The 144,179-nt window shown below is 42.8% G+C and overlaps 1 protein-coding gene across 1 annotated transcript; it reads left to right on the top strand.

Moving 5' to 3' along the window:
• Positions 1-47,771: 47,771 nt before the first annotated feature.
• LOC145803512 (uncharacterized) lies at positions 47,772-115,918 on the top strand. The gene is made up of 7 exons (XM_082896797.1): positions 47,772-48,178; positions 48,259-48,357; positions 48,566-48,946; positions 111,056-111,270; positions 111,475-111,709; positions 112,037-112,201; positions 115,646-115,918. The coding sequence occupies exons 1-7, from the start codon at positions 47,774-47,776 to the stop codon at positions 115,916-115,918; spliced, it is 1,773 nt and encodes a 590-aa protein (XP_082752923.1). The 5' UTR covers positions 47,772-47,773.
• Positions 115,919-144,179: the final 28,261 nt, after the last annotated feature.

Below are 144,179 nucleotides of genomic sequence, written 5' to 3'. Positions count from 1 at the left end.
ATTTTATACACTCCTAATTTATGATAACTCTCATTCTCTATTTTTCTCTTACACCCTATTCCTTACTTTTCTGTCATCATACACCTCTATATTCTTTAATCTCTCTTATTTTTCATCCCTCACCAGGTATGGCTTATGGATAAACTGCAAGTAACTGCTCCTTGTCCCGAGTATTCAGCCCAAGCTTACTTCTTTCATCAACGGCTAGTGGATTTCTCCTCAGAAGGTTTATGGTGTAATCAGATGTCTAGCTGGTCCACAGCCGACATAACTTGGCATTGCCCTTGGCTTAATTTGGCTGGAATGAGATACGATATGTCCCGACAGTCGAGTGTAAAGTTGATTGGCCTCACACATTGCGTATTCTATTTTCCTCTCTGGCTCCGACGTCATTTGGGGCATGACTAGATACGACCAAACGAGGGGGTAGAATACACTGTTTCATTTCCAGTTCATGCCTCGCACCTGCCTCGGTATCTCGCGGCCTGAAGGACAAGAGAGATTTTGGCCCCTGCCATTAGTTTCAGTTACACCCTGTTTGAGGAATGTTTAGCTTGGCTTAAAGAAGAGGCAGAGGTTGGACCATTTTTGGCATAGAGCCACCTTACTCAACTGTGTCCCTAGTTTTACTGCTTTGACCTTTTCTTTTCAAGTCTAATGATGTAAAAGCAACTTTGATTTGAATCAAAGAGTTTGGAGAATGTACTTGTGTCAAAATCAATAAAATTAAAGTTACGAGCATTGAAAATTTTCCTTTCGGTCCCAAAAATGGTCCAAGTTGTAAAAGGGTAAAATTTTGAACAAAATCAACTTTTATTAAAACTTTCCAAAATAATTTCCAGAAACAATCACCACCTGACACGCATAGAGTCGATCCTCGAGATGTACAATCCCGAGTCAAAAGAAATCATAACTGCCCTTGGCTGCATACCATTACTACTGTTCTATACTCAGCTTTTCTGCCCAAAATACGGAGCACAATTGAACTAATAAATGATGAACAAGGATGACCTGATCAAGAAAACGGATAGGACAGTTGAACTGGAGATAGTTACGGCCGAACTTCAGGATGAAGTTGCCTACGTATCCCAAAAATGAGAATCAGGCCTTACATAGTTCGGTTCAAGTTCACTCGAGTATTAACTCTCTCCTTTTACGCTGTAACTTTTGCCAAAATCACCCTTTAGGGTTTTCAACCTTGCGAGCTTAGTTTTTCTTTATTTCTAATTTTTCATGCTCTAATTTTTGCCTAGGTCGCCCTTTCGAGTTTTTGGCCTAGCGAGCCTCTCAGGGGTAATATTTCTTCAACTTGTCCATGTTGATTGATTGTAAGAACTCCAAGCCATCCAAGTCCATAAGAATAACGGCCCCTCCTGACCAGATTGACTTGATGATGTAAGGACCAGTTCAATTAGGTTTGAACTTGCCCCTAGGGTCATGAATGGGAGCTCGGTTGTCTTTCAATACCATGTCCCCTTCTTGAAGATTTTTGAATTTCACTTTCTTGTTAAAAGCCTTAGCAATTCGGCGTTAGTAGCCCTGGACATGATACAATGCTCTTAGTCTTCTTTCATCAAACAACATAAACTTTTCAAACCTACTTTGCTGCCAATCTGCCTCTGCTATCTGACACTCAGCCACAATTCGTAGCGAGAGCACTTCAATTTCGATCGGCAAAACAGCCTTCATCCCATAGACAAGAGAATTAGGGGTTGCCCCTATAAATGTTTGGATTGAGGTTCTATAGCCCCAGAGCGCAAATGGCAATTTATCTAGCCGGTCTCTATAGGTTTCCACCATCTTCTGCAGAATTCTCTTGATATTTTTATTCGCAGCTTCGACAGCCCCATTAGTCTGCAGCCTATAGGTTGATGACTTATTGAAAGCCACATTATATTTTTCGAGCAAATCTATCACCTCTTTCTTGAAGTGCGTCCCATTATCAGAGATAATCTCATTGGGCACCCCATACCAACATATAATGTTGTTTTTGCTGAACTTAGCCACATACGATGCTTTCAACATGGAGTAGGATTGGGCCTCCATCTATTTCGTGAAATAGTCGATTGCTGCCAGAATGAACTCATGCCTATTTGACCCTTTTGGCGTAACTACGCCGATAACATCTATCCCCCAAACAGAGAATGGCCATGGTGAAGTCATGTTGTAGAGTTTTGACGACAGAATGTTCATGCAGTTGGCGTAAATCTGGCACTTGTGGCATCACCGAACAAAACCAATACAATGTTCTTCCATGGTTGACTAGTAGTAGCCTTGTCTAAGGATTTTTCAGGCAAGCATAACATCGTTCATGTGGGCACCACACTCTCCTCCGTGGATGGCCTCCATAAGGCACTTTGATTCCTCTTCTTCAACACATAACTTGTGCATTCTCAAATGGCCTCTTTAGTATAGTTTGCCTCTACAGATGATAAATTGAACAGCCAGACACCATATTCCCTTTTTGTCTTTGGCATTCGCTTCCGGTAGATACGCCTCCATTTCTAAGAAATTTCAGATATCATAATACCAGGGTTTCTTGTCTGGAGCCTCATCTATTGCAGCAATGGTTTTGTAGGCCGGCGTGTACTTTTTTTCAATAATGATCGGGCACATCCTGACTTCCAATGGAATGTCTACCATAGAAAATAGAGTTGCTAGTGCATTAGTGAATCGGTTGTTCTCTCTTAGCAAATAGGTAAACGTTAACTTCTCAAACCTCGAAATCAGCATATCCAAGACCTGATGATAAACCTTCATTTTCTCTTCTTTAACCCGCCAATCTTCGTTGGCTTGAGACACAACCAAGTTCGAATCCCCAATGGCGTCCAACCTTTTTGCCCCTAGTTCCAGGGCAGCTTCTAAACTAGCGATACACGCCTCATATTCTGCTTCGTTGTTGGATACTTTGAACCAGAGCTTAAAGGGTAAGGGTATATGAGAGTCATTAGGTGCTATCAGCAATACACCGATCCCATAACCGTACTGATTGGCTGCTCCATCAAAGTACATTGTCCAATTTTTCTCCTTTATTCGCAGAATATTTTCATCTGGGAAAAGGTGCTCCGCCGTTTCATCCCCCTCTACTGGGTGATTTACAAGGAATTCCACTACAGCTCTTCCTTTAACATTCTTACGTATAACATATATAAGATCAAATTCGGAGAGAAGAAGCAACCAACAGGCTAGCCTAGCTATAAGCGTTGGTTTCTCAAAGAGATATTTGACGAGATCTAATCTTGAAACCAGGATTAGAGAGTGAGCTAACAGGTTGTGTCTCAACTTTCGGGTACCCCATACCAAGGCTAGACAAGATTTCTCGAGGGGAGTGCAATGGGTCTCGTAATCTAGCATTTTCTTGCTCAAATAGTAAACGGCTTTCTCCACTTTGGCCTCCGACTCTTGAGCTAACATACACCCCGTAGTTGAGTTTCTCATTGGCCCCGTTTGGTGTAGCTGTTAAAACAGCTTATAGATTATAGCTTAACAGATTATAGATTATGACTTTAATCAGAAGTTGTTAATCTGTTTGGTGTAGCTGTTAGATTATAGATTTAAGTTGCTGAGTAGTGTTTGTTAAATAAGCTGTGAAATAGCTTTTTCAATTAATTTTTATTTTTTGTTTGTCTACATTTCTCATAAAAAATAATAATAATAATCTATAGTCCATTTGAGTCTTTTTCTATTTTTAAAAAAATAAAAAATAAAAAATAAAAAAATTTAAGAGTATAACCATAAATTAACATGTCCACAGCAGAAAGCTGATAATCAGAAGCAAGGGGTGAGCAGCTTCTCAGAATCAGCTTTTTTGAGTTAAAATAAGCTGTTAGAATCAGAAGCTGTTTGAAATAAGTTTAACCAAACAGTCCAAAATAACTTTTTCAAAGCTAAAAGCCATAAGTTGGCTCTGAAAAGCTGAAACAAACACCCCCATTGACAGGTATAAGATCAATAATTTTCCCAGTTCTGGCAGTGATAACATAGGCGGATTCTACGAGTACTGCTTGACCTGTTCAAAAACTAACTGAAAGTGATCGTCCCACTGGAACTTCTTTCCTTTCTTCAGAAGACCAAATAGTGGTTCACAATTCAAGGTTAATTTTGAAATAAACCGTCTTATGAATTGCACTTTACCTAGAAAGCCGCGCACCTTCTTTTCAGTCCTTGGTGGTGGCATTTCTAAGATGGCCTTGATTTTGGAAGGATCTACCTCAATTCCTTTCTGTCTGATTAAGAATCCCAACAGTTTTCCTATTGTTAAACCGAAAGTGCATTTTTACGGATTCAACCTCAATCTATACTCTTTGATTCGCTGAAAAAATTTCTCCAAGGCGGTGTAGTGGCCCTCTAGATCTTTAGGCTTGATAATCATATCGTCCACGTATACCTCAACCTCTTTGTGGATCATGTCTTGCAGAATGGTGGTTGCAGCCCTCTGATAAGTGGCCCTAGCATTCTTCAGCCCAAACGGCATGACTAAATAACAATAGGTCCCCCACGGAGTAGTGAAAGCGGGTCTTCTCCCTATCCTCGAGTGCCATCAAAATCTGGTTATACCTTGAAAACCTATCTAGAAATAAGAGCAATGCATAGCCCGCGGTGAAGTCTACCAATTAATCAATATGCGGTAACAGAAAATTATCCTTTGGACTAGCCTTATTCAAATCCCTGAAGTTGACACAGACTCTGATTCTGCCTTCTTTGGGACTAGAACAATATTGGCCAACCACGTTGGATACTTAGACACAAGCAAGAACCCTGCCTCAATTTGTTTGGTAACTTTGTCCTTGATCTTCAAAGCCCAATATAGGCGAACTCTACGCAACTTTTGCTTAACTGGTCGGGCCTTAGGGTCAAGAGAGATCCGGTGCTGTGCAATCTCAGGGTCAATTCTAGGCATGTCTTCGTAGCACTACGTGAAAACATCTTTGAAATTTTTTAATAAAGCAATTAAACGCTCGCGTTCCTCCGAAGACAAGGTGGACCCAATCTGGACCAAGCCAGGATTTTCCTCAGTACCCACAATTAATTGATACGATTTCATCTGTACAGGGCTTAACACGCCTCTCCTCCTCATGATCAACCAAATTTTTCAAAAGTCGAGGAATTTCTTCCTCTTCGTTTATGTCAAAATTTTGAAAATAAAGATTAGTACAACAAACCAAATGGCACAGAGAAGTAGGCAATATTCACAGCATTCCTATTCAAAAAGTTTGGATCATCGATTACAGTGGACTCAAAAGAAAAGTTAAAAGATGACCTGGATAGGACTTTGGTATCCTGGTTACCACTCCAGAAGTACTAGACTCAGAAAAACTTGAATCTGATTTCGACTCCACAGACTCAATGGAATCAGATCCGGACTCACTATCCGATTCAGAACTGTTGATGATGCCTTGCTCGAACTTCTAGACCAAGCGTGGAGCCTCAGACGCATCCGCGATAACATTAGAGAAATTCACTGCTGGGTTATCCTCGATCATTGAGATGATAAAAGTATCCCCCAAGTTGGTGGTCTCGGCTCCAGTGGTGGAACTCATCAGTAAGTTAGCCAGTGCTTTTCCCAATAGCTCCTCCTCTTCAATGTGCAGGTTTGCAGTCCTTCCTTGATCCGTATCAATGCTTTGGTTTGCCTGCTCATCCTCATCTTCTGGTAACTAGTGCCCAAAAAAGATCTCGAACCTTGGATACCTAGTCTTTGTTTCCCAGTCATACTAGGGCTGTAGAAATCCACATAATGGGAAATCTTTCCCTTGGCAGACAAAGCGTCCATTCAGGGTTCCTCGTATGGGTTTGTGGACTAACTCGTACTGCCTCCCAGTCCTCTTTGCCTTCAGATTTTCTCTAAACTCTTGTCCTTTCTTTTGCCAATCTACAGCAGTAGAGTTGTATCCCAGCCCGAAGACATGGGAGTTTTGACTTAGCTTCTTAGCAACAGTACCTCCTTGTCTGCCACTTCGACCTAGTCCTAACCCGGGCATATGCCCCTATTTGTTCATCATGTAATAAGATTGCGCACACACATAATCTCCATCTCCTTCTGCCATGATGGTTTGGACCAACCAGGCTTCTTCCAAAGAGAAGCCGAAACGAAACACGTCCACTTCTCCATGTATGATTTTCAATAATGGTGCAGTGGTTCCTTGAGGAGGATGGATTGTAGAGTTATCGTACACAGTGGTGATCCCGCCTTTGAAGGGGTACTTTATTAACTGATGTACCGTTGATGATACCGCCTTCATCTAATGTAGCCAGGGCCTTCCCAGTAGTAGGTTGAATGTGGCCGAAACATCCATGACATGGAATTCCACCTCATGTTCGGACAGGCCAATTAGGATATTGCTCTTGAACGTTCCCATAACGTCCCAGTAGTAGGTTGAATGTGGCCGAAACATCCATGACATGGAATTCCACCTCATGTTCGGACAGGCCAATTAGGATATTGCTCTTGAACGTTCCCATAACGTCCCGGCTTGTATTGTTATAAGCCCGGATAGCTTGGGTTGTAGGTATAAAGTTAATCAGCCTTAAACCAATGACATAGGCAGTTCTCATTGGACACACATTGATTGTCGATCCGGTATCTATTAACACCACCGAAATCCACTTTTTTCGACTTTCTATGGTTACATACAAAGGCCTATTGTGGTTGGCACCCTTGGGAGGCAATTCTTTATCCGTAAAGGATATTACTGGCATAATGTCCCCAGAGGTGACTAACGACACCAATTGATCAGTGGTGGTGTCAATGGGCATTTTGGTTCAATTCATTGCTTCGAGTAGGTCTTGTCTATGCTCCCGAGATGCCATTATCAGTCCCAGATGGATATGTCGGCTTGAATCTTCTTGAGCTGTTTTAAGACCATGTTTTCCACAACATCATTCTCTTTTGCTCTTTTAGCCTCATTTCCAAAGGTCTCTGGTTGGTCTACTACTGTGGGTTTGAAGTACCGACCGCTCCAGGTCATGTGATTGATCTCATCAGTATACCAGGTGTCATCCGGGGTATCAGCTTTCCAACCTTCGTCATTGTATGCATGACTTAGGTCGTTGTCTTCCCACCACTCTCCCGAAGTCTTGACCAAACTGGCATCGGGTTCCATCCAGAGCATATTAACATTATGTGCCTCATCATCATACCATTCTTCTTCTGCTACAGCTCGGGTTTCAATATCCCGGTGCTTTCTGAGTTTCCTCAACATCTTCTTTCGGTCACTGGGACCCCATTTGACTTTCCTAGTTATCTAGGCATCACCCACCGCTGTTTCAGTTTCTTCTTTCCCTTTTCCTCTGCCTTGTTCCAGAGCTATCTTCATTTGGATCTCCTCTATCCTTTCCTTTTGAAACTATTCCAGCGCTTGTTCATTTTCAGTAAGAGGTGCAGCCTCAGCCTTACCCTTAACAGCGACTTCCTCTTCTCCTCCAGTCTCTCCTGTCTATTCCTCCACATCGGACCCTTCCTCACTCAACCACCCATTGCTAGTTTCTGCCTGGCTCGAGTCCTACCATCCCATCTGTACATAGCTTGTATCTTCTCCCTCGAAGAAGTAAAGATCCTCCAGATCCTCTTCTAATTTTACTAGATTCTCCGTTAGGTTTGCTAAGTCATTCAGGCCTTGCTCGGGCCACTCATTTTGATTCTACGCCGTATGGTCTTGCCTTATAGCATTGATGCTAAGAAAGTCTGGTAGTATGACCACTAACTTTGGCTGATCGATGGCCACAATGTATAAGCTGGGATCGTAATCCTCTACGAGTGAGACCCCCTTCTCTATGACACGGGTATCAGATGACACTACCTTTAGTGCATTCTTCTCTTCCTCCATTTCTACTGCTATGGGCCTAGGTTGGGTTTGTGGTATCAGATCCATCATGCACATATTTGTGCCTTCCGGAATGTCCACCTCAAGTTTTGGTAGGTGGGATAAGGTAGTGTATATGCTAGGATTGAAGGTGGGCGGTAATGTATGGATGTGGTTAATATTTTTGGGCGGGGGGGACTTACTTATGTACAGAAAGTGGGTTGGTTGTTACGTTGGGTTTGGAAGGTGGGGCGATGACTTTGTTATTAATGAGATCCTGAATCTCATGATGTAGACGGTAGCACATGTCTGTGGAATGGCCATGTTGTTGGTGGAAGATAAAATACCGGGTAGGGTCGTGTTTGGGTGGCAATGGGTCTGGAAGGGAAAAAGAATCAAAGGGCTTAAGATGCTCCTTTTTTATTAACAGCTTAAGGGCATAGATTGGGCTCATATGGAGGGGGTAAAGACTCTACAATTTCGGGGTGGACCGGTATTTTGTGAAGGTTGTGAGGTTGTGGCAGTAGCAAAAGAATCAGCCATCTTGGCCATTGTGACGACATTGCTGACATCTGTAGGCCGTGGAATAGTGCTACTGCTAGCATTGGTATTCCGAGAGAACAGCCTTCTTGCGGGTTCACTTGTTCTATGGATGATATCCTTTTTTAATGCACTCTCGATCTGGAGCCCCAGCTCATATAAGAAGCAAACATGGACAACGATGCCACTATCATTCCCTGCAGCATGTTTGGCTCTAGGTTCTAGACCACTAGTCGGACTTGTTATCTCGGTAGGCCTATTTGTCATTCAGGTTGCCTTGGCTCTCCACTAGGCGACAAAATCGATGAATGATTCTTTGGGTTCTGGGTAGTAGCCTCCAACTCACTAATGGCTACTTCTATCTAGGTGTTATATGAGTATTGGTTGACAAATGCCTTAGATAGCTCCTCCCAATTCCACTTTGTAGAGTCCTCCAACTTAGCATACCAGATGGCCGCCACATCAGACAGGGTTCTCCCAAACAACGAAAGCTTTTGCGCCTGAGACAAACCCATGGGCCTTAATATGTTCAAAAAAAATCAGACATGTATGATCGGATCCCTACTCTTGTCGAATCTGTTGATGTGGGGCATCTTAAATTTCTCTAGTAATCTGACCGGAGCCTCAGTGTACCCATCTTTGATATCTGGAATAGAGTTGAAGCCCTGGGATTTCTTCAACACTTTCTCCAATCTAGCAATCTTGACCAAGGCTGGATCAATTTCATTTATATCGAAAGGAAAAATCCCTGGAGGAGGTTGAACCGAAGGACCATAAGTTGGAGCAGGGGGAAACACGTCTTGAGGATCTGGGACTGGTAGATTTTCTGCTGGTGGCGGTAGATTCAGGTTTGGCTAAGCAGTAGGGACCGGATGCACGGTTGATGCTGATGTCCCAGATGTACGCCGTAGATCGGCAATGACTTCATCTTGTGCAGCCATCCTCTGGTTTATAGTATCCATAGCCCTTTAGATAATAATCATCATGGCAGCGAATTCCTTTGCGTTTGGTGGTGTTCTATGCCATGGGTAATCTGTGTGAACTAGATACTAGTAAATTGATTGATTGAGAACGGGTAGGTGTTTGTGGGGTGCTTTGTATTGATGTTACTAACTTTCTGTTTCTTCTTCGTCGAGTGACTGGAGGAAACGAGACTAGCACGGGCTGACCACCAACAAGGTCTCGAGCTTTGCACAGCCTGCCGAAACGAGTCCACACAACTTGGGGAATATCGGATTTTTTTGAAGCTATGATGATAAACTACCTAGCAAAAAAGAAAGAAAGAAAAACAAAATAAAAAATCGAACAACACTTCGGCCCCAATTCACAACAGTCAAAACACATAGCTGAATTGTAATCTCCACTGAACTCTTTTCTCAAACTCATGCTGATATGAACCATCATGTACAACTTTACTGTAAAAACGTATATCAAGTAAAGAACCAAAACACCCTTATGAGGGGGTAGGGTTACTCTGCCCTAGATTTTTGGCATGATCTAGGCTGCAATATTTCAAACAATGAGTTTCACGACATCCTACAAATGGGTGGCATCCTATCCTAATTTGGAATAATTACTATAGCTTCATTATATGTAACTAGGTCGAATGGTCAAAAGGGTACCTCAACAAAAAAACCTAATATACCTCTCACACCTAACACCGAAAAGTGAAAGGTGGATCAAGCGGGACAGTGGTAATCCAGGTCCAAGGGTTGTGTTCCCAACATGGCAGAGCCCATGACCAGTCAGCCTTTTGCTAAGCTTTTCCGGCAAGCCTCCGCAAACTGTCCAGGAATAACAGTCGGCAAACACAATGACTTAAGCGCACCGATGCAAATGCAATGCAAAGAACATATAAGTGTAAATAAAAATTCACATCATGAGTTTCAAATCAAGTTCTCTAAGTCCGCAGCAGAGTCGCTAGAAACTGTAGCCCGACTTTTCGCACTCCTTTCGTAAGGTGAATAGTCCTACAGTTCGAACTCCACTTGTGGTTCTGAATCTGATTTCACAAGTGCAATGTAAAATAATGAAAACACAAAAAGAGTCCAAATCCGACAATTCTTTTTAGAAAATCAATGTTTGAATTAAGTGCAGGAAAATATGGAATGCTTTGCCAGATTACAGAGTCGCCACCTAAATATTTTTGGAAAACTTAGGAAACCCAAGACTCATGCCAGAGGCCATTAGTTTGTCATCACCAAAGTGTCAGCTCGGGAACTTAGGTAAGAGATGGGAAGGCTATGAATTGAGCACCCCACTCCCCCAATCAAAGATCGGTCTCTACTAATCATGATGTGTTTCTTATTTACATTATATGCTCTTGTTCCGATTATTAGCTATTTTTTACTATGTGGCGCACACACAAATATAGACTAATTTGCAAGAATTGGAACATTTGATTTCATGTTTTATTTGAAACTGTTTTGTGACTTTACCACTTGAAAAAGTGGGCTTAAAATAGACATTAATCAAACTATCCCAATTCAAGCAACTAGCCTTCATTCACAAACATTCAAACAATTATTTCATTTAAGCAATTAGCCTCATGGTATTTATGCTTTGGATATGGTAACACAAACATTCAATGTAAGATGCTAATACATAAAAACTCACCTAGTACTCCGAGCCAAAATAGGGGTAAGAGTTAGAAAAAATAAGCATGTTCCAAACTTACGCAACATGACTAATATGACGCACGCATTATGTATTTTTATAGGCTCGGCTATGAGCATGGCATATGATTTCATTCAAGACAAGCATGACAGCACGTATTCAAGTAAATGATTTTGAACATTTAATATTGGGTTAGCATGATGAGCCGAACCTTGGATGCGTGCTAGACAAATGGATGCAAAGCATAAGAATGCTAATGAAATGTGATAATCTATACTAACCATCGTAAGCAAGTAAAAGGGAGAAAGGCGCGGGATTGGAAGACATACACATTATTACAACATTGCCCTCGTGCAAGAGGGTGCGAATCAAAGTCTGAAAAGTCTGAATTAAACTAATTATTACAAAATCAAATGAATAAATAAGCAAGGCTAATTAACTAGCTAACTATGTTATTATAACAAGGATGACCAAGATAAATAAACTAGCTCTCCAAGATAAGTGACTACAACAATTACAAATAAACAATAATAATTATTACAACACCTAATAATTATCGAGACTAATTACAACAATCAATAGTAAATTAAATTAATTACAACGATCACAATGTAAGCGAGGTTGTGCAAGAATTGCATGCATGCACATGCGCAATGTTCAAGAATAGCTTTATCTACCCCAAGCTTGCTCCGTTTCATCTCAGCCACTGCTCTTTGTTTTCTGCAAAAATACACTGCTGGGCCAGAATTGCAACAATCAATATTATAACACCTAATAATTATTACAACACCTAATAATTATCGAGACTAATTACAACAATCAATATTAAATTAAATTAATTACAACGATCACAATGTAAGCGAGGATGTGCAAGAATTGCATGCATGCACATGCACAATGTTCAAGAATAGCTTTATCTACCCCAAGCTTGCTCCGTCTCACCTCAGCCACTGCCCTTTGTTTTCTGCAAAAATACACTGCTGGGCCAGCCAGCCCTCAATGACGCTCGGTCGGGCCTAGAGAAGGCCAATCGTGCCTCAATTTTGTGCAAAACTCTGTCTTGTGTTCTGAAGTGAAAACAGTGCAGATAGAGTTGTCCAAGCCTTGTTTGTCCCTTTCTTCCTTCTCTGTCATGGAAAAGCCTCGAGAGAAGGTTAAAATTGTCTTCAAAACCATCAATGAGCAAATTGATTGCTTGATGATTTTGGATACAATTTTGGACAAAAATCAATGAAATGCAATGAATATGACCAATCCTCCCTCTTTATCATGGAATGAACTCAAAGAGGGTGGTAAAGATGCTTCAAGAATCATCAAAACGCCATGAATTAGCGCATGATCACTCTTGACTCAACGAACTTGGCATAACGTCCCGCCAAGTCTAAGCAAGATGACTAATTTTCTTTATGTATGTTGGTTGCTTTTAAACCAATTCTTTTAGTCATTTCCATTCTTTAGTCCATTTGTCCGAAATGCTGTTTAAGTCCTCTAAAGCAAGAGACGCATCAAATGGGAAGTGATTCTCAACATGAAACGGAGAATGCGCCATTGACAATGAATCTCCGTAGAAATTAAGCCATTAAGCGTGAATCTCTAGTTCATGTGTTGAATAACCATCAACCAATTGAAACAACTCTTGAATGAAAGAAATGAGTGGCAAGTTAATTCTTAAAATGAGGTTATTACCATGGAAATTAAATAAAGAAAGGCTAAGAACAACATGATACAAGCTATGTATGAAGACAAATGCTACAATAAATGAACTAATCAAAGCTTGAGCTAATTAAATAGAGTAGGACAGCCCTAAAACAGTCTATAATAAGCCCAAACCAGTTGCTAAAAATGTAAAAAAAGAGCTCAAAGGCTAAACAAAAGGTAAAGGAAATGAAGCTATGTAAGCAAGAACAAGGAGGGATGACCAACCCCTCCAATTTCAAGACTTCAAATCATGTTTTTGGCCTTAGTTCAACTCTGAAAATTAGTTCAAAATTCAAAGAAAAATAGTGTAAAGGAACCAAGGTTGAGCTATAGAAAATACGTGCAAGTAAGGGTGTCAACCTTACCACCTTTCGTAGCTTGTCCAAACCCAAGTTGCAACACTTAAAATAGGTGTAAAACAGCCCAAGAATAGAAGAAATAGATAGAAATGAAGTAAGCAAAAGCAAGAACAAAAGTTACAAGCTTATACCTCTCAAAATGCAGTAAGCTTTGGTTGAAAATCAAACTCACTCTTGACACACTCTGAAGCTTGAATTATGCTTCTCAAGGGTCAACCAAGGCTCTAAGATGATGAGTCAAGGTTGTTTATGGTGTATATAGATGATACAAGGATGGTAGGTTAATTCAAAGGTAGCTTGTAATGGAAAAAAGAGGAAGGAGAAGCTCTCTCTATGTGTATAGGCTTTCTTTCAATTGTTCAACCCCCAAAACAGTGGTATATGGTCGTATTTATAGAATTTGAGCACAAAAGATGATAAATATCTTCAAAAATAGACAGCTGGTGGCCTCCCACCCAGAACAGTATTTCTCACTACTGAAGTCCGGCCGGCCCTCAATGAGGCACGACAGTGCCTCAATGAATTCCCCTATTTTTCTATTTCAACTTTAACATAGGGTATTACAGGGTGTACAAAGGGATTTCTTGGGTATGATCAATAGGAATATGGAAGGTTTTAGGTTGTTTCGAAGTTTGAACAAGACTCCTTCGTTGAGACCTCGAACCACGCATAATACCACTTTCATCATCGAGTGTTCCGAGTAGAACGCTCGAGCCTTGCTGCCTGTCAAAAATGGGTGTCCACAAGGCCTTAATAGGTAGACTTAATACCCAATGGGTCATGTTATAATTAACGACAGTTTTATAAAAAAGCGTCGCTAATGGTTAGTTTTTAGCAGCAGATAACGTCATTAAGTGTCAATTTTTTAGCGACATATTTAAAAAATCATAACAAGAAACATCATTAATTGTAAATTTTTAGCAATAGATACAATAAAATAGTCACAATTTTTTTTTTTTAGCGACGATTCTCATAAAACCAACTTTCAGCAACGAATTGATTGAACTTAAAGAGAATTAAATCCAACTATTAAGATCTGTTGGAAATTTACCAAAAAGGGAAAAATGATTGAAAAGTCCTATTAGTAAGATGGGCGCATCAATAAGTCCTCTTCACTTTTTGGTGCATTAAAAAGTCTTGTTCACTTTTAATTGTTATCACAAAATCCTTTTTTCTTTTATTTTTATTTTTAGCGGCGTTTTCATAAAAAGTGTCATTATTAGAGCATTTTCAGTGGCTAGCTATTGGAGCTGCCATTGCTAATATTTGGGAAGAATCTCCAAAAACCTTACTCTAGTGGGTTACTATGACTCCTGCCAAATTTGGCAACAAGTTTGACAATTGCCAAACTTGGCACATCATTCAAATAAACAAACACGGTGGGAAAATCTAAGAACATATTACGAACAACACAATAATCAACCAAAATGGCCATAAAATAGGCAAATTATCATAAAATTAACAAACAAATATGCAGATATTCAAAAATAAAAATAAAAATAAAAATTGTCAACCGGATGAAGATAAGAACCTATCATTGGTTGTGAGAGTGGATTGCCATATATAGAACTCATCATCTGATCGCCATACGTAGAACTCAATGAGGGTTTGAATTGGGGTTTCGATTTGTGAGGGTTTTAATTAGGGTATGAGAGGGTTTCAGAGGGTGGGTCGAGATGGAGAGAGATGGTAAGGTAGAGATTGAGAGCAAGGGTGAGGCCGAGATGGAGATGGAGATGGAGATGGAGATGGAGATGGGGTAAGATAGAGATGGAGAACTCCAACTGTGACTGATCTTCACTGGATGTCGGAGGTGAAGGGTTGGCTAGAAAGATGGTCGGGTTAGAGAAGCTGGCGGCGAAGAATCTAGGGTTTGTGGTTGTAGTGATGGTGGTTATAGAGAATAGACAAAGAAAAAATGAGAGAGAGAGAGAGAGAGAGAGATGAAAAATTGAAGGAGAGGTAACAAATAAGAGACTGAGGGCTTCAATTGATGAGATAGAGAGAGAGAGAGAGAGGGGGCTTTAATATGAGTTGTTTGATGAGATGATCCAAAGGTTAGAAAATTAGGAGGAAGGTTCTAGTGGGTGAATTAAAAAAGAGGGCTTCTTTCAATTTTTAATGGAGGTAATGTATATATATTCTCAATTTTGTAATGCTATGTGAATGGTGGGAGAATTAGAATTTTTTTTTTCAAATTTTTTAATTTGTTTATCTAGTTGTGTAGAATGTAAATACATAATTTTCTTTTTTTTTAAAAAAAAAAAAGTCTTAAAAAGATCATAAAAGACACAAAAATAAAAAAACAAAAAACTATAATTTGGTGGGGATTGTAAAATGCCAATGCACCGTTGTGGTACCATTGCTATAATTTGGCACTTGACTACTGTAGTATACTAAATTATAACTTTGGCAATGCTGTTTGGCCATGCATCATTAGAGATGCTCTTAGTTTTTAGCAACAGTTTGAAAAATTCGTCACAGAAAAATGTCAATAATTATTATTTTTTTGTAACAAATTTAAAAAATTGTCACAGAAAAACAGTACTAATTGTTTTAGCGATAGATTTAGAAAAACATCACTAATTCTTAATTTTTAGCGAGATATTGATAAAATCATCACAAAAAGTCTTTAAGTCCAACTTTTAAGATTTTTTTATCTATACATGCACTTGTGAGAATTAATGATACATAGGTCCTTATAATATGACCTATGAGTAATTAACCCTTATTTTATTAATCATCATAATAATTTTCATACATATTTATTTTAGGAAAAATCTATGGAATTTAAATTACTTGAAATTAAAGTATGTGAAGTAGATTTAAATTTTCTATGATATAACTACATTCCAAAATCAATTTGATTAACATCTTTTTGTTTTTGTTTGTTTTTTTTTTATTTATAATTTTTAATTAATCCTTTCAAACTTTATACCGTTATTGTTTTTTGAGAGGCAGTGATTCAAACAGCTATATGCAGGGGTATGGTGGTTCAGCCCAATCTTGGGTGAATTATATTTTGTGATTTATTAAACATATAAATTAATTTCTCATTTTTGAAAAATTATATTTCATTTCTTAAAGTTTTCAATCACGCAACAAATCGTCTCATTCGTTAATCAACCGTTAAGTCAAAGTTTATGATAGAAACAACAAATTTTCTTCAAAAATACGTACATTAACTTTTATGAAATTAAACATTTTTCAAGTGACTCACATTTCTTATTCTTCATTTTCTTTCAACTATTAACATTATGTTACCTAGGGGTGTAAACCTAGCTCGTACAGCCTTAGGCTCCCGCCAATTTTCTGGACGAGCTGGACTGGCTTATTCGCGAGACATCGTGCCTAGGCCCAAGCCCATTGAAAATCGGGCCTAGAACAAGCTTAGGCTGAGGCCAAACGTGGCCTAATTTTTTTTCCCATCGAATCAAGCATACATATCGGAAAAAAAAATAGAATTTGAATAATAACTTTTATAACTTTTATTTGAAAATGAAATGAAATATTACAAATTTATATCATCAAATAGATTATTGATAGTAGAGAAATTGTATCATTGTAAGTCAAGTATATCCTAGCTTGGTTGACACTTATTAATCTACCAATCATTTGCATCATACTCCACCTCAATAATCTAATAAAAAATTACAAAACTACATACTTAAGAAAATTATTGATCAATCATCGGAGGAGTTGGACTCAACCAAGTTGCTCGTTGTTATTGTATCCAAATTGGCTTGAATCCTTGAGTTTTCATCAATATCTTGTCTTCTTCCGATTGCATACAAATGATCTCTTGTTATTATAAGTGTCTCAACCATTTTGGGTGCAAATCTGCAACGATAATCGCTCTACACTCATCCACCTACACTAAAAAAGTTGTTTCAAAAGATACTATAGAAATAAGAACGGTTAATATATCACGGGTCATATGTGCAAACACATGCCATACTCTTCATGTTGTTTTCACCAATCGAAAATATTAAAATTTTCCTCAAAATATCATAATTGTGACACCAACTCTAGGTTTCACTAAATCATACAAATGGCCATCAAACAATCTAAATTTGGCGAGCATCTTCTCCTGATTTGGAAGGTTTTATTGCATACTTTATGCAAAAAGGTAGTTTTAGTCGAAGTGTACTTCAGTTATGGCCATCTATATACCTCTTGTGACCACCTTGGATGTGCAAGGCGACGATTAAACAGTACGTGATGACCAAAATCCGATGCTTGCTTGTTGACATCAACATAGCCCGCGGGTGGCAAGCCATCTAGGATATTGAGCAACGAAGCGGGTTTAAATTGAACCCACAATGATGCAATGCAATGAAGTAATTAATCATATTTATCTCATAAAATAAAAGTTTTCAAGTCAAGTTCTCTTAATCCCCAGCAGAGTTACTAGCTGTGGACATCGTGCCTTTTTGGGTATTAGGCTCATTTCCATACATTGTAGCTACTCTAAATTTCACATTGAATATGAATCATGCAATTCATAGTAGAGAGTCATCACTTAATTTTTATGAAAAACTAAGAAACCTTTTGACTCTGAAATAGCATTATACCACTTGCATTATTGAAATAACAATGACTATGAATCACATGCAATGAAATATGAAAAACGACAAATATGCTATGAAATAAGAGGAAATTACCCGGATTCCACCGCGAGATGACAAATATGCAAAATATGTATTAAACAAAGTACATATGATCCTAAACATCCAATTAAACACACACAACGCAAACCTAAGCCCGGTTTAATGGCTACTAACATGATTTAATGCAAATAAGCAGCTAACACAAAACAAATCTAAACATGCAGGATATTATGTGATGATTAAACTGGACTATATGCATGATTATATCAAGGATATGATGATTAAACCGGACTATATCAAGGTTAAACTAAACTAAACATGTTCACATACATCTACCTAGAACATGCAAAATAAAGCCAAAAACATACAAAATAACTAACCTATATGATCATACATGCTAGCTAACACCATAACTATTATCAAACAATGAAACATAATCAAATCATACTTAAAGTAAATAAAATCAGAGGACTTATCCGCTAGTCTGAAATAAACTGAAGAACACGAGAAAAAGATTATCAAACGAACTTGGTTGCTTCCTTCAAGCTTTGGCTTTGCTTTTGATCTACTTTCTTCAAAGCCCAGTCTACTTTAGGTTCTAGAATTGATATATTAGGGTAGGAATTTTGGATTTGAGGCTAGGGTTGCCAGGCTCACACTTATAACTCAACTAAAACATTTGAAAATTCCTCAAAACCCGATCCTCTTTGAAGGAAGAGGTTGGGGGTCTTACTTATAGGTAAGGAGAAACTTCGGTTCCCCCATCGCTTTCTCCTTGTGTATCTTGCCCAACACTCAACAATAGTCCAAAGTAAAATAGAATTTTGCGCTGTTAACAGCACGTGCCTATTTTGGGGACACGTGCAAATGCTTGCAGAGGTGCTAATTTTCATGCAAACACATGGGATTTCCATGTAGATGTGAGGATTTTACATGCAGCATGTCGATTTTTCATGCAATGTGCAAATTGACTCTCCTGGTCTACCATGTGTTTGGTCAACCCACAGGTTCACGAGGTTCCAAGTCAACTTTTCAACTTTTGGGCCTACTTGTTGCATAAGTAAGCTCGATTCACTCTCAATCGATATTTTTAAACCGAAACTTTCTCCCTCCTTCTCTTCTAAGTGGAACCAAAGAGTTTGGTTTTGGCCAAAAGCGGGTTTAGGGGCATAATGGTTATTTTCGCAAAAAGAAGGTTTTGGCTTAAAATGGGCAGATACGGCAGCTCATAATAACTTCAAATATCTATAGGGATGAAGTTTCTATAATTTCATCATCAAAAAGCTTTCAAGTTCCTAAATCTTAAGATTAGTCAAAATGGAGTGTCCATAACATGAACATAAAAGTTAGGCGCAATCTACACCGGTGCAGCAGTCATAGTACATGCAATAATCTTTTTTTTTTTTTTTTTTTGATCGGCAAAGAAAAATTTCATTAACAGCATGAAATTAAAGGTACAGGAAGATGACATGCATCGAGAGAGATTCGGAGAGTACAAGAAACCCCTACTACTGCTACTCGCATCCATACAACCAACCCCTTGGCCTCACGATTTTTTTTAAATAAAAAAGTTAAGAAGAGCTTAACTAAAAAAAAAAAAAATACATTAAACCCCACCAAAATAATCCACAAAACCAAAAGTCAAAACCAAAACCCAACGCCCACCTGCTAATTTTAAAACCAAACTTTTCACCTATGCTGTTCCAACTTCCAACGCCCAGCAGCTACACTCCTACGCCTGACCCACGCCTACTGCACACCTGCTACATGCCAAGACCCACGCCTACTCCTGCCAAGGCCCACGCCTGCTCCTGCCGAGGATGTTCTCTGGCCGGAAAACTCCATAGCCTATGGCCGGGAAAACTCCATAGCCTGCTGCACAACACTTGCCCGACAACTCCAAAAATCTCCCTTGACCGAGAACTATGGCTGGAACACACCATTGGCCCTACACCTCCAACCATTGGATTTCCAAACCCACTTCTGCCACTTTATCTGCAAGCTCACCCATGCCACTTTAACTGCAAGCTCCCTTGTGCCGCCCCCTCCCTTCAAACACTCGTACTATTATAGTCAAACACACCCGCTACAAAAACTCAGCAGATGATGATCCGAATACAGATCAACCGCTGAGACACCTCCATAATCGGGACGAGGTTCACCCGTCAAACTCCCACTCGAAGAGGAGCGCTCGAATAGAAACCAGACAGATCTGGAACGACTTTGACACTCATATTTCCCCCCAAACAAAGCATCAATACTACTCCATAAATCTGAACCATAGTTCTTCCCTCAAGCTCCTACTCGTGAAAGAGCGCACGAATGAAGATCCTCACCAAATTTGGACGTTCTCCAGCCGATCCAACACCAACCTCGTCCTCTATAAGGACCCATGTTCCAGGCAATCCCTGAAGAAATACAAATACAACAGCGAAACATCTATGGCGGGCACCGAAACACCAAAAAAAATGGGAAAACAGCAGCCCACAAAGCAAACCAAGGTGGGAAAAAAATGGGGGAATCAAGTTTATTAATGGAAAACTAACAAACAAACACAAGAAGGACTGGGCCAGCCAACCGCCATAGCCGAAGGCGGCGGCCGGCCGGCCCAAAATGAGGCCCGGGGAGGAGGTTTTCAGAGAGAGAAAGAGAGGTTTTCAAAGAGTTTCAGAGAGAGAGTTTTCAAAGAGGTTTTCAAAGAGGTTTTTAATGTGACACCAATAATCTTTTTAGTATTGAAAGTAATACTGGTTTTCATTTCTATTAAGTAAAAGGTCAATACAGAAATGTGTATTTAAACCAATATGTAAATTAATCTAAGATGCAAAATACAATAAGAAAATCTTTGTCTTAAGATTGTTAACAAAATACTGGATTGAAATGAATTTGTACATTAACTTCAAAATTTCTTGAAAACAGATTTTTAATCTAAAAGTTCTTTGAAAAGAAAATGATATAAACAAGAACTGATTTTTTGTTCAGAAAGAAAAAAGAGATTTGTGAAAGTTAGCTTCAATAAAGGATCCTAATTTTCCTAAGATACAGGAAAGTACTGACCGAACACAACAACGACACTGACACCGACATACGAACACAAGCGAACAAGCATACATGCATACCCATACACACACATAGGTGCCATAGTTTCAGCATTACGGCTACCCCGTGTCAAATATATAGTGGATTTGGGCACTCTAGCCAAAACGATCCTATAAGAAAATTTAAATGAAACAGTTTGAATGTAAACTGGCAAACAAAATTACAAACAGAATGTTGAGTTATGGAAATTTACGAAGAATAGATAAGTCTTATGCTTGTCACAATGTCCTTAAGACGGAGATTTGCCCCTCCTATTGTGCTTTGGGTAATGGGCATCTGCCTTCCAAGATGAAACAATCTACTGAGTAATGTAACAACATGGCAAACAACTATGCCTATGTGAACACAAATGTGTTGAACTCTATCTTACTTTCAGATGCAAGAAATGAATACAAAAAATTTAGTGAAGAATGAATGCAAATTCAGACTGTATTTATAAACATTTTGAAGTCTGTTTTCTAGATAGATTTTTTTGGTGCCGAATAGGTACCTTTTAAAGGCTAAACAGAGTTTGCATATGTTCTGAAAAAGTTTGATTAAAATACAAAACGGTTCGATTTTAACGGTTAACAAACAAATTAGTGAAGGAAAAATTTTAATTTAAATAAAATTTCTCCAAAAACAATAGGATCTTATTGCCTTAACTTGCGCCCAGGGCAAAGGCAGCGCACGTGTATTAATTTTTGGGTCTAACCCACTTTACCTCATAACTCCTTTCACAACACTGGATTGGCCCTTAGGACCCAAGCTTTGATGCACAGGTAGAGTATATAAGCCATAGTTTAGAAACAAAATATTCCAATGTGGTTAAGAGGTTTTTATCATTGTTGTTGCCATTCTTCAACCAAGTCTCAATGGATGACTTTGAGAGTCAATTTCTCATTCATCTTTGATGTTTTGAATATATTATGAATATTTGGGAAATTGCTATTTTAGTAGACTATTTTAGTTTTTTTTTTTTTTTTTTTTTTAACTCAAGGTGTCCGGGCCAGCTTGCACGCACCTCGACTAATCCTTAGAGTTTTTGACTATTTTAGTAGACTAAAATTTTTGTATTTGGGATGATAGTGAAATTTTTTTGTAGTTGAATGTGATGTTTGTGAGAAAAAAAGTAAAATGATTATGGATTTGATATGACATTTTGGCCTTGTTTGGCAAAGGCTATTTTTTGATTTTTTAAGCTAAAATTCACAAAAAGACAAATAGGTTAAAATAGCCAATAAGACAAAATATCATATCAAATCCATAATCATTTCACTTTTTCTCTCAAAATATCACATCAAACTACAAAAAAATCAACTATCTTTTCAAATACAAAAATTTTAGCATATTAAAATAGTCAAAAACTAAAATAGCATACTAAAATAATTAACTTCCCAAATAAGGCATTTGTCTTATTAGCTATTATAGCATATTTTATCATTTTTGTGAATTTTAGCCCAAAAAACCAAAAAAAAAAAAAACATTTGCCAAACACCCCCATTAATACATGAGATTATTTTACACTTGAAGGTGAACATATTAACACCCACACTCACCTTAACCAGTGAACATAGTTAACTTGTTGTTTTGGGGAATGCCTGAATGCAATCAAATAGAACTCATCCTAAAATAATAATTGTGTCACAAAAAAGACTAAAAACCGTCCTCAAAATAACTCATTCTAGATTGTTCAATCCACAAACTAAACATGGCCCAAAAGTTTGCTAAAGAATAATGATCATGTCAATGTGGAGTGATGTAGAACAAGTAGTTAAGGAATTTTTAGAACAACTGGACCGCCAAAAGGTAAGGAAGAAGTCAAATAGAGGATAATAGCGCTACTTTTGTGCCGAGCCTGGAATTATCTCAAATTTATTAGTCTAGTCGAAAACATGTTAAATCAAAATATGGCAATGATTTATGGTGAATTTTAGCCAAATTTTTTCATTTAGGCCCCCAAATTAGTGAATTTGCTATTTTAAAGAAAGTTTCGTTTCAACATTAATTTTATTTTGAGAAGTTCATTTTTAGCGTCATATATTTTGGTGCGTTTTTAATATTTCCTAATATTCAGATTTTGGCTTAACTCAAATATTCTATTTTTGATAATTTTCTATTTATTTTCGTGCCCAACAAGGAGTTAGCCTACTTCCTTGTTTGCTTGTCTAATTAGGGTTTCTTTTTGAAGGGGTAATCAAGTACAAGAAAGAGAATGTTAGAGAGAGAGAGAGAGAGAGGGGAACCCCAAGGTTCTATAGAGAGAATATCTCTACTCATTCAATTTCATATATCAAAGTTAGTTTACAAAATGGTCACTACTTCTCCAGATATGAGCTGTCAATTAACCACGCACTAACTAGTCACAAGCTAAGCACATGATGTCCAACATCACGTTCATTATAAATAAATAATGTATGCCTTAGTGCAAATCAATTTTTATTTAATATAATTCCGTTTATCTTTGAAAATTCTTTATTTCTTGTGAATGAAAGGTGTATTTCATTTGTTAGCACGATATCTACCCTTATGTGATATATTTCTCTGCGTCTTGGTGGAAGAGATTTTAATTCTAGTACTAATTTGTAAATCAAATGAAACTTGATTGATATAGAATTGTTATTAGCACCTATCTAATTTCTTTGGACCCTCTAATTCCTACTTTTTTTTTTATTATAATTATATTCTGAAAAAAAATTACATTAAAGGACAATCTTTAATGGAACACTCGCCTACCCAATAAAGACAACTCTACAATATTGTACACCCACCTCCCCTAGCTAAACGTATTCCTCACTTACCTAAACCCAACGTATTCCTCTACATCAACGTTCCTCTTCATTACCATCCTTAAACCCAACATATTCCTCTTCATCACCATCCTAAACCCTAAACGTATTCTTTTTCATCACAATCCTTAATCCTGAACTAGAAATCAGTGGTTGAATTGGCATAGATGTTTGTTATTTTATTTGTTATATTGAATTGGAATGGAAAAGAGTGAATCGAGCTTGAAGTTATATAGTGTTGAACAAACGTTGTTCAGCAACACAGTGCTAAAACAATTACTTATCTTTGGCAACACAATGTTGAACAAATTGACAACATAGTGCGGAAGAAATTGTTTTTGTTCAATAATACAGTACTAAAAAAATAATTTATGTTTGGCAATACAGTGCTGACAAACTTGTTTATGTTCGGCAACACAGTACTGAAGCAATCCTTGGGCAATCAATCAGTCGGATGACTGAATGGTCGACTGGTGGTGTGATTTTAACTCAGTTTTATAGCAATGATGCAATGATGTAATGGTTTTGATAAAACGGACACAGTCATTCACTGATTTTGAATAAATAAAAGTGATGGACCGTCGTCATCGTTGTTCTTCAACAAAAGAGGGATCGTCGTCGTTATTCTTCAATAGGACAGGGAATGAGAAGGATTGTCTTCAACCATGATGGAAATGGTGTGCAAAATTAGATTGGTGTGCACTTGAGTGTGACGATATTATGAATAGAGAAAAATTTGGTATTAGGTGAGGTGTTAAAAGAAATTTTATTGAAATTTTATTGAAATTTAGAGTTTAGGGTGGGGGTTCAAAGAAATAGGGGGTCTAAAGATGGTAATAGCAGCTAGGGATATAAGAAAAATCGATAAGCCGACCAATCGAAACTGATCGAAATTTTAATTTTCGGTCAATTTTTCATAACATGCGGTCAATTTTACATAACATACAGTCTATTTTAATTTCGAAACTTTTTTATACCAATGCAAACCGAATCAACCGAATATTATTTTTAAATATGTTTATATTATAATTTCTTAAACATTACATGATAAGTAACAAATATAATACACTTTTGTGATAAAAATTAGGGAGAAAAACATTTATAGAGCAATTTTCATATATTTTCTTTATTTATTTTCAATGTATAATTCTATAATCTACTATAAAAGCTTTTAAAATTTCATGTAAATTTCTCTTCTACATCAAATCTACAAAATCGATAAAACTGAACTGTAGCATATGGTTTGTATTGATTTCTCAACCATAAAAACCTAAAGGATCAGTTTGGGTAATGCTTTTATAAGACATTAGACGGGTAATGCTTTGAAATTGCTGAGGTTTTCAAGGCCATAGGTTTTTGCTTTTTAAAAGTTTCAAACGATAATATTATAAGACATTATTATCCAACTATATTAAGAATTTCTTTAAGCAAATTAGACGGGTAATGCTTTGAAATTGCTGAGTTTCACCAAACCCAAGCTTAAACGAGCAATTAATCAATTCAACTTACTTTTTTTTATTCGAAAAAATTCTAGATATATTGATGAAAGTGGCAATACAATATTAATAAAAGTTTATATATTTTTTGTTTTAATTTTTTGTTCTTTTATGTTACTTTGGAAGATTAATTAGCATATATGCTTCTTTTATCAGCCCTGAAATAAATTATTTCTCTTGTTGCCTGGTTGTAGCGAGGCCCGATTTTGGGGCAACCCCACAAAGCAGTCCCTTTGGGCTCCAAAAAATGGCTGAAAATATGGCCTTGAAAATATTTATCGTTTTATAGTAGTACATTAAAAAAAGTCTCAATTCAATATTTCAAGTTTAGAGAACTAAATGAATAAAAGGCCGAATCTAAACTAAATGAAAAAAAATGCCCAATCTAAAATATAAATTCATAAACAAAAAAAAAAAAAAAAAAAAAGAGCTTACTTGAATTTTAAAGGTTCAATATTATGTTTAATGCAAAGCCCAAATTGAATTAAAAAGGCCCCAAAACTTAAGGTCCCAATATATATTCTAAAAACTTTTAAAAATTAAGTGTAAATAATTTGAGGCCCCAATCATGATTCCTAGAAAGTATATTTTAAGAGATACTTTGTTCACTTTTTTGTTATTGTAAACTTTGTTATATATTTAAGTAAAATTTAATAGACTTTTTGTGAGTATTAATTTTTTTTTTTTTTTTTTAAATATGTACAAAAGGCCTCATATTTATTTGAAAAGCTCAGAACTGGCACTGTTGTAGCAAAGTCCAATCACCCGTCCCACAATGTCCTAAACTTTCTCTCAATCCAAACACAAAGATCCACTGTGGTAAATCATTCTCCTAAAATTGTTTGCTTCTGCGTTTATAAGGGGACCACACATGAGCAGTGCTGGTTATCATTGTCCAGGAAAGTGGAGCATATGAGAATTGTGTGTTATACAAAAAGTGTCCCATGTGACATATATTCTATGTCGAAAAACGATTATTCACTAAAATCTAATCATCACAAAAAGGATCATGAACCCCACATATACTAAATTCTTTATTAAATAGGTAAATTATACCATTACTCTTTGTAATTTAGATGAAGTGTTACTTTATTTTTCATAGTTTTAATTTAAACAATTTGAACCTTATATTTTTAATTTTGTTGCTATGTGACACTTCTGTCATGTGTCGTTAACATTTTGAACTAAAACAAGCCTATTTAAATTTTATTTTGATCTATCTAGTTTTGCAAATGGTATTTTTCGTTGAAAATATTAACAATACATGATGGAGGGGTCATATTGCAACACAATTGAAAATGTAGAGTTTAAATTATTCAAATTAACACTATGAGTACCAAAGTTAAATTTTACTCAAATTAAAGGAACCAATGGTATAATTTACCTTTCAAGAATTTTTTTTTTTAAAGAGTAAATTACACCTTTAGTCCCTATAATTTAAACAAAATGTCACTTTAGTCCTCGTAAGTTAATTTGAATAATTTGAATCCTACGGTTTTAATTTTGTTACAATGTAATTCTCTCATCACTTACCGTTAATACTTTGAACGAATAAGGACTACATGCAAAACTAAAAAGACCAAAGTTGAATTCAAAACAAACTATAGTGACCACCAGTATAATAAATAAATAACACCAGCAGTCCCTATAGTTTTTTATAATTTTATTTTGGTCCCTCTAGTTTTGTGTCTAATTTTTTCTATTTAAAATATTAATGCTCCATGATAAATGAATCACATTGCAATCAAATTGAAAGTATATAATTGTTTAAATTAAAATTACAAGAATCAAAGTAAAATTTTAGAGACTAGTGGCGTAATTTATGCCCCCCCCACACACACACACAAAAACGTGTAAGAAAAGTTAAGATTTTTTGTGACGGAGGTTGCAATTTTTGTAGTAAAAATTATCAATGGTAAAATTATGGTGCATAGTCTTAAAATTATGTATAACAAAAATTATATTTTTTGTCATTAATTTTTTTGTAAAGAGAAAAAATTATGATGAGAAAATTATACTTTTTATTATAAAAATTGGACTTGGGTTCTTTCCAATTGGGTTTTCCAATTATATTGTGTTGTTTGGCCTCCGTAGGCCCACTGCGGAGACCGCATTAACGATCTGAATTATTTAATATGTAGAACTCGTTGAGTATTTTCTCTTTGCAAAGTGTCATGTTGATCAGATATCGATAACAATTTGATCAGATTACATTTGTGTCAAATTTTTTTTTTTTAAAATTATTTACACAAATATGATCTGATCAAGTAGTTATTGATATTTGATTAAAATAATTTTTTACAGTAATGAAATACTCGACGAACTCTACATATTGAAAAGTCCGAATCATTAATGTGGGCTCCATAGTGAGCCCATAAAAGCCCAATAACTCTCTATAATCCGATATGAATAGGAAGGAACCTCTCCCATAAAAAGTATACTTTTTGTTCAAGGTTTCATTTCCAATCACTAAGTGAAGGGGGCGGGGCCTCCCTGGTGTGAGACACATTCACTTTATTACATTGAATCAACAAGGGAGAATCATGGTATGAAGTCATTTCACACAGACCTTACCTGTACCATGAATCAAATCAATGCTTTGAAGATATAGTAGACATTTTCTAGTTTTTCTAAAGGGTCATGGACTGTCTATAAAAGGGAAAGAATAAAGATTGGCGGATCTAATTTAGGAGTTCGAAAGAAATCCTTAATTATACACTCCATCTTCTCATCCTTCTCATTTTTTAACTAACTAAACAATTTTATTCATCTTCTCACCAACTTCAAGTTTTTTAAATTACAACGTGACCCTAAAACATTAATATAATTTTATAGTTAGACTTTTAAATTTAGTATAATTTTCAAATAATTTAATTTTTACTTATAAGAAATTATGAGACCCTCAATGTTGGTATCAAAGCCTAGAAATCGAATATAGAAATAATTTTAAACATGAAAAATCATTGTTTAATGCAGGATATAATAGATGTAATTTTTTTTATAAATCTTGACTATAGAAATTGTAAAACTGAAACCACAAGATTATTAAATAGTCTAATGGATATAAGTAAAAAAATAAATAAATAAATATTTGGAGAAATCAAATATCATGATCACTAAATATTTAACGAGGTAAGAGAAATAAAAGAAATTTCTCTTAAAAATAAAAAAATAAAAATTTTTATTAAAAGATTTGGAACTTTTTTTATGGTTATTGAACAAACTGCAAAAAATGAAAAAGATCAAGATGGCAGTAGTACATCTGCACCAAAAAAATCCTATAGAAGGAATGTCCCCAGAAGATCTTAAAAAATATTTAAATCTATATATAGATAACTATGAAAAAGAAAAAGCGCTTAAAAAACTAATAAGCGATTCTATTGATCTCGCAGAGTTAAAAGAACAGTACTATCAATCAAAAAGAAAAGTTGAAATATTCAAAATAAACAAAGCATTTGAAAATTTTAGTTTTTGAAGAAATCCTAATTTTATGAATATCTTTGGTGATAATGAAGAAAAATCTTTTAAGAAGGAAATAAAGTTAAGAAAAAGATGACCATTAATGACTCGGGATAAGCTCCCCTCCATACGTATCCATACTTTTCTTATGGGTCTCAATTCAGACTTAGTTTGATGATCCAAACCGTCTACTTCATAGGTATACAAAAATTATATTAATCAAATAACTATAAACACAAAAACAAATCATGTTTTATTTTACAAAATGGATGATTTAAATTTACAACCCTATTTCACTACAAGAAAAAGCACCTTTGGCGACTAAACTTTTAGTCGCCAAAAGTTCGTTTTTAGTCACCAAAAGTCGACTTTTTACTTTCCTCGACTAATTTTTTTAGTCACTGGTTTTGTCGCGTATAGATGGTCGGCAGAGGTATTGGCGACTAAAACTTTTTTAGTCGCCAAAAAGTAGCTCTTTCGCGGCCAACATTTTAGTCGCCAATAGTGATTTACACTTTTCAAAATCATACATTTAGCGACTAATCCTTTAGTCGCCAATACTCACTGAATCGCCGACTAATCCATTTAGTCGCCAAAATAAAGACTTTTGGCGACTAATAATTTTAGTCGCCAAAGGTGCTTCCGTGGAAAAAAAATTACCAACTTTTTTAGAGATTTGAACCACGGACCTTCTACTTTGTACACCTTTACCAACACACTCCCTCCACTATACCACCACAAGATCACATGAATATATATGCAATATATATTATTCATATAGTATATTGACCCGTATTAATTTAAAACTATATACATAAATATAATTATTTTTATTCAATATTAATTTATGTAAAAAATAAATTAATTATTAAAAAAAAGGGAGCCACTTTTGGCGGCTAAAGTTTTTTTTGGTCGCCAAAAACCTTAGTTTTGGCTACTACCAATAATTTAGTCACTAAAAAAATTAATTTCCGTCTAAAATAACCACTTTCGGCGACTAAACTGATTTTTAGTCACCAAAACTGCCACTTTTTCCGACTAAACTCAATTTTAGTCGCCAATTGTCCACTTTTAGCTACTAAAAATTGTTTAGTAGCCAAAAACCTTTACATTTGGCTACAACATTTTTTTTTTGTCGATAAAACACCTACAATCGGCGACCAAACCATTTTAGAGTCGCCAAAGCCTATACTTTTGGCTACTAATCTTTTTTAGTCGCCAAAAACCTTCACCTTTGGCTACTAAAATTGTTTTAGTCACTAAAACCCATGTAATCAGCGACTAATTTGATTTTTAGTCGCCAATAAGTACGCATTTGGCTACTAAACTGTTTTAGTCGCCAAAAGTCTTCACTTTTGGCTACTAATTCAATTTTAGTCGCCAATTGTCCTACTTTCAGCGACGAAATTTACATTTTTGGTCGCCAAAACTGCTTTTTGTTGTAGTCTTTGCTATTCAATTTATAAAACAAAATGTGATTTGTTCTCGTATAAATGTTCCATGATAGATGGCCTTTATTACGGAATCTACAAAGTAGATGGTTCAAATCATCAATGCGAGTCCAAATTTGGGCCCACAAGAGAAGTATGGTTGAGTCTGGAGAGAAGTAAATATGAAGGGGAGCTTCTCCCTAAAGACTCATAAAATATGACTTTATTCCTAAAGTTACAAAAAAAAGAGCTGTTACTAAATATATCTTGATCTCAACTGCGTAACTAACATAGAAAAGGTTATAGATAATTGAGCTCAAATAGTAAGAATTGTAGTAACGGGACAAGCTATAGACGCTAGAGGTTTAAATGTTTTTTTTGTAAAACATTTACTGTAAGAGGTCAAGTTGCAAAATTTTGGAATAGTCTATCAGATAATGATAATATAAGAGCTCAATGGTTAGCATTAACTACTCCCTATGTTTATGGTAGATAACCTTAAACGAGAATTTTGTGAAACAACCCTTAGCCGATTGGGAATTCAGGAAAAAATAACATTTACAAATCTAATTAAGATATGAACACGTGATATGTGCTATGTAACGCCCTCAAAATAATACATAAAAACCCAACATTTTTGACATGCATAGACATAAGAAGAAGACAATATATATTTCATACATCAGAGTATTTAATACAAAAGTGTTACATGTTGACAATAAAAGTAAATGTCATGTGGGCTTACAACTTTCCAAGTCAACACTTGGATTCAACAAAAGAAGAGTTCTAACTCTTTATACAAGTAAGCCCTAGGCTTGAATTTACATGTAACACAAAAGATAACATCAAAAATATCTTCCAGCCTCTAAGCCTCTCAAGCTACGTCCTTGGAGGTAGCATGTCTCCTGAACCTGAAAATGATGTCCCATATAGGGTGAGCCAAAACCCAGTAGAGATATACTAAACCAAGTATGAACAACGACTAATATAATAGCATTTGATAGATGGTTAACACTTATAAACCAATTTATATCACAATACAGTTCCATGACAATCATGTCCATGTTTCATTTCACTTTCCTTTACTTATCAAATTTTCAATTTATAAACATGGCTCAGAACCTGCCCAGACAATTTCCATGAGACCACAACTCATATTAAAACACTTCCACTATCAACAATTTAAATGAGATAACAACTCATATTAAACACTTCCATACTTCAATTAATACACATATTTGCTGTATTAACACTTCAATTTGATACACATATTTGCTGTATTAATACTTCAATTTGATATACACATTTGCTGTATCAATGGAGTCTATCCCCTATCTCCTCCCAAACAGGTTTGAGAGTCCATCCCCTATCTCCCCTCAAACCATGGAGTACATCCCCTATCTCCTTCCAAACAATATGCATGTACAATGTAATAAAACACTTGTCATATGCAATAATCAATCAATACACATATTTGACGTATTATTCCAACCGTTATATTCACTGACATAACACGTTTGATTAGTTTCAGTTTTCCCTAATCAACATACAGTGTCTACAACAATCAAGACTATCCTCCACTGATAGCCCAAAGCAGTTATTTCTAAACAGATAATAAATGCATCAAACAGATAGGATCTCGACATTTTCATAGGTGAGTGATAAATTAATCCAACTACACCATTTCATCCCATAATTCCTCAATTTCATGGATTTCAACTCAATTTCATATTTCCACGTTTTTCCCAAATTAATTATACAAATTAATTTATTACAACATAATTAGGGCATATTCTCTTTTTCTCAAATAATGATCCTAAGACCAAATTCCACCAATTTAACTCTCAAGCCCACATTCCCAAGGCTTTAAACACATATGGAGCTTTAAAACACAAAACCCCTCTTTTATAAATCACAAACCAAACCCTAGATTTTCCCAAAATTACCAAACTACACCAACTAATCAAAATGCATAAAACTTATGTCAAAACTCATAAGATGGAGTAGGTTATCCCTACCTCGAAATTAGAAGTCCAAAGGAGTAGATGAAGAAAACCCGAAGTGCTCCAAATCCACTATTTTTCAAATTAAAGTGAAGCCCTCGCAAAGCTCTACCTTTCATCCAAAGGGACTAGGGTAGAAGACCACTAGAAGTAGATGAAACCCTAGAGAGAAGGTATATAGAGAGAGAAAGAGCAGTTGGTCTAGGGTTTGAATGAAAGAAGATGATGAAAAAGTGAAGTGTAACCCGTAGCTGCCAATTGATATATTCGAGGTTCGCTCAAGCGAAGGATTGGTCGCTCGAGCGACCAAACACAAAGATACCTCGCTTGAGTGTAGAAAGCCTCGCTTGAGCCAACAATTCGAAGCTTCAGGTTTGCAACCCAGAAGCACGCTCGAGCGAAGAAACCAAAAAACATAGTCCTCGCTCGCTCAAGCGAAGGAAAGCTCGCTCGAGCAAAGAAATGCAACTCTCAGGTCGACGCAAGCTCGAGCGCAAGACTTCTCGCTCGAGCCACTAGACACAACACTCAACACTCGCTCGAGCAAAGGAACCCTGGCTCGAGCAAAGGAACTAAAACGAATAACTCGCTCGAGTGACAAAAGTCTCGCTCGAGCGAAGACACCAAAATCTGGGCAGCAACCATTTGTTCCCAACCACAACCAACCTGTTACAAACCTGCCCAACACATCCTAAAACTCAAATACATGGAATTGAAGGATGGAAACAAGGTACAACAACAACCAACACCATGGAACCTATGTCCGGAATACTATAATCAATGGAGGGAAAATCGGGATCGCTATAACCTCCCCCCTTAAAGAATTTCGTCCTTGAAATTAGATACAAGTTTTCAAAAATAGGATTTCTCAATTTTCAACAATGTCACAATCCAACATTCCACAACCTGATCCATTACCGGTCATCCCATTTCTATTCAAGAGGTATCTTACAATATGATTCAATATGTGTAGACACCCCATTTTAGACCGACCTTAAGACTCAGACATCACCGATTGAGCGCTCGGTGACTCTGCATATCGTGCTCGTTCAAAAGTCTCAGAGTCGCGGCCGTGAGCCCTGCCTCCGGACTTCCGAACCTTCTTTTGTGCCTTGCCTCGGTTTGCGAACCAGACTCGATTTTCTCTGTTTCTTTTCCTGAGGGGAGGGAGAGGTCCCGTAGACCATCTCTCAGTGGCCGTGGGCTACATTTTGTGGCTATAGGCCATTTTGCCCATTTCGGAGCCTGGTTTCCGATTTTTCGGAACCGTTGGCCGTGTGCCTCGGTTCGAGACCGCCTAACCATCTCCGTTTGCTCTGATTTTTGGCATACTTCTTATTTGCTCCCTTTTGAGGGACACTGAGGTCTGAGAGACCCACTTCGTGGTCGAATGCCACTTTCGGTGCTTAACAGCCCATTTTCGGGACCCCGAACTGTGCGTTTTGGCCCCCGAGCATTCGTTTTGCATTGGTTTTCGTTCATTTTTGGCAGGTACCTCTGGTTCATCACCAGGAAGGCTGTAGAAGGGTGGGAGGCCAGCAATTATTTCAGCAACCAGTTATTTTCCTCCCGCGCCCTCCGACACCCATTTTTTCTCACTTCCGAGCCAATGTTGAACAACCTTGAGCCATTTTCTTGAACTTTTAACCACATATTTGTGTTGTACACACATGGGAGGACACTAAAAGTTGATGGCCGGCCAGTAATTCCATCTGACCCTTTTGACCCCCACCCTAAAAATGGCTTGTTGTCCCTCCTGTTTTACAGTTGCCAATTTTGAACCACAGGGTTGTGTTGAGGACACCTGGGAGGACACTTATTTGTGGTGGCCGGCCAGAAAATCTTCTTGACCTTTTTGACCCTTGGCCGGCCGGCCACCTGCAGCTCCAAAAAGTGGCCGGCCATGATCCTTGCAATGTGCACTTTACAGCTGTATAGCTGTTGTCCCCCAAAAATATCTACATCCGGGAGACAGCTATTGGGGGAGAACTTGGTCTTTTCTCCCCACTCTTTCCCTCCCTTTTCTCCCTCTCCTTGGTCCATATAACCAGCGGCCATCATTGGTCTTAGAGGTTAGAAAAAATTGCCTTGGAGCCTTGCATTCATATCTCCCTCTACCTCTCTCTTTCAAGCAAAATTCCTAAGTCCTACACCTCATTTCTTCATCACCACCAAGCACCACCACCACTACTTCATTTCCAGCAGTTTGGGGAGCTTTCCAGCAGCTAAGAGGCACCACTTCTCAAGCCAAGAAGCAACCAAGGACTTGTCTTCAAGGGTGAGTAGTATTTCCCCCTTTTTGAGCTTATTTTGGTATCATTTCTTAGCCATACATGCTTACTATTTTGAGCTCCGACCAAAACTGAAAAGGTCATTTTTTTGAGCTCATTTTCTTATCTCATTCAGGGCTCAACACTGTTTGAGGTCCCCATCTTGCACTTGCTTCAATATCCTCCTTGAATGCCATTTTCTTGCATGATATTTTTGGCCTATATGTGATCTGTTTTGGAGTATGATGTAAACTGTAGATAGGATTATTTTGATCCCCTCTTCAACATTGAAGAAGGGCTCATCACTGTTTAGGACCTCCATGTACCACTTGTCATTATATCCCTCTTTGGTCCCCATTTTTGCATGATTTGTTAGTCTATTGTGATTCTGTTTTTGAGCAATTTTAAGAACTGAAAACAGTCTTATTTTGGCCTTCTCTTCATGTTTCATTAAGGGTATTTCGATTTTTGAGGCATCCTTTATATACTTTGTGTTATCTCTCTCTTTTTGGCCATATTTTGCATGATATTTTTGGCTTGTTTGCATACTGTTTTGGGTCCGGCCATCAACTGTAAAATGCATTATTTTTGGTCCCTCTTCAGTGTTGTAGAGGAGTCTTTTTTTGTTTGGGCTTTGCATCTGCCACTTGCTTCTTTGTCCATCTTTTGGCCCATTTCTTGCATGAGAGTTTAGCCACATCTGTATTTGTTTTTTGGGCTATTTTCAGAACTGTAAAAGATCATGTTTTGGGCCCCTCTTCAACTTTTTTGAAGGGCCCTAATCTATTTGGGGACAGCAGCTGTGAGTTGCTTCTTTATCTCACATTTAGGGCCATTTTTGCATGCTAGTTTTGCCCTATTTGTTTTTGCTGTTTGGCCATGCTTTGAACTGTAAAAGTACTTATTTTGGGGCTGCCTTGCTTCTTTCTTTTCATTCCATGTGCCAATTATGCATGCTTTGTATAGCTGTAAGCCATTTCATGTACCTAGTCTTGCATTTCGGGAGAAATTCCATGCATCGGGTGTCATTTCGCCTTGTTTCGGGGCTGTTTTTCCCCCTCATTTTGCCACTGTTTTTTGCATGTTTGCATATCATATTCCATGTCTTTGCCATGTCTCATTAGAGTGGCATTTCGGTGCCTGAGGGTCGGTTCTCAGTTTGCGTGCATGCGTGCACGCATTTCGAGTTGTCTTGTTTTCATCTGATGGCCTCCTATGTGAGTGCGGCTGAGGCTCTCTCATGTCGGTGTAAGACCATTATTGCATTGCGTATGCCATTTCATCCATAGCATTGTGTATGCTCGGTTGTATATTACCTCGTATAGCGTGTATGCCATTCCATAACATTGTGTATGTTAGGATTGTATCTTAGTCACATTTCATGCATGTCATGCATATTGCATCGTGTTCGGAATAGGAGTTAGCCCGGGCACGGGAAACGAGTCGCATTTCGTACTCCGAGTGACAGAATGTGTCTCAATTCCCCAGTCACCGACACTCCGGATCATCCATGATGGAGTTAGGTTTTAGTTGTGTTTTCATGTGCATTCATCCTATATTGAATTGTGCAATTCGACTCCTCGGCCATCATGCCTCGGTATGCGTGATTGGTGGCACGAGGATCGAGGCATGCATATATTTGTGAAAATACATTGCTATGCCCCTTTCTTGCTCTCTGTTGTAGCAAATTGAAGAATCAGCAACTTTTCGGAGCTTGGCACGCTTTCCAAGAATAACTGCTAAACAGAGGCTAATTGGGGCATCGTCATGGATTTCCGCGCAAAGGCAACCCGGGCATGCATCATTCATCAGAAGCAAGGCAGTCCCTGGCTTGCACGCCAGTTTTATTTATTTTCTTAGTTAATTTGTTAATTAATTAGGAATTTGTACATTATTTGGACTATAATATTTGGACTGTAATATTCTTTTATTCGGGACTGTAATATTCTTTTATTTGGGACTGTATATTTATTCGGACCCTCTGCACGAGGGCAATGTTGTAATAAGTGTGCGTGTTTGTGTTGTATGTCTTCCAACCCCACGTCTTTCTCCCTTTTATTTATCCGCTTATAATGGTTAGATTAGGGCATATTTCAATTAGCATACAATATGATAGCATGTTTGCATCATTCATCTGTTTTGCATGCACCGGGCTCGGCGCATCATACTAACTGCATTGTACTTTTAATTCCAAATTGAATACATGTTAGCTGTAGCATTTCATATGCCATGTTTAGAATAGCCGAGCCTGCTATAGTTTGCATTTTTGCATGTGTTGTATTAGGCATTTCTATATACTTAGGATCATGCATGATTTCTAATGAGGTTTCTGTTTTGGCTTGGAGTACTCGGTAAGTTTTATGCTTTAGCATCCTTGCATGTGTGTGAGTGACTGCCATGAATAGCATGCTTACCATGAGGCTATTTGCTTATGTGATATAACTGCCTGAATGCCTGTGGGTGAAGGTTGGGTTATTTGAATTGGAACAATTCATTAATTGTGAGTTTTAAGCCCACTAGATAGTGGCAAAATCATGTTTTCTAAGCCCACCTGAGGGTGGCAAATCCACATCTTAGCCTACTTGCGAGTAGCACCATCAAACCATTTTTAAACAAACAAACATGAAATGTTTTGTTCCAATTCAGGCGATCCAGTCTATACTTGTATGCTGTGCGCATCACATAGTAACCTAGGCTAATAACCGGAATAAGAACACACAATGTTTTCAAAAATAGATATCATGGTTAGTAGAGGCCGATCTTTGATCGGGCGAGCGGGGGTGCTCACGAAGTGACCTTCCCGAATCGTACCCAAGTTCCCGAGCCGAGGCAACTTTGGTGATGACGGACACGTGGCCTTTGGCATCGAGTCAGGGTTTCCTAAATTTCTCAAAATAAAATATTTAGGTGGCGACTCTGTATCTGGAAAAGCAGTCCATGTTTGGCACTTCTTTCAAAAATCTGTTTTCTCAAAACGATTTGCCGGATTTGGACTCTTTGGTTCAGATTTAGAACCGTGACAAATTTGAGAGTCCTGAGCTGTAGTGACCCCAAAATGAACGGAACAGGAGCTCACCCTCACGGGGGCGTTCGGGGATGTCTACAGTTTCTGGCGACTCTGCTGGGGATTTAGAGAACTTGACTCGAACTCATGATATCTGTTTTTGACTACACTTGTGTGTTTCTTTGCATTGCATTTGCATTGGTGCGCCTAGGACACCGTGTTTGCCATATGCTATTCCTGAACGGTTTGCCGGAGACTTGTCTTGTCAAGGCATGACCATAAGGCTGACCGGTTGTGGGCTCTGCCAGTATGGGAACACAAACCCCGGTTTTACCGGGGCACCCTCTTTGACCATTCGACCTAGTGCCTATTCGGATCCATAGTGACCATCCCAAACTAGGACAGGTTGCTTACCCGTTTTTAGGTTGTTCGAAACCGCTGCGTGTGTAGTGAAACCCTAGCTCCTGACAAAATAGGACAGGGAAACCCTACCCCAACATAGGGGTGTTTTGGCTCTCACTTATCTGTTATGTGCTTTAGAGTGCGTCTCTACAGGAATGCATGTATCAGTGTATGAGTTTGGGCATCAGGCCTGCGGGCGTCAGTTCAGCATTGTGGGTATCAGGCCTGCGGGCGTCAGTTCAGTATTATGGGTATCAGGCCTGCGGGCATCAGTCAGTATTTGGGAATCAGTTATCTGCGGGTGTAGACAAGCCCGCCGGGGGGGGGGGGGGGGCTCGCTATAGCTCGGACTCGACTTTGTCAGTCACGGTTCTAAGTCTGAACCAAAGAGTCCAAATCCGGCAAATCGTTTTGAGAAAACAGATTTTTGAAAGAAGTGCCAAACATGGACTGCTTTGCCAGATACAGAGTCGCCACCTAAATATTTTATTTTGGGAAATTTAGGAAACCCTGACTCGGTGCCAAAAGGCCACGTGTCCGTCATCACCAAAGTTGCCTCGGCTCGGGAACTTGGGTACGATTGGGGAAGGTCACTTCGTGAGCACCCCCGCTCGCCCGGTTATAGACCGACCTCTATTAACCATGATATCTATTTTTGAAAACATTGTATGTTCTTAAACTGGTTTATTAGCCTAGGTTATTATATGATACGCACAGCATACAAGTATAGACTGGATCGCCTGAATTGGAACAAAAAAACATTTCATGTTCGCTTTTTGAAAATGGTTTGCTACCCGCAGGTAGGCTTGAAACATTTGATGATTTACTCCAATTCAGATAACCCAGCCTCCACCCACAGGCATTCAGGCAGTTATATCACATAAGCACATAGCCTCATGGTAAGCATGCTATTCATGGCAGTCACTCACACGCATGCAAGGATGCTAAAGCATAAAGCTTACCGGGTACTCCAAGCCAAAATAGAAACTTATTAGAAATCATGCATGAAACCTAAGTATACAGAAATGCCTAATGCAACACATGCAAAATACAACTATAGCAGGCTCGGCTATTCTAAGATGGTATATGAAATGCTACAACTAACATGTATTCAATTTAGAATTGAAAATACAATGCAGTTAGTATGATGCGCCGAGCCCGGTGCATGCAATACAGATGAATGATGCAAACATGTTATCATACTGTATGCTAATCGAAATATGCCCTAATCTAACCATCGTAAGCGGATAAATAAAAGGGAGAAAGACGTGGGGTTGGAAGACATACATCACACTCACGCACACTTATTACAGTTATGTCCTCACTCGGAGGGTCCGAATAAATAATACAGTCCCAAATGAAAGAATATTACAGTCCAAATATTACAGTCCGAATAATATACAAATTCCTAATTAATTAATGAATTAACTAAGAAAGCAAGTAAAACTGGCGTGCAAGCCAGGGACTGCCTTGCTTCTGATGGATGATGCATGTCCGGGTTGCCTTGCGCGGAAATCCACCAGAATGCCCCAATTAGCCTCTGTTTACACCTGTTCTTGAAATGCGTGCCAAACCCAAAAAAGTTGTTGATTCTTCGTTTTGCTGCAACAGAGAGCAGGAAAGGGGCATAGCAATGTATTTGCACAGATATATGCATGTCTCGATCCTCGTGCCACCAATCACGCATACCGAGGCATGATGGCCGAGGAGTCGAAATGCACAACTCAATATAGAATGAATGCACATGAAACTACAGCTAAAACCTAACTCCATCATGGATAATTCGGAGTGTCGGTGACTGGGGAATTGAGACACATTCCGTCACTCGGAGTACGAAATGCACCTCGTTTCCCGTGCCCGGGCTAACTCCTATTCCGAACACGATGCAATATGCATGATATGCATGAAATGCGACTAAGATACAATCCTAACATGCACAATGCTATGAAAATGAGATGCCTCGAAATGCGTGCACACGGGCACGCAAACCGAGAAAATGACAGAATGTGATCTAAGATATAACCTAGTATGCACAATGCTGTAAAAAAGGAGATGCCTCGAAATGCGTGCACACGGGCACGCAAACCGAGGCAATGGCATACACAATGCGAATGACATGAAACATGATATGGGCTTATACCAACATGAGTGAGCCTGAGCCACACTCACAAAAATGAAGTGCCTCGAAATGCGTGCACACGGGCACGCAAACCGAGGCATTGGCAGAATGCGATGTAATGACATGAAAATGTGATATGGGCTTATACCAACATGAGTGAGCCTCAGCCACACTCACATAGGATGCCGACGGATAAAAATGAAGTGCCTCGAAATGCGTGCACACGGGCACACAAACCGAGGTAATGGCAGAATGCGATGTAATGACATGAAAACATGATATGGGCTTATACCAACATGAGTGAGCCTCAGCCACACTCACATAGGATGCCGATGGATGAAAAATGAAGTGCCTCGAAATGCGTGCACACGGGCACGCAAACCGAGGCGATGGCAGAATGCGATGAAATGACATGAAAACATGATATGGGCTTATACCAACACGAGTGAGCCTCAGCCACACTCACATAGGACGCCGACGGATGAAAAATGAAGTGCCTCGAAATGCGTGCACACGGGCACGCAAACCGAGGCGATGGCAGAATGCGATGAAATGACATGAAAACATGATATGGGCTTATACCAACACGAGTGAGCCTCAGCCACACTCACATAGGATGCCGATGGATGAAAAATGAAGTGCCTCGAAATGCGTGCACACGGGTACGCAAACCGAGGCGATGGTAGAATGCGATGAAATGACATGAAAACATGATATGGGCTTATACCAACATGAGTGAGCCTCAGCCACACTCACATAGGATGCCGATGGATGAAAAATGAAGTGCCTCGAAATGCGTGCACACGGGCGCGCAAACCGAGGCGATGGCAGAATGCGATGAAATGACATGAAATGGACAGCAATCATTCTAATGGAATTTCAGCACTAAAATATGGGGGAAAACAGTCCCGAAATGAGGCGAAATGACACGAAATGCATGGAATTGTCCCGAAATGCAAATTTAGGCACCCGAAATGGCCTATAGCTATGCCAAACATGCACAATATGGACATGCAATGCAAAGACAGAAGCTAGAAAGTCCCAAAAAAGGCATTTCCACAGTTATAAACATGGCCAAACAGCAAGCATAAGTAGGGCAAAAATGGCATGCAAGAATAGGGGCCAAGAGAGGGGTAATGAAGCAAGTGGTATAAGAAAAATCCAAACTGAAAAACTTCCTTCTACAACATTGAAGAGGGACCAAAAATATGAATGTTTACAGTATATGGCAAGCCTCGAATCAATATACAAACATGCTAAAAAAAGGCACAAGATTGAGGCTCAAAAGGTACTATAACATGAAGTATACAAAATAATCACCAAACAGAAAAAAAATGTTATTGAAACATGAAGTATAGGCTAAAATAAGACTATTTCCAGAACTGTAAAATGGCCAAAAACAAAAGCATGATAGGCTAACTAAACATGCAAGAATGGGGAATAAAAGAGAGATATAACATGAAGTGGCATATGGAGGTCCCAAACCATGAAAGGACCTAAATAAAACATGAAGAATGGACCAAAATAAGCACTTTTTCAGAACTGTAAAATGGCCAAAAACAAAAGCATGGTAGGCTTCCATTGCATGCAAAAATGGGACCAAAAGGGGAGTATAAAGGTAAGTACAACATGGAAGTCCCAAATGGTGTTGAGCCCTTCTTCAATGTTGAAGAGGGGCTCAAAATAAGCCTAATATCAGTTTATAACATGCTCAAAAACAGATTACTCATGGGCCAAAAATAGCATGCAAGATTATGACATATAAGAGGATCAATGAAGCAAGTGCATCATGGAGGGCTCAAACAGGGTTGAGCCCTTAATGAAAAGTGAAGATGAGCTCAAAAGAGGGCCCCTTTCAGTTAGGGCCGGATCTTGAAACAAAAAGTATATGGGGCTTACAAATGGATCAAGAAAAAGGGTCAAAAGAGGAGAAGTGTTACTCACCCTTGAAGATCAAAGCTTTTGTTGCTTCTTGGATCAATTTGCAGCTCCTTTAGCCTTTGAGAAGCCTTCCTTGTTGCTGGAAATGAAGTGGTGATGGTAGAGCTTGGTGGTGTAGAAGAAATGGTGATTAGGGACTTGGGAATTTTCAAGGAAATGAGAGGTATAGAAAGGGATTTGTGTATGGAAGCTTGAAGAACAATTTTCCTAACCCCTACAAGTGAAGCCACCAGCTTATTATAAGGGCCAAAAAGGGGGTGTAAAGGTGGGGGAAAAGGAGAGCAACTTTCCCCCACAAAATATCCCCCGGATAAAGATATTTTCTGGGGGATAAAGCTCCACAGCTGTAAAGTGCACAGTGCAAGGAACTCGGCCGGCCAGTTACTTTTGCTCCAGGTGGCCGGCCGGCTAGGGGTCAAAAGGGTCAAGCAGATTTAGTGGCCGGCCACCAACTGATGGTGTCCTCCTATCTGTGTACAACACAACCCTGTGGTTAAAAGTCCAAGAAAGTGGGTCCAAGGGGTTCAACATTAGCTCGGAAAGAGGGGTTCAAAAGGGTCAGGTGGAATTACTGGCCGGCCACCAACTTTTAGGGTCCTCTCATGTGTGTACATCACAAATATGTGGTTCAAAGTTCAAGAAAATGGGTCCAAGGTGTTCAACATTAGCCCGGAAGGAGGGGGTCAAAAGGGTCAAGTAACATTAATGGCCGGCCACCATTTTTTAGGGTCCTCCCATGTGTGTACATCACAAATATGTGGTTCAAAGTTCAAGAATGTGGGCCCAAGGTGTTCAACATTAGCCCGGAAGTGTGAAAAACGGGCGCCGGAGGGCGTCGGAGGATGTATAACTGGTTGCTGCAACAATTACTGGCCTCTCCCCCTTCAGTGACCTCCCCGGTGATAAAACAGAGGTACCTGCCAAAAATGAACAAAAACCGTTGCAAAACGAATGCTCGGGGACCAAAACGCGCAGTTCGAGGTCCCGAAAATGGGCTGTCAAGCACCGAAAGTGGCGTTCGGCCACGAAGTGGGTTTCTCAGCCCCCAGTGTCCTTCAAAAGGGAGTACAACGGAAGTATGCCAAAAATCAGAACAAACGGAGATGGTTAGGCGGTCCCGAACCGAGGCACACGGCCTGACGGCTCCGAAAACCGGAAACCGGACTCCGAAATGGGAAAAATGGCCTACGACCACCAAATGTAGCCTATGGACATTGAGAGATGGTCTACGGGACCTCTCCCTTCCCTCAGGAAAAGAAACAGAGAAAATCGAGTCTGGTTCCCAAACCGAGACAAGGCACCGGAGAGGGTTCGGAAGTCCGGAGGCAGGGCTCATGGCCGCGACTCTGAGACTTCTGAACGAGCGCGATATGCAATATCACCAAGCGCTCAACTGGTGACGTTTAAGTCTTAAGGTCGGTCAAAAATGGGGTGTCTACAGTTGCCCCTCTTTGACAGAACTCGGAAGTCATAAAAAATGACGGGAGTGAATGTCAAAGCCCAGAGACGACCCATTTTTGACAAGGCCGAAGACTTAGACAAACGTACAAGACAAACAGAGATGTGCCCGCAGGCATGCCCGCAGGCCAAGGGGGCAAAATGCAAAAGATATGCAAAGAGCCGGAGGTAACCCAATGATCATGCGAATGCAGCAAGCTGTAATGAAGCAAGTATTCGCAAATAGATGCAACAGTTTTAAGCAAGAATGCAAAGCAACAACTACATTTCATGCAGTTAAGAAATGCGGAGGATTATTCAATCCCCGCCACGTCTCACACGGAGAAGATACGATACCTGCGCGATTCGTCTGGTCGCACCAGCCTCAAATGAACCGTACATACAATATCGTGCCTGTAAAAGAGAGAAATTGCAACAAGTACAATATGCTACCAACATATATTTAATGTGATTCCGAAAGTTCGACACACACAGTGCCGGTGAGTGAATGCATCGCAATGCAAGAGTGGAACATGCGTGACAACGCATGCCCAAGTATAGAGGTATGCCAATATCAAGAAATGTGCACGTTAATGCAGGTATGCTCATGAGAATGCAAGTTATGTGCATGATAGTGAAAAATGAGCATGAATCAGGGTGCCCGTTTGTCATGAAGTAACGAGTATGGAAATGCGCGTTTTGGCGAAGGCGACTTGATCACGGCCTCCGATCCGCTTCCCTGAAAGGTTACAACTCATTCAAAAAGGATACACTTTGATTTTGATGAGTGATGATGAGACACATGTCAGATCTTGAAGCCGAAGTTCCGACGGAGCAATTTCGCGACCGGAAGTGTACTTTTCTTGAACTTTTTCAGGTCCCGGGAACTCCAATCTTCCTCAAAATTTTCAGGGAGCTAGGTGGGCATGTGGGGGACATGGCCGGCCGTTTATCTTCCCAAGGGGAGGTGGCCAACCGGTTTTCCATAAAGCAAATAGCTGGCCGGCCAGTTTTCCAAAAAGGAAATGGCTGGCCGGCTAGAAAAGAGGGCCGGCCGGCCATATGCCCAGATCCGGGGGCACTTTGGTCTTTTTACCTCCTTTTCTTTATGCTTCTTCAACCAAGACCTTGAGCCTATATAAGGCAGCCGAGATCCCTTCCTTTCTTGCCTCCTACAACACTTTCTTCTCCAGATCTGAGTTTCATACGCGTTTTCCAATGCCCCGTGCAAATTGTTTTCGCATAAATATTCAGTTTCAAGCACTTTGAAGCGATTAAATTTCGGTTTCGGAGCTTCTTTTCACATTTTCGCCACTTGAGGTAAGTTTGTCTCAACATTTGGAAGATTTTCTCGGGAGTTGACTTTTGTTGACTTTTTATTTCCCGAGAGTTGACTTTTGTTGACTTTTTTCAATTTCGGCTCATTTTCGCTCATTTTTGCTCCCTTTGCAGATCTTCTGAAAATGGCGGGTAATTCTCCCCACGGCGGAGGTTTTCCAGGTGCCGGAGATGATTTCGATCATATGACTCTACCCCCGAGGACCCGACCTTTTATTCCCGGGAGGTACAACCCGCCAGCACATGTCCTTCCGCGTGCCGTCTTCCGTCACTTCACTAGCTTTGACGAGCGAGCACTCGGGGATCTGCTTCTCCGAGAGCCGGAGCATCACCTCTCTCATGAGGCCCAAGAGGTATTTACTTCATTTTCTGTATTTTTCGTACATTTCGCACCTTTGCCATGCTTGAACACGCAGTTTAGCTTATGACATAGTACTTTGCTTGCATCCTGAACATGTAGTTTCAACACTCGAATTTCTGAACACTCGGCTCATTAATTAATTGTGAACGCACAGTACACATTAGTTAAGAGGCGAACACACGGCTCAAACACTGATTTGTCGAACACACAGCCCGAATTCGAAAGTGAACACACAGCCCACACTTTACATTTTCTGAACACACAGCCCAGATTGATAGAAAGTTTGAACACGCAGCCCAAACTTTAAATTTCCTGAACACGCAGCCCAGTTGAATAGTGAACACGCAGCCCACACTGATTGAAAGTTGAACACGCAGCCCAAACTTCAAATTTTCTGAACACGCAGCCCAGATTAATTAGTGAACACGCAGCCCACACTGATAGAAAGTTGAACACGCAGCCCAAACTTCAAATTTTCTGAACACGCAGCCCAGATTAATTAGTGAACACGCAGCCCACACTGATAGAAAGTTGAACACGCAGCCCAAACTTTAAATTTTCTGAACACGCAGCCCAGATTAAATAGTGAACACGCAGCCCACACTGATAGAAAGTTGAACACGCAGCCCAAACTTCAAATTTTTTGAACACGCAGCCCAGATTAATTAGTGAACACGCAGCCCACACTGATAGAAAGTTGAACACGCAGCCCAAACTTTAAATTTTCTGAACACGCAGCCCAGATTAATTAGTGAACACGCAGCCCACACTGATAGAAAGTTGAACACGCAGCCCAAACTTCAAATTTTCTGAACACGCAGCCCAGATTAATTAGTGAACACGCAGCCTACACTGATAGAAAGTTGAACACGCAGCCCAAACTTTAAATTTTCTGAACACGCAGCCCAGATTAATTAGTGAACACGCAGCCCACATTGATAGAAAGTTGAACACGCAGCCCAAACTTTAAATTTTCTGAACACGCAGCCCAGATTAATTAGTGAACACGCAGCCCACACTGATAGAAAGTTGAACACGCAGCCCAAACTTTAAATTTTCTGAACACGCAGCCCAGATTAATTAGTGAACACGCAGCCCACACTGATAGAAAGTTGAACACGCAGCCTAAACTTTAAATTTTCTGAACACGCAGCCCAGATTAATTAGTGAGCACGCAGCCCACACTGATAGAAAGTTGAACACGCAGCCCAAACTTTAAATTTTTTGAACACGCAGCCCAGATTAATTAGTGAACACGCAGCCCACACTGATAGAAAGTTGAACACGCAGCCCAAACTTTAAATTTTCTGAACACGCAGCCCAGATTAATTAGTGAACACGCAGCCCACACTGATAGAAAGTTGAACACGCAGCCCAAACTTTAAATTTTCTGAACACGCAGCCCAGATTAATTAGCATGCAGCTTATTTCACTTCATCGGCATACAGCCCATTTCATTCCATTGGCACGCAGCCCATTTCATCTCATTGGCACACAGCCCAGTTCATTTCATTGGCACACAGCCCATTTCATTTCATTGGCACGCAGCCCATTTCATCTCATTGGCACACAGCCCATTTCATCTCATTGGCACACAGCCCAGTTCATTTCATCGGCACACAGCCCATTTCATCTTATTGGCACACAGCCCATTTCATTTCATCGGCACACAGCCCATTTCATCTCATCGGCACACAGCCCATTTCATCTCATTGGCACACAGCCCATTTCATCTCATTGGCACACAGCCCATTCATTTCATTATTGACACATGTATTCATTCTGAATGCAGGTTGGTTCCCGCAGTGTGCGGGGGTATGGTTCCACCATCGCGCAGGACTGGTACGCTGAGCTCCCGGAGGGCGTCCGAGACTTAGTAGACTTTGCAGGGTTCGGGCCCTTCTGCGTCGGGTTGTCACGTTGTCCTGCCAGGAGGACACTGATGGCAGCCTTGGTAGAGAGATGGTGGGACACCACCAACTCCTTTCATTTCTCTGCCACTGGAGACATGACCATGACGCCCCTAGACTTCGCTGTGTTGACTGGCTTAGACATAGGAGGTTGGCCTATCCCCTATGATGAGGATATGGGCGAGTGGGAGGCCGCTTGGATGTATCTATTGGGGGCTCGCCCGCCTATTGATAGTGTTTCTGGGAGAGTCCGATACACTTGGTTCTCTTCCCACTTCCGGCGGGCGGAGATGGTGCCTGAGACTCCCGAGGAGACAGAGCAGTACGCCCGTGGTTTCCTTATGTTCCTCTTCGGGACTACCCTGTTCGCCGATAGCGGGAACACAGTTGGGTTATATCTGCTGAGCGCTCTGGTCGACCTATCACAGGTCAGTAGATTTGACTGGGGGGGCGCCGGGCTGGCTACCCTTTACTTTTATATGAGCGCGACCTCCCGCGGGCGGGGCGATTTACTTGGTGGCTACTGGAGAGCCTGGGAGGTACTTTTCTGTCCTCTTGATTTACATTTCTGCTCTTCATTACTTGTACATTGCACACACAGCGCACTTTTACAGTCTGTATTTTGCTCTCAGCATTTCGTACTTACATTCTGCACTGCTTTTCTCAGCTATGGGTCTATGTATACTTCCCAGCATTAGCCCCAGAGTTGGAGGTGGCAGGGGTTCCCATGACCCCATACTCACTGGTGTTTGAGGGCCCGCACCGGCCGAGACCTCGAGAGACCCTCCTTTACCTGCGACAGTACTTTGACACTGTGCGACATTCAGAGGTACCTCAGAACTTTCAGTTCCTTTCATTTTCATCTTTGATTTGCTCTGTATATTCTTGATTTCTGATTGGTTTATGCATTTATCATCCGTAGATCACATGGCAGCCCTGGGTGTCCCTGGGTGACGGTCTCCGACTTCAGTATACCAGAGGGTCGGATATCTCCCAGTATAGGGTCCTGCTCGAAGGGCCGGTTGGCAGGGCATGGTTTCTGGGGGAACGCTTTCTGCGTCAGGTATGGGGGTATCTTTCTCAGGATCCTCCCGCAGTGCCCCCAGTCAGCATGCGGACTGCTGACAGGCTCTCTTACTCGGAGGTAGTCGGCGCCATGCTGGGTAGTGATGCTTTACTATATATTGAGGAGGGGGACTACGCCACTTACCGTCACATATACTTGATGCCTCCATTGACGGGAGCTCGTATCCCGATGATGAGGCCTGCCGGTATGTCATCCTCGGGCCAGGCTCGGGCTCGGGCTGCAGACGCCCCTTCTACTAGCAGGGCTGGTACATCTAGAGGTGGGAGTAGACCGGTTCCTCCGACTCCGTCGGCTTATCCTCATCCTGGATGGCCAGATATGCCCACTGAGTTGATGGCGTGGCAGTATGGAGCTATCTCCCCGACTCCGATTCCGCTAGAGCCTCCGATGCCCAGTGATCGATACGCCATTGATCCTGACTCACCGCTGGTATGCTCCGCTGTTTTTCATTCATCATTCAGATGTTTAGACATTTTTGTTCACTGATGATTATGAGCTCATATTTGCAGCCACCACGAGGGTACATGGAGGAGGTGGTTGGACTGGTGGCCACACTCGAGGGCATGGTCCTGCGTAGGGAGGCACAGTTGTCTGTCGCGGGCATTCAGGTACCCTTCAGTTTTCTGGCATTTATCATACTTCTGATGACATGTTGATTTCTACTGCATCGATAGACTACTTGTGTAGAGCACATCTGACACACACCCCACTTGGACATTGCATTTACACGCACCCACTTCACGTAGCCTTTGCTTGTATCTGCATCTGATGTATATATTCGGACTGATGTATTTGAATTGAACTTTTTGTTTTCAGATGCCTTCATGGTCCGGTCAGCCGCAGGCCAGGCCACCCGGGCCTCCTTGGGGAGCTGGGCCGTCTGGGCCTTTTCAGGGAGTTGGGTCACCCGGGCCTTTTCAGGGGGTGGGGCCATCCCGGCCTTCCCGAGGAGCCGGGCCATCTAGGGCTTTTCGGGGAGCTCGAGGAGGGCCTGTCCGCAGACGCAGGGCTCACGTTGTGGAGGTGGAGCCTGATGAGGAGGAGGAGGATGCTGAGGAGGAGGAGGAGGCTACCGACCGTCAGTCAGAGACATCTGCTGAGGAGGGGGGCTCCGGTTTTGGTTCGGGGAACAGAGGTGAGGCTGAGAGGGATCCTGAGGATGACAGCTCCGACCCAGATGATGATGATGGCGCAGAGGTTGTCCCGCAGAAGAGGATGATGAGTGCTTCTCATTCCCGTTCCCGAGGACATTGATGCCACTGTTTCCTGCTTTATTTTTCTTTTTGCTAGTAGTTTGTAGCACTTTGCACATTGTTAGGCAGTTTGTATTTTTTTGTAAAACTTGTACCTTTGTTTGTTGTAAAGCCATGATGGAATGAAATAGCTTTTGAAAAGATGTTTTGTATTTTAAACTTTTAGCATCGTATCGCATCATTTTATTTTGCACAAAAATGAAATTGAATGGGAATGTGCATTGTGTAATCACCAAGTCAGGTAGTGAACCGACACAACAAACTAAGCAACTCAACTTACTAAGATATAACAGAACCTTAGGAAGTTTACAACTCGATAAGCAAAATGCAACAATGTTGACAACGCAAATAAACAAGACTTTAAACGAAGATTGTTTTAGACAGAGAACAATGACTCGAAAACACGAAACACGTCCGCTCGACAAACAACTCGATAAGCAAAACAACAACTCGATAATCAAAACAACAACTCGATAAAAAAATGACAACAGAGTGTACTTCTGACGATCTGGGCATCGGAATGCATCCGAAACGGAGGGAGATGAAGGCCTTTGACTCTCCCGTTGCATGGAAATGCTTGAAACTTCCCCTCGAAGAGTAAAACAGAGCCGAGGAGATACACTGCAGCATTGCCGGCCACCTCTGGGGGCCGGCCGGCCAATTTTGTGGAGAGAGACAGCTGGCCGGCCAGTTTTGCAAAAACTAAATGGCTGGCCAGCCAGAAAAGGTGGCCGGCCGGCCAGCTATTCCTGTAGCCTCCTGGTTTTTGACACGTGTCCCCGTGAATAGTGTTTTTCCCTTTATAAAAGCCTCAACTTCGGGAACATTCATTTCATCTTAGTTTTAGACAAAGATGGAGGCGTTTCTCGCAGAAAATGTCACATCTTGGATCTCTTCTCTAGATGGCTCGGAAAAGCTGAATTTCCGGGGTTTCGGCTTGAATGCACTATTCACGCTGAGCCGTACTTCGCTACACCTCCCTTTTCTCCATGCCGCGGCAAGGTTCTGGAATCCAGTGACACATGTTTTTAGCTTCGGCGGCCAAGAGGTATGTCCTACTTTCGAAGATTTTTAGGTTTTGATGGAGTCTGAATGCTCTGAAGTGATCTTGCCCCAGCTCCGTTTTGGCCACGCTCAGGCTTTAGGGCGGATGTGTGGGCTCACGGCGCATGACGCTCGATCTCTGATCTGTAGTGGGGAACTGGACATCCTCGGCTTGATCCATCGTTTTTCCGACGCCCGTGACCGCATCAACCATTATTGGCAGGGTTTCCGGCAACACGCCCTCTGCTTATGTTTGTTGCCTCACTTTCTGCTTTCCTCGGGCTTTGGCGGGGCTAGCATTCGCCTGATTGAAGTCGCCCAAGGTTTGAGAGAAGGAAAGAGCTGTATTGCCATGACCTTGGCCGAGACACTGATGGGCTTAGATTCTGTCTATCGCCGGGAGGCGACTAGGTTTGCTGGGAGTCCACTGCTGCTGCAGGTAATGTTTCCCACCCAACCTTACATATATATTTGCTCACATCACTCAACCCTCAGGCTCGGTTTTTTTTTTTCTCACAAAACCCTTGTCTTACTTTTTTTCTCATCGTACATCTCTTTGTTCTTTATTCTCTCATTTTCCATCCCTCCCCTAGGTATGGTTAATGGACAAGTTGCAGGTTGTGGACTCTTGCCCGGCCTATTCAGCTCGAGGCTACTTCTTTCGGCAGCGCCTAGTCAATGCTCTTGACGAAAGGTGGTGGTTCGATTGGATGTGCAATTTGTCCGCAGACGGCATTGCTTGGCGTTGCCCTTGGCTCAACCTCCCGGCAATGAGCTATAGTATGTCCCGGCTGATTGGGATCCAATTGATTGGTCTAACCCACTGCGTATTCTATTTTCCGTTCCGGTTCCTGCGTCAGTTTGGTCATGATCAGACTTGCCCACCGGAGGGGATTGAGTACCCAGCCGCTTTCCCGATCCGGGGTGCACACCTTGCCCGATATGCCACAACATGGAGGACTAGAGATCTCCTGGCCCCTGCTTCTACTTTCAGTTGCACTTTGTCCGATGAGTGCTTGGATTGGCTCAATGAGGAGGCACAGGTTGGGCCTAGCTTGGCATCAGATGCTCCGTCCAGCTCTGGGAGGGGACGCAGAGATACTTGATTCAACTATGCCCCAAATTTATTGCTTATTTAGCGTTTTCAAGTTTTCTTTATGAATGTACCAAAAAAAGCAACCTCGATTGTAATGCAAGAGCAGGAGAACTCAATTTTGAAATCAATGAAATTGAAAGTTATGGTACTGAAAATTTTCCGCTTAGGGTCCAAAAATGGTCTTAGTCGTAAAAAGATTGATTTGAACAAAGTCAACTTTTATTAAAACTTTTCAAAACTATTTTCGATGTGGATCAAAATTGGACACGCCGAAAATCTGTCACTGAGATGCACAACCCCAGATCCTTGCAACTGGAAAGTTGCCCCTAGTCTGAAGAACAATGCGGCACTTCATGGCAACGGAAAGTTGCCCCTTGTCTGAGTAACTTTGCACCGTCGCGGCAACGGGAAGTTGCCCTTAGTCTGAACAGCACTGTACCGGAGATCACGATAAATGCTGATGGATAAAGATGACTGAGATGATCAAAATGGACAGAGTTGATCAGGGAAAATTTTATGGCTGAACTTCAAGGTGAAGTTGCCTACGTATCCCAAAGATGGGAATCAAGCCTTACGTAGTTCAGGCCGAGGTTCACTCGAGTATTTTCACTCTCCTTTTGCGCTCTAACTTTTGCCAAGGCCGCCCTTTGCGGGTTTTCAACCTTGCGAGCTCAGTTTTTATATTTTCTAATTTTTTTGTGCTCTGACTTTTGCCTAGGTCGCCCTTTCGGGTTTTCGGCCTGGCGAGCCTCTCAAGGATAGTATTTCTTCAACTTGTCCATATTGATCGGTTGTGAGAACTCCAAGCCATCTAGATCCATCAGAACCACAGCTCCACCTGACCAGATAGCTTTGATGATGTAAGGACCCATCCAATTGGGTTTGAACTTGCCCCTTGGGTCGTGGATGGGAGCTCGGTTGTCTTTGAGCACCAAATCTCCTTCTTTCAGATTCCTGGACTTAACCTTCTTGTTGAAAGCCCGGGCAATTCTGCGTTGATAGCCTTGGATGTGGTACAGTGCTTTCAGTCTTCTTTCATCAAAGAGCATGAGTTCTTCGAATCTGCTTTGCTGCCAATCTGCTTCGGCTATCTGGCATTCAGCCAATACTCGTAACGACGGAACCTCAATCTCAATGGGTAGAACAGCCTCCATTCCATAGACCAATGAATATGGAGTTGCTCCAGTAGAAGTCCTGATTGAAGTCCTGTAGCCCCACAGAGCAAATGGTAGCTTGTCCGGCCAATCCCGATAGGTTTCCACCATCTTCTGTAGTATATGCTTGATATTCTTGTTGGCGGCCTCAACCGCTCCGTTGGTCTGCGGCCGGTATGTGGATGACTTATGGAAAGCCACATTGTATTTCTCCAACAAGTCTATCACTTCTTTCTTGAAGTAGGAACCATTATCTGAAATTATCTCGTTTGGCACCCCCGTAGTGGCAGATGATGTTGTTTCTGATGAACTTCGCGACGTGTGACGCCTTCAACACCACGTATGATTGGGCCTCGACCCACTTTGTGAAATAATCTATCGCTACTAGGATAAACTCATGCCCGTTTGACCCTTTCGGGGTAACAGCTCCGATCACATCAATTCCCCAGACTGAAAAAGGCCATGGTGAAGTCATGTTGTACAGCTTTGACGGCGGGATGTTCATGCGGTTTGCATGAATTTGACACTTGTGGCATCGCCGAACAAAACTAATACAATCCTCCTCCATGGTTGACCAGTAGTAACCCTGTCTGAGGATTTTTCTGGCCAGCATTACTCCATTCATGTGTGCACCGCACTCCCCCCCATGGATGGCTTCCATCAGGCGTTTCGACTCTTCAGCTTCTACACAGAGCTTATGCATTCCCAGATGACTCCTTTTGTACAGCTTTCCCCCGCAGATGATAAACTGAGCAGCCATTCTCCTGACAGCCCTCTTGTCCTTGGCATTTGCCCCCGGTGGATATGTCTCCTTTTCCAAGAAGTTCCAGATGTCGTAATACCAGGGATTGCCGTCTTGAACCTCATCTATGGCGGAAATCGACTCGTATGCTGGCACGAACTTCTGATCAATAATGACTGGACGCATCCGGACTCCGAACGGGATGTCTATCATAGAAGATAGAGTTGCTAATGAATCTGCAAACCTGTTGTTCTCTCTTACGAGGTGGGTGAAATTTAGCTTTTCAAACCGAGGAATTAGCAGATCCAAGGTTTGGTGGTAAATTATCATCCTTTCCTCCTTGACTTTCCAATCTCCTTTTGCTTGAGACACAACAAGGTTTGAGTCCCCAATGACGTCCAATCGTCTTGCCCCTAGTTCTAGGGCTGCTTCCAGGCCAGCAATACATGCCTCATACTCTGCCTCATTGTTCGAGACTTTGAACTGGAGCTTGAATGCTAAAGGGATACGAGAATCGTCAGGCGCTATCAGCAACACCCCTATCCTATACCCATAGTGGTTTGACGCTCCGTCAAAGTACATCGTCCAAGTTTCATCTTCGACATGCAGAATGGCTTCATCTGGGAATAGATACTCAACCGCTTCATCCCCCTCAACCGGGTGGTCGGCAAGGAACTCCGCTACCGCTCTCCCTTTTACTGACTTGCGCGTTACAAACTTCAAATCAAATTCGGAGAGCAACAGCAGCCAACGAGCTAGCTTACCCGTAAGTGCTGGTTTCTCGAAAAGATATTTGATGGGATCTAAACGCGAAACCAACATTACAGAGTGAGCTAACAGGTAGTGCCGCAGCTTCCTGGTTGCCCATACCAAGGCCAAACAAGCCTTCTCCAGCGGTGTATAGCGGGTCTCGTAATCCAGCATCTTTTTGCTCAGATAGTAGATGGCTCTTTCCACTTTGTCTTCTGACTCCTGCGCGAGCATGCAGCCCATGGTAGTCTCAGTTACCGAAAGGTACAATATCAACGGTCTCCCCGGCTCTGGTGGTGACAACACGGGCGGGTTCTGTAGATACTCTTTGATCTGCTCAAAAGCTGCTTGACATCGGCCGTCCCATTGGAATTTCATTCCTTTCTTCAGGAGACCAAAAAGTGGTTCACAAGTCAAGGTTAATTTAGAAATAAACCGTCTTATGAATTGCACTTTACCCAGAAAGCCTCGCACCTCCTTTTCAGTCCTTGGAGGTGGCATTTCTAAGATGGCCTTGATTTTGGAAGGGTCGACCTCGATGCCCCTTTGTGTAATCAGAAACCCTAGCATCTTCCCTGCTGTAACACCAAACGTGCATTTCTGGGGATTCAGTCGCAGCCGAAACTCTTTGATCCTTTGAAAGAATTTTTGTAAGGCGGTGTAGTGGCCCTCTCTTTCTTTGGACTTGACAATCATGTCGTCCACATACACCACGACCTCTTTATGAATCATATCATGTAATATTGTAGTTGCTGCCCGTTGATACGTAGCTCCAGCATTTTTCAACCCGAATGGCATCACTCTATAACAATATGTACCCCACGGGGTAGTGAACGCAGTCTTCTCCCGGTCTTCGGGTGCCATTACTATCTGATTATAGCCTGAGAAACCATCCATAAACGAAAGCAAGGCGTGTCCCGCTATGAAATCCACCAATTCATCAATGTGTGGCAAGGGAAAGTCGTCCTTCGGACTGGCCCTGTTCAAATCTCTGAAGTCTACACAGACCCGAATCCTGCCGTCCTTCTTTGGCACCGGAACAATGTTGGCCAACCAAGTTGGATATTCAGATACCAGCAGGAACCATGCGTCAATTTGCTTGGTGACCTCTTCCTTAATTTTGAGGGCCCAGTCCGGGCGAATCCTTCTGAGTTTCTGTTTGACAGGGCGGGCCTCGGGATCAAGAGGGATCCGTTGCTGTAAAATCTCAGGATCGATTGCAGGCATGTCTTCGTAGGACCACGCGAAAACATCTTTGAAATCTTTTAATAAAGCGACTAAGCGCTCGCGCTCCTCCGAAGACAACGTGGACCCGATCTGGACCAGCCGCGGGTCCTTCTCAGTACCAACATTCACAGTAGTGATTTCATCCATTAAAGGTTTAACAAATCTTTCCTGCTCTTGATCAATTAATCGTTGCAAAACTGGGGGAATTTCTTCCTCGTTGTTTTCATCAAAATTTTGAAAATCCTGATTTAAGCAATAAATCAAAGGCACAGAAAAATACTCGGAAACCACATCCACATCATTCTCATTAAATATTTCCAAGCCGTCAGATTCCTCTGTTACAACAGACTCAAAAGAAAATGAAAATGACGACCTAGACAGGACTGTGGCATCCAGGTTATCACCCCCAGGAATACCGGACTCAGACTCAGTCGAGCTGGAATCTGATTTCGACGCACAAGATTCGGTAGAATCAGATTCCGGCTCACTACCTGACCCGGAGCTACTAGATAAAAAGCCTTCTTCATATTGCCAGATGAGAGAAGGTGCGATAGATGCATCCAAGATCGGCGCTGGAAAGCCCGCAGCTATTTCATCTCCAATCACAGAAACCGAAGAGTTATCCCCCAAGCACTCTTGGCCGATCGGAGGATCTGATAGTAGACTCGCCAGTGCTACCCCCATTTCAAGCTCTGTGCTCTCAGGATCCACTGTTTCACATTGCTCAACCTCAGTTGGTGGGTCTGTCTGCGCTTCGGCAACGTCATCCCCAGATAATTGTATGTCGAAGAACATTTCAAAACCAGGCACGCGCTTCCCCTCCGCGTTTAGCCATGGCTCCGGGAAGCCGCAGAATGGAAAATCTTCCCCCTCCTGGACGAAACGTCCGTTTAGGGTACCCCAGATGGGCCTGTGCATTAACTCAAATGGCTTCCCGGCCTTCTTTGCTCTGGCCCTTCCGGCCATTTCTTTTCCTTTCCTCACCCAATCCTCCTTGGTGGGCAGATAACCCAGTCTAAAGGCGTGAGGGTTGTGTGGCACTTCGGCCAACACTGAGACGCCCTTCCGGCCGCTTCTCCCTAATCCCATCCCAGGGGTATGTTTTAGCTTGTTCATGAGGTAGATAGATTGAGCACTAACGTACATACCCTTATTCACAGCCATGACATTCTGCACCACTTGAGCCTCGGCCAAAGTGAACCCCGATAGAAACACATCCTCCGTGCCGTGCTCGATCTCCAAGACAGGTGTGGACACTTCCGGCGGCGGATGGATTGATGAATTCCCAAAAACTATCGCTACCCCTTTCCCGTGGGGGTACTTTAGCATCTGATGTAGAGTGGACGAGACTGCTTTGACCTGGTGCAACCACGGTCGCCCCAAAAGTAGGTTAAAGGTTGCGGGAACGTCCAAGATATGAAATTCGATGTTGTGTTGTCCTGGACCAACCTTGGTTTGAATCTTAACAGTCCCCATCACTTCTCTGCTGGTATTGTCGTATGCTCTGATCACTTGGGTAGTTGGGACGAAGTCCATGGGTTTCAACCCGATTGCATATGCCGTTCTGGTTGGGCAGACATTAATCGCAGACCCGGTATCAACAAGTACCACCGGTATCCACTTATCTCTACATTCCACAGAAATATAGAGAGGTTTGTTATGACTTGTGCCCTCAGGCGGTAGTTCCTTGTCCGAAAAGGTTAATGCCGGGGAACCTCCTCCAGGAAAAACCAGCCCAACCAGCTGTTCAGGCGTGGTGTCTATGGAGAGTTTGGACTTGTCCATAGCAGATAGGACAGCTTCCCTATGTACTGGTGATGCCATTAGCAGTCCCCAGATGGAGATGTCTGCTTGTATCTTCTTTAACTGTTTCAGCACAGCTTCCTCCTCAATCTGCTTCTCCTTCTGTTTCTCCACTTCTCTATCCTTCCCGGATGCCTCGGGTTGGCCCAGGTGTGGGGGTTTGAAGTACCGCCCACTTCTTGTCATATGGTCAACCTCATCGAGGTACCAAGTGTCATCCGGTTGATTATTCCCCCAGTCTTCATCCTTGTGGGCAAGACATAAGTCATCGTCTTCCCACCACATTCCATCGGCAGCCAACAGACACTTGTCTGGCTCCTGTTTAGTTGCACTTGCAGTACTCTCTGTCCACATGCTCGCAGCATTCTCCATTTTCGTGCACACAGCACTTTCAGTCCCCTCAGGGCCTTTAGCTTTCCTGATTCTCTCGGCTTCCTCAAACTTTTCTCGTTCCAGCTGCATCAGTACAGCTGTTTGTTCAACAATTCCCGTATCCATAATGCCCATGTCTCGAGCGGAATTCTTAGCACCGGCGCTCTCCGGCGATACAACTTGACTTTCGGCCATTCCGGCCACAACTGATACTTCTGCCCCTGCCGGGCTCTGTTCTGGTTGGGCTTCCCCCACTGCATCTGGTTGATCCTCGAGCCATCCAGTGGCCTCCGCTGATCCCTCATAATCATACCAGTTGATTGACGTATCCCCCAGTTCCTGGTCATCGAAAAATTGCAAGTTGGCAAAGTCCTCCTCTACGGCTGTCAGATCATCTGCCCATAGCCCAGATCCATCCCCCCGGATCATGCATAGCTCTCCTGTCTTTGGCAATTCTATACCTAGCCCAATTCGGCTCGTTGATAGGATATACTCTTGGATCATAGGCTCCCCCAGCAAAATTCTGTCCAGTCTCAGATTCAACAATCTCATTCTCTCCCAAAATCTGCCCTGCCCTATCTTCGACGGTCACCACCGTCGGTTCTGGTTGGGTTTTGGAGATGTCCACCATGCACAAGAAGTCAGTGCAGTCGGGGAGGAGCACCTCCGGCTTGGGTAGGTGGGTGGGCGTAATATAGATGCTAGGATCGTAAGATGCGACCCCAGTCTGGATAAAATTGATTCTACGGGGAGGAGGAGCTTGGTTATGTGGTGGGAGAGGGTTGGTTGTGACATTGGGTTTATCAGGAGGCGCGATCACCTGTTTGTCAATAAGATCCTGGATCTCATGACGCAATCTGTAACAACGGTCGGTATCGTGACCGTGTTGTTGGTGATACGCGCAGTACTTTGCTGGGTCATAAGAGGGGGGGAGTGGATTCGGTAATGGCTTTGGCTCCAGGGGTTTTAAATGATTTTTTCTGATCAATATTCCCAGAACTTTGGTCAGGGGCATATATAGTGGGGTAAAGGTTCTTTGGCCTCGCGGTTAGAATCTGTTGGTTTGTGTGTTGCTTCCGGACGCGCCGGAGAAGGGTGTGGCAGCTATGGGCCTTGGAGGGGGAGGGGGAGTGGTGGTGACCATACTAACTTCCGAGGCTCTCGTATTTGCAGTGCCACTCGGGCCCGCATTGTTGTTACGGTTGAAAGTCCTCCTCGGTTGTTCTCTGTCGTGGTCAAACAGACCTTGTTTCATTGCGTCTTCGATTTGCACCCCCATTTCATGTAAATCTGCGAAAGTAGGGAAGGGGACTACAATCATTCTCTGCATCAATTTTGGGTGGAGATTGCGCACAATCATCCGGATTTGATCTTTGTCCGTGGGCCTTAAAGTCATCATTGACGCCTTTGCCCTCCATCGGATCACAAAGTCCGAGAAAGTTTCCTTGGGCTCTTGCCTTGTCGTTTCAAGATCACGGGTTGTGATCTCGATCTGAGTGTTGTATGAATATTGCGTGACAAAGGCCTCAGCCATCTCATCCCAATTCTTCTTCACTTCATCTTGTAACTTTGCGTACCAGTGGGCGGCCACTCCCGACAAGGTTCGGCCGAATAATGAAAGCTTTTGTGGTCGCGTTAGGCCCATTGGCCGCAAGATGTCTGCAAACAGTCGGAGATGGACCATGGGGTCGCCGGTCCCGTCAAAGCGGTCGATTTGTGGCATTTTGAACCTATCGGGGAGTGTTACGGCCTCCTCGGTATATCCGTCTTCGATATCCGGCATAGCCTTGACCCCTTGGGATTTCTTAAAGAGCTTCTCCAGTTTGCTCAATTTCAGAGCTGTATGATCAACCTCGAACTCGAAGGGAGAGTCGGGGCGATTGGGTGCATGGACCTTGGACAGTTGTGGTGGAAGCGGGGGCGGAGCTGGCCCCGTTGGAAGATTCGTGTCCTCTTGTAAATTTTGGACATTCGGCAGGGTATTCTGGGCATTTGGTGGGGCGTTCTGAACAGTAGGTGCCTGCTCAGGTAATGGAGCCCCTGCCGGAGGAGGAATTTGGTGTGAAACAGATGCTGTATTCTGTTGTTGCAGTCTGGTAATCAGCTCAGCTTGCTGGGTCATAATCTCAGATTGTTGCTTGGCGAGTTCATCCCGGCGAACGACATCCTGCTGCATGGCCCGCATGGTTTCCTGCATTTGGCGCATCATCTCCTCAACTCCTGTTGGTGCCGTCATACTGTTTCGATTTGTCTGAACTACTGGCAGATCTGTCTCAATGGGGATCTCAATCCAACTGTACACTGATGGGGGAAACCACTGTTCTGGTGATCTCTGTTCAGATACACTGCGCTTTTTCTGGTTCCTTCTGGTAACATGGGGTAGAGAATGGAACACTGGCTGTCCGTCGATTAGATCCTCAGATCGATGGAGTCGACGACCTCGTGTCCAAAGTGCTTGGGGAATGCCTGCTGGGTTGGAAGCAATTGTGCTAAAACTGACCTAGCAAAAGATAAATAAAGCAAAATGGAATAAATAAACAGATAAACGGACAGCATAACAGCTTACAATAAAATGCATGACACACAGTCGGGCATAACAACACACAGTTGATAAGCTGAAAACACACTGTCCTCAAACACTAATTATTATCCCTGTATCACTATCCCCTAAAACAGGATCTGATATCCGCAGATAGCTGATTCTCAAATACTGGCTGATGCCCGCAGGCCTGATACCCATAATACTGAACTGATGCCCGCAGGCCTGATACTGACAATACTGAACTGAAGCCCGCAGGCTTGATGCCCAAACTCATATACTGATACATGCATTCCTGTAGAGACGCACTCTAAAGCACATAACAGATAAGTGAGAGCCAAAACACCCCTATGTTGGGGTAGGGTTTCCCTGTCCTATCGTGTCAGGAGCTAGGGTTTCACTACGCACAGAGCGGTTTCAAACAACCTATAAACGGGTAAGCAACCTGTCCTAATTTGGAATGGTCACTATGGATCCGAATATGCACTAGGTCGAATGGTCAAAGAGGGTGCCCCGGTAAAACCGGGGTTTGTGTTCCCATACTGGCAGAGCCCACAACCGGTCAGCCTTATGGTCATGCCTTGACAAGACAAGCGTCCGGCAAACCGTTCAGGAATAGAAGATGGCAAACACGGTGTCCTAGGCGCACCAATGCAAATGCAATGCAAAGAATCACACAAGTGTAGTCAAAAACAGATATCATGAGTTCGAGTCAAGTTCTCTAAATCCCCAGCAGAGTCGCCAGAAACTGTAGACAAGCCCGCGGGGGGGGGGGGGGGGGCCTCGCTACAGCTCGGACTCGACTTTGTCAGTCACGGTTCTAAGTCTGAACCAAAGAGTCCAAATCCGGCAAATCGTTTTGAGAAAACAGATTTTTGAAAGAAGTGCCAAACATGGACTGCTTTGCCAGATACAGAGTCGCTACCTAAATATTTTATTTTGGGAAATTTAGGAAACCCTGACGCGGTGCCAAAAGGCCACGTGTCCGTCATCACCAAAGTTGCCTCGGCTCGGGAACTTGGGTACGATTGGGGAAGGTCACTTCGTGAGCACCCCCGCTCGCCCGGTCATAGACCGGCCTCTATTAACCATGATATCTATTTTTGAAAACATTGTATGTTCTTAAACTGGTTTATTAGCCTAGGTTATTATATGATACGCACAGCATACAAGTATAGACTGGATCGCCTGAATTGGAACAAAAAAACATTTCATGTTCGCTTTTTGAAAATGGTTTGCTACCTGCAGGTAGGCTTGAAACATTTGATGATTTACTCCAATTCAGATAACCCAGCCTCCACCCACAGGCATTCAGGCAGTTATATCACATAAGCACATAGCCTCATGGTAAGCATGCTATTCATGGCAGTCACTCACACGCATGCAAGGATGCTAAAGCATAAAGCTTACCGGGTACTCCAAGCCAAAATAGAAACTTATTAGAAATCATGCATGAAACCTAAGTATACAGAAATGCCTAATGCAACACATGCAAAATGCAACTATAGCAGGCTCGGCTATTCTAAGATGGTATATGAAATGCTACAACTAACATGTATTCAATTTAGAATTGAAAATACAATGCAGTTAGTATGATGCGCCGAGCCTGATGCATGCAATACAGATGAATGATGCAAACATGTTATCATACTGTATGCTAATCGAAATATGCCCTAATCTAACCATCGTAAGCGGATAAATAAAAGGGAGAAAGACGTGGGGTTGGAAGACATACATCACACTCACGCACACTTATTACAGTTATGCCCTCACTCGGAGGGTCCGAATAAATAATACAGTCCCAAATGAAAGAATATTACAGTCCAAATATTACAGTCCGAATAATATACAAATTCCTAATTAATTAATGAATTAACTAAGAAAGCAAGTAAAACTGCCGTGCAAGCCAGGGACTGCCTTGCTTCTGATGGATGATGCATGTCCGGGTTGCCTTAAGCGGAAATCTACCGGAATGCCCCAATTAGCCTCTGTTTACACCTGCTCTTGAAATGCGTGCCAAACCCCAAAAAAGTTGCTGATTCTTCGTTTTGCTGTAACAGAGAGCAGGAAAGGGGCATAGCAATGTATTTGCACAGATATATGCATGTCTCGATCCTCGTGCCACCAATCACGCATACCGAGGCATGATGGCCGAGGAGTCGAAATGCACAACTCAATATAGAATGAATGCACATGAAACTACAGCTAAAACCTAACTCCATCATGGATAATCCGGAGTGTCGGTGACTGGGGAATTGAGACACATTCCGTCACTCGGAGTACGAAATGCACCTCGTTTCCCGTGCCCGGGCTAACTCCTATTCCGAACACGATGCAATATGCATGATATGCATGAAATGCGACTAAGATACAATCCTAACATGCACAATGCTATGAAAATGAGATGCCTCGAAATGCGTGCACACGGGCACGCAAACCGAGAAAATGACAGAATGTGATCTAAGATACAACCTAGTATGCACAATGCTATAAAAAAGGAGATGCCTCGAAATGCGTACACACGGGCACGCAAATCGAGGCAATGGCATACACAATGCGAATGACATGAAACATGATATGGGCTTATACCAACATGAGTGAGCCTCAGCCACACTCACATAGGATGTCGACGGATAAAAATGAAGTGCCTCGAAATGCGTGCACACGGGCACGCAAACCGAGGCATTGGCAGAATGCGATGTAATGACATGAAAATGTGATATGGGCTTATACCAACATGAGTGAGCCTCAGCCACACTCACATAGGATGCCGACGGATAAAAATGAAGTGCCTCGAAATGCGTGCACACGGGCACGCAAACCGAGGCAATGGCAGAATGCGATGTAATGACATGAAAACATGATATGGGCTTATACCAACATGAGTGAGCCTCAGCCACACTCACATAGGATGCCGATGGATGAAAAATGAAGTGCCTCGAAATGCGTGCACACGGGCACGCAAACCGAGGCGATGGCAGAATGCGATGAAATGACATGAAAATATGATATGGGCTTATACCAACACGAGTGAGCCTCAGCCACACTCACATAGGATGCCGACGGATGAAAAATGAAGTGCCTCAAAATGCGTGCACACGGGCACGCAAACCGAGGCGATGGCAGAATGCGATGAAAAGACATGAAAACATGATATGGGCTTATACCAACACGAGTGAGCCTCAGCCACACTCACATAGGATGCCGATGGATGAAAAATGAAGTGCCTCGAAATGCGTGCACACGGGCACGCAAACCGAGGCGATGGCAGAATGCGATGAAATGACATGAAAACATGATATGGGCTTATACCAACACGAGTGAGCCTCAGCCACACTCACATAGGATGCCGATGGATGAGAAATGAAGTACCTCGAAATGCGTGCACACGGGCACGCAAACCGAGGCGATGGCAGAATGCGATGAAATGACATGAAATGGATAGCAATCATTCTAATGGAATTTCAGCACTAAAATATGGGAGAAAACAGTCCTGAAATGAGGCGAAATGACACGAAATGCATGGAATTGTCCCGAAATGCAAATTTAGGCACCCGAAATGGCCTATAGCTATGCCAAACATGCACAATATGGACATGCAATGCAAAGACAGAAGCTAGAAAGTCCCAAAAAAGGCATTTTCACAGTTATAAACATGGCCAAATGGCAAGCATAAGTAGGGCAAAAATGGCATGCAAGAATAGGGGCCAAGAGAGGGGTAATGAAGCAAGTGGTATAAGCAAAATCCAAACTGAAAAACTTCCTTCTACAACATTGAAGAGGGACCAAAAATATGAATGTTTACAGTATATGGCAAGCCTCGAATCAATATACAAACATGCTAAAAAAAGGCACAAGATTGAGGCTCAAAAGGTACTATAACATGAAGTATACAAAATAATCACCAAATAGAAAAAAAATGTTAATGAAACATGAAGTATAGGCCAAAATAAGACTATTTCCAGAACTGTAAAATGGCCAAAAACAAAAGCATGATAGGCTAACTAAACGTGCAAGAATGGGGAATAAAAGAGAGATATAACATGAAGTGGCATATGGAGGTCCCAAACCATGAAAGGACCTAAATGAAACATGAAGAATGGACCAAAATAAGCACTTTTTCAGAACTGTAAAATGGCCAAAAACAAAAGCATGGTAGGCTGCCATTGCATGCAAAAATGGGACCAAAAGGGGAGTATAAAGGTAAGTACAACATGGAAGTCCCAAATGGTGTTGAGCCCTTCTTCAATGTTGAAGAGGGGCTCAAAATAAGCCTAATATCAGTTTATAACATGCTCAAAAACAGATTACTCATGGGCCAAAAATAGCATGCAAGATTATGACATATAAGAGGATCAATGAAGCAAGTGCATCATGGAGGGCTCAAACAGGGTTGAGCCCTTAATGAAAAGTGAAGATGAGCTCAAAAGAGGGCCCCTTTAAGTTAGGGCCGGAGCTTGAAACAAAAAGCATATGGGGCTTACAAATGGATCAAGAAAAAGGGTCAAAAGAGGAGAAGTGTTACTCACCCTTGAAGATCAAAGCTTTTGTTGCTTCTTGGATCAATTTGCAGCTCCTTTAGCCTTTGAGAAGCCTTCCTTGTTGCTGGAAATGAAGTGGTGATGGTAGAGCTTGGTGGTGTAGAAGAAATGGTGATTAGGGACTTGGGAATTTTCAAGGAAATGAGAGGTATAGAAAGGGATTTGTGTATGGAAGCTTGAAGAACAATTTTCCTAACCCCTACAAGTGAAGCCACCAGCTGGTTATAAGGGCCAAAAAGGGGGTGTAAAGGTGGGGGAAAAGGAGAGCAACTTTCCCCCACAAAATATCTCCCGGATAAAGATATTTTCTGGGGGATAAAGCTCCACAGCTGTAAAGTGCACAGTGCAAGGAACTCGGCCGGCCAGTTACTTTTGCTCCAGGTGGCCGGCCGGCCACACCCCCTAGCCGTCCGGCTAGGGGTCAAAAGGGTCAAGCAGATTTAGTGGCCGGCCACCAACTGATGGTGTCCTCCTATCTGTGTACAACACAACCCTGTGGTTAAAAGTCCAAGAAAGTGGGTCCAAGGGGTTCAACATTAGCTCGGAAAGAGGGGTTCAAAAGGGTCAGGTGGAATTACTGGCCGGCCACCAACTTTTAGGGTCCTCTCATGTGTGTACATCACAAATATGTGGTTCAAAGTTCAAGAAAATGGGTCCAAGGTGTTCAACATTAGCCCGGAAGGAGGGGGTCAAAAGGGTCAAGTAACATTAATGGCCGGCCACCATTTTTTAGGGTCCTCCCATGTGTGTACATCACAAATATGTGGTTCAAAGTTCAAGAATGTGGGCCCAAGGTGTTCAACATTAGCCCGGAAGTGTGAAAAACGGGCGCCGGAGGGCGTCGGAGGATGTATAACTGGTTGCTGCAACAATTACTGGCCTCTCCCCCTTCAGTGACCTCCTCGGTGATAAAACAGAGGTACCTGCCAAAAATGAACGAAAACCGTTGCAAAACGAATGCTCGGGGACCAAAACGCGCAGTTCGAGGTCCCAAAAATGGGCTGTCAAGCACCGAAAGTGGCGTTCGGCCACGAAGTGGGTTTCTCAGCCCCCAGTGTCCTTCAAAAGGGAGTACAACGGAAGTATGCCAAAAATCAGAACAAACGGAGATGGTTAGGCGGTCCCGAACCGAGGCACACGGCCTGACGGCTCCGAAAACCGGAAACCGGACTCCGAAATGGGAAAAATGGCCTACGACCACCAAATGTAGCCTACGGACATTGAGAGATGGTCTACGGGACCTCTCCCTTCCCTCAGGAAAAGAAACAGAGAAAATTGAGTCTGGTTCGCAAACCGAGACAAGGCACCGGAGAGGGTTCGGAAGTCCGGAGGCAGGGCTCATGGCCGCGACTCTGAGACTTCTGAACGAGCGCGATATGCAATATCACCAAGCGCTCAACTGGTGACGTTTAAGTCTTAAGGTCGGTCAAAAATGGGGTGTCTACAGCGGGTATCAGAGATTCAGTTTTGGGAACAGTGATACAGGGATAATAATCAGTGTTTGAGGACAGTGTGTATTCAGCTTATCGACTGCGTGTTGTTATGCCCGGTTGTGTGTCATGCATTTATTTTAAGCTGTTATGCTGTCCGTTTATCTGTTTATTTATTTCCTTATTGCTTTATTTATCTTTTTGCTAGGGCAGTTTTAGCACAATTGCTTCAAACCCAGCAGATACCCCCTAAGCACTTTGGACACGAGGTCGTCGACTCAATCGATCTGAGGATCTAATTGACGAACAGCCAGTGTTTCATTCCCTACCCCCCGTCGTCAGAAGAAGGCAGACAAAGCGCAGTGTATCTGAACAGAGATCACCAGAACAGTGGTTTCCCCCATCAGTGGACAGCCGGATTGAGATCCCCATTGTTGCTATAGAGGTAGATCTGCCAGTAGTTCAGATAGATCAAAACAGTATGGCGGCACCAACAGGAGTTGAAAAGATGATGCGCCAAATACAAGAAACCATGCTAGCCATGCAGCAGGATGTCATTCGCCGAGATGAGTTTGCCAAGCAACAGGCCGAGATCATGGCCCAACAAGCTGAACTAATTACCAGACTGCAACAGCAGAATGCGGCATCTGCTTCGCATCAAGTTCCTCCCCTGGCAGGACCTCCGTTACCTGAGCAGACACCTACTGTTCAGAACGCTCCACCAAACACTCAGAATACTGTGCCGAATATCCAGAACCTACAAGAGGACACGAACCTCCCAACGGGACCAGCTCCGCCCCCGCTCCCGCCACAACTGTCCAAGACCCACACACCCAATCACCCGGACTCCCCCTTTGAGTTCGAGATTGACCATACAGCTCTGAAATTGAGCAAGCTTGAGAAGCACTTCAAGAAATTGCAAGGGGTGAAAGCTATTTCGGACATCGAGGACGGATATACCAATGTAGCCGTGACATTGCCCGATAGGTTCAAAATGCCACAAATTGACCGCTTTGACGGGTCTGGCGACCCCATGGTCCATCTTCGGCTATTCTCAGACATCCTGCGGCCAATGGGCCTAACTAGACCCCAGAAGCTTTCACTATTTGGCCGGACCCTGTCGGGTGTAGCTGCCATCTGGTATGCAAAATTGGAAGATGATGTCAAACGGAACTGGGATGAAATGGCCGAGGCCTTCGTCGCGCAGTACTCCTATAACACGCAAATCGAGGTCACAACTCATGATCTCGAGACGACAAGGCAGGAGCCCAAGGAAACGTTTTTAGAGTTTGTAACCCGGTGGAGGGCAAAGGCGTCGATGATGACCTTGAGGCCCACCGATAAAGATCAAATCTGGATGATTGTGCGCAATCTCCAACCAAAGCTGATGCAGAGAATGATTGTACTCCCCTTCCCCACTTTCTCAGATTTACACGAGATGGGGGTGCAAATTGAGGATGCCATGAAACAAGGTCTGATCGACCAAGACCGGGAGCAACCCCGGAGAACATTCAACCGAAACAACAACGCGGGCCCGAGTGGCGCTGCGACTGCAAGAGCTTTAGATGTGAGTATGGTCACCACCATTCCCCCTCCCCTTCCAAGGCCCATGGCGGCCACACCCTTCTCCGGCGCGTCCGGAAGCAACACACAAACCACCAGATTCCAACCTCGAGGCCAAAGAACCTTCACACCCTTATACATGCCCCTGTCCAAAGCTCTGGGGGTATTGATCAGGAAAAAGCATTTGAAACCCCCAGAGCCAAAGCCACTACCAAATCCACTCCCTCCCTCTCATGACCCAGCAAAATACTGCGCGTATCATCAACAACATGGTCACGACATCGACCGTTGTTACAGATTGCGTCACGAGATCCAGGATCTTATTGACAAGCAGGTGATCGCGCCTCCCGACAAAGCCAATGTCACGACCAATCCTCTTCCACCACATAACCAAGCCCCCCTCCCAATAGAATCAACTTTATCCAAACTGGGGTCGCATCTTACGATCCTAGTATCTATATCACCCCATCCCACCTACCCAAGCCGGAGGTGTTCCTCCCCGACTGCACTGACTTCTTGTGCATGTTGGACATCTCCATAACCCAACCAGAGCCCGCAGTGGTGACCATCAAAGATGGGGCAGGGCAGACTTCAGGGAAGGATGGGATTGTTGAGACCAAGATTGAACAGAGCTTTACTGGGGGAGCCTACAATCCGAGCGAGTACATCTTACCAACAAGCCAGAATGGGCTGGGTATAGAATTGCCAGAGACAGGGGAGCTATGTGTAATCCAGGGAGATGGGTTCAGGCAAGGGGCAGATGATCTGGCAGCCATAGAGGAGGACTTTGCCAACCTGCAATTTTTAGATGACCAGGAACCGGGGGATACGTCAATCAACTGGTTTGACTATGAAGAATTGGCAGAGGCCACTGGATGGCTCGAGGATCGACCAGATGTAGTGGGGGAACCCCAACCAGAGCAGAGCCCGGCAGGGGCAATAGTAACAGCTGTGGCTGGAAGGGTCGGAAGTCAAGTTATATCGCCGGAGAGCGCCGGTGCTAAGAATTCCGCTCGAGACTTGGGCATTACGGATACGGGAATTGTTGAACAACCAGCTGTACTGACGTAGCTGGAACAAGAAAAGTTTGAGGATGCCGAGAGAATTAGGAAATCTAAGGGCCCTGAGGGGACTGAGAGTGCTGTGTGCACGAAGATAGAGAATGCTGCGAGCATGTGGACGGAGAGCACTGCGAGTGCGAGTGGACCGGAGCCAGACAGGTGTCTGTTGGCTGCCAGCGGAATGTGGTGGGAAGACGACGACTTATGTCTTGCCCACACAGACGAAGACTGGGGAAGTGGCCAACCGGATGACACTTGGTATCTTGATGAAGTGGATCACATGACGAGAAGCGGGCGGTACTTCAAGCCCCCGCACCTAGACCAACCCGAGGCATCCGGGAAAGATAGAGAAGCAAAGAAGCAGAAAGAGAAGCAGATTGAAGAGGAAGTTGTGCTGAGACAGCTAAAGAAGATACAAGCAGACATCTCCATCTGGGGACTGCTTATGGTTTCGCGGGTACACAGACAAGCTGTTTTAACTGCAATGGATAAGTCCAAACTCTCCATCGATACTACACCAGAGCAGTTGGTTGGGCTGGTTTTCCCGGGAGGAGGTTCCCCGGCGTTGACCTTTTCAGACAAGGAACTACCGCCTGAGGGCATAAATCACAACAAACCCCTCTACATTTCCGTGGAATGTAGAGACAAGTGGATACTGGTGGTACTTGTCGATACCGGGTCCGCTATTAATGTCGGCCCAGCCAGAGCAGCATATGCAATCGGGTTGAAACCCGCGGACTTTGTGCCAACTACGCAGGTAATCAGAGCCTACGACAACACTAGCAGGGAAGTGATGGGGACTGTTAAGATCCAGACCCAGGTTGGTCCAGGACAACATAACATTGAATTTCGTGTCTTGGACGTTCTCGCAACCTTTAACCTACTCTTGCGGCGACCGTGGTTGCACCAGGTCAAGGCAGTCTCTTCCACTTTGCATCAGATGCTGAAGTACCCTCGCGGGAAGGGGGTAGCAATTGTTTTTGGGAATTCATCAATCCACCCACCACCGGAAGTGTCCACGCCAGTATTAGAAATCGAGCACGGCACTGAGGATGTGTTCTTATCCGGGTTCACTTTGGCTGAGGCTCGAGTGGTACAGAATATCATGGCTGTGAATGAGGGAATGTACGTCAGTGCTCAATCCGTCTACCTCATGAACAAGCTACAACACATCCCCAGAATGGGATTGGGAAGGAGCGGCCAGAAGGGCGTCTCAGCGTTGGCCGAAGTGCCACACAACCCGCACACCTTTGGACTGGGTTATCTGCCCACCAAAGAGGACTGGGTGAGGAAGGGAAAGGAAATGGTCGGAAGAGCCAGAGCTAAGCAGGCTAGGAAGCCTTTCGAACTGATGCATAGGCCCATCTGGGGTACCCTGAACGGACGCTTCGTCCGGGAGGGGGAAGATTTTCCATTTTGCGGCTTCCCAGAACCATGGCTGAACGCGGAGAGGAAGCGCGTGCCTGGTTTCGAGATTTTCTTCGACTTGCAATTACCCGGGGATGACATTACCGAAGAGCAGACAAACCCATCAGCTGAGGCTGAACAGAGCAAGGCAGTGGATTCTGAGGGCACCGAACTTGAAATGGGGGTAGCGCTGGCAAGTATACTCTCAGATCCTTCGATCGACCAAATGTGCTTGGGGGATAACTCCTCGGTTTCCATGATTGGGGATGAAACGGCTGCAGGCCTTCCAGCGACTATTTTGGATGCATCTATCGCACCCTCTCTTACTTGGCAATACGAAGATGGATTTTTGTCCAGCAGCACCGGGTCAGGTAGTGAACCGGAATCTGATTCCACCGAGTCCTGTGAGTCGGAATCAGGTTCCAGCTCGACTGAGTCTGAGTTTGGTAATCCTGGGGGTGATAACCCGGATACCACAGTTATGTCCAGGTCGTCTTTCTCATTTCATTTGAGTCTAATGTAACCGAGATTTCGGACGATTTGGATGAGCTTAATGAGAATCAAGTGACTGTGATTTCTGAGTACTTCTCTGTGCCCTTAATTTATTGCATGAATTCAGACTTTCAAAATTTTGATAAAAACGACAAGGAGGAAATTCCTTCGGTTTTGCAACGTTTAATTGAGCAGGAGCAGGAGAGGTTTGCCAAACCCTTAACTGATGAAATCATTACTGTGAACATTGGTACTGAGGAGGACCCGCGGCTGGTCCAGATCGGGTCCACGCTGTCTTCGGAGGAACGCGAGCGCTTAGTCGCTTTACTAAAAGATTTCAAAGATGTTTTCGCGTGGTCCTACGAAGACATGCCTGGGATCGATCCTGAGATTGTACAGCACCGGATCCCCCTTGACCCAGAAGCCCGACCTGTCAAGCAAAAACTCAGAAGGATCCGCCCCGACTGGGCTCTCAAGATTAAGGAAGAGGTCACCAAGCAGATCGACGCAGGCTTCCTGCAGGTATCTGAATACTCGACTTGGTTGGCCAACATCGTTCCAGTGCCGAAGAAGGATGGCAGGATCTGAGTATGCGTGGATTTCAGGGATTTGAATAGAGCTAGTCTGAAGGACGACTTTCCCTTACCGCATATTGATGAGTTGGTGGATTTTACGGCAGGGCATGCCTTACTTTCATTCATGGATGGCTTCTCAGGGTATAAGCAGATAGTGATGGCACCAGAAGATAGAGAAAAGACTGCATTCACCACCCCATGGGGGACATACTGCTACAGGGTAATGCCGTTTGGGTTGAAGAACGCCGGAGTTACTTATCAACGGGCCGCGACCACAATATTGCACGACATGATCCACAAAGAGGTTGAGGTGTACGTGGATGACATGATTGTCAAGTCCAAGGAAAGAGAGGGCCACTACACCGCCTTGCAAAAGTTTTTTCAAAGGATCAGAGAATTTCAGTTGCAGCTGAATCCTCAGAAATGTACTTTCGGTGTCACAGCGGGGAAAATGCTGGGGTTTCTGATTACACAGAGAGGCATCGAGGTCGACCCTTCAAAGATTAAGGCCATCTTAGAAATGCCACCACCAAGGACTAAAAAGGAGGTGCGAGGCTTTCTGGGTAAAGTGAAATTCATAAGACGGTTTATCTCAAAATTAACCTTGACTTGTGAACCACTTTTTGGTCTCCTGAAGAAAGGCAAGAAGTTCCAATGGGACGGCCGATGCCAAGCTGCTTTTGAACAAATCAAGGAATACTTGCAGAATCCGCCCGTGTTGTCGCCGCCAGAGCCGGGGAAACCGTTGATATTGTACCTCTCAGTGACTGAGACCACAATGGGTTGCATGCTCGCACAAGAATCAGAAGATAAGGTGGAGAGGGCCATCTACTATCTGAGCAAGAAAATGCTAGATTATGAGACCCGTTACACTCCGCTTGAGAAGGCTTGCTTAGCTTTGGTATGGGCTACCAGGAAGCTGCGGCACTACCTGTTAGCTCACTCCGTAATGTTGGTTTCACGACTGGATCCCATCAAATACCTTTTCGAGAAACCGGCACTTACGGGTAGGCTAGCTCGTTGGCTGCTGTTGCTCTCCGAATTCGATTTGAAATATGTGACGTGCAAGTCAGTCAAAGGGAGAGCAGTGGCAGAGTTCTTGGCCGACCATCCAGTGGAAGGGGGTGAAGCAGTTGAGTACTTATTCCCAGATGAAGCCATTTTGCACATCGACGACGAGTATTGGACGATGTACTTTGACGGAGCGTCAAATCAGTACGGATATGGGATAGGGGTGTTGCTGATAGCACCCGACAATTCCCGTATCCCTCTAGCCTTCAAACTCTGGTTCAAAGTCTCGAATAACGAAGCTGAATATGAGGCATGTATTGTCGGTCTAGAAGTAGCCTTAGAACTAGGGGCAAGACGGTTGGACGTCATCGGGGATTCGAACCTTGTTGTGTCTCAAGCAAACGGAGACTGGAAAGTCAAGGAAGAAAAGATGATGATGTACCACCAGACCTTGGATTTGCTAATCCCTCGGTTTGAAAAACTAAACTTTGCTCATCTTCCAAGAGAGAACAACAGGTTCGCAGATTCTTTGGCAACTCTATCTTCTATGATAGACATCCCGTTTGGAATCCGGATGTGTCCAGTCGTCATTGACCAAAAATTTGCACCGGCCTATGAGTCGATCGCCGCTATAGATGAGGTTCAGGACGAAAACCCCTGGTATTATGACATTTGGAATTTCTTAGAAAAGGAAGTATACCCGCCAGGGGTAAATGCCAAGGATAAAAGGGCAATTAGAAGAATGGCTGTTCAATTCATCATCTGTGGAGGTAAAATGTACAAGAGAGGCCATCTGGGAATGCACAAGCTGTGTGTAGAAGCCGAAGAATCAAAGCGCCTAATGGAGGCCATCCATGGAGGAGAATGCAGTGCACACTTGAACGGGGTAATGCTGGCACGGAAGATCCTCAGACAGGGTTACTATTGGTCCACCATGGAGGAGGATTGTATTAGTTTTGTTCGGCGATGCCACAAGTGTCAGATTCATGCAAACCGCATGAACATCCCGCCGTCGAAGCTGTACAACATGACTTCGCCATGGCCATTTTCAGTTTGGGGAATTGATGTGATCGGGGCTGTCACTCCAAAGGGGTCGAATGGGCATGAGTTCATCCTGGTTGCGATAGATTATTTCACGAAGTGGGTCGAGGCCCAATCATATGCGGTGTTGAAGGCGTCACACATCGCAAAGTTTATCAGAAACAACATCATTTGTCGCTATGGGGTCCCAAACGAGATAATTTCAGATAATGGTTCCCACTTCAAGAAGGAAGTGGTAGACTTGTTGGAGAAATACAACGTGGCTTTCACAAGTCGTCTACATACCGGCCGCAGACCAACGGAGCGGTCGAGGCCGCCAACAAGAATATCAAACGCATACTGCAGAAGATGGTGGAAACCTACCGGGATTGGCCAGATAAGTTGCCATTTGCTCTGTGGGGCTACAGGACTTCAATCAGAACTTCTACCGGGGTGACTCCGTATTCATTGGTTTATGGGATGGAGGCCGTTCTACCTATTGAGATTGAGGTTCCGTCATTACGTGTATTGGCTGAGTGTCAAATAGCCGAAGCAGATTGGCAGCAGAGCAGATTTGAGGAACTCATGCTGTTTGATGAAAGAAGACTGAAAGCACTGTACCATGTTTAAGGCTATCAGTGCAGAATTGCCCGGGCTTTCAACAAGAAAGTTAAGTCCAGGAATCTAAAGGAGGGAGATTTGGTACTCAAGGACAACCGAGCTCCCATCCAGGACCCAAGGGGCAAGTTCAAACCCAATTGGATTGGTCCCTACATCATCAAAGCTATCTGGTCAGGTGGAGCTGTGGTTCTGATGGATCTAGATGGCTTGGAGTTCTCATAACCGATCAATATGGATAAGTTGAAGAAATATTACCCTTGAGAGGCTCGCTAGGCCGAAAACCCGAAAGGGCGACCTAGGCAAAAGTCAGAGCACAAAAAAATTGGAAAATATAAAAACTGAGCTCGCAAGGTTGAAAACCTGCAAAGGGCGGCCTTGGCAAAAGTTAGAGCGTAAAAGGAGAGTGAAAATACCCGAACGAACCTAACCCTGAACTACGTAAGGCTTGATTCCCATCTTCGGGATACGTAGGTAGCTTCACCTTGAAGTTCAGCCATAAACTCTTCCCCGATCAACTTTGTCCATTTTGACCATCTCAGTCATCTTTATCATCAGCATTTATTGCGATCTCCGGTACAGTGCTATTCAGACTAGGGGCAACTTTCCGTTGCCACGACGGTGCAGCGTCATTCAGACTAGGGGCAACTTTCCGTTGCCACGCAGTGCCGCAGTACTCTTCAAACTAGGGGCAACTTTCCAGTTGCAGGGATCTGGGGTTGTGCATCTCAGTGACAGATCTTAGGCGTGTCCGGTTCTGATCCATATCGAAAATAGTTTTGAAAAGTTTTAGTAAAAGTTGATTTTGTTCCAATTAATCTTTTTACAACTTAGACCATTTTTGGACCAAAGCGGAAAATTTTCAGTACCACAACCTTCAATTTCATTGATTTCAAAACAGAGTGCTCCTGCTCTTGCATACAATCAAAGCTGCTTTTTATTACATTCATGAAGAAAACTTGAAAGTACTAATAAAGCAATAAATCTGGGGCATAGTCGAGTCAAGTATCCCTGCGCCCCCTCCCAGAACTGGTCGAAGCCTCTGACGCCAAGCTAGGCCCAACCTGTGCCTCCTCGTTGAGCCAATCTAAGCACTCGTCAGACAAAGTGCAACTGAAAGTAGGGGCAGGGGCCAGGAGCTCTCTAGTCCTCCATGCTGTGGCATATCGCACAAGTTGTGCACCTCGGATCGGGAAAGCAGCCGGGTACTCAATCCCCTCTGGTGGGCAAATCTGATCGTGACCAAACTGGCGCAGGAACCGGAACGAAAAATAGAATACACAGTGGGTGAGACCAACCAACTGGATCCCGATCAGCCGGGACATGCTATAGCTCATCGCCGGGAGGTTGAGCCAGGAACAACGCCAAGCAATGCGATCTGCAGACAGACTGCACATCCAGTCAAACCACCACCTTTCATCAAGGGCATTGACTAGGTGCTGTCGAAAGAAATAGCCTCTAGCTGAATAGGCCGGGCAAGAGTCCACGACTTGTAGTTTGTCCATTAACCATACCTGGGAGGGATGAAAAATGAGAGAATGAAAAATAGAGAGATGTACGATGAGAGAAAAGTAAGACAAGGGTTTTGTGAGAAAAATCGAGCCTGAGGGCCGAGTGATGTGAGCAAATACATATGTAAGACGGGGTGGGAAACATTACCTGCAGCAGCAGTGGACTCCCGGCAAGGCTAGTCGTCTCCCGGCGATGAAAAGCATCCAAGCCCATCAGAGTCTCGGCCAGGGTCATGGCGATGCAACTCTTCCCTTCCCTCAAGCCTTGAGTAACTTCGACCAGGCGAATGCTAGCTCTGCCGAAGCCTGAGGAAAGTAGAAAGTGGGACGACAAGCACAAGCAGAGGGCGTGTTGCCGGAAACCTTGCCGATAATGGTTGCTGCGGTCACCGGCATCAGAAAAGCGATGGATCAAACCAAGGATATCCAGTTCCCCATTACTGATCAGAGATCGAGCATCATGAGCGGTGAGTCCGCACATCCACCCCAGGGCCTGGGTGTGACCGAAGCGAAACTGGGGCAAGATCTCTTCTTGGCTTTCAGATTCCATCAAAACTTGAAAATCTTCAAGAGTCGGACATACTTCTTGACCGCCAAAGCTGAAGACGTGCATCACCGGGTTCCAAAACCTCGCCGCGGCATGGAGGAAAAGAAGGTGCAACGGAGTGCGACTCAGCGTGAACAATGCATTCAAACCGACACCCCGGAAGTTCAGCTTTTCGGAACCATCTAGAGAAGCGACCCAAGCTGTGAGGTTTTCAACAAGAAACGCCTCCATTTCTGATGCAAAACTGAGGTGATTTGAATTAACCATGGAGCTGGGGCTTTTAAAGAGGGAAAAACACTATTCAGGAGGACACGTGTCAAAAATTGGGCGGCTGCAGGGATAAGTGGACGGCCGGCCACCTTTTCTGGCTGGCCGGCCATTTCCTTTTTCAAAACTAGCCGGCCACCTCTCCCTCTCCATAAAACTGGTCGGCCAGCTCCCAAAGGTGGCCGGCCATGCTCCAATGTGCCTCCTTGGCCCTGTTTTACCCTCCAAGGGAAAGTTTCGAGCATTTCCATGCAACGGGAGAGTCAAAGGCCTTCATTTCCCTCTGTTTCGGATGCGTTCCGTTGCCCAGATCGTCCGGAGTGCACTTTGTATTGTTGAGTTTTGTTTATCGAGTTGTTGTTTTGATTATCGAGTTGTCGTTTTTCTTATCGAGTTGTTTGTCGAGCTGTCGTGTTTCGTGTTTTGAGTCATTGCTCTCTGTTTAAGCAATCTTTATTTAAGTCTTGTTTCTTTGCGTTATCAACATTATTGTATTTCGTTTATCGAGTTGTAAACTTGCTAAGATTTTGTTATATCTTGGAAAGTTAGGTTATTGCGTCGGTTCACTACCTGACTGGACAAAATGCGCAATACACACTTCCATTCAAATCTCAGTTTGGTGCAAAATGATGCGATATGATGCTAAGTGTTTAAAATACAATACTTTTTTCAAAAGCTGTTTCATCCCATCATGCCTCGTTTGTTACAATATTTTATAGACTAAGGCACAAGTTTTACAGAAAATAAACTGCCTGATAATGTACAAATGTGCTACAACTACTAGCAAAAAGATAAGTAAAACAGGGGACAACCGCATCTGTGCTCTCAAGAGCAGTAATAAGAGGCCCTCTTCGTCCTCTTCTGCAGAATGGACTCTCCGCCACCATCGCCATCGCCATCATCATCCGAGTCGGAGCTGTCGTCCTCAGGATCCCCCTCAGCCTCGTCTCCACTCCCGGAACCAAGACCAGAGTCCCCCTCCTCAGCAGATGTCTCTGACTGACGGTCTGTGGCCTCCTCCTCCTCCTCCTCCTCCTCCTCCTCATCAGGCTCCGCCTCTATAACATGTGCCCTGCGTCTGTGGGAGGACCCTCCTCGAGCTCCCTGAAAAGGCCTGGATGGCCCAACTCCCTGAGAAGGCCTGGATGGTCCAGCTCCGTGAAAGGGCCCAGATGGCCTAGCTCCCCAAGGAGGCCCAGGTGGCCTGGACTGCGGCTGAGCGTACACCGGGGGCATCTGAAAATAAAGAGTCCAATTCAAATACATCAGTCCAAATGTGTACATCAGATGCAGATACAAGCAGAAACTACATGAAATGAGTGCATGTAAATACAGTGTACAAGTGGGGTGTGTGTCAGATGTGCTCTACACAAGTAGCCTATCAATGCAGTAGAAATCAGCATGTCATCAGAAGCATGATAAATGCCAGAAAACTAAAGGGTACCTGGATGCCCACGACAGACAACTGTGCCTCCCTCCGCAGGACCATGCCCTCGAGTGAGGCCACCAATCCGACCACCCCCTCCATGTACTCTCGGGGTGGCTGCAAATACGAGCTCATAATCATCAGTGAATAAAGGAATGTCTAAATGTTTGAATGATAGATGAAAAACAGTGGAGCATACCAGTGGTGAGTTAGGATCAATGGCGTATCGATCACCGGGCATCGGAGGCTCTAGCGGGATCGGAGTCGGAGAGGTAGCCCCATATTGCCACCCCATCAGCTCAGTCGGCATATCCGGCCATCCAGGATGAGGATAAGTCGGAGGAATCGGGGGAACCGATCTACCCCCACCTCTAGATGTACCAGCCCTGCTGGTGGAAGGGGCATCTGCAGCTCGAGCCCGGGCCTGGCTCGAGGATGGCATACCGGCAGACCTCGTCATCGGGGTGCGAACTCCCGTCAATGGAGGCATCAGATATGTATGACGATAAGTGGCGTAGTCCCCCTCCTCGAGATGTAGCAAAGCATCACTACCCAGCATAGCACCGACTACCTCCTGGGAAGAGAGTCTATTAGCAGTCCGCATACTAACTAGGGGTGCTGCGGGAGGATCCTGAGAATCGTACCCCCATACCTGACGCAGAAAGCGTTCCCCCAGAAACCATGCTCTACCAACCGATCCTTCGAGCAGGACCCTATATTGAGAGGTGCCCGATCCTCCGGCATACTGAAATCGGAGACCATCACCCAAGGGCGCCCAGGGCTGCCATGTAATCTGCGGATAACAAGTGCATAAACCAATCAGAAATCGGGAATATGCGGGGCCAATCAAAGATGAGAATGGAAAGAACTGAGAGTTCTAAAGTACCTCCGATGGTCGCACAGTGTCAAAATACTGTCGCAGGTAAAAGAGAGACTCCCGGGGTCTCGGCCGGTGCGGGCCCTCGAATACCAGTGAATACGGGGTCGTGAGGGGCCCTGCCACCTCCAACTCTGGGGCTAACGTTGGGAAATATACGTAGACCCATAACTGAGAAAAGCAATGCAGAATGTAAATACAAAGTGCAGAGGGCAAAATACAGACTGTAAAGTGCACTGTGTGTGCAATGTACAAGTAATGAGGAGCAGAAATGTAAATCAAGAGGACAGAAAGTACCTCCCAGGCTCTCCAATAACCGCCAAGTAAATCTCCCTGCCCGCGGGAGGTCGCACTCATGTAGCAGTAAAGGGTAGCCAGGCCGGCGCCACCCCAGTCGTATCGACTGACCTGTGATAGGTCAAGCAGAGCGCTCAACAGATATAGCCCAACCGTGTTCCCTCTATCGGCGAACAGAGTAGTCCCGAAGAGGAACATCAGGAAACCACGGGCATACTGCTCTGTCTCCTCAGGAGTCCCGGGCTCCATCTCCGTCCGCCGGAAGTGGGAAGAGAACCAAGTGTATCGAACTCTCCCGGAGGCTCTGTCAACAGGCGGGCGGGCCCCCAGCAGATATATCCAAGCGGCCTCCCACTCGCCCATGTCCTCGTCATAAGGAATGGACCAACCTCCTATGTCCAAGCCGGTCAACACGGCAAAATCCAGTGGGGTCATAGTCAAATCCCCAGTGGCGGAAAAATGAAAGGAATTGGTGGTGTCCCACCATCTCTCCACCAAAGCCGCCATCAGTGTCCTCCTGGCAGGACAACGTGATAATCCGACGCAGAAGGCCCCAAACCCCGCCAGATCCACTAAATCCCAGACAGCCTCTGGGAGCTTTACATACCAATCCCTCGCAGCGGTGGAGCCATATCCCCGTACACCGCGGGAACCAACCTGCTTTCAGAATGAATACATGTTTCAGTATAAAAATGAACGAGCTGTGTCCCAATGAAATGAATGAGCTGTGTGCCAATGAAATGAATGAGCTGTGTGCCAATGAAATGAATAAGATGTGTGCAAGTAAATTTGAGCTGCGTGCAATTGAAATTTGGGCAGCGTGTTCAGATTTTAGAAAATTAAAGTTTGGGCTACGTGTTCAACTTTCAATCAATGTGGGCTGCGTGTTCACTATCAAATTTGGGCTGCGTGTTCAGAAAATCAGAGTCTGGGCTGCGTGTTCTACTCTAAAAAAACTGTGGGCTGCGTGTTCACCTTCAATCTGGGCTGCGTGTTCAGAAAATCAGAGTTTGGGCTGTGTGTTATACTCTAAAAAACTGTGGGCTGCGTGTTCACCTTCAATCTGGGCTGCGTGTTCAGAAAATCAGAGTTTGGGCTGCGTGTTCTACTCTAAAAAAACTGCGGACTGCGTGTTCACCTTCAATTTGGGCTGCGTGTTCAGAAAATCAGAGTTTGGGCTGCGTGTTCTACTCTAAAAAAAAAAAAAAAAAAAAAACTGTGGGCTGCGTGTTCACCTTCAATCTGGGCTGCGTGTTCAGAAAATCAGAGTTTGGGCTGCGTGTTCTACTCTAAAAAAAACTGTGTGCTGCGTGTTCACCTTCAATCTGGGCTGCGTGTTCAGAAAATCAGAGTTTGGACTGCGTGTTCTACTCTAAAAAACTGTGGGCTGCGTGTTCACCTTCAATCTGGGCTGCGTGTTCAGAAAATCAAAGTTTGGGCTGCATGTTCAACTTTCAATCAAATGTGGGCTGCGTGTTCACAATCGAATTTGGACTGCGTGTTCAGATTTCAGAAAATTAAAGTTTGGGCTGCGTGTTCAACTTTCAATCAATGTGGGCTGCGTGTTCACTATCGAATTTGGGTTGCGTGTTCAGATTTCAAAAATTTAAAGTTTGGGCTGCGTGTTCAACTTTCAATCAAATGTGGGCTGCGTGTTCACAATCGAATTTGGGCTGCGTGTTCAGATTTCAGAAAATTAAAGTTTGGGCTGCGTGTTCAACTTTCAATCAATGTGGGTTGCGTGTTCACAATCAAATTTGGGCTGCGTGTTCAGATTTCAAAAAATCAAAGTTTGGGCTGCGTGTTCAACTTTCAATCAAATGTGGGCTGCGTGTTCACAATCAAACTTGGACTGCGTGTTCAGAAAATCGGGGTTTGTGCTGCGTGTTCTACTCCTAGTCAGTGTGGGCTGCGTGTTCACAATCAAACTTGGACTGCGTGTTCAGAAAATCGGGGTTTGGGCTGCGTGTTCTACTCCTAGTCAGTGTGTGCTGTGTGTTCACCTTCAAATTCGGGCTGTGTGTTCGATAAATCGGTGTTTGAGCCGTGTGTCCACTTCTTAACTAATGTGTGCCGTGCGTTTGCAATCAATTAATGAGCCGAGTGTTCAGAAATTCAAGTGTTTAAGCTACATGTCCAGGATGCAAACAAAGTACTATGTCATAAACTAAACTGTGTGTTCAAGCATGGCAAAGGCACGAAATGTACGAAAAATGCAGAAAATGAAGTAAATACCTCTCGCGCCTCGTAGGAGAGGTGATGCTCTGGCTCCCGCAGAAGTAGATCTCCAGGTGCTCGATCGTCAAAATCGGTAAAATGACGAAAAACGGCCCGGGGAAGGACATGTGCTGACGGAGCATACCTCCCGGGAATAAAGGGGCGAACCCTCGGGGGCAAAGTCATGACATCAAAATCATCCCCGGCACTCGGATGGCCTCCACCATGAGGAGAATTACCCGCCATTTTCAGAAAATCTGCAAAAGGAGCAAAAATGAGCAAAAATTGGAAAAAGTCAACAAAAGTCAACTCTTGGGAAATGAAAAAGTCAACAAAAGTCAACTCCCGAGAAAATCTTCTAAATATTGAGACAAACTCACCTCAAGTGGCGAAAATGAGAAAAGAAGCCCCGAAACCAAAATTTAATCAGTTCAAAGTGCTTGAAACTGAATGTTTTCGCGAAAACAACTTGCGTGGGGCGTTGGAAAACGTGTATGGAGCTCAGATCTGAGGGATAAAATGGTGTAGGAAGCAAGAGGAGAAGATCTCATGGCTGAATTTATAGGCTCAAAGTGTTTGGGTGAGAGAGCATAAAGAAAAGGAGGTGAAAAGACAAAATTAGCCTCGGATTTGGGCAGGTGGCCGGCCGGCCACCTTTTCTGGCTGGCCGGCCATTCTCTTTTTGGAAAACTAGCTGGCCATGTTCCCCACATGCTCACCTAGCTCCCTGCAAATTTTGAGGAGGATTGGAGTTCCCGGGACCTGAAAAAGTTCAAAGAAAGTGCACTTTTTGTTGCGAAATTGCTCCGCCGGAACTTCAGCTTCAAATTCTGACATGTGTCTCATCGTCATTCATCGAAATCAAAGTGTATCCTTTTTGAATGCATTGTAGCCTTTCCAGGAAGTGAATCGGAGGCCATGATCGAGTCGCCTTCGCCGAAATGCGCGTTTCTGTGCTCGTAATTTCGTAACAAATGGGCACCTTGATTTATGCTCGTTTTGCACTATCATGCACGTAACTTGCATTCTCATGAGCATACCTGCATTATTATGCACATTTCTTGATATTGCCATACCTCTGTGCTTAAGCATACGTTGTCACGCGCGTTCGTTTCTCGCATCGCGATGCATTCACTCACCGGCACTGCGTGTGTCGAACTTTTAGAATCACATTGAATATATGTTGTTAGCATATTGTGCTTGTTGAATTTCTCTCTTTTGCAGGCACGATATTGTATGTACGGTTCATTTGAGGCTGGTGCGACCAGACGAATCGCGCTGGTATCGTATCTTCTCCGTGTGAGACGTGGTGAGGGTTGAATAATTCTCCGCATTCTTAACTGCATGAAATGTAGTTGTTGCTTTGCATTCTTGCTTAAAACTGTTGCATCTATTTACGAATACTTGCTTCATTACAGCTTGCTGCATTTGCATGATCATTGAGTTACTTCCGGCTCTGTGCATATCGCTTTGCATTTTGCCCCCCTTCGCCTGCGGGCATGCCTGCGGGCACATCTCTATTTATCTTGTATGTTTGTCTAAGTCTTCGGCCTTGTAAAAAATGGGTCGTCTCTGGGCTTTGACATTCACTCCCGTCACTTGTGACTTCCGAGTTCTGTCAAAGAGGGGCAACTGTAGACACCCCATTTTTGACCGACCTTAAGACTCAGACATCACCGATTGAGCGCTTGGTGACTCTGCATATCGTGCTCGTTCAGAAGTCTCAGAGTCGCGGCCGTGAGCCCTGCCTCCAGACTTCCGAACCTTCTTTTGTGCCTTGCCTCGGTTTGCGAACCAGACTCGATTTTCTCTGTTTCTTTTCCTGAGGGGAGGGAGAGGTCCCGTAGACCATCTCTCAGTGGCCGTGGGCTACATTTTGTGGCTGTAGGCCATTTTGCCCATTTCGGAGCCCGGTTTTCGATTTTTCGGAACCGTTGGTCGTGTGCCTCGGTTCGGGACCGCCTAACCATCTCGTTTGCTCTGATTTTTGGCATACTTCTTATTTGCTCCCTTTTGAGGGACACTGAGGTCTGAGAGACCCACTTCGTGGTCGAATGCCACTTTCGGTGCATAACAGCCCATTTTCGGGACCCCGAACTGCGCGTTTTGGCCCCCGAGCATTCGTTTTGCATTGGTTTTCGTTCATTTTTGGCAGGTACCTCTGTTTCATCACCAGGAAGGCCGTAGAAGGGGTGGGAGGCCAGCAATTATTTCAGCAACCAGTTATTTTCCTCCCGCGCCCTCCGACGCCCGTTTTTTCTCACTTCCGAGCCAATGTTGAACAACCTTGAGCCATTTTCTTGAACTTTTAATCACATATTTGTGTTGTACACACATGGGAGGACACTAAAAGTTGGTGGCCGGCTAGTAATTCCATCTGACCCTTTTGACCCCCACCCTAAAAATGGCTTGTTGTCCCTCCTGTTTTACAGTTGCTAATTTTGAACCACAGGGTTGTGTTGAGGACACCTATTTGTGGTGGCCGGCCAGAAAATCTTCTTGACCTTTTTGACCCTTGGACGGCCGACCATGGGAGGTAGCCGGCCGGCCACCTGCAGCTCCAAAAAGTGGCCGGCCATGATCCTTGCAATGTGCACTTTACAGTTCTATAGCTGTTGTCCCCCAAAAATATCTACATCCGGGGGACAGCTATTGGGGGAGAACTTGGTCTTTTCTCCCCACTCTTTCCCTCCCTTTTCTCCCTCTCCTTGGTCCATATAACCAGCGGCCATCATTGGTCATAGAGGTTAGAAAAAATTGCCTTGGAGCCTTGCATTCATATCTCCCTCTACCTCTCTCTTTCAGGCAAAATTCCTAAGTCCTACACCTCATTTCTTCATCACCACCAAGCACCACCACCACTACTCCATTTCCAGCAGTTTGGGGAGCTTTCCAGCAGCTAAGAGGCACCACTTCTCAAGCCAAGAAGCAACCAAGGACTTGTCTTCAAGGGTGAGTAGTATTTCCCCCTTTTTGAGCTTATTTTGGTATCATTTCTTAGCCATACATGCTTACTATTTTGAGCTCCGACCAAACTTAAAAGGTCATTTTTTTGAGCTCATTTTCTTATCTCATTAAGGGCTCAACACTGTTTGAGGTCCCCATCTTGCACTTGCTTCAATATCCTCCTTGAATGCCATTTTCTTGCATGATATTTTTGGCCTATATGTGATCTGTTTTGGAGCATGATGTAAACTGTAGATAGGCTTATTTTGAGCCCCTCTTCAATATTGAAGAAGGGCTCATCACTGTTTGGGACCTCCATGTACCACTTGTCATTATATCCCTCTTTGGTCCCCATTTTTGCATGATTTGTTAGCCTATTGTGCTTCTGTTTTTGAGCAATTTTCAGAACTGAAAATAGTCTTATTTTGGCCTTCTCTTCATGTTTCATTAAGGGTATTTCACTTTTTGAGGCATCCTTTATATACTTTGTGTTATATCTCTCTTTTTGGCCATATTTTGCATGATATTTTTGGCTTGTTTGCATACTTTTTTGGGTTCGGCCATTAACTGTAAAATGCATTATTTTTGGTCCCTCTTCAGTGTTGTAGAAGAGTCTTTTTTTGTTTGGGCTTTGCATCTACCACTTGCTTCTTTGTCCATCTTTTGGCCCATTTCTTGCATGAGAGTTTAGCCACATCTGTATTTGTTTTTTGGGCTATTTTCAGAACTGTAAAAGATCATGTTTTGGGCCCATCTTCAACTTTTTTGAAGGGCCCTAATCTGTTTGGGGACAGCAGCTGTGAGTTGCTTCTTTATCTCACATTTAGGGCCATTTTTGCATGCTAGTTTTGCCCTATTTGTGTTTGCTGTTTGGCCATGCTTTGAACTGTAAAAGTTCTTATTTTGGGGGTGCCTTGCTTCTGTCTTTTCATTCCATGTGCCAATTATGCATGCTTTGTATAGCTGTAAGCCATTTCATGTACCTAGTCTTGCATTTCGGGAGAAATTCCATGCATCGGGTGTCATTTCGCCTTGTTTCGGGGCTGTTTTGCCCCCTCATTTTGCTACTATTTTTTGCATGTTTGCATATCATATTCCATGTCTTTGTCATGTCTCATTAGAGTGGCATTTCGGTGCCTGAGGGTCGGTTCTCGGTTTGCGTGCATGCGTGCACGCATTTTGAGTTGTCTTGTTTTCATCTGATGGCCTCCTATGTGAGTGCGGCTGAGGCTCTCTCATGTCGGTGTAAGACCATTATTGCATTGCGTATGCCATTTCAACCATAGCATTGTGTATGCTCGGTTGTATATTACCTCGTATAGCGTGTATGCCATTCCATAACATTGTGTATGTTAGGATTGTATCTTAGTCACATTTCATGCATGTCATGCATATTGCATCGTGTTCGGAATAGGAGTTAGCCCGGGCACGGGAAACGAGGCGCATTTCGTACTCCGAGTGACAGAATGTGTCTCAATTCCCCAATCACCGACACTCCGGATCATCCATGATGGAGTTAGGTTTTAGTTGTGTTTTCATGTGCATTCATTCTATATTGAATTGTGCAATTCGACTCCTCGGCCATCATGCCTCGGTATGCATGATTGGTGGCACGAGGATCGAGGCATGCATATGTTTGTGAAAATACATTGCTATGCCCCTTTCTTGCTCTCTGTTCTAGCAAATTGAAGAATCAGCAACTTTTCGGAGCTTGGCACGCTTTCCAAGAATAACTGCTAAACAGAGGCTAATTGGGGCATCGTCATGGATTTCCGCGCAAAGGCAACCCGGGCATGCATCATTCATCAGAAGCAAGGCAGTCCCTGGCTTGCACGCCAGTTTTATTTATTTTCTTAGTTAATTTGTTAATTAATTAGGAATTTTTACATTATTTGGACTGTAATATTTGGACTGTAATATTCTTTTATTCGGGACTGTAATATTCTTTTATTTGGGACTGTATATTTATTCGGACCCTCTGCGCGAGGGCAATGTTGTAATAAGTGTGCGTGTGTGTGTTGTATGTCTTCCAACCCCACGTCTTTCTCCCTTTTATTTATCTGCTTATAATGGTTAGATTAGGGCATATATCAATTAGCATACAATATGATAGCATGTTTGCATCATTCATCTGTTTTGCATGCACCGGGCTCGGCGCATCATACTAACTGCATTGTACTTTCAATTCCAAATTGAATACATGTTAGCTGTAGCATTTCATATGCCATGTTTAGAATAGCCGAGCCTGATATAGTTTGCATTTTTGCATGTGTTGCATTAGGCATTTCTGTATACTTAGGATCATGCATGATTTCTAATGAGGTTTCTGTTTTGGCTTGGAGTACTCGGTAAGTTTTATGCTTTAGCATCCTTGCATGCGTGTGAGTGACTGCCATGAATAGCATGCTTACCATGAGGCTATTTGCTTATGTGATATAACTGCCTGAATGCCTGTGGGTGAAGGTTGGGTTATTTGAATTGGAACAATTCATTAATTGTGAGTTTTAAGCCCACTAGATAGTGGCAAAATCATGTTTTCTAAGCCCACCTGAGGGTGGCAAATCCACGTCTTAGCCTACTTGCGAGTAGCACCATCAAACCATTTTCAAACAAACAAACATGAAATGTTTTGTTCCAATTCAGGCGATCCAGTCTATACTTGTATGCTGTGCGCATCACATAGTAACCTAGGCTAATAACCGGAATAAGAACACACAATGTTTTCAAAAATAGATATCATGGTTAGTAGAGGCCGATCTTTGATCGGGCGAGCGGGGGTGCTCACGAAGTGACCTTCCCCAATCGTACCCAAGTTCCTGAGCCGAGGCAACTTTGGTGATGACGGACACGTGGCCTTTGGCACCGAGTCAGGGTTTCCTAAATTTCCCAAAATAAAATATTTGGGTGGCGACTCTGTATCTGGCAACGCAGTCCATGTTTGGCACTTCTTTCAAAAATCTGTTTTCTCAAAACGATTTGCCGGATTTGGACTCTTTGGTTCAGATTTAGAACCGTGACAAATTTGAGAGTCCTGAGCTGTAGTGACCCCAAAATGAACGGAACGGGAGCTCACCCTCCCGGGGGCGTTCGGGGACGTCTACAATATGTATTAACAACATGCTTTTCTGTGAAATTTACCAATTTCAACACATATTCCGCAATTCAATTACATATTCAATGCCAACAATATATTTGCATTTCTAAAACAGAATTAACATATGCAATGTTAAAATAAACATCCATTTCCGAACCATATTCGATGGCTATAACATTTCCACAATCTAAATCATATATAATGTTTCCCGAATTCATTCTCAAAACAAAATTCCCAATACATGGTTAAACATTCACAAACAAGTCCGGATACTTCTCATGGACATCCAACTCACATTCCGAAGTGGCTTCTTCCACTCCGTGATGTTTCCACAAAACTTTTACCAAGGGAATTGTCTTGCCTCGCAAGACTTGATCCCGCCTATCGAAGACCCGAACCGGTCTCTCCTCATACGAGGCATCCTCGTCAACCTCTAAGTCGGTCTAATCCAATACATGGGACGGATCCGGCTCGTACTTCCGAAGCATACTAACATGAAACACGTCATGAACTCCGGACAACTGCGGCGGTAAAGCTAAACGATAGGCAACCTCGCCAATCCTCTCAAGAATCTCGAAAGGGCCAATAAACCGAGGGGACAACTTCTCACTCTTACCAAACCTCATCAAACCCCGCCTAGGTGATATTTTCACGAAGACATGATCACCCACCTCAAACACCAATGGCCTCCTCCTAAGGTCGGCGTAACACTTTTGACGACTCTGGGCTGTAACAAGTCTCTTACGGATATACTCAACTTTCTCCGTTGTCTCACGAACCAACTCCGGGCCCAACAAAGGTGCAACTCCCACCTCGGACCAGCAGACTGGAGAGCTACACGGTCGGCCATACAAGTCCTCAAATGGTGCCATACCAATACTCGATTGGAAACTGTTGTTGTAGGCAAACTCCACCAAGGGCAAGTGCCTCTTCCACGACCCACTAAAGTCAAGGACACAACCTCGAAGCATATCCTCAAGGATCTGAATAGTACGCTTGGATTGCCCATCAGTCTGAGGATGATAAGCTATTCTAAAGGTCAACCTAGTGCCCAAGGCACTCTGCAAACTTTGCCACAACCTAGCAGTAAAACGTGGATCTCTATCTGAGATGATCGACACTGGGACCCCGTGCAACCTCACTATGTCCCGAATATACAAGTCGGCCAGATGATCTACTAAATCTCTCACGCGTATAGGGATAAAGTGCGCCGACTTAGTCAACCGGTCAACAACCACCCAAATAGCATCGCTACCTCGCTGAGTCCTCAGAAGACCTACAACGAAGTCCATCGTGACATGCTCCCATTTCCACTCGGCAATAGGCAAGGGTTGTAACAAACCCATTGGCCTCTGATGTTCGTCCTTCACTTGCTGACAAGTAAGGCACTTAGACACAAAAACAGCCATGTCCTTCTTCACACCCCGCCACCAAAACTGACAACCCAAATCACGATACATCTTAGTGCCTCCCAGATGCACCACAAGGCGTGAATGGTGAAACTCTCGGAGTACTTCCTCTCGGCAAGACTCCAGCACTAACAAACGGTCTCAGTATCTCACACTTAGGTCAGGATACACCGTCAAACCCTTCTCAACCTTCCCATTGGAGATCTTCTCTCGGAGGGATTCTACCTCAAGGTCACTCCTTTGTGCCTCTAACACTCGAATCACAAGTGTAGGTCGCGCAACTACAGAAAACAAGGCCGCGACCTGAATAGATTCGCCCAGAAGCAAATCAAACTCGCCAAGTGCACTCAACATTTCCCACACCCGAATGGCTAGACAAGCTACATCACTAATGGATTTTTTTGCTAAGGGCATCGGCGACAACGTTGCCCTTTCCCGGATGACAATGCACTCAAAGTCGTAATCCTCAATAAACTCTATCCACCTCCTCTGCCTCAAGTTCAAGTCTTTCTGTGTAAACAGATATTTCAGACTTTTATGATCCGAGAACACCTCGAATCTCTCACCATACAGGTAGTGCCTCCAAATCTTCAAGGCAAAGATCACAGCTGCTAACTCTAGGTCATGTGTAGGGTAATTCCTCTCGTGTATTTTCAACTGTCGCGAGCCATAGGCTACAACTTTCCCCTCTTGCATCAACACACAACCCAAATCCTCTCGTGAGGCAACACAATAAATCGCATAACCCAAACCTCTCTCCGGAATAATCAACATTGGAGCTGTGGTAAGTCTAACTTTCAACTCTTAGAACGACTTTTCACAAGCCCCACTCCATACAAATTTGACCCATTTCTGTGTCAATCTAGTCAACGGTCAAGCTAGCCTAGAGAAATCCTTTACAAACCGGCAGTAATACCCAGCTAATCCCAGAAAATTACGAATCTCAAAAATACTCTTAGGCTGTGCCCAATCCTGCACTGCCTCAATCTTGGATGTATCAATAGATATCCCTTCCCCGGTCTTAGCCAGAACTCACACTTTCCAAACTTGGTATACAGCCTATGGACTCTAAGCAACTCAAGCACCACTCTCAAGTGTTCCTCGTGCTCCTCCTCAGAAGGTGAATAAATCAGAATGTCGTCCACAAAGACGACCACAAAGCGATCTAAGAACTCCCGGAATATCTGGTTCATCAAATCCATAAACACTGCCGGTGCATTGGTAAGCCCTAAAGCCATCACCGAAAACTTATAGTGGCCATATCGCATACGGAATGCCGTCTTCGGAATATCCTCCTCCCTGACCCTCAACTGGTGGTAACCTGATCTCAAGTCTATCTTAGAGAAACAACGGGACCCCTTCAACTGATCAAACAAATCATCTATACGGGGCATAGGGTACTTGTTCTTAATCGTAGCCCGATTCAATTTCTAGTAATCGATGCAAAGTCTCAAAGAACCATCTTTCTTTATAGCAAAGAGGGCTAGTGCTCCCCACGGCGAAGTACTAGGGCGGATAAAGCTCTAGCAACTCCTAAAGTTGAATCTTCAACTCACTCAACTCGACTGAGGCAAAACGATAAGGTGCCATGGAAATTGGTGCCGTGCCGGGCACTAAATCAATAGAGAACTCAATCTCCCGATGAGGTAGTAAGCTAACAAGGTCCTTGGGAAAAACATCCGAATACTCACAAACCACTCTCGGCGATACAGTCTGGGTCTCATCACACTCAGTACTCATAAAGCTAGCGAGGAGACAACTAAGCTCACTCTGCCCTTGCGGATCATACACCGGTGGCAACACACTACCAACCCGATTCCCCAAGAAATGGAAACAATTCCCGCTCAAGGTACATACAGTGACCCTCTGGCAGTAACAATCAATAACAGCCTGGTATGACGATAGCCAGTCCATACCCAAAATCATATCAAAACCCGACATAGCCATAACCACAAAGAAAATGAAAGTCGACGATCAGCGACCTCTATATCATAGCCCCGACACCCTTGTTTCAAAATCAGCTCACCCCCAACAGGCGATATAACACAAATAGGAGAAGCTAACTGTGCCAACTCCAACCCCAAAACAGATACAAATGCAACAGATATAAAGGAATGAGATGCACCCGTATCAATCAACACATTGGCAACCGAGTTGCAAAACAAAAAGGTACCTCTCGCAACAGATGAAGTTGGTACAAGATCCTGCGCGATAACAGTATACACGTGCCCTGAAGGTCTCTGGTCTACCTGCTCACCCCTCAGAGCATAAGACTGCTACAAAGACTGGGACGATGAAGTTCCCTGATTGGCCCTCAAGGCCTGAACTGATTGTGCGGGCTGAAAACTCTGCGTCTGCCTCGAACCAGATGCACCAGATGTGCCACTCAACTACGGGAAAAACCTTTTCAGGTGCCCCGACTGACCAGACTGGTAACAAGAAAGCGGCTGGCCTCTACCCTGACTCTAGCTCTGAGGTCGAGCCGAAGATGAAGCTGCTTTATGCCCTCCTCCCTTCTACGAGCAAGCTGCAGACTTGTGGCCTAGCTGACCACATTTGTAGCAAGTAATGTCTCCCTGATTGCCTCTCCCAGAACCTGAACTAGGCATTGGAAAGGTAGACCTCACAAAAGCACCCTGGGGCTGTTAAGGGTTAGAACCGCTCTGCCGCTTACCATCCCCCTGGCGATCCTGACTCCTCTTGGAGCCCCTCATCCTCTCCTCCTCCTCGTGCATAATAATCTCCATATGGGCCGTAGCATCCGCAAGGTGCCCATACTCCCGGGTTATGGACCCCGCAACTCTGGTCTTGAGCCCATGCCTCAACTTCTTTTCAAACTCAAGACAACGGTGTTCCTCAGACGCCACTAGCTCAGGTGCAAACCTGGTTAAACTGGTAAATGCGGCCTCAAACTCGGCCACTGGCATACTCAGCTGATTGAGCTGACAGAACTGATCTCTCAACTTCTCCCTAACAGTTGGAGACAGAAACTTCTCCTGGAAAGCATCTACAAAGGCCTCCCATGTGCCTCAAATACGACCTCGCACGAACTTCCACCACTGGCCTGCGTCTCCCTTCAACTGGAAAGACGCCAAGGTCACCTTCAATGCCCCGTCTTCGATGCCAACCATCTCAAACATCTTAGTCATCTGCTCAAGCCACTCGTCAGCCTTAAGTGGCTCCTTAGGATCCCCCACAAACTCATCCGGATTAGATCAGAAAAACTCCCTCTTCAGAAAGGAAGGCCCTGCCTCAACCACATAGTCCTGGACTTGATTCTCAGCCCTGGGAATGCCCATAGATTCCCTCAATGCTCTTTCCATCTCACGGGCTAAGGCGACCATGGCCTGTTGACCCACTGGCTCGGCCACATCGGCCTGACCAACACCCTCCTGCTGTGCCGGAATCTCATCCGGTATAGGCACCTCCTACCTCCTAGGCCTACCTCATCTACCTCCATGTCCTCGTCCTGACATCCTCACAAAGGTATCGAAGAACATTAGCACATTCACAAATGTGCCGAAGCTATTTCACTCATGGCCTAATGCATTGGACAACAGTAATTCATTCCACATAAGCACATAATCACATAAGCACTTACGAATTTCATTTCAGGAGTGATAGTCCTGAGGTGTTGCTAGAGTTCCGATTAGAAACAGCATTGATCAAGTGCTTTTCCAACAGGACTCCCAGAAACCCAACGATCCAATCAACATCTAAGAAACTAAATCCCATACCCATATAGTCACATAAGCATGTTATCACATAAATACATAACATTACACTCAAGTCTCTAACAAGCGAGACAAACCCATTGTGGTACTAACCACTTCCCACATACCAAAAGTATTCAAAACACTTCCACTATCAACAATTTAAATGAGATAACAACTCATATTAAACACTTCCATACTTCAATTAATACACATATTTGCTATATTAACACTTCAATTTGATACACATATTTGTTGCATCAATGGAGTCCATCCCCTATCACCTCCCAAACAGGTTTGAGAGTCTATCCCCTATCTCCTCTCAAACCATGGAGTACATCCCCTATCTCCTCCCAAACAATATGAATATACAATGTAATAAAACACTTATCATATGCAATAATTAATCAATACACATATTTGATGTATTATTCCAACCGTCATATTCAATGACATAACACGTTTGATTAGTTTTAGTTTTCCCTAATCAACATACAGTGCCTACAACAATCAAGACTATCCTCCACCGATAGCCTAAAGCAGTTATTTCTAACCAGATAATAAATGCATCAAACAGATAGCATCTCGACATTTTTATAGGTGAGTGATAAATTAATTCCATCCCATAATTCCTCAATTTCATGGATTTCAACTCAATTTCATATTTCCACGTTTTTTCCAAATTAATTTTACAAATTAATTTATTACAACATAATTAGGGCATATTTCCTTTTTCTCAAATAATGATCCTAAGACCAAATTCCACCAATTTAACTCTCAAGCCCACATTTCCAAGGCTTCAAATACATATGGAGCTTTAAAACACAAAACCCCTTTTTTATAAATTACAAACCAAACGCTAGATTTTCCCAAAATTACCAAACTACACCAACTAATCAAAATGCATAAAACTTATGTCAAAACTCATAAGATGGAGTAGGTTATCCCTACCTCGAAATTAGAAGTCCAAAGGAGTAGATGAAGAAAACCCGAAGTGCTCCAAATCCACTATTTTTCAAATTAAAGTGAAGCCCTCGCGAAGCTCTACCTTTCTTCCAAAGGGAATAGGGTAGAAGACCACTATAAGTAGATGAAACCCTAGAGAGAAGGTATATATAGAGAGAGAAAGAGCATCTAGTCTAGGGTTTGAATGAAAGAAGATGATGAAAAAGTGAAGTGTAACTCGTAGCTACCAACTGATATATTTGAGGCTCGCTCGAGCGACCAGACACAAAGATACCTCGGTCGAGCGCAGAAAGCCTCGCTCCAGACAACAATTCGAAGCTTCAGGCCTGCAACCTGGAAGCACGCTCGAGCGAAGAAACTCTCGCTCGAGTGAAGAAAGCCAAAACATAGTCCTCGCTCGCTCAAGTGAAGGAAAGCTCGCTCGAGCCAAGAAATGCAACTCTCAGGTCCAGAATTGGACACAGACGCAAGCTCGAGCACAAGACTTCTCACTCGAGCCACCAGACACAACACTCAACACTCGCTCGAGCGAAGGAACCCTAGCTCGAGTGAAGTAACTAAAACAAAGAGCTCACTCGAGCGACAAAAGTCTCGCTCGAGCAAGGACACCAAAATCTGGGCAGCAACCATTTGTTCCTAACCACAACCAACCTATTACAAACTTGCCCAACACATCCTAAAACTCAAATACATGGAATTGAAGGATGGAAACAAGATGCAACAATGAGCAACACCATGGAACCTAAGTTCGGAATACTATAATCAATGGAGGGAAAACCGAGATCGCTATATGCTATTTTGAAAATTATGCTTGTGGATATAAAAATGGTTCTATAAACTAGACCTAAAAGATACTATTCATTGGCAAAAACAATTTATAGCCAAACTACCTAAACCATGGGATGAATTATCTCAAAAAGAGTGTGAAAGACAATTAGAAAATAATCAAATATATGATTCCTTAGGTGGAAGAATAGCTTATGTGCGGGAAGTTGTAAACAAACTATTGTGAAGAACAACAAGCTATAAAAAAATATGGAAAAGACATATATGGATTATAACTGTTGTTCAAAAACAAAAGGTACGGTAGGAAGGTATGGTTATGATACGAAATCCAAACCATTGGTTAAGAAGAATAAGTTTGTGAAAAAGAAATGAAAAAAAAATTAGAAAAGAAAATTTAATAGTTATAAGGAAAAACCAAAATCTTGGAGTAGATATATTAGAAAAAAAATAAAAAATAAAAAATAATAAGAAAATCTAATAAATTCATAAAAAAATAAAAAATCTCCATGTCCAAAAGGAAAATCTCCTGAAGAATGCAAATGTTGGCTTTGTGGAGAAAAATGACATTTCACAAATAAATATCCTAACAAACAAAGAAAACAACATGTTAAACATATATTTAAAATATATATATATATATATATGAACCAGTATGGGGATACGAAATAAAATCTGATGATGAAGTAGAAGAACTCGTGTTAGAATAAATCAAAATCTGCATATAGTTTTGATGAAAATGATGAACAAAGCTTAGAGGAAGCTTTGACAAGAACTATTTTTATGATGAAAATATATTCATATGATGACAATGGAAATGAAATTATCCTTCCTAAGTCAGGAAAAAGTAAATCATTGGAAATTAAAGAACAAGAATTTTTTGTAAACGATTGGAAAATGCAAAAAATTCCAATTAATGAAATTTATAAAAACTCAATCTTCAAAACTCGAAGTAAACTGAATGCAGAAATCTTTGAAAGAAGCACTTCCGTTGGTAATACAGAAGAAATATCCATACATATACCATTGTTTGATATGAATAACTCAAACAATATCGTAATCAAAAACATAATTACATTCATTTAGGACTTATACAAGTTAGTATGTGTCCTTTATTTTCATGCAGAAAAGACATTCCTATGTTAAAACATGTGTCATGAATAATAGATGGCATAGCTTTGAAAATTCCTTAATCGGAGGAATTCAAAGTAATTTGTATAATGGACCAATTTGGTTCACTATTAAAACAAATTATTTTTTGGCATTGGAAGATCCTAATCTTAATAGAGTATTAGGATTGAAAATGTAACGCCCTCAAAATAAACCCATAACTTATACATTCATGATACAAGAAAATGACAATATATTCCATACATCAGAGTGTTTAGTACAAAAGTATTACATGTTGACAACAAAAGTAAATGCCCTACGGGCTTGCAACTTTCCAAGTCAACACTTGGGTTCAACGAAAGAAGAGTTCTAATTCTTTATACAAAATAAGCCCTTGGCTTGATTTACATGTAATACAAAAAGATAACACAAAAATATCTTCCAGCCTCTAAGCTTTCCAAGCTACGTCCTTGGACGTGTCATATCACCTGAACCTGAAAATGATGTCCCATATAGGGTGAGCCAACGCCCAGTAGAGATATGCTAAACATAATTTGAGTAATAACTAAAACATTAGCATTTGATAAATGTTTAACTCATATAAACCAACATATAACATATTCAGTTCCATGACAAATATGTCCATGTTTCATTCCACTTTCCTTTACTTAACCAATTCAGTTCATAAACATGGCTCAGAACCTGGCCAAACAATTTAATACATAATTATGGCTCAGAACCTGGCCAAACAATTCAATGAGAGTATAACTCATACTAAAACACTTCCAATACTTCAATTTATACACATATTTGCTGTATTACTGGAGTCCATCCTCTATCTCCTCCCAAACAGGTTTGAGAGTCCATCCCCTATCTCCTCTCAAACCATGGAGTACATCCCCTATCTCCTCGCAAACAATATACATATACAATATATTTAAACACTTATCATATACAATGACCAAGCAAAGCACATATTCAATGTGTTATTCCATCCATCATATTCAATGACATATCCAATTGATTAGTTTTAATTCACCTAATCATCATACAGTGTCTACAACAATCAAGACTATCCTCCACCGATAGCCCAAAGCAATTATTTCTAAACAGATAATAAATCTGTCAACAGATAAATTATCAACAATTTCAAAGGTGAGTGATTAATCAATCCAACTCCACCATTCATTCTCATAACTTCTCAATTTCATTACTTCCACACCAATTTCATTATCTTATAATAAATGCCATTAATTTCACAAATGACCCAATTAATCCCAACTAAGGTATTTTTCCCTTTTTCTCAATATTGACACAAAGGTCCAAATATGATCAATAGACCTCAATAACTTCATTTTAAGGCTTAAATACACATATATAGTTCAATGGAACAAAAACCCCTCTGTACACATTTTAAGGTTTGAAACCTTAACTCCTAAACTTTCCCAACTACAACATTAAATTAAAATGACTACAAGTTTATATCAAAGATCATAAATATGAGTAGTTATCCCTACCTCAAAGTTTGAAGCCCAAAGGGAAAGATGAAGAAACCCAAAGATGCTCCAAATCAACACTTTTTTGGATCCAAAGATAGCCCAAGCCAAACTCTACCTTTTATACAAAGGAACCAAGGTAGAAACACTCTAGAACTAGATGGATTCTTAGAGAGAGAGAGAGAGAGAATAGAGAGAGAGGCTGCCGAAATTAAGGTTATTAGTAAAAGAGATGGAGAAAAAAATGAAGAAAAAGAAGCTGCTGCGAACTGATATATTCGAGGCTCGCTCGAGCGAAGGAGTGGTCACTCTAGCGACCAGACAGAAAGAAACCTCGCTCGAGCGTAGAAAGCCTCGCTCGAGCCAACAATTCGAAGCTTCAGGTCTGCAACCCAAAAGCACGCTCGAGCGAAGAAAAGCTCGGTCGAGCGAAAAAACCCAAAACATAGTCCTCGCTCGCTCGAGCTAAGAAATGCAACCTTCAGGTCCAGAACCAGACGCAGACGCAAGCTCGAGCGCAAGACTTCTCGCTCGAGCCACCAGACACATTACTCAACTCTCGCTCGAGCGAAGGAACCCTGGCTCTAGCGAAGGAACTAAAACAAATAGCTTGCTCGAGCGACAAAAGCCTCGCTCGAGCGAAGACACCAAAATCTGGGCAGTAACCATTGGTTTAAACTCACAACCAACCTGTAACAAACCTGCCCAACACAATCCAAACTTGAATACAAAGAGTTAAAGGACAGAAATGAGGTATAAACAACAACCAACACCACAGAGCCTAAGTCCGGAATATAATATACAATGGAGGGAAATCGGGAACGTTATAACCTCCCCTCCTTAATGAATTTTGTCCCCGAAATTAGATATGAGTTTTCAAAAGTGTGATTTTTAAATTCTCAACAATAATACAATTCAATATTCAACATCTTGACCCAATTTCGGTCATCCCATCTCTTTCAGGAGGCAATTTACAGCGTAATTCTCCACATGCATTAACAATGTGCCTTTCTTTGAAATTCAACAAATCCCAATATACATGCTTCACAATTCCTTAACATATTCAATGTTAATAATACATTTGCATTCCTACAATACATTTAACATATACAATGTCAAATTAAATTTTCATTTCCAAGATGTATTCAACAATCACCATACTTCCATAAACTAAAACATATACAATGTTTTACAACTTAAGACATATTCAATGTTCTTAAAGTTTATCAATACAAAAAAATTCCCAATACATGGTTAAACATTAACAAACCAGTCTGGATATTTCTCACGGACTTCCAACTCGCATTCCCAAGTGGCTTCCTCCACCCCGTGATATTTCCACAGAACTTTTACCAAGGGAATGGTCTTACCTTGCAAGACTTGATCCCGTCTATCCAAGACCCTCATTGGTCTCTCCTCATACGAGGCATCCTCATCAACCTCTAAGTCGGTCCAATCCAATACATGTGACGGATTTGGCTCGTACTTCCGAAGCATACTAACATGAAACACGTCATGCACTCCAGACAACTGTGACGGCAAACCCAAACGGTAGGCAACCTGGCCAATCCTCTCAAGGATCTCGAAAGGGCCAATAAACCGAGGGGACAACTTCCCAATCTTTCCAAACCTCATCAAACCCCGCCTAAGTGATATTTTCAAGAAGACATGATCACCCACCTCAAATACCAAAGGCCTTCTCCTATGGTTGGCATAACTCTTTTGGCGACTTCGGGCTGTAACGAGTCTCTTACGGATAAGCTCAACTTTCTCTGTTGTTTCCCTCACCAACTCCGGGCCCAAAAGAGGTGCATCACCCACCTCGACTCAACAAACTGGAGACCTACACGGTCAGCCATACAAGGCCTCAAATGGTGCCATACTAATACTCGATTGGAAACTGTTGTTGTAGGCAAACTCCACTAAGGGCAAGTGCCTCTCCCACGACCCACTAAAGTCAAGGACACAACCTCGAAGCATATCCTCAAGGATCTGAACAGTACGCTCGGACTTCCCGTTAGTCTGGGGATGATAAGCCGTGCTAAAGGTCAGTCTAGTGCCCAAGGTACTCTGCAAACTCTGCCACAACCTAGCAGTAAAGCGTGGATCTCTATCTGAGACGATTGACACTAGGACCCCGTGCAACCTCACTATGTCCCAAATATACAAGTCGGCAAGATAATCTACTGAATCTCTCACAGGCAAAGGAATGAGGTGCGCCGACTTAGTCAACTGGTCTACAACCACCCAAATAGCATCACTACCCCGCTGAGTCCTTGGAAGACCTACAACAAAGTCCATAGTGACACACTCCCACTTCCACTCGGCTATAGGCATGGGTTGTAGCAAACCCGCTGGCCTCTGATGTTCGGCCTTCACTTGATGACAAGTAAGGCACTTAGACACAAAAACAGCCATGCCCTTCTTCACACCCCGCCACCAAAACTGACAACCCAAATCACGATACATCTTAGTGCCTCCCGGATGCACCGCAAGGCGTGAATGGTGAAACTCTCGGAGTACTTCCTCTCGGCAAGACTCCAGCACTAACAAACGGTCTCGGTATCTCACTCTTAGGTCAGGATACACCGTCAAACCCTTCTCAACCTTCCCATTGGAGATCTTCTCTCGGAGGGATTCTGCCTCAAGGTCACTCCTTTGTGCCTCTAACACTCGAATCACAAGTGTAGGTCGCGCAACTAAAGAAAACAAGGCCGTGGCCTCAATAGATTCGCCCAGAAGCAAATCAAACTCGCCAAGTGCACTCAATATTTCCCACTCCCGGATGGCTAGACAAGCTACATCACTAATGGATTTTTTTGCTAAGGGCATCGGCGACAACGTTGGCCTTTCCCGAATGATAATGCACTCAAAGTCGTAATCGTCAATAAACTCCATCCACCTCCTCTGCCTCAAGTTCAAGTCTTTCTGTGTAAACAGATACTTCAGACTCTTATGATCTGAGAATAGCTCGAATCTCTCACCATAAAGGTAGTGCCTCCAAATCTTCAAGGCAAAAATCCCAGTTGATAACTCTAGATCATGTGTAGGATAATTCCTCTCGTGTATTTTCAACTGCCGCGAGCCATAAGCTACCACTTTTCCCTCTTGCATCAACACACAACCCAAACCCTCCCTTGAGGCATCACAATAAACCGCATAACCCAAACCTCTCTCCGGAATAATCAAAACTGGAGTGGTGGTAAGTCTAACTTTCAACTCTTGGAACGACTTTTCACAAGTCTCACTCCAAACGAATTTGACCCTTTTTCGCGTCAATCTGGTCAAAGGCGAAGCCAACCTGGAGAAATCTTTCACAAATCGGCGGTAATACCGATCTAATCCTAGAAAACTGCGGATCTCAAAAACACTCTTAGGCTGTGCCCAATCTTGCACTGCTTCAATCTTGGATGTATCAACAGACACCCCTTCCCCGGAAACTACATGGCCTAAGAATTTCACCTCACTTAGCCAGAACTCACACTTCCCAAATTTGGCATACAACTTATGGGCTCTAAGTAACTCAAGCACCACTCTCAAGTGTTCTTCGTTCTTCTCCTCAGAAGGTGAATAAATCAGAATGTCGTCCACGAAAACGACCACAAAACGATCTAAGAATTCTCAGAAAATCCGGTTCATCAAATCCATAAACACTGCCGGTGCATTGGTGAGCCCAAAAGGCATCACCAGAAACTCATAATGGCCATACCGTATACGGAACGTCGTCTTCGGGATGTCCTCCTCCTTGACCCTCAACTGATGGTAACCCGATCTCAAGTCTATCTCAGAGAAACAACGGGACCCCTTTGAACTGGTCAAACAGATCATCTATACGAGGCATAGGGTACTTGTTCTTAACCGTAGCCTGATTCAATTTTCGGTAATCAATACAAAGTTTCAAGGCCCCATCTTTCTTTTTAGAAAAGAGGGCCGGTGCTCCCCACGGTGAAGTACTAGGGCGGATAAAGCCTTTATCTAGCAATTCCTAGAGCTGAATCTTCAATTCACTCAACTCGCCTGGGGCAAAACGATACGGTGCCATGGAAATCAGCGCCGTGCCGGGCACTAAATCAATAGAAAACTCCACCTCCCGATGGGGTGGCAAACTAACAAGATCCTTGGGAAAGACGTTCGAGTACTCACAAACCACTCTAGGTAACTCAATCTGGATCTCATCACACTCACTACTCATAAAGCTAGCGAGAAGACCACTAAGCTCACTCCGCCCTCGCGGATCATACACTGGTGGCAAAACACTACCAACCCGATCCCCCAAGAAATGGAAACAATCCCCGCTCAAGGTACATACAGTGACCCTCTGGCAGTAACAATCAATAACAACCCGGTATGACGATAACCAGTCCATACCCAAAATCACATCAAAACCCGACATAGCCATAACTACAAAAGAAAATGGAAGTCGGCGGTCGGTAACCTCTACATCACAGCCCCGACACCCTTGTTTCAAAATCAACTCGCCTCCAACAGGTGATACAACACAAATAGGAGAAGCTAACGGCGCCAACTCCAACCCCAAAACAGATGCAAATGCAACCGATATAAAAGAATGGGATGCACCCGTATCAATCAACACATTAGCAACCGAGTTGCAAAACAAAAAGGTACCTCTCACAACAGATGGAGTCGGTACAAGATCCTGCGCGGTAACAACATACACACACCCTGAAGGTCTCTGATCTACCTGCTCACCTCTCGGAGCAAAAGACTGTTGTACAGACTGAGACGATGAGGCCCCCTGATTGGCCCCCGAGGCCTGAACAAACTGAGCTGGCTGATAGCTCTGCCTCGACCCAGATGCACCAAACGTGCCACTCAACTGCGGGCAAAACCTCTTTAGGTGCCCCGTCTGACCACACTGATAACATGAGAGCGACTGGCCTCTGCCCTGACTCTGGCTCTGAGGACGATCCGAAGATGAAGCTGCTCTCTGACCTCCTCCCCTCTGCGGGTAAACTGGAGACTTGTGGCCTAGCTGACCACATTTGTGACAAGTAAAGTCTCCATGACTGCCTCTCCTAGAGCCTGCACTCGGCACTGGAAAGGTAGATCTCACAAAAGCACCCTGGGACTGCTGAGGGTTACAACCCCTCTACGTCCTACCATCTCCCTGGCCATCCTGACTCCTCTTAGAGCCCCTCAACCTCTTCTCCTCCTGAAGCATAATAATCTCAAGATGCGTTGTAGCATCCACAAGGAACCCATACTCCTGAGTCATGGACCCCGCAACTCTCATCTTGAGCCCAGTCCTCAATTTCCTTTCAAACTTAAGGCAACGACATTCCTCAGACGCCACTAGCTCAGGTGCAAACCTAGATAAGCTGGTAAATGCGGCCTCAAACTTGGCCACTAGTGTATTTAGCTGCTTGAGCTGACAGAATTGATCCCTCAACTTCTCCCTGACAGAAGGAGACAGAAACTTCTCCTAAAAGGCACTAAGAAAAGCCTCCCAAGTCCCTCCAATACGACCTCGCACAAACTTCCACCACTGACCCGCGTCTTCCTGCAACTAGAAAGATGCCAAGGTCACCTTCAATGCCCCGTCTTCGATGCCAAGCATCTCAAACGTCTTTGTCATCTGCTCAAGCCACTCATCAACCTTAAGTGGCTCCTTCAGATCACCCACGAACTCGTCCGGATTCAACCGGAAGAGCTCTCTCTTCAGAAAAGAAGGCCCTGCCTCAACCACATGGGCCTGGACTTAATTCTCAGCTCTAAGAATGTCCATGGATTCCCTCAATGCTCCTGCCATCTCGCGGGCTAAGGTGCCCATGGGTTGCTGACCTACTGGCTCGGCCACATTGGCCAGACCAGCACCCTCCTACTGCTCCTGAATCTCATCTGGTATAGGCATCTCCTGCCTCCTGGGCCTACCACGCCTACCACCACGTCCTCATCCTGACATCCTAATAAAGGTAACAAAAACGTTAGCAGAGTCACAAATGTGCCGAAGTTATTTCACTCGTGTCCTAATGCATTGGACAACAATAATTCACTCCACGTAAGCACATAATCACATAAGCACTTACGAACTTCATTTCCAGATAATGACAGTCCCATGGCATTACTAGAGTTCCGGTTAGAAATAGCATTGATCAACTGCTTTTCCAACAAGACTCCCAGAAACCCAAGGATCCAATCAACAACCTAGAAACTAAATTCCATACCCACTTAGTCAAGTAAACATGTTATCACATAAGTACATAACATTACATCATACCTAAGTCTCTAACAAGCGAGACAAACCCATTGTGGTACTAACCACTTCCCACGTACCCAAAGTATTCAAACCCGGTACGCTCTGATACCAAGTTGTAACGCCCTCAAAATAAACCCATAACTTATACATTCATGATACAAGAAAATGACAATATATTCCATATATCAGAGTGTTTAGTACAAAAGTATTACATGTTGACAACAAAAGTAAATGCCCTACGAGCTTACAACTTTTCAAGTCAACACTTGGGTTCAATGAAAGAAGAGTTCTAATTCTTTATACAAAATAAGCCCTTGGCTTGATTTACATGTAATACAAAAAGATAACACAAAAATATCTTCCAGCCTCTAAGCTTTCCAAGCTACGTCCTTGGAGGTGGCATATCACCTGAACCTGAAAATGATGTCCCATATAGGGTGAGCCAACGCCCAGTAGAGATATGCTAAACATAATTTGAGCAATAACTAAAACATTAGCATTTGATAAATGTTTAACTCATATAAACCAACATATAACATATTTAGTTCCATGACAAATATGTCCATGTTTCATTCCACTTTCCTTTACTTAACCAATTCAATTTATAAACATGACTCAGAACCTGGCCAAACAATTCAATTCATAATTATGGCTCAGAACCTGGCCAAACAATTCAATGAGAGTATAACTCATATTAAAACACTTCCAATACTTCAATTTATACACATATTTGTTGTATTACTGGAGTCCATCCCCTATCTCCTCTTAAACCATGGAGTACATCCCCTATCTCCTCGCAAACAACATACATATACAATGTATTTAAACACTTATCATATACAATGATCAAGCAAAGCACATATTTAATGTGTTATTCCATCCGTCATATTCAATGACATATCCAACTGATTAGTTTAAATTCACCTAATCATTATGCAGTGTCTACAACAATCAAGACTATCCTCCACCGATAGCCCAAAGCAATTATTTATAAACAGATAATAAATGCGTCAACAAATAAATTATCAACAATTTCAAAGGTGAGTGATTAATCAATCCAACTCCACCATTCATTCCCATAACTACTCAATTTCATTACTTCCAAACCAATTTCATTATCTTATAATAAATGCCATTAATTTTACAAATGACCCAATTAATCCCAACTAAGGTATTTTTCCCTTTTTCTTAATATTGGCCCAAAGGTCCAAATATCATCAATAGACCGCAATAACTTCATTTTAAGGCTCAAATACACATATATAGTTCAATGGAACAAAAACCCCTCTGTACACATTTTAAGGTTTGAAACCCTAACTCCTAAACTTTCCCAACTACAACATCAAATTAAAATGACTACAAGTTTATATCAAAGATCATAAATATGAGTAGTTATCCCTACCTCAAAGTTTGAAGCCCAAAGGGAAAGATGAAGAAACCCAAAGATGCTCCAAATCAACACTTTTTTGGATCCAAAGATAGCCCAAGCCAAACTCTACCTTTTATACAAAGGAACCAAGGTAGAAACACTCTAGAACTAGATGGATTCTTAGAGAGAGCGAGAGAGAGAGAGAGAGAGAGAGAGTAGAGATAGAGGCTGCCAAAATTAAGGTTTTTAGTAAAAGAGATGGAGAAAAAAATGAATAAGAAGAAGCTGCTGCGAACTGATATATTCGAGGCTCGCTAGAGCGAAGGAGTGGTCGCTCGAGCTACCAAACACAAAGAAATCTCGCTCGAGCGTAGAAAGCCTCGCTCGAGCCAACAATTCGAAGCTTCAGGTCTGCAACCCAAAAGCACGCTCGAGCGAAGAAAAGCTCGCTCGAGCGAAGAAACCCAAAACATAGTCCTCGCTCACGCGAGCGAAGGAAAGCTCGCTCGAGCCAAGAAATGCAACCTTCAGGTCCAGAACCAGACACATATGCAAGTTCGAGCGCAAGACTTCTCGCTCGAGCCACCCGACACATTACTCAACTCTCGCTCGAGCGAAGAAACCCTGGCTCGAGCAAAGGAACTAAAACAAATAGCTTTCTCAAGCGACAACAACCAACACCACGGAACCTAAGTCCGGAATACAATATACAATGGAGGGAAAACTGGGATCGCTATAAAAAATAAAAACTCAAGATATGCAAGACCATGATAAAAGAAGCAAACACACTGTTATTAATTGTAGGTTTATGTATAGTGGTTAATACAGTTAATCCTCTTAGTAAATCTGTACCTGAAGTGGAGCTATTTGAAAAAAAAAAGTGCTCACACTTGCAAATTTAATTCAAAAAGGTTAATGTAAAACAATTATCATGGCCTAAGAAATGGGTTCTTGGAGAAACTCCAGATCGAAAAAATCTCAAAAATTTAACAATTCAAGAAAATAGAGGTGTTGTTTATCTAGACATATGCGAAAATCATTTATTTTTACTAGATCTAATCCTATAAGTAGGCCTCGAAAGAACAAAAAGACAAAGATAAAGCTATCATAGAAGAATTGAGTGTACAAGAAAGTTGTGTACAAGAAAGTTCAAATGAAGAAATAATATGATACAAAAAAATAAGTATTCCTATTACCAATAAATCTTCATCAAAAATATCAATCAATGAACAAGAAAACCTAAAAATGGTTTCTCTCGATAATCTCTCCATCACTATAAATACAAAATTAATGGAATGAGAATTATCAAGAGAGGAACTCTAAAAGGAAGTAGAAGAAATAATCCAAAAAATAAATAACGATATGAGTAAAAAATCTCATTAAATTTTTGAAAAAACTGTTGAAGTCAGCCCTATAAATTCATATGTTGAATTGTTATTTAACTTTCCTATCTATCATTCTTATACTATTGATGCATTAGTTGACACTGATGCTTCATATAGTTTGGCAAAATCTGGAGTATTACCTTTTAGACAAATGGGTTTTAATTGAAAATCCAATTATATTAAGATTGGCATATGGTCAATTGGTAACTATGGAATATGAAAGTTATCATGTTCTATTATTCTTAATCAAAAAAATTTAGAATGGAAAGAATAATTCAATTTCTATTTTTAGGTGGAGATTTTTTAGTTGGCAATGCATTTTTAAAACAAGAAGAAAATAGACATTTTCTTTAAGATCAATCATGTATTGCTCTTAAAATGCATGAAATTTCATAGCTAAAATATGCATCTCGAAAACGTAAATTTGGTTTTAACCCTCTAACAATTACAGAACAAAATTTATTAATATAAATCGAACCTCTCTACACAGCTCAACGTAGTGAACTTGAAACAATTGATGACAATCAAGAAAAAAAAACTAGGCAACAACTATTTGAAGATGAAATTAGTAGTGAAAATAGCATTATAACTCATAGTGAATATGAAATTGATAGCGAAAAAGAAGATGAACAATAGATCATTGATATCACAAATCACTATCAAGGCAAATTAGAAAACCAAGGAAAAGTGATTCCAAGTTTAGATAATATTAAGAAAATGCTAGAAAATAATTTTAGTGACAAGCCACTAAAATTATAAAAAAAGGACAAGCCTTGGGCGAATAAAATTCTTGAGGATCCAAACTATGTAGTCAATGAAAAACCCATTAGACATAGTCTTGAAATGATTAAGAGGGTTTATACGGCCAAGTAAAAGTCCTCATTCTAGTCCTGCATTTATGGTAATGAATGTAACACTTACTCTTTGGACTAGTAGGACTCCTTTTGACTCTCTTATTATTGTACTTGAAGCTTATTTGATTGATTTTAGAGTATTGATTGAGGTGATTTTAGAGTATTGATTGAGGTGATATTATAACGATTCCGATTTAGACCCGACTTGTTTATTGTTTTGGATCTGAGATTCCTTATCTTAATTGGTTGTTCATAACCTTATTCATTTTATTCTTGATTGAGTTTGGGTTGTTTGGATGTCTTTGTTGCATTTGGTACAGGTCGGGAATTTGTTTTTCAATAGAAATGTTGCCCAAATTTTGGTCAGTTCACGCAAGCAGTCCTTTGGTCGCTCATGCGGTCTTTGAGAACTTCCAGTATATTTGTAGATCTACAAAAGTATTGGGAGGGTGTTTTCTTCACTTGAGCGGTGTTTATTGCGCTCGAGCTGCCTTGGCTCAAGCTGTCTTTCTTGAGCTCAAGCGGTTAGCCTTTGCCTACAAAACTTTTGGGAGGTGGTGTTCTTCGCTTGAGCGTTCACTTTGTTTGCTCAAACGCTCTCACTTATTGTGTCTGGTCGCTCGAGTGGTGTTTTGGTTGCTTGAGCAGTTTGCACATATATCAATTCGTAACAACCACTTTTTGAGTCACTTTTTCATATATCTCTCTCTCTAAAAACATTTCAAAACCCTAAACCTAGACCTTCTCTTTCTAAAGCTCATCTTCAACTTCCAAATACTCTTAATCTATTAGTTCCTACACCCTAGTCCCTTTGATAAAAAGGTAGAGCTCACCCAAAGTTTTATTCTAATTGGAGCAAAGTTTGTTTTCAGCTTTGTCGAGATTTCTTCACACTCTCTCTTGTCTTCTAGCTTCGAGGTAGGGATTTCTCCACATTTTTGTATGGTTTTTAAGTTGGTTATTTGCTTTTCTAAACAATATTGTGATTCGGGGATTTTTGGATAAACCTAAGGTTTTGGTTTTAAAATCAAAAGAGGGGTTTTTAAAATGGTTTCTTGGAAATGATTGTGGGTCATTAAATGTGGTTGAGTTGTGATAAAATGGTGGATATTTGATTTTGTAAAGAGAAAGTGGAAATGATGTTGGGTTTTATGAAATTGGAATGATGATTATGATGATGATGGTGGAGTTGGATATGCGTTATCAATCCCATCTTGAAATTTTGAAAAATTTATCTCTATTGGAAATTATCTATCTATTTAGAGACATCTGTTTTGGGCTATCAGTGGAGGATAACTATGATTGTTGTAGGAATTGCATGAGAATTAGGAGAATCGAAACTAATTTCTCATCTTTTGCATTGGGCATAGTTGCATACTTAACACATTGAAAACATATGTTGTTTTGAGAAGAAAAAAAAAAAAAGGTGAATACCTGGGTGAATCTGGGTAGGAATTGTGGTTGTCATATTATGTTGGCCTGTGTATCCTTGTTTAAAGTCTAGAAACCCACGTGGTTATGTGCCGAGCCTTTCGGTTAGTACCAGTAAAAATTGTAATTCGTAGTACTTGTACAGCCTACTAGCAGACACGTACCTAGAGATTCTTAGTGTTGTATCCACTGCCTTGTATTCTGTTGTAAAAGAAATGATTTCATGAATTGTGATATAAACTTGGCATGGCATGGTTTTGGAAAGAGACATAAAATGTTTTGGCATGAGCATTGCATATGCATTCACCTTATAGCCTTGTTATATCTCTACTGGGCTTTGGCTCACCCTATGTGGAAAGCCATTTTCAGGTGCTGATGATATGCCTCTGCCAAGGCCGTAGCTTGGGTGAACTTGGAGCCAAGAGTTTGTTTTTGTTATTTGTAATTATTTTTGTACAAGCCTAGGGCTTTATTTGTATTGAGTTTCAAACTCACCTTTTTTTTGTAACCAAGAGCCGTCTTGGAAAGTTGTAGCCATTAAGGCATTTATATATCTGTTAAACTTTTATTTCCTATCATTAGCTTATGGCATATGCTATAGATTCATAGTTAGGACTTATGAATGTATAACTGTATGTGTTACCTCTTGTACAATGAAATCATATGAACGGAAGGTCACTGTGTTGAGAATTGTATGGTTATTATTTTAGGGCGTTACAACTTGGTATCAAAACTACCAGGTTTGATTATTTTGGGATCGTGGGATGTGATTTTTATCACAATGGGTTATCATGCTAGTTGTGTTAGAAGTAAACCTAGTATGCTATGTGATAACATACTTATGTGACTAGATTGGTATGAAATTTAATTTCTAAGATAGTGATTGGGTCTACGAGTTTCTAAAAGTCCTGTTAGAAGAACACTTGATCACTGCAATTTCTAACTAGAACTCTGTTATGGAACGATCATTCTCTAGAAACGAAGTTCATATGTGTTTATATGACTACGTGCTTATGTGGAGTGAATTAATTGTTGTCCATCGCATTAGGATGCGAGTGAGTTAGTTTTGGCACTTTCATTAGAATGTCAAGACATGGACATCGTGGTGGTAGGCATGGCAGGTCTAAATGGCAAAAGGTGGCGTAATCGGATAATATTCCCGTATAGGAGGAAGGGGTTGGTCAGGCAAATGTGGTCGAACTAGTTAGTCAACAGGCCATCGGTGCTTTAGCCCATGAGATGGCCAGAGCCTTGTGGGAATCCATGAATGTTCTTAGAGATGAGAATTAAGTCCAGGCCCATATTTCTGAGATAGGGCCATCGTTTCTAAAGATGGAGTTCTTTCAATCTAATCTGGATGAGTTTTTGCGAGATATGAATGAGCCATTGAATCCGGATAAGTGGTTGGAACAGATGGTGAAACCATTCAGGATGCTTGGCATCTAGGACGATGGGCTGAGAGTGACCTTGGCATCATTCCAGCTGAAGGTAGATGCTGGTCAGTCAAGACGCGGACATGGACGTGGTAGTGGTAGGCATGACTGGCCTAGACGGTAGGAGGTGCCATTAACAGATGATATTCCGGCACAGGAGGAAGGGATTGGTCAGGCAAATGTAGCCAAACTAGTGGGTCAGTAAGCCATGGGTGCTTTAGCCCATGAGATAGCCGAAGCCTTGCGAGAATCCATGGACATTCTCAAAGTTGAGAATCAAGTCTAGGCCCATATTGCTAAGACAGGGCCATCGTTTTTGAAGACGAAGTTCTTCTAGTCTAATCTTGATGAGTTTTTGCAAGATTCAAATGGGCCACTGAAGACGGATGAGTGGTTGGAACAGATGGTGAAACAGTTCGAGATGCTTGGCATCTAGGATGATGGGCTGAGAGTGACTTTAACATCCTTCTAACCGAAAGGAGATGCAGATTATTGGTGGAAGTATGTGCATGGGCACATTGTGGTGACTTGGGAGGCCTTTGTCAATGCCTTTCAGGACAAGTTTTTGCCTCCCACTGCTAGGGAGAAATTGAGAAAGCAGTTTCTGAAGCTCAAGTAACTTAACACACTGGTGGCCGAGTTTGAGATTTCCTTTACTAGTTTGTCGAAGATTGCACTGGAACTTGTGCCAACGGAGGAATGTCGTTACGTTGAGTTTGAGAAAAGGTTGAGGATCAGGCTTCTTTTCGAAATGGTTGGGTCTATGATTAGGGACTGCGGACGCCTTGGGGAAGTGGTGGCTCATCTTGAGATCATGGTTCAATCAAAGGAGAAGCGGATGTGAGGCTTTAGGTAGAGAGGTCAGGAGGTTTAGGGGGAGACTCAGGACAGTAAGAGGCAGAGGAGTTCTATCTTATAGTAGTCCCACAGAGCATAGTCTACATCTATTTTTCTTGTGCCGAGTTTTGGGTCAGGAAGAGGTGGTTAAGGTTGGATCAATTGTTTCAAGTGTGGTCAGCTGGGCCACAAGTCTTTAGTTTGCCCATAGAGAGAAAGAAGGCAACAATCTGTACCGTCTGTGGCTCGTCCTCAGAGCCACAGTCAAGGGAGAGGATAGTTGCCTACCTGTTACCGGTATGGGCAGGCAAGGCATGTGTGAAGGTTTTTCTCTCAATTGAGGGGCACATCTGGTGCTTCTGGTTCAAGGCAAACATAGACCCATTAGCTTACACCGTCAGCTCAGGCCTCGATGGCTAATTAGGAAGCCTCTTTGGCACAATCACTGCACCAGACTTATGCTCTGAGAGGTGAGCAAGTAGACCAGAGACCTACGGGGTGTATGTATGCTGTTACCATGCCAGATTTGTTGCCAGCACATTCGGTAGTGAGAGGTAACTTATTGTTGTGTAATTCTATAGCCAATGTGTTTATTGATACTAGTGTATCACATTCTTTCATTTTGTCTACATTTGCATCAGCCTTCGAGTTAGAAGTGGCTTAGTTAGCGTCTCCACTCTAAGTAGAGTCACTTGTTCGTGGTGAGGTTATATTGGGCCAGGGGTGTCGGGGTTGTGCGATAGAGGTTGTTGGTCGCCGATTTCCTTTTCTTTTATGTTGATTGACATGTTGAGTTTTGATGTCATTTTGGGCATGGATTGGTTATCTTGTTATTAGGGCATTATAGACTTTTACCGTTAGAGAGTTACGGTGTGCATCTTGAATGGTGATTGTTTTTATTACCTGGGGAACTGAGTTGATAGTGCCTTATGGCCAGTGTTTGATCCGCGTGGTTGGGGCGAGCTTAGTCTTCTTCTTGCTATATTCTTGGGTGTTATGAGTGATGTGATCCAAGTAGAGTTACTGAGGGTAGTTTTATGAATACCTATATGTCTTTTTTGAGGATCTCACTAGTTTGCCACCTCCCCGTGAGATTGAGTTCTCTATTGATTTAGTGCCTAGCACGACACTGGTTTCCATGGCACCATACAGATTTGCACCCGCCGAGTTGAGTAAGTTGAAGATTCAACTACAAGAATTGCTAGATGAGGGCTTTATCAGCCCTAGTACTTCACCTTGGATAGCGCCGGCTCTCTTTGCCAAGAAGAAAGATTGCACATTGCGAACTTGTATTGATTACCGGAAGCTGAGCCGAGTAACTATTAAGAACAAGTACCCACTACCTCATATAGATGACTTGTTTGACCAGCTAAAGGTGTCTTATTACTTTTCTAAGATACATTTGAGATTGGGTTATCACTAGTTGAGAGTGAAGGAGGATATCCAGAAAATGGAATTCTGTATGCGGTATGGTCACTACGAGTTCTTGGTGATGCATTTTGGGTTAACCAAAACACTAGCCTTGTTTATGGATTTGATGAATCAAATTTTTCATGAGTTCCTAGACTATTTTGTGGTTGTCTTCATTGATGACATCTTGACTTACTCATCCTCTGAGGAGGAACACGAGGAACACTTGTGGGTTGTACTTGAGTTTCTTAGAGCCCACAAATTGTATGCTAAGTTCGAGAAGTGTGAGTTCTGGTTGAAGGAGTTGAACTTCTTAAGCCATGTGGTATTCGAGAAATGGGTGACTGTAGATTCTTCTAAGATAGAGGCAATGCAAGATTGTGATCAACCTAAGAATGCCTTTGAGATTCATAGTTTCTTGGGGTTAGCCAGGTATTACCAACGTTTTGTGAAGGATTTCTCAAGATTAGCCTCATCGTTGACTAGATTGACGATGAAGGAAATCAAATTTGTGTGGCGCGAGACTTGTGAGAAATCATTTCAAGAGCTTAAGGTTAGACTTGCCACTGTTCCAATGTTGATTATTTCGGAGAGGGGTTTAGGCTATTTAGTGTATTTTGATGCATCACATGAAGGTTTGGGTTGTGTCTTGATGCAAGAAGGAAAGGTAATAACTTGTGGCTCACGATAGTTGAAAACACACGAGAGAAACTATCCTACTCATGACCTAGAGTTAGCAGCAGTGATCTTTGCCTTGAAGATTTGGAGACAGTATCTGTATGGTGAGAGGTTAAAGGCCTTTTCTTATCACAAGAGTATAAAGTATTTGTTTTCACAAAAAGATTTCAATCTGAGGCAGTAAAGATGGATGAAATTTATGAAGCATTACGACTTTGAGTTGCACTACCATCTGGGGCAGGCCAATGTAGTATCCGATGTCTTGAGTAGGAAATCCATTAGCAGTGTAGCTAGTATTGCCATCCGGGAATGGTAGATAATGGGCATTATTTGCGAGTTTGACTTGCATCATGGCGAGTTCATTGAGTCTGTAGCCTTGTTTACTATAGTTGCACGACCTACACTTGTGGGCCAAGTTACAGAAGCACAACAGGGTGATCACGAGGTGAAGTCTATTCGGGAGAAGTTATCTAGTGAGAAGGTACAGAAAGGGCTTGAACATGTATTCTAGCTCGAGTGTTAGATATTTTGACTGTCTTTTCATGCCCGAGTCTTGTAGCGAGGAGGTACTCTGAGAGTTTCACCATTCACGCCTTGTGGTGCACCCAGGAGGCACAAAGATGTATCATGACCTTAGTTGCTAGTTTTGGTGAAGAGAAATGAAGAGCGACATAGCTTTATTGTATCGAGGTGCCTTACTTGTCAGGAAGTGAAGGCCGAGCAATAGAGGCTAGCGGGTTTGTTGCAACCCTTGTCTATTGCCGAGTGGAAGTGACAGGAGCATATCACGATAGATTTTGTTGTGGGTCATCCGAGGACTCAACGGGGTAATGATGCCGTGTGGGTGATAGTTAACCGATTGACTAAATAGGCACACTTTGCACCTATACGCACGAGTGACTTGGTAGATTATCTTACCGACCTTGACGTTAGGGGCATAGTTTGACTTCACAGGGTCCCTGTGACTATCATTTCGGATAAAGATCCGCATTGGGCACTAGGTTGACTTTTAGCACCGCCTGTCATCCTCAGATTGATAGGCAATCTAAGCATACCATTCAGATCCTAGAGAATATCCTTTGGGGTTATGTTCTTGACTTTAAGGGGTCATAGGAGAGGCACTTTCATTTAGTGGAATTTGCCTACAACAATAGCTTTCAGGCGAGTATTGGCATCGCACCATTTGAGACCTTATGTAGTCGATCGTGTAGATCTCCAGTGTGTTGGGCCGAGGTGGGTGACGTACCTATGTTAGGTCCTGAGTTAGCCTGGGAAATGACGGAGAAGGTTGTACATATTCGTAAGAGGTTGGTTTCGATTCAAAGTCGTCAAAAGAGTTATACCGACCGTAGGAGGAAACCACTATTATTTAAGGTAGAAGATCACGACTTCTTGAAAATATCAACTAGACGAGGATTGATGAGGTTTGGGAAGAGCGGGAAGCTGTCCCCTCGATTTATTGGGCCTTTTGAGATCCTTGAGTGTGTTGGAGAGATAGTTTATCATTTAGCCTTCCTGCCACAACTTCCCAAAATTCATGACGTGTTTCATATCTGTATGCTCCGGAAGTATGTGCCAGATCAGGCACATGTGTTGGATTGGACTGAGTTAGAGGTAGATGAGGATGCCTCGTATAAAGAGAGACCAGTTAGAGTCCTAGATACACGAGACCAAATCTTGCGAGTAAAGACAATTCCATTCGTAAAAGTGTTGTAGCGACACCACGGGGTTGAGGAGCCGACTTGGGAACGTGTGGCGGAAGTCCGTGAGAAGTATCCATACCTTTTTGTTGATGTTTGAGACTTGTAATGAAAATCTGGTTATGTTGGTTAAATGTAAAACATTGTTTGTGTTTTGGAAAAAAACAAATTGAAAAGAAAAAAAAAAAAGTCAACTGTATATTCAATATTGAAAACTTTGTTTATCGTTGTTATGAGAATAAAATGACCGGTGGATAGGTCATGGTTATGAATTCGATTTGCTATCATTTTAATGGTTCATTTAAATACCATTTTGTTGTGTTGATTTTAAAATTTTTGGCACGAAATTCCATAAGGGAGGAGGTTATAACGATTCCAGTCTAGACCTAACTTGTTTATTGTTTTGGATCTGGGATTCCTTTGCTTAATTCGTTGTTCATATCCTTATTCATCTTGTTCCTTATTGAGTTTGGGTTGTTTGGATGTCTTTATTGTATTTAGTACAGGTCAGGAGTTTGTTTTTGAATAAAACTATTGCCCAGACTTTGGTCAGTTCGCTCGAGCAGTCCTTTGGTCGCTCGAGCAGTCTTTGAGAACTTCTAGTATATTTGTAGGTCAGCAAAAGTACTGGGAGGATGTTTTCTTCGCTCAAGCGGTGTTTATTATGCTGGAGCGGCCTTGGCTAGAGTGGTCTTTCTTGAACTCAAGCAGTTAGCCTTTTCTCTGCAAAACATCTGGGACGTGGTGTTCTTTGCTCAAGCAGTCACTTTGTTCACTCGAGCGATCTCACTTATTGTGTCTGGTCGCTCAATTTGTGTTTTGGTCGCTCAAGCGGTCTGCATGTATATCAGTTCGTAACAATCACTTTTTGAGTCATTTTTTCATATCTCTCTCTCTAAACTTTTCAAAATCCTAAATCTAGATCTTCTCTCCCTAAAACTCATCTTTAACCTCTAAATACTCTTAATCTATTGGTTTCTACACCCTAGTCCCTTTGATAAAAATGTAGAGCTCACCTAAAGCTTTATTCTAATCTGAGCAAAGTTGGTTTTCGGCTTCATCGAGATATCTCCACACTCTCTCTCTTGTCTTCTAGCTTCGAGGTAAGGACTTCTCCATACTTTTCTATGGTTTTTAACTTGATTATTTGCTTTTCTAAACAATATTATGATTTGGGGATATTTGGATAAACCTAGGGTTTTGGTTTTGAAATCAACAGAGGCGTTTCCAAAATGGTTTCTTGGAAATGATTGTGGGTTTGTAAATGTGGTTGAGTTGTGATAAAATGGTAGATTTTTATCCTTTGAATTGATTTATAAAGAAAATGGGATTTTTGCCCTAAAATGTGAATATTTGATTTTGTAAAGAGAAAGTCGAAATGATGCTGGGTTTTATGAAATTGGAATGGTGATGATGATAGTGGAGTTGGATATGCATTATCACATCCATCTTGAAATTTTGGAAAGTTTTTCTTTATTGGAAATTATCTATCTATTTAGAGATATCTGTTTTGGGCTATCAGTGGATGATAACTATAATTGTTATAAAAATTGCATGAGAATTAGTAGAATTGAAACTAATTTCTCATCCATTGCATTGGGCATAGTTGCATACTTGACATATTGAAAACATATGTTGTTTTGAAAAAAAAATGGGTGAATACCTTGGTGAATTTGGTTAAGGGGTGTGGTTGTGGTACTATGTTGGCATGTGTGTCCTTGGTGAAAGTCCAGAAACTTGCACTGTTAAATGCCGAGCCTTCCGATTAGTACCGATAAAAATTGCAATTGGTAGTGTTTTTATAGCCTACTGGCAGACACAACCTAGAGATTCCCAGTGTTGTATCCACTGCCCTGTTTTCTATTATAAAGAAAATGATTTCATGAATTGTGATATAAACCTGGCATGGCATAGTTTTGGAAAGAGATAAAATGTTTTGGCATTAGCATGACATATGCATTCACTTTATAGCCTTATTAAGATCATACACTGTGTTATAGTATCTTTACTAGACTTTGGCTCACCCTATGTAGAAAACCATTATCAGGTGCTGATGATATACACCGTCAAGGCTGTAGCTTGTGAGGACTTAGAGCCAAGAGCTTTTTTTTGTCATTTGTAATTATTTTTGTACATGCCTACGACTTTATTTGTATTAAGTTTGTAGCCATTAGGTCATTACCAGATGATATTCTAGTATCATCTTGGAAAGTTCTAGACAATAGGAGGTGACATTACCGGATGATATTCCAGCACAGGAGAAAGGGGTTGGTCAGGCAAATGTGGTTGAACTAGTTGGTCAACAAGCCATGGATGCTTTTTTCCATGAGATTATCGGTGCCTTACGAGAATCCATGGAAATTCTCAGAGTTGAGAATCAAGTCCAAACCCATGTTGCTGAGACAAGGCCATCGTTTCTGAAGGGAGAGTTCTTCCGATTTAATCCGGATGAGTTTTTAAGAGATCCGACTGAGCCATTGATGGCGGATGAGTGGTAGGAACAGATGGTGAAAACGTTCAAGATGCTTGGAATCGAGGACGATGGGCTAAGAGTGACTCTGGGATCCTTCCAGTTGAAGGGATATGTGGGTTAGTGGCAAAAGTATTCACGTAGGCACATTGGGGTGACTTGCGAGGCCTTTGTCAATGCCTTCAAGGACAAGTTTTTGACTTCCACTGCGAGAGAGAAGTTGAGAGAGTAGTTTCTAAAGCTCAAGCACTGGTGGCCGAGTTTGAGGCCGTCTTTACTAGTTTGTAGAGGTTTGCACCAAAACTTATGCTGATGAAGGAACACCGTTGCATTGAGTTTAAGATGAGGTTGACGATCGGGCTTCTTTTCAAAGTGGTTGGGTCGATGATTAGGGACTACGGATGCGTTGTGGAGGTGACGGCTCATCTTAAGACCGTCGTTCAGTCAAAAGAGGAGCAAATGAGGGGCTCCAGGCAGAAAGGTCAGAAGGTTCGGCAGGAGACTTGGGACAGTAAGAGGCAGAGGTGTTCTACCTTACATCAGTCCCACAGAGCACAGTTTAGATGCACTTTTGATGCGCTGAGTTATAGGTCAGGGAGAGGTGGTCAGGTCTTTTTCCTTTTTTCTCTCTTTCTCTTTCTGGACTGGCCACAATGTGTGTTGATTGTGGTTTAGCCACTGACACTAAATTTTGGGTTTGGCTAGCTCATTAACACTTGTGTGAAGACAAAAGTGATTGTGATTCGCTAAACAATTAACAACTGATACTAATACATCCACTAACATATCTATTATAAATACTCTAATATTCAATGGCAGACAAAAATGGAGGAATAAAAGTAAGACACGTAATGCTTGTCTAAAGTGCTCACTCCTTTTTTTTGGGTCAATTGACCTAACATTCATACTTTTCAAATATCAATATCAAGATAATTACCTAAAGAAAAATGATTGAGTTCTCAAAATTTATTATTATTATTATTTTTGGTTGTGTTGGTTTTTATTTTTTATTTTTAAAAAAGATTGTTATATGTAGGGGTGTATTAAAAAATTAGATATCTCGCACTAATTCACACTATAACAAAATGCACCTTTGGCGACTACTTTTGGCGACTAAAAATTAATTTTGTCGGTGTTGGTTCAAGATCTAGCTACTAAAATATTTTAGTCGATAAATATTTATTATTGGTGACTAAATTCAAATTTAGTCGGAAAAAATTCCATTTTGAGCGACAAAACAGGATATTAGTCGCTGTTAGTATACACTTTAGGTTACAAAAAATAAATTTAATGTGCAATATTGCTTTTTCCCGACTAACATATAAATTAGCTGCGAAAGAGGACGTTTGGCGACTAATATTTTTGTCGACGTTGAGTGATATTTGGCTACCAAAGCATTATAGTCGGCATAATTGATTCCTTTCCCGACCAAAAATAAAATTAGTCGCTAAAGGTTGAAATTTCAACGCGTGCCAATTCTTTTATTGCTGGGCATGCGTTGATCTGTTAGGCAACACAACTTCACAACAGTTTATCATATACACACACCTCACCAAACCTCACAGAAATCACCCCCCTCACCGTAGCCTACTGTACAGGCAACATTGCGACGGCCACTGCCACCGCCTCCGGTGCAAATCACCACCGTCACAGCGGCACATCACAGGCTCTCTCTCTCTCTCTCTCCCTTTTACGCTCTGCTTCTCAGTCTATCTGTGCGTTTATCTCTCGCTCTCTCGCTCAAGCTCTCTCACATAGTCTCTCTCTCTCTCTTTCCCTCTCTCTTTCCCTTTCTGTGTTTCCCCATTTTCTGACATTGTTGCTGTAGGGTTCATTCAAATATGTGGCTGTAATTGATTAAAAATTTTGAAGATGATGTTTAATATGTGTGTGTCTATGTATATATAATGCTTTGTATACGTATTGCAGGCTTCTCTCTCTCTCTCTCTCTCTTGCTCGACCTCTCTCACTCACAATCTCTGCCTGTGTCTGTCTGTCTGTCTGTCTCTCTCTCTCTCTCTCTCTCTCCCTCTCTTTTCCTCTTTCTCTGTTTCTCCCTTTTGAGTGATTTACTTGTGTTTTCTACACTCTCTTTGAATAAAGGCACTTAAGGTTTTCATTGATTTATAGGATTTTCAAATTTATATCTATTAGAAAAATGACTTATGCCATTGATTTTTCTTTTACTGTTTTGTTTCACCACCTACTTGGATATACTTGAAAAATGACTTATGCCATTGTTTGACGAATAATTATTAAGAAACAAGTGAACAAGAATACCTGGTGACATTAAACAACGACTTATGTCATGGCTCACATTATCATAGTATATTTTCTCTTTGGTTGTTCAAATATGAATTTCAAGCAAACAAGATATAGAAGAGGAAGGTCTAGAAGGCAAACAAAAAATGAGAGAATCCAAGCTTCCATTTGGCATTTAATCGTAAATTAACATTCTTTCTTCTTCATGGATGCAATATCCCAAAAGCCTAACCAGATTATAGTCTTGAAGTTTAGCAATCAAAGTCACTTCACTTTTGAATTCACTAAGACCTTGTTTTGAGATAGTCAAGAGCCGTTTGATAGCTATTTCCTTTCCAGTTGATAGCAGGCCCTATGATAATCAATATAAAGATTTAGCTTGATCATCATGCGAAAGATTATAGTATGTTTTCCTTGTGAAGGATTTCATTTGTCCACTAAAATAGCTAGTGTATGAATGGAACAAACTTACCTTGTAAGACCCATTTTTCAGGTTTCATGGTTTTGGTTAGAAATTTCTTTGTGATTGAGGGACAATAAAATGTTCTTGTAAAATGTCCATATTGTCAATTTTTTGTTTTTATTTTTTATTTTTTGAGGATGGGTTGTTGGATGTTATTATATTATTGTTGGGTTTATATAGTCAATGCAATTGACTTAGCATCATGGACAAAAATTAGGTTCATTGACTTAAAATTGAAAGTGATTGAATGCTTAGACTCCTTGAATTATCTTTTGATCAAATAATACTAATCAACAATAAAATTATAAATTAATCATAGGATTAATCAGTTCAGTAAAATAATAAAATTAGAAATAAATAAGATGAACAGTTGCACATGGATCAAGTCTCTTTTGCAATGCTTCTTTTTTGATGATGTAGATAGAATGGTCTTTTTTGATCACTTTAGAACCGATTCATTTCTGATTCTGGACGGGCCATTAATCAGAGGCAGCACAGATATGGAAATAAATATGATAAATCCAATATGTAATGTAATTAGTCTATTCATTTCAACTTGCTAATTATCACATCGGCAAATTCTACATAGGGAATACATTATATTTACAGTCATTTGTCCAAAAATATACTAATTTGTCTAAAACTTAATTATATATAAATGTAATCTATCTTGCCAATGCTTCGGTGTGCAATGTATAACGTATGTAATTCAATCCAAAATTACATAAGTTTTTACAAACTTACATAAGTATCTCACAAAAATGCATAAATTGAATACAAATTCGCGTAAATTTGTGAAAACTTACGTGATTATGCAAATTTATATTCAACTTACGCATTTTTGTAAGATCACTTATGTAAATTCATAAAAACTTATGTAATTTTGTGTAAAGCATACGGTGTGCATTACATATCAAACAATTTTCTCACCTATCTATTCACCTTACCACCATCCGCAATTAGCGACTTTGCAACAACTTTTTGACAACTTTTTCGATGCTAGCAATTTTTACAACGTTTGTCCTTATCACAAAAAATAAATAAAAAATATTGAACCACATAACATATAACCCTTTTTAATACATGGTTAGATTAGTTTTTTTTTTTTTTTTGACATGTTGGTTTATTTTATCGAGTCTTTACGAAACCTTTCAACAAACATCAAAAACCATAAAATTTTGAGAAAGTTCCGAGCTTGGGTGAGCTAGGTGCACACTTAGGTACCATTTGGGTGTTGACTTTTTGATTAAAACAACTAAAAAGTCAAAATATACGACCATATCATTCCATTGTTGAGTATTTTTGTTTATTTGTTGTCCATTCCTACGTTAATGTTTGCTTGACTCGTAGGGTTCAAAAAATGGACAAGAGTTGGATGATGATAAAAGATAGGTTGAAAAGTAAAGAGTACCAAAAAGGTGTTAAGTCATTTATTGACTTTGCTACGAAGGATTTAGGCCCCCAAAATGACATTCGCTGTCCATGTGTTGATTGCTTGAATGGCACAAAACATAGTCGACAAGTTGTATGGCTGCATTTGATTCGAAGAGGAATCGTGTGTTCTTATAGAACTTGGGTGCACCACGGGGAACATGTTCCATTGTGTCATGATCAGCCCAGTGTGTCAAACCTTGATGGTGAAAGATATGGAGCTGCAATTTTTGACATTGACGATAATTTGGGCGAGTTGCCTACTACGTTGGAAGAGATTTACATGAGTGGCCTCATGGATGATCATATCGATGAAGAATCTAATAGTCAGAGAGAGAAAATTTGGTGAAGTTCATTAGGTTGTTTGATGATGCTTGAGGCAAAGTGTGCCTGGAGTATGAGAAATTTTTCGTGTTGTCCTTCGTTATTATTGAGAGGGTAATTTTTGGTAAAAATTGGGCCGAGCTATGTGATAGGCTTCGTGGCCCAAAGTTCCAAAGACTTGGTGAAAAGGCCGCAAGGTTATTCCGGCCCAGGAGAGGTATCGTTACTCCGGCCCAGGAGAGACAGGGTTACGCCGGCTGAGGAGAGGCAAAGCTACTCCGGCATAAGAGGGACAAAGTTACTTCGGCACAGTGACTGTAGAGGTACTTCTGTCCGAAAGCAACTTGGAGTTGTGCCGGTCTTGGGGTTATACCGGTCGAAAGTCGCTGGTTCGGTCTAAAATCGTACTATGGGTTCTATATGGAAAGCCGAGATAAGAAAGGGAAGACAAAAGAACCGAACCATGAATGAGTTCGGTCCACTCGGTGGCTTAGTATAGCCAAGTTTTATTTCGGTTAAATGGTAGTTCGGCCATGGAGGAAACCATCCCACTTGGTTTAAGCAGTGGGGGAGGGTGTAAAAGGATAAGCATTATCCTTAGGAGTATGAATCCTATGAGGACTCTGTATGGAGAAATAAAAGTCCTACTAGGATTATGCCACTCGAAACCTATAAAAGCTCACAAGCACCACCTTGGAGGAGGTAAAAAATTTTGAACACAATTCTTTCTGAGAGCATAAAACTTTGTCTATTTGTCAAGCTTACTGACTTAGGCATCGGAGAGGTTTCCGGCACACACCCGCCGGCTAGCTCACGTTTGTGTTTTCAGGTGATAAAGCGACGTCGTACGGAGGAGCGTGGACTTGGTCAACAGGATTATACGAGGAGAATTATTTCCTCCCCGTACAATTGGCGCCGTCTGTGGGAACAAACAGACAAGAACAAAAACCTCTTGACTAAGCTCCTCCTTTTCTCAATCAATGGCACACATTGAAGAACTACCGCAGTCCGCCGTCGACGGGCTAACTCCAGACGGGGGCGCAAGGCGAGAAGGATTACCCTCTGTCCCTCTTATGGCAGATCTAGAGCCCCAACAACATAACTCCAGGAGGAGTGGCAGGGGAAGGCGGAATAGCAGCCCTCGTCACTCTCAAAGTCCTGACAGGCAAAGGAGGAGGATTGATCCTCAAGCCCTGGAAGATCGCGTGAAGGAACAAGATGAACTAATTCAGAAGATGGCGGCGGACATGGAAGCATTAAAACGCCAGATGAAGACTAAAGATGTGGCGACAGGAGAGGGGCGCAAGCACAAGACGCCCCCTCGCCACTCAGAGAATCATAGTAGGAATACTACACCCTCCCAAGGAAGGAGCAGAAGCCTCAGGACAGGCGACACTCATTCCTTATCTTCCAGAACTCGTCACTCCAGGTCTGAGAGGACGAGATCCGAAAGATCATACACTGAAGGAAGCACGTATTGGCCTTCACATTCACACCAAACCAGATCTAGACAAACAAAGCTGCCCAGGTCATCCGACTTACGAACCGTGCTCGAGGAAAAAGCACGATGCAAGGAGGATGCCAGGGCAAGGGATCCACACCGAGTTTCGGCCTTACAACGGTTGGCTCCTCGGACGCATGGAAGCGTCGAGGTTGGAATGCCAATACCGCGACCGGCCTACGAACCAACGGACAAGGCATTGGCAAGACTACAGACTTCGCCGTTTGTCCCAGCGATCGAAAACGCGCCCCTACCATCAGGCTTCCTTCAGCCGAAATTCAATACATATGAAGGGAAGATGGACCCGTATTCACACCTGAGCCACTTTCGCCAAGTCATGGCTGTGTACAGGCGAAACGAGGCCTTAATGTGCATACTCTTCCCGTCAAGTCTGGGTGACCTAGGCTTGACTTGGTTCGAAAAGCTCCCAGAGGGCAGCATGGCCTCCTGGGCCCAATTGGCAGAAGCGTTCGTAACGAGGTTTCGGACAAATACTAAAACACCGGTGGAGATAGACCAGTTACTCTCCATCGACATGGGTGAAAAAGAGACCCTCAGATCTTACAACAGTCGCTACTGGGAGACATTCAACCAGATTGGAGACTGCCCCACTAATCTAGCCATTGCGCAATATAAAAGAGGGCTACCAGTAGGGAACAGACTAAGGGATTCGATTACCATGACACCACCCCTCACCATGGAGGCCCTGATGGAAAGAGTGCATCAGTACATCAGGGTAGAAGAGGATGGCGCACGTGCAAAAGCGAAATCTAGTACAACCACAGTACCAGAAAAGAAGACCTCAGCAAAGGTCAATACAGTAGATCGGCAGAATAGAAACGGGTGTGGCAGACGAGATAACGGAGAAGACCCAGACAAAAGATGGTTGAGAATCCGCACTGCCATAACAACGGTGTTCAAAAAACCAATATATCGGATTCTGAGCGAAATAAAAGACGAGCCTTTTGTCAAGTGGCCGACCAAGCTAGGGGAAGCTCAGAAAAATTACGACGACAGATCACGGTGCACCTTCCACAAAGAAAAGGGGCACCGAACTGAGAATTGCACGCCACTGAGACAGCACTTGGAAGAATTGGTGGCAGCAGGCCACTTGGACAAATACATTGAAGGAGGAGCCCAACCGGCCCCCCAAGATCACAATGACCATCCCAACAGAATGCCAATCGATGCACCACCTCAAGGCATTATCAATGTAATTCATGGAGTTTTTGAACCTGAGCGCGTATGCGAGCTCAGAGGTTCAATCAAGAAGGCTGAGCACTTTAGGGAAGTATTAAGTGCCCAACCTGCCATCAAGAAGGGGAAAACAGAGGCAATAAACGTCATGTCTTTTTTCAGATAAGGACCTGGATCGAATATACTGTCCTCACAATGATGCTCTGGTTGTCACTCTCCGAGTCAAAGATTTTGACGTCAAGCGGATTCTGATTGACCAGGGTAGTTCATGTGAGATCATGTACTACGACACATTTAAACAACTGAAGCTGCAAGACAAAGACCTGGCGCCTGCAGTTTTTCCCCTGATTGGATTCAACTCCATGCCAGAGTGGCCTGTCGGCAAAATAATTCTTCCAGTCAGAGCAGGGAGTGTAACAAAACAAGTGGAGTTCTGGGTATTGAAGGTCCCCTCCACATACAACATCATCTTGGGCAGAACATGGCTGCATGCCATGCGTTCGGTAGCGTCATCATACCATCAGGTAATGCGGTTCCCCAATGACACCGGCGTAATTGAAGAAGTCTATGGCGATCAGATCATGTCAAAACAATGCTTCGCCACAGCGAATAGAAGCCGAGCGGCCAAAGGATACGTTCATTCGGTGGAAGAACCAGAAAGTATGAACTATTCACGGACGTCGGCAAAGAGGCTGATCAGAAAGCGGTGGAGGACTTGGTGGAGGTAAGAATAGATGAGAAGAACCCGGATAGGTTCTTCTTGCTTGGCTCATCGTTGTCCAGCACTGAGAGATTAGAGGTCTTGGAATTCTTGACCTCTAATATCGAAGTGTTTGCCTGGACGCCTTACGACATGCCAGGTATTGATCTAAACTTCATCAGTCACCAACTCAATGTCCACCCATCCGCCAGACCAGTCATCCAACGCACACGCAGATCGGCACTCCACCACGCCGAAATAGTGGCAGAAGAGGTAGGCAACCTGCTGGAGGCAGGGGCAATAAGGGAAGTGCACTACCCAAGATGGATCTCCAACACAGTTGTAGTGCCAAAAAAGAATGGTAAATGGCGTGTCTGCGTCGACTACAAAACAGTCAACAAGGCGTGCCCAAAAGATAGTTTTCCTCTACCAAGGATAGATCAACTGGTGGACCTAACGGCAGGGCATAACTGACTTAGCTTTCTGGATGCATACAGAGGCTACCACCAGATCGCCATGCATGAACCAGACCAAGAGGTCACATCCTTCACAACACCAAGGGGGTTATATTGCTAAGGTCATGCCCTTTGGCCTAAAGAACGCAGGGGCAACATTCCAACGGATGGTCACCAAGATGTTTGAACCATTGTTAGGCAAAACAATGGAGGCTTACATCGACGACATGGTGGTCAAAAGCAAGGATGAGAATGACCATCTTAAAGATCTAGGCGAGATGTTCCAGATCCTGAAGAAACACAAGTTGCGCCTTAATGCGTCCAAATGCGCATTCGGAGTTGGATCTGGCAAATTCTTGGGCTTCCTGGTGACCAACCGAGGTATAGAAGCAGACCCCTCTCAGATCAAAGCAATCCAGGAGTTGGAGAGACCAAACTCAGTCAAAGAAATGCAGTATCTCACTGGTATGGCGGCTGCACTCAACCGGTTCATAAGCAGGTCATCAGACAGACTACGACCGTTCTTCCAAGCTTTAAAAGCCAAATTTGAGTGGGATGAAGAATGCGACCGAGCTCTGGAAAGCTTGAAGGAGTACATGTCTTCCCCACCACTACTTGTTACTCCAGTACCTGGTGAAGAACTCTTTTTGTACCTGGCAGTCTCTCAGCACGCAGTCAGCGCAGTGTTGGTTCGTGCAGAAGGAATACAACACTTACCCATCTTTTATGTCAGCAAGACATTGTTGGGAGCCGAAACAAGGTACTTGCCCTTGGAGAAACTAGCATTAGCATTAATGATGGCATCCAGAAAATTGGCGCACTACTTTCACGCCCACACCATAGTCGTCCTCACGGCCTTTCCACTAAAAGCTCTGTTTGAAAGGGCGAACTTTAGCGGGTGAATTTTGAAATGGGCAGTAGAGTTGGGACAATTCGACATAAAGTTCCAACCCAAAACCGCAATAAAAGCCCAATCTTTGGCAGACTTCGTCGCAGAATTTACTCCTGGAAGTCATCATATCTGCCCAGTCGACCTAACTGACACAACCGAACTAGGGACGGAAGTTGACGCCGGAATAGCGCAACCCCTAGTAGAAGGTAGTCAATCAAGCACCAAGGCAGACCGTACTAAGGACAACAAGGAAGAAACAAACAAAGGCCCACCAACAGTTCAAACAGAGGACGAAGGACAGATAGCCAACATGGACCATGAAGAAAACACCATCCTTGACCCCACGACATCATCTGATCCTTCCACTTGCTGGAAGTTATTCGTTGGAGAGATATGGAAACTCTTTGTCGATGGAGCATCCAACCGACATGGTGCAGGGCTTGGCATAGTCCTCATCTCTCCAGACGGTCTGGTTGTAGAGCAAGCAATCAACCTTGGCTTCCCAGCATCCAACAATGAAGCGGAGTATGAGGCGCTTCTCGCAGGACTCAAGTCGGCATACTACATGAAGGCCACTGAACTAATGGTATACAGTGACTCTTTTCTGGTGGTAAACCAAATTTCTGGCGAATACGAAGCAAAGGACGACAGAATGGCCAAGTACCAAGAGTTAGTCAGAACAGAGATCAAGAAATTTGATGTAGTAAGGATAGAACAAATTGGCAGGGAGGAAAACAGCCGAGCGGACGAACTAGTAGGCCTTGCCTCAATGGCAGATACATCCATCCCTCATCCATTACTCATCAACTTCTTACCAAGACCAAGCATAGAAAACCCCGAAGCAGAAGAAGCATGTTGCACAGAATTAGGCCCTTCATGGATGGATCCCATCATCCTATTCCTAAAGGACGACATCCTACCAGAAGAGAAAAAAGAAGCGAACAGAATAAGGGCAAAGTCGCAGCGATTTTGGCTATCTCCATCTTTGGCATTGTACAAGAAGTCATTCTCTGGGCCTTACCTCAAGTGCATTCATCCCAGCAAAGTAGAAGCATTCTTGTTCGAAATACACGAAGGGGTATGTGGAAGTCATCAAGGGGGAAGGTCGCTCGCTTACAGGGCTATTTCGCAAGGATATTGGTGGCCCTATATGCAAGCAGACTCGGAGAAATATGTGAAAAAGTGTGAGAAATGCCAAAAATTCGCGCACCAAATACATCAACCAGCAAGAGAACTCCTACCACTGACAAGCCCATGGCCTTTCGCAATGTGGGGCTTGGACATAGTAGGACCACTTCCAACAGCGCCTGGCGGCAGGAAGTTCTTTCTCGCAGCAACAGACTACTGCACAAAGTGGGTGGAAGCAGAAGCGTTGGCATCAATCAAAGAGAAAGACGTGAAGAAGTTCGTTTGGCAGAATATCATCACTCGGTTTGGCATACCAAAAGCACTAATCTCAGACAATGGTACTCAGTTCGACGGCAGAATCTTCAGAAGCTTTTGTGAAGAGTACAAGATAGAGTTCTATAATTCTACACCGGCATATCCACAAGCAAATGGGCAAGCAGAAGCATCAAATAAAGTCGTCTTGGATGGACTAAAGAAAAGGCTAGAAAAAGCAAAAGGCAAATGGGCAGATGAACTTCCTCACGTCTTATGGGCTTACCGCACCACACCTCGGCGATCAACTGGAGAAACACCATTCTCCTTAGCCTATGGAATGGAAGCAATGATCCCACTAGAAGTTGGCCTCCCCACAATTCGAAGCGAAAATTTTGACCCAGACTTAAATGGAGAGGCCATAGCCTTAGAACTCGACCTTGCAGAAGAAAGAAGAGAAAGAGCACTAGTCCACATCGCCTCATACCAACGAGAGTTAATCAAAAAATACAGCAAAAAGGTGCATCCAAGACAATTCAAGATCGGGGATTGGGTACTACGCAAAGTAATGGGAAACACCTTGATCCCAGGAGACGGCAAGTTAGGCCCAAATTGGGAAGGTCCTTATAAGGTGGTTGGGTTAGCAGGCAAAGGGGCATACCACCTAGAAGACAAGGATGGCAAGGCAATCCCTAGGCCATGGAATACAGCCAATCTCAAGTTATTTTACTTTTAGCTTTTCCCCTTCAAACATATGTAATTTCTTTTTCCTTCAATAAAACAAGCAATTCTTTTTCAGCACAAGTTATTTTTTGTAAGAGTTAGCCTTAGTATAGATTAGGTTTAATACAGGCATTTTATTCTAAGTTAGCTGGAAAAACTAACTTAGAGGTTGGCTGGAATAAACCAACACTTGTTACTCTTCAGCCGAAGTAAGTGTATGGCTGAAGAGTGGTTGGCTGGAATAAACCAACACTTGTTACTCTTCAGCCGAAGTAAGGGTATGGCTGAAGAGTGGTTGGCTGCAATAAACCAACTCTTGTTACTCTTCAGCCGAAGTAAGTGTATGGCTGAAGAGTGGTTGGCTGGAATAAACCAACACTTGTTACTCTTCAGCCGAAGTAAGTGCATGGCTGAAGAGTGGTTGGCTGGAAAAAACCAACACTTGTTACTCTTCAGCCGAAGTAAGTGCATGGCTGAAGAGTGGTTGGCTGGAATAAACCAACTCTTGTTACTCTTCAGCCGAAGTAAGTGCATGGCTGAAGAGTGGTTGGCTGGAATAAACCAACTCTTGTTACTCTTCAGCCGAAGTAAGTGCATGGCTGAAGAGTGGTTGGCTGGAATAAACCAACTCTTGTTACTCTTCAGCCGAAGTAAGTGCATGGCTGAAGAGTGGTTGGCTGGAATAAACCAACACTTGTTACTCTTCAGCCGAAGTAAGTGCAAGGCTGAAGAGTGGTTGGCAGGAATAAACCAACACTTGTTGCTCTTCGGCTATGGCTGAAACTGGACTGGCTAGATTAAACACTTTGTACTCCTCAGCCGAAGTGATTATATCGGCTAAGGAGTGGTTGGCTAGTAAGCATAGTTTAACAAACCAAAACCGAAATAACAGCTGGAGTAATAGAAGACATTACAGAGTACAGGCATACATATCACAACCGGAATAAGAGTTGAAGCAAATTTTTTCATTCATTGAAACTATTACAAAGAAGATTCATAGTTCGGTTACAACGGCAAAGAACAACAAGGAAAAAATCAAGAAAAAATATCTTCGATTTCGGCGTCGAAGGCAGCATCGGCGTCGACCTGAAGACCGGTTTCAGGCGCAAGGACGTTTTCAGTAGAAAGAATGGCTTCGGCCGGAGCCACGGTTTCACTTGGTTGATCAATAGTTAAATCTTCCACCATGGGCTCCAACCGAACTACTTGATCTGCATTCACAACCGGAGTATCCTCAGGGGCAGAGTCTTCGTCAGAGTCTTCATCGTCTGAGCCCTCAAGAAACTGCTGTTGCATGGCATTGGCGTATTCCATCAGGTTCGGTATAAAGTAGGCTGGAGGGTTGAAAACCTCGGTCTGAGGATCATGACCGAGCTTCTCAACGGCTCCCCTCCAGCCGCACTTAAAGAACAGCTCCTTGGCAGCATTGCATTGTTGGGCATAAGCATCCTCTGCTCTCTTGAAGCCTTGTTTGTCAGCTTCCTTTGCCTTCTCCTTTATTTCAGCATCTTTCTTTCTTTCGAGCTTCACCAGCTCGCGCAGGTATTTGTCCTTGAGAGCTATGGCAGTCTTCTGCCTTTCTGCCTCAGCCGAACTAACTAGTCCGGTCAGCCTGCTGTTCTCAGCCTGAAGCTCGGCCATTTGCTTCTTGATTTCTTCTACTTCGGCCGACTTCACTTCGGCTTCTGCAACAGCATCCCTTGCCGTCTTTCTGAGTTCCAGCACCTTCTTGTGAGTATTGTAGTTTTTTTGAATTGCCTGGCAAAAAACGAGGACTCACCATGAGCCGAAATAAAAAGTTCACAAAATTAGACAGAGAAATGGATAGAACGGCATACCAGGATCATGGACTTCGTTGCAGACCGAATGGACTTTAATTCGGTGTTTAGCTATTTTTTGTGGTGCTCCATATCCTTGGGGAGGCACACACTCTTGGCCAGACAAAAGGCCAACTCGTGATCTTTTTCGGCGACAACCGAATCAGCATCCACGACATCTCGGTTTTTAAAAGTCAATTTTGGTACCCAACTTGTGGTAGTTCGGTCGGTGGATTCCGGTTGGGGGCTCGGTGGCAAGATTGGTGGAATAACAGTCTCATCTTCATCAACCAAACTTGGTTCAGACTCGCTGGTTCGGGCGCGCTTGGTTCGGCGCGATGAAGACGGTTGTTGAGAGGGGAGGGCCACAACGGCAGGCTGCGTTTGGCTGGGTGATGGTACTTCGGGCGTGCTTGTTTCGGTCAGAAGCGCCCTTAGTCTGCTCTTCTTGGCCATTTCCTCTTCAGCAGTTAAAGGAATTAATCTTATTTGCGGCAAGTTTGGGTCCGGCTCTGGGGCTTCTTCAAGAAGAAAGTCAGTTACTCTTGCTTTTCGGCGACCGCTGTACCGGTAAGTCGGCTCAAAGTTTAGAAGCTTAGCCCAGCTCCTTTCTTTACACCATAGTGCGGCTCGCAAGATCGCAAGGTTGGGATAGCTGTACAAGGAATGGAGGTGGGCGAAATCTGCGAAACAAGAACTGTTAGTTCGGTTGATAGGCTAAAAAAACCGAAATAAAATACAAGGAAGAAGACCGAAGTCAAATTATCGGGCTCTCCCTTTTTCCAATTTATAGGTCGGCCAGGAATTTGGGCTTGAAAATCCTCAAAGTTCCCAGAGACCCAGAAAAAATCATCATCATTAAGGTCTTTGTCCGGTGTGTGTTTAACTATCTTCTCTCAGCGGCGGCGAATCCTAAGGTAATAGACCCACCCAGCATCTTTTGAGCCGATGGAGTATTGATGGAATATTTCGGCCAGGCCAAGGTTTAATCCGGTTTAGTGGTTCAGTGCGGCTATCCCCATTATAATGCGGTATGTATTGGTGGACAGTTGGGTGGGGCATAATCTAGTCTGCCTAAGAAATTCGCAGATCAACGGTTGGACAGGAAACCGTAGTCCGGTTTCTATTATGGATTGAAGGGTAAAAGGGACGAAGCCTTCATTTTCCCAAGGAATAACATCTTTTTTGGCCAACGTTAGATGGACGTCATCAGGAATTTGGTAATCTTTCCTAAATTCGGCCATGCCACCAGGGGTCTCAACTAGATACCTATACTTACCCATCTGATGTATAATTTACTTATAATTTATATCGGTGCAAAAATCGTGCTCAGTAGCTCGGTTGAGCGGACGCAGGAGTGCCTGGGTAACCTAAGTCTGCAAAGTAGAAAACAGAGGGGGTTAAAGCACTGATCATTGGACCGTGCTACAATTTAAAAGCAAGGTATAAGAGCCCTACTTCGGCCTCAAGAAAAACTGGTTCTATCTCGGTTCATCAAAAGGTTTTGTAGTTCGGTTTAAGCAGTTTGCTCGTTAGACCGGTTTATCGCCTAGGGGCAGCTTTCTGAGTTCGGTCTAAAAGACTAAGAAAGCTGGTTTGGCCCCAAGGCCTAAATCGGTTGTAGTATGAATAAAGTTACTTCGGTTAAGCCTCTAGGGGCAGCTTTCTGAGTTCGGTTTAGGAATTAAGAAAGCTGGCTTGGCCCCAAAGGCTTAGCTCGGTTGAAGACTAAGGTTCTTAGGTCAATGTATTCAGACTTCGTTCGGTGATCTTATTTCGGCTAAAGTGAATCAGAAGGTTATTTTTTGAAGCTACTGTCATTTCTACAAGTTCTAGTTCGGCTCTTGACTGAAGTAATTTGCCTATTTGGACAAACAGTACCCTAGATCGGTCGCTACATTATTCTGGATCTAAGACTAGTTTTTTTACAGAAGTTCATACACACATGAACTCTGCTACTATTTCTTCGTGAAAGTACAAAAGCAAAGCAACAAATGGAGAAAAGTGTTTGCAAAAAGCATACAAAACAAAAACAGGTGATAAAACAGGCAAAAGAGCAAGAAGGATAGGCTTGCTTACCCGAGTAAGGGAGAAGCTAAGAGATGGAGGCAATGGCAGCAATAGGAGGCACGAACACAGCAAGCTCAAAACTCAGGGGCTCAGGAGACAAGAGAGAAGAGAAGGTGAAGAGAATGGGTGAATGATTCAAAAAAGAAAAGAGTGTTTTGTGAAATAAGAAAGAGAGAAAAGGCGGGAACTATACAAAATTTCTGTAGGGCGGCGTGACAGTTGGCCACAGCTTATCAGAGCTTGCCACGTGTCACTGGAATGGGAAGCGTTACAGACGCTATGATTGAAGAGACGTTCTTGACCGGACAAAATGGAGCCCGGAGTAAAATTAGCTCGGCTTAAAAGTTCGAGAGTTTTTAGCTCGGCTGGAGAGGTTAAAGTATTTTTTAGCTCGGCTGGAAAAGCTTAAAACGACGCCAGCTCGGCTGGTGGACTGGTAATCCCAATCATGCTATGCAGATGGAATTAAGGGGCAATTGAGAGGGTAATTTTTGGTAAAAATTGGGCCGAGCTATGTGATAGGCTTCGTGGCCCAAAGTGCCAAAGACTTGGTGAAAAGGCCGCAAGGTTATTCCGGCCCAGGAGAGGTATGGTTACTCCGGCCCAGGAGAGACAGGGTTACGCCGGCTGAGGAGAGGCAAAGCTACTCCGGCATAAGAGGGACAAAGTTACTTCGGCACAGTGACTGTAGAGGTACTTCTGTCCGAAAGCAACTTGGAGTTGTGCCGGTCTTGGGGTTATACCGGTCGAAAGTCGCTGGTTCGGTCTAAAACCGTACTATGGGTTCTATATGGAAAGCCGAGATAAGAAAGGGAAGACAAAAGAACCGAACCATGAATGAGTTCGGTCCACTCGGTGGCTTAGTATAGCCAAGTTTTTTTTCGGTTAAATGGTAGTTCGGCCATGGAGGAAACCATCCCACTTGGTTTAAGCAGTGGGGGAGGGTGTAAAAGGATAAGCATTATCCTTAGAAGTATGAATCCTAGGAGGACTCTGTATGGAGAAATAAAAGTCCTACTAGGATTATGCCACTCGAAACCTATAAAAGCTCACAAGCACCACCTTGGAGGAGGTAAAAAATTTTGAACACAATTCTTTCTGAGAGCATAAAACTTTGTCTATTTGTCAAGCTTACTGACTTAGGCATCGGAGAGGTTTCCCGCACACACCCGCCGGCTAGCTCACGTTTGTGTTTTCAGGTGATAAAGCGACGTCGTACGGAGGAGCGTGGACTTGGTCAACAGGATTATACGAGGAGAATTATTTCCTCCCCGTACAATTATGATGCTTCATATTAAGGTGTACAATAAATGGAGCAACAAATCTTTCAATATGGTTATGCAAGTTTTCAAAGACATTCTCCCAGAGTGTGATGAAACTGTTCCATAGACCCTTTATGAAGCAAAAAAGTTCTTACGTGAATTGGGTTTGGGATACGAGGCCATTCATGCATGCAAGAATGATTGTATTTTGTTTTGGAAGGACAATGCTGTAGACACCCCATTTTCGACCACCCTTAAGACTTGGGCCTTACTGATGGTTTACTTGGTGATGAAAGGAGTGCAGGGCAAAGGTTCGATTTCTTCAGCAAGAGGAGAGTCAAATCCTAACCTCACAACTCATTTTGGACCAAAGCTATTTTGGATGGTTTTTAGACCTTAAAATCCTCTCTTTCAAAATATTTTTGAAATAAAGTTCCTACGATGTTCCGAGGCTCGCATTTCGTTAAATGTTGTGCTTTTCGGTAAGCCGAGCAAGGACAAAGTGGAAATGAATGAAAGAGAGATGAAATTTTTGAAAAATCTTTCAAAACACCATGTTCGGGGGTTCGGAGTTGAAGAAAAGAAGAGTGGAGAGAAGAAACCTAGTTGAGGAAGAAGTTGGGCATGAATCGTTAAGAGAGAGACGAGCAGTCCTTGCCAAATCGGGCCTATCATTTTGTATGCTTGGATTTAAGCTATGAAGCCACCACCATTGGAAAGAAGACTTCTGGGGCTTCATTTTACAGTCAAGAATCTCCTAAAGCCAAGTCCGAATAGGGGAGATATGGTTTGTTGAAGTAGGGCATCAATCCGGAGGGACCGAAACTGAGCGGCATCACCAAAAAAGGCATAACTTTTTGCACAGTTGGAATTTGGATGCAAGCTGACACCATTGGAAATCTTACTTCCAAGGCTTCAATTTGGACATATGAATGACCAGCAAAGGAGTCCAGATGAAGGAGTTATGCCCATTTGAAGTTGGGCCTGAAAAGTAAACTTTTGTGGCCGATCGGCCAAAAAAGTAGCAGATCGGCCATCACAAGTAGCAAGTCGGCACAAAAGATGGTCGGTCGGCTAAGAGTGACCCAAATCCATTTTTTTTTAAGATATTTCTCCTCCAGCTGTCCTAACTCAGATATTTTCGACCAAATGCTCTCTTTTTGCTATATATGAAGCTATATCTCATATATCTCCTAACTTAGAACATTTTGGAAAGTTTGAGAGCTTCTCACACTAAATCTCTCTCTCTCTCTCTCTCTCTACAATTTTCAGAGCTAAATCTCTGCCTCTCTCTCTAGTTTGCTCTCTCTCTTGCCCCCCTGTGCATAGAAGTAGAGAAACATGCCTAGTTTGCCTATGCATCCTTGATCAAAGTTGCCTATCTTTGGGAGGAGGTTTCTTGAAGCTTACTTGGGACTTTGTTTGAGCTCCAAAAGGTGATTTGAGCTCAGATTCCTGCCTGTTTTGGTGCTTGGCTTCAAGAGGTATAAACTTTCCCCTTTAAACTTGTTTTGCATAGCTTGTTTTGCCATCTTCTTCAACTACTTTGGGGCTATTTTTGGGGTGTTTTTGAACTAAAAAAAAATCTGTTTTTTAGTCCTCAAAATGGTAGTTTGAGCCTTGTTTGGCTAGGAGGTTGTCTCTCCCTTTTGTTCCTTGGCTTGTAAAGCCTTTTGAGCTATTTTTCTAGGCCTTTCAAAACAACTTTTTGTGGCCTTTTAACCACTGAAATCCAGAGGAATTTTAGTGGTAGAAACCATGTTTTGAGGTCCCAAATAGGAGGGGGTGGTCCCCTCTCCTCTTGTCTTGTTAGCATGTGTTGTTGGCCTATCAAATGAGCATGTATTTCTCCCTTATTGAGGCTTAGTTTGAGCATGTTTTTGTGATTTTTTTTTAACATGTTATAACTCCGTTTTTAGTTGGTTTGATCACTTGTTGCATGCTCCTTACACTTGTAGTGTAAATCCTCTTTGCTAGCCTTGCATGCCTAATGAGTTAGCTTGTTATTCTAGCATGTGTTGGCTTAGTCTTAGCCCATTTTTGGTGTTATTTTGGCATGCCTTAGCTCTGATTTTGGTCGACAAGGTCACCTCTTGCATGCTTCTTACACTTGTATTGTAAACCTTGCTCACTAGCCTAGTATACTTGGTGTTTTGGCCCATCATTCTAGCTTGTCTTGGCTATACTCCATGCATGTTTTGGTGCTATTTTGACGTGCTTTTGGACTGTTTTGAGTGTTCTTGGCCTTTTGGGGCTTGCTTGGTATAGCTATGGCATAGAGGGCTTCACTAGTCTTGAGTTTTGAGACCACTAGCATGCTATATTTGTGATGTTTGCATGCCTTGGCATCATTTGGCATGGCATTTCAGAGCTTATATCTTTTCCATACTCTCATATTTATCACTCCTTCAATGCGTTTGAGAGTTGCACCTTTATGCCTTGTTTGTGAGCCATTGCATGAGCATCATTTTCTTGCCTTTCATGCTATCATCTCAGCTCATTTTGGCCACTTTTTTGGCACACATGAGGTCTATTTAGGGCTGGTTTAGTCAATTGGGAATTGTATTGCATGGTTGTAGTGTTGTGTCCTTCACCAGTTTCAATGTTTAAGCCTTCTAGCATGTTGTACTTGAAGTGTTTGCATGTTAGAGCCTTGTTTATCATGCCACTTTAGCACTGAAAAATATGCCATCTCCCTCATTTCTTCATTTTTCATTTGTTTTGAGGATTGGCTAGTCTTGAGGTTGTGTTTAATGCTTGGGATTGAGGCCTATGCTTAAATGGCTTTAACCCTCTTTTGAGGGTTACTCCTAGTCAAAGGCATTGGTCTCTCCCATGCCTTAAACGATTCTCTTTGATAGACCTCTCTCTCATTAGAGGACTCTCATATTTGGAAAAGTGGATTAATGAATGGATTGGTAATGTTAAAATGCGTAAACAAAATGAATTAAAGTAAAACATGCCAAGATAACTTGTTTGTGTTGCATTGCATGTGTTTGGATCGAACATTAATCCAAACACGAGAAACGAGGGGCGTTTCATACTTGAAATGATAAAATGTGCCTCATTTCTTTGTCGCCGTGCCCCTTGATTGTGCATGATAGGGTGGAGGCCTCTCGACTCCTATGTGTTATCTGTGCATTTATCAACATTGTGCAAGCTTGGCTCTTTGGCCATCATGCATTGAGATGTGTGATTGATGGCTCGAGAGTCGAGCACTACACTCCTTTGAGCTTGAGACATGATAAAAAGTGTGGTTGCATACACATTCCCTTGCAAATACGCTGTCATGCCTATGTTTGTGCTCTGTAGCAGCAAAAGGAGAAATTGTAGGAAGCAGTGGCCGACCAGCCATCAAAGCTGCCGACAGGCCACCAAGGTTGCCGACCGACCATCAGAAGTGGCCGATGGCCATCAAATTCAGCCGATGGCCATCAAATTCAGCCGATGGCCGTTCCTCTTGGCCGACCATCCCTCAGCATATTCCTAAGGTGAATCAAAAGCATCTTAGAAGTTGGCACAATTTTTAGAAGTCCAAAAGTATGCAAACAGAGGCATCTTGAGGCATGGTAATGGATTTCTGGGAGGACGCGACCGAGCATGCATCCTTCATTGTTCTGAGGCAGAGCTGTGGCAGCCTTATTTAGATGCTTTTCATACTTAGTCAATTTTGTAACTTAATTAATTTGATTAATCAGTTGGTTTGTAATAATTAGTTTAATTAGCGTAGCTAGTTTAGCTAATTCATTCGGACCCTCCCTCAAGAGGGCAAATGTTGTAATAAGTGTGCGTGTGTGTGATGCATGTCTTTCAACCCCATTTCTTTCTCCCTTTTACTTATCATCTTTCGATGGTTAGTTTTACAGCATGTTTCAATTAGCATCCTTATGCTTGCATGCGTGCATCATTCATTTGTCTTGTATGCACCGGGCTCGGCGCATCATTCAAACTGCATTGCATTTCAATTCCTATTTGAATACATGAATCAAATTGTAGCATTCATATGCCATTCTAGATAGCCGAGCCTATTTTAGTTGCATTTTTGCATGCGTTGTATTAGGCATCTTGACTTGGCTAGGATCATGCATTGATTACTAACTAGATTTTGTTTTTGGCTTGGAGTACACTGTAAGTATTTATGCTTTAGCATCTTGCATGTGCGTAAGTGTTGCGATGATAGTATGCTTGCCATGAGGCTAATTGCTTAAGTGATTAATTGCTTGAATGCCTGTGGGTGGAGCCTTGATTGCCTAGATTGGAACAGCTCGATGATTGTGAGTTTTAAGCCCACTTGAAGTGGCAAAATTAGGTTTTCCTAAGTCCACTTGAGGGTGGCAAATCTGCGTCTTAGCCTACTTGCGAGTAGCAACTTCGAACCACTTTCAAAAACAAACATGAGTTGTTTTGTTCCAATCCGTGTGATTGAGTTTATACTTGTATGATGTGCGCATCACATACTAAGGTTAGCTAACAAACCGAAATAAGAACGCATGTGTTTTCAAAAACAACATATCATGTTAGTGGTGGTCGATCTTTGATCGGGCGAGCGAGGGTGCTCATTTCAGGACCTTCCCCTCTCGCACCCAAGTTCTTAAGCCGAGGCAACTTTGGTGATGACGGACACGTGGCCTTAGGCACAAGTCAGGGTTTCCTAAATTTCCCAAAACAAAATATTTAGGTGGCGACTCTGAAATCTGGCAAAGCAGTCCATGTTTGGCGCTTTTTGATTTAAATCAGTTTTCTAAAACGATTTGCCAGATTTGGACTCTTTGGTGATTTATCAATCTTACATTGCACTTTGTGAGATTAGATTTAGAACCGTGACAGGAGCCTGAACTGTAGTCGCTAGAACTACGATTCGCGCTCTCGCACGCGGAGCGGAGTTCGGGCAGTCTACAGTTTCTGGCGACTCTGCTGGGGACATAGAGAACTTGACTCGAACTCATGATATGTTGTTTTGTTTACACTTATGTGTTTCTTTGCATTGCATTTGCATTGGTGCGCCTAGGACACCGTGTTTGCGGTCTGCTATTCCTGAATGGTTTGTTGGAGGCTACGTGCCATAAGGCTGATCGGTTGCAGGTTCTGCCACGATGGGAACACAAACCTCGATTTTTACCGAGGCACCTTTTTTGACCTTTCAACCTAGTGCATATCGGAATCCGTGGTGACCATTCCAAGCTAGGACAAGTTGCTTACCTGATTGTAGGTTGTTTGAAACAGCTGTTTGCGTAGTGAAACCCTAGCTCCTGACAAAATAGGACAGGAAAACCCTACCCCACCATAGGGGTGTTTTGGCTCTTACTTGTGTGGACGTCCTCGAACGCCTTTGGGCCCACTACAATTCGGACTCAAATTGTCACGGTTCTAAATCTGAACCAAAGAGTCCAAATCTGGCAAATCGTTTTGGAAAACAGATTTTTAGAAAGAACTGCCAAACATGGACTGCTTTGCCAGATACAGAGTCACCACCTAAATATTTTTTATGGGGGAATTTAGGAAACCCTGACTCGTTTGCCTAAGGCCACGTGTCCGTCATCACCAAATTTGCCTCAGCTCGGGAACTTGGGTACGATTGGGGAAGGTCAGCTATGAGCACCCCCTCTCGCCCGATCTGAGGATCGGCCTCTACTAACCATGATATCTTGTTTTGAAAACATTATGCTCTCTTATACCAGTTATTAGCCTATAATTACTATGTGATGCGCACAGCAAAACAAGTGTAGACTAAATTGCCTAAGTCGGAACAAAGCATCGCATTTCCGTTTGTTTGGAAAATGGTTTGAATTTTGCTACTCGCGAGTTGGCTAAAATATGGATTTCGATGAATTATCCCAATTCAAACAATTCAACCTTCACCCATAAGCATTCATGCAGTTATATCACATAAGCATATAGCTACATGGTAAGCATGCTATCATGTTAACATTCACACTCATGCGAGATACTAAAGCATAAATACTTACATCGTACTCCGTGCCAAAATAGTGAACTAGTTAGTAATCATATGCATGATCCTAATTCATGTTAAGGTGGCTAATGTATCTCATACAAAATGTCACTAGAATAGGCTCGGCTAATCTATGAATGGCATGTGAGATGCGACAGATAACATGTATTCAAGTTTGATTTGAAATACTATGCAGTGAGTATGAAGCGCCGAGCCCGATGCATGCAATACTGATGAATGATACAAGCATGCATAGCATAAGGATGCTGAATTAAATATGCCCTAGTACTAACCATCAAAGCAGGTAAATAAAAGGGAGAAAGAAATGGGGGTTGGAAGACATGCACATACGCACCTACACTTATTACAAATTTGCCCTCGCTCGGAGGGACCGAAAGAATAATACAATTTAACTAACTATCAAGCTAATTAAATATTACAGACAATTAACTAGTTAAGCAAATTAACTAAGCTAATTAAGCAGTAAAAGCAACCTCGGGAAGAGGGCCCAATGCATGCGCGCTCGGTTCCGCTTGGAAACCCACCACCATGCACAAGTTTGCCTCTGTTTCCCCTGCTCTGCTCCTCTGAAAATTGCACAACTCCCAAGGTATGCTCCATGGACACTGTGGATCACCACCGACCAAGTGGAAACCCCATCGAACATGTTTGGATGGTCATCGACCATTTGTTGAGATCTCGACCATCAATAATTGGCCGGTCGGCACTTCATGTAGTCGACCGGCCAAGTCTTCCTGCAGAACCTGTTTTGACAGCAGCAGAGGGCAAAACAAGGCATGGCAATGTATTTCAAGCAAATGTGTACACCAACACATCCCTTATCATGTTTGTGACTCAAAGGGGTATCTTCCTTGATTCTCGGACCACCAATCACGCATTTCAATGCGTGATGACCCGAGGAACCAAGTCGTGCATTTTGATTTCAAATGAAATGCAATGCATAGAAACATACCAAAGGGATTTCAACCTCTGTCATGGCTTTATCAAGAGATAAAAGATGCATGCAATGATATGCAACCTAGACATGTGAGCTAAGTGTGCAACATGAGATGCAAACAAGTAAGCATGCAATAGGCACACAACCTAAGCAAATAAGTATGCAAGACATGGAACAACTATTCAAGCTAATCAAGCATGCAATGTGCAACTTAACCATGCAAGCATGCAAGGTGCAACATGGAAAACATGTTAGGCAACTTAGCCAAGAGAATGCGTGCCAAATGCAAAGCGATTGAAGCATGCAACACATGCAATAGGCTAAGTATATGACAACACACAAGGTGAGCATGTGACAACATGCAAACAATGGACTTATACCAATTTGGGCAGCCCTATACTAGGCCCAAAACAGTGGCCAACATGCTAAGGAATGAGAGGCAAAACACACACAAGCATGCACATGTCAAGGCCTAAACACTTAAGCATATGGAGACAACTTTTAAGCACACTTAAAAGAGGATAACATGGACATATGGCATATGTTATAAGCTCTAAAATCATGTTATAAAATGATGCCAAATCAATCTAAACAAGGCAATCAAAGCATGCAAGCGAAGTCCGAGCCGAGGTCTAAGGCTCACCAAAGAGGTATTGAACTACCCTTAACAAAACCAAACATGGCATGAATTGAACAACTAAAACCAGAGTTTTAGCATGTTAAGACAAAGCCAAAAACACAATGACATGGCATCCTAGAGGCCCAAACATGATGGCATACATGAGGGCACAAACATGGAGCATGAAACACCAACCCTTTAAGGCCTTAAAGGAACACCAAATGCAAGCATACAAACACACCACAAGGACTGAAATGGCATGGCAAGTGGTTCCAAACCACTGAAACAAAGCAAGGATGGCATGCTAGAGGGATCAATGGCTAGGGCATACAAGAGAGGTTGCATGGTAGCTATACAAAGCAAAGCATGGACTACCCGAATGACCAAAAACAGACCTTTAGCACATCAAAACAAGCACAAAAGCTTCACAAAGCTGGGTAAAAAACATGCTAGAACAAGGCTTAAAGCACAAAGCATGTTAAGGCTAAAACATGGCATTACAAGACATGTATGCAAGGCATGCATGGTGCGTCTAAACCAAGTAAAAGCAGAGGTAAAACATGGAAAAATACTACCAAATACCTACTGAAACATGGCCAACATGAGTTCAAAAATGTTGCTCACACATGAGGCTTAAATGGCATATATTAAAGACAACAAGGAGAGGGGATGGCCCTCTCCTTCTTATGACCTTAAACCACCATCCTCACCACTGAAATCCCTCAAGATTTCAGTGGTGAGGAGGCCCAAACAAGGTGGTCCCGGAGCTCACCAAAATAGCACAAAAATGGGGCCAAACAAGCCCTAAAAGGGGTCAAACAACCTCAAACAACAAAGCAACCTTAAGCAAGTATTTTAAGAAGGTAAAAATAGAACTTTTATATGTTATACACTAAGCTCAAAAATAGATGCAAGTTAGGCAAAAGACTATGGAAAAATGGGGTAAAAAGGGCAAGAATCTTACCCTTGAAGACCTTCTTCACAAGGATCACTCCAGCAGCTTTCTTAGCTCCCAACCAGCTTAAGAACTTCAAGAACAACCCCCTAATGCCTCAGCAATCAAGGTAAGGTGTAATGGTAGGTGTCCTAGTGCAAAACTAAGGACAAACACACACTTAGAGCAAAAGAGAGGAAGAAATAGAGATAGAATAGATAAACTATGCTAACCCTAGAAAAAAAACCAGACCTCTGGAGCTTTTTTCTAACCCTAGAAGAGGGAGGAGAGGCCTCTTCTTTATAGAAGATCACTCTTGCAAAGCTTACAAAACAAGCTTGGCAAGAGTGAAATCCCTCCATACACGTGTATGGAGGGGGGAAAAGGTGTATGCCAGCTAGCACAACTGGCATAAAAATATCTGCAAAAATAGATGCACAGTGATCGGCTAGCCAAAAATGCTATTTTGACAAAATAAATGGCCGACCGACCATCTAAAGTGCCGACCGGCCAAATATCTAGCCGATGGTAACAAAACACTGGCCGATGGCCTCAAGCCATGGCCGGTGATGTGTGAGGATGGCCCACAAGCAATTCCCTGCCCCTCCAAGGCAAAACACAAGTGTTTGGTGCAAAACCAAACACAAAACAGTCGAGTCGAGAGATCCTGAGGCAAGGCGCGTGGCCGAGACCTCCGGGGACTCAAGACGAACACAAACGTGGATGATCACCGAGTGTTCAAACGGTGACGTCCAGATCTTGAGGACGGTCAAAAATGGGGTGTCTACAACTTGTTTATTATGTGCTGTTAGAGTGTGTCTCTACAGGGATGTATATATCTGTTGCAAGTTTGAGTATCGGCCTGAGGGTATCAATTTACAGGCAGAATTTTGGGCAGAATTTGGTAGAAAGCACAATCATTCAGTTGCGATCACATCCGTTCTAGTGAAATCAGGCTGAGATGCTATCTGTTTTCTCTTTTGTAAGGTAGTCTTGGAACCATAGCTTCAGAAGGCTCCGATATCCCCCGAGTTCACTGGACTTGAATCGATAGACTTTGTCAAGTCAGAATTGGTTCATAAGCAACCTGTGTTTACCTCAGCCCTATCGGTTACAAGATGAAAGAGGTTCAGGCATAATTTACCAGTGCAGTTTCCACAGCAGTCATCCCCTCAGTTCACCCGGGTTTAGTCTGGTTTGGGAACAGTTGTCTGTATTCAGCTCAGCACGAGATTAATCACTCATTCCCATGGCTCAGTATCCTCCAGCCAGTGTGGAAAAATAGATGCGGTACCTGATACAAACAATCGAGGCATTGCAGCAGGACATAGTCCGCCAGGTTGAAGTCACGGCTCGTCAGGCCGAAGTGATAACCCAGTTACAACAACAACAACAACAGGCGCAGCCAGCTGTGGCTTCTGCACTTCATGTACCTCCCATAGGTAACTCAACATCTGGAGCCACTACCCATACTGCTAATGTCCAAGAGACTTAGGGCAATCCAGCGGAGCCAACCCCAGCACAGGCTTCTAAAGCTTATGATTATCAAACCGAAGCTCCCTTTGAATTTGAGGTTGACCCAACTACACTTAAGATCAATAAACTGGAGAAGTTATTCAAACAAGCACAAGGAGTGAACTCCATCCTAGATTTAGAGGACGGGTATCCTGAATCTGCAGTTACCTTACCAGAGCGGTTCAAAATGCCGCATATCGACCTCTTCGACGGCTCTGGAGACCCAATGGTGCATGTCCACTTGTTTTCCGATCTTGAGGCCAATGGGTTTGACCATAGTCCAGAAATTGTCTCTCTTCGGCCGAACCATGTCTGGGATAGCCGTAATCTGGTATGCAAAATTGGAGGACTCTGTGAAATAGAACTGGGAAGAGCTGGCTGAGGCCTTTATTGCTCAATACTCCTACAACACACAGATCGAGGTCACAACTCGTGATCTCAAAGTCACCTGCCAAGAGCCAAAGGAGGGTTTCTTAGAGTTTGTGACAAGAAAGGCCTCAAGGATGACTACAACGCCTCCCGGCAAAGATCAGATCAGGATGATTGTTCAGAATCTGCATGGCAAGTTGCTGCAAAAGATGGTCATTCTACGTCTGTTTACCTTTCCAGCCCTTCATGAAATGAGGGTTCAAATCGAGGATGCCATCAGACAAGGTATCTTTGCGGAAAATAATGAGCCTTTGAAGAAGAATGTTGTTCGCAGTTCCAATGCTACTACTGATGGTAGCACAGCTGTGAAATGCTCAGAAGTAGACACTATCACCACTTCCCTCAATGGCCAAAAACCAACCAATTCAATCGGTCCCAAGCTCGAAAGTTCAATCCTCTTTACATGAGTCTCTCCCAAGCTTTGAAAATGCTGCGAGAAGAAGGGCACCTAGAACTCCTAGAACCCCAACCCCTTCCAAATCCTCTTCCACCAAGATATGACCCAGCTAAATACTGTGCCTATCATCAACAACACGGTCATGATACGAACCATTGCACCCGCCTCCGTCATAAGATTCAGGATCTTATTGATGAAGAGACCTTAGCTCCACCAAAAGGACCTCAGGTTAGTACTGACCCGTCACCTCTACACCTTAATCTAGTCTATACACTGCCATCCACCTATGACCCCAGCATATACATCACCCTAGCCCATCTACCCAAGCCTGAGGTGTTTATCCCGAAAAACATGGACTTATGCATGATGGATGCATTTGAACCCCAATCATCTCAAACCTGTGAACCCACTACTTCTGAGCTGATGGAAATGATCGAAGATCTTCAGAGAACTGTGGCAGATTTAGCCTTTGGGATATTGGCTACGTCATCGACCACACCACATACCAGGAATTTCATGTTAAAAGGCTCCCCAATCTTGGGATGGGCTGCATTGGAAGAAGGCCAATCTCTTAGTAAAGTGGAGGTGAGTGGTAAGAACAAGGTGGGGGCAAGCATTGGTCCCCATGAACACCTTCAGTGGGCTGTTGAGGCTTTGAAAGCCGAAGGACTGAAAAAACAACTGGTGCTCACAATTGTTGCAAAAACTGTGGAGGACACTTTCGCCACTCAAGTTGGGGGCAGTTTGAAGCAAGGGGCAAGCTGGGACAAGGGATGTCGTACCAGAAACCCCCCCTTTAGTTCCAATCCTACACTTGGAGCAGATCGGTGAACCCAGTTAACAACTGTCGACCCTTTTGCCGGTACATCCAACACAACCAGCTCACAACCTGCCAAATACCCACCTTGGGGCCAGAAGGTGTTCACCCCACCGTACATGTCTCTATCAGCGGCCCTGGAGGTCCTGATCAAGAAGGGGCATCTAAAGCCCCTGGAGCCGCGGCCTTTACC

The sequence above is a fragment of the Camellia sinensis genome, chromosome 12 (genome assembly GCF_055761805.1).
Source record: "Camellia sinensis isolate YWXY chromosome 12, ASM5576180v1, whole genome shotgun sequence".
Lineage (NCBI taxonomy): Eukaryota > Viridiplantae > Streptophyta > Magnoliopsida > Ericales > Theaceae > Camellia > Camellia sinensis.
This window is presented reverse-complemented; position numbering and strand designations above follow the sequence as displayed.

Coding starts and splice junctions, on each gene's coding strand:
- LOC145803512 (XM_082896797.1), top strand. CDS start 47,774: ATGCGGACTGCTGACAGGCTCTCTTACTCGGAGGTAGTCGGCGCCATG. Junction 48,179..48,258: donor TTGATCCTGACTCACCGCTG/GTATGCTCCGCT, acceptor TCATATTTGCAG/CCACCACGAGGGTACATGGA. Junction 111,710..112,036: donor TCTTGATGCAAGAAGGAAAG/GTAATAACTTGT, acceptor CGGGAATGGTAG/ATAATGGGCATTATTTGCGA.